General features: G+C 39.7%; 3 protein-coding genes across 3 annotated transcripts; 1 reads left to right on the top strand and 2 right to left on the bottom strand.

Annotated features, from left to right (window-relative positions):
- Positions 1–2910: 2910 nt before the first annotated feature.
- LOC108677910 (very low-density lipoprotein receptor) lies at positions 2911–16588 on the bottom strand. The gene is made up of 7 exons (XM_018166228.2): positions 16487–16588; positions 15653–15737; positions 12891–13007; positions 10632–10739; positions 6648–6788; positions 3465–3562; positions 2911–2928 (listed from the first exon to the last, which is right to left on the bottom strand). The coding sequence occupies exons 1-7, from the start codon at positions 16490–16492 to the stop codon at positions 2911–2913; spliced, it is 573 nt and encodes a 190-aa protein (XP_018021717.2). The 5' UTR covers positions 16493–16588.
- A 9786-nt stretch (positions 16589–26374) lies between these two features.
- Positions 26375–38312, top strand: LOC125178183. The gene is made up of 7 exons (XM_047881340.1): positions 26375–26522; positions 30576–30714; positions 31050–31156; positions 31451–31618; positions 32710–32903; positions 33470–33604; positions 34264–38312. Exons 1-7 carry the CDS (start codon positions 26444–26446, stop codon positions 35992–35994), a joined length of 2553 nt encoding a protein of 850 aa, XP_047737296.1. The 5' UTR covers positions 26375–26443; the 3' UTR covers positions 35995–38312.
- A 10234-nt stretch (positions 38313–48546) lies between these two features.
- On the bottom strand, positions 48547–88256 carry LOC108677906 (F-box/LRR-repeat protein 16-like). The gene is made up of 4 exons (XM_018166217.2): positions 87102–88256; positions 52399–52594; positions 50609–50757; positions 48547–49623 (listed from the first exon to the last, which is right to left on the bottom strand). The coding sequence occupies exons 1-4, from the start codon at positions 88099–88101 to the stop codon at positions 49475–49477; spliced, it is 1494 nt and encodes a 497-aa protein (XP_018021706.2). The 5' UTR covers positions 88102–88256; the 3' UTR covers positions 48547–49474.
- Between the last annotated feature and the right edge of the window lie 18464 nt (positions 88257–106720).

Below are 106720 nucleotides of genomic sequence, written 5' to 3'. Positions count from 1 at the left end.
TAATCGGCAAGCGCTGTTCTACTTTCATCACATTGGTTAAAAATTTTTCCATATATAAAAGATTTTCTTTAATAAAATTTTCCTCTTCTTTATCGCATACAATATTCTCACGATCTCGCGACGTCGAGAGCATTGCACCATTTAAATCCTCCATGATTGTCAACGCTGATATAAAGAATGAAAAAAAAAACACTTTCAGTATAGGGTGATTAGCCCGAGCTTCTGAGGAAAGCCTCCACTTGTCTTCAAGTATCACAGAACCCACATTTGGAGCACAAAAGAGACTACCACCAGCACATATCAATGACAGATCTAACCACAGTGTTCACGACTAAAGTCACGGCACCATTATGTTGGGGTCATCGTCACACCAACTCAGCCTACATGATCGTATAGGGTCATTTTCACTGATAGTCTTTAATTAAAATCACTTTATTGCACAATCTGTTTCAGTATATACAATCCACTGTAATATACACATTCACGTGCTGGTCAACTGACGAGAAGATGACTAATTAAGTCTCGAGTTTGAGTCTCTGGTTTGAGGCTTTCCTAAAGAGTAAAATGAACAATAATTAGACTTCTAACTAGTAAATACAGTAATGAATATACAAATCAAATAATGGAACACACATATAGTATATACATCGATTCAAATCATTTTCACATATCGCAATTCAATAATACACATCAGGACCTAACACACTACGTACCTCCGCTTCGGGCTTCACACCGCACAATAATCTAGCAGCAACTTACACCTTCCGCATTACGACTTCCGTAAAGTCTAAACTAAAATGGCATTGAGCAATTTCACAATAATTGACGAATCCCAAGTAAAATAACACGTAAGATAATAAAATACAAGCTTATACCTCAACAACCTAATCAATGATTAGAAGAGTTCCATGGACTAGAAATTTAAAAACACAATAAAATGTCCCACATTACCATGATCTGCGGTAATGTGGGTCAGTCCATGCTCCATGGGGTACATTGGGAGCCTTCACCTAATTATGATATAAACAAAATTAACATGAAATTTAAAGTTATAGCTTGTCTATATATTGTTTCGCATATGTAGTAATGAGAAGAATGACATTAATGTTTCCCATATTGACTGATAGAAGGTCAGCTGCAAAGTGATATATAAAATTTTCCAATTTTCCTCCACGATGTATGAGAGATGTTTCATTTTTGCAAACTTTGTATTTTGACTTTGTTATCAAGCCTACATGATATGTCTTTGCTCAATGGAATCGAATCCTACAAGGACGTAATAATTTAGCTTTGGTTCTCTCTTGAATGGTTTAAACGATTCTCAAACCTTTTTCTAGGAGTAATTTTTCGTCTATTCCTTTAGATGAATTATGTAAAATATGGAATTGTACTTCTGATGAAGAGAGCCTGTCATCCCTTTTTCAACGAATATTAGGCGATGTACGGTCAATTTCCTTTTCATATTGGAAGGACTTGGTTTGAAGAATGGGAGGGTCCTGGGACGTGGAAAGTAATCACAGGTTTCACACTCAGGTGTCCCCCTATAGGGACTTGTCTCTCCTCCAATGTTACCAACTTTTACTCCCACGACCTCCCACCACCACAACCCAACACCGACCACATAGATGATGACATAACAAAAATAAATGCAATGCATAACCCACGCAACCACGCAGCAGTATTACCACAACATGCAGGTGTTTCGTTGACACCTAAAGACGGAACTATTTCGTAGAGCCTACGAATCAAAGACTTAGTCATTTTTATCCATTCTCATCCTCTATGGTGTCTTTTATTTTGCGCTAGCTCCTTAACTTATTTGTAACGTACCCTCGAAGTTCTTTTGATCCAGACGCCCCGATAACTGCTTTTACAGTAATAATAATAACACGCCATACAACAAGTCAACACCTTCGAAAATTAAAGGCTCGTTAGGACGTACTCAAATAAGTTTTAAATCATCCCCATCATTACAAGAAAGAGTTCCGATATTTCCTAGGCAACACCTACCATCAATACACGAGCAAAGAAACAGTTTTAGGGTAATATTTCACCACCCACGGCTCTAGCAATGGAGCAATGGCCCCCACAAATTTACATACACAAAATATGGAAAAGGGAAGTACATAAGGACACGGAGAATAGTGGGACGCATCAATTTTTTTTATACATTTAAAAAATACTGAACAACAGTATAAGCAAGTATTAACACACAAGTTAGTTCATGGATTGACGTGGGGGGACACATGTTACCTTGACCTGCATTCCTCAGTGAGCAACATTTTCTTCCAATTTAAGCACACCTAATATTGTTCTTAATGAATTAAATGTAGTACGAGTGCCTATTTTGCGAACTAAAATTTGATTGTCTGGTTGATTGCTACGTGCGTACAAAATTAATTACTTAAGATAAAAAGAAACACTGTTCAGTAATATAAAAATTATTAATCAATAGTGTTTGAGTTGGAGGGTAGTGATCGATGCCTGTGGGACCAGGCCGGCCGTGCTCTCTGTTTGAAAGATTTCAATGCGCACTGTGGTTTTCTATTGGTTATGGGTGGGAAGTCTACTGGGTGGAGTCGGGTGAGGTCGCTGTGAGTATATGGGCGAATGAGGTGAATGTTGTGGTTTACGTGGACTTCTATGCCGAGAATGTGATCGATGTCGAAGTATTTATTGTCTGCGTTATTTCGAGTGAATTTGTTCTGCCTGTGTTTGCGGAAGATGGGTCATGTTGTTTGTTGTTGTGTTGTGAATGTTGTTGTGTTGTGAATGTTGTTGTTTTGTGAATGTTGTTGTGTTGTGAATGTTGTTGTGTGTGAATGTTGTTGTGTTTTAGGTATGGGGCGACTTGTTAGGTAGCGTCAAACATTATTGTGGGGGATTATTTTATCTCAATAGGTCGAAAGTTTAGGCTGAGTCTCTGCCCTGCACCGACAGCGTAAGTCCGAGGGTTTACTTTTTCAATTCTTCAATAAACCAAAAAATCCGCGGTGCTCCCGGAATTAGAGTAGGATCTTTTAGAGAGTTTGTTTAGTTGATAGTTTTGAGAAGCGGGGGGGTGCGGTGATGGTTGAATCATGATAAATTTCGTCGCTGATTTCCTATTTTATTGGATGTTGGCGTTGTCTTCTCACGTTCGAACTTGTCGTAATTGTAAAAAATGAGGTTTTGCCGAAATCTCTGTCGGAGAAATTAGCGTCGATGTCATAATTTGCTTTCAGTTATTTGGAAAGAATCAAGCAGTCAGTTCCAGAGGAACTGACGCGAACTTCTTCGAAGCATAATCTGGTGCGAGTCTATAGTTAACTCAGTTGCTGAATTAGCTGATTGAATGTTTCAACGTCAGATGCCCACTGAATATGTATTCCGCCTCTTTGTATCGTCATATTTTTTTTCTAATCCTCACAAAGACCTAAATCTTCATCCCCGAACTACTTCAATGTTTTTTTGCTGATTCTCACCATCAATTTTATGTTGAAAAGTTCTCCCCTCGGCGCCATCCAAGAAACGCTGGCGGAGGTGACTGCAGGAACGACACTCAAGCGGGTGACTTCTGGAGCTGCCGGGAAATAAAGAACAAATAACTACTCTCTTTGGCACTATAATCTCAATAATCTAAATTGAATGATTTATGAGTGGATGATATTTTGCGTGCATAGGATTTAATGAAAGCGTCCTTTCATTAACTCCCAGATGAAATTCTGATGGCGAATAGAGCGTTTTGATACTTGATACATCTCTGTGATAGACACATTTCGGATTAAGTGTTTCACTTAGAAAATACAGTAACTTCACAAAACAAAAATATTTAACCCATAAAAGAACGTTAATTCTCAATAATAATTTCAATGCCGAACGGAAATTCATTTCTCTTGCCCGGCAGCCGTAGACCATAAATTCAACTCTTATATAAGCCCTGGAGCCAACGTACGCCAAGCTTCAGCAAGCAATAATAATTTATTCAGCCGCAGAACAAGCAGCCTCAGACTATGCTGAAAGTTTATAATTCAGGTTAGTAATTCACTGCTTCATGATAATTGATCCATAGGTCTTCAGCCAATATTTGAGCATTCTTGCTCGGAAGCAGGCATGTCAGTATCAGGCCTCACCCACTCCGGCCTAACCTATTGACCAACAACTTTGAACCAATAACCGTTTCTACCTGCTCTCTTGAAACGACTCTCTGACTTCCTGAAGCCAATGAGGTTAGGTTATGTTAGCTTAGGTTTATTTTGGGTGATTAAATGTTGCAATGTGTGCAGATTAGGCCAGGAGAAGTTAGGTCGGAAGATGTGAGAGCAGATGCAGTTTGACCATGTACAACTTGAGCATGCATAAGCGGTGGCTGCGAAACATCCGGCGCAGTTGACTTCATGGGCTGCTATGCTCTCTGGTAAGATTGTGCACGGAAAGGAATATTTTTGAAGTTCGAATTGGGCAATGCTGGCCTCCGTCATAGGCCCCGTAGTGGCGACAAAGATACACCTTTGATGCACGTTCATGCACGTCTATTGCTATGACTAAGCAATAGGATGTCTAGATAGTACCGCATGGAACAGTTGAGATCGCGTTAGGGCAGTTGGAGTTGGTGATGTGAGCTCCAGCTAAGATTCACGTCACTCTCGAGTCTCGAGTACCACCGCACTACGCGTGCGCCTCACGTACAGTTACAGTAGCGCTCGTTGCAGTATTTGCTGAGATAGTGAGATCATTGTGAAAAAACTGACCGTGGTTTGTGCTTGCACTGCAATTATAAAGAATGGAAAAAACAAGAGGTGGCCCAGAGTGGAAAAATAAATAGAAAAGATAATAAGAGACGAAAAAGCGCTGTACGCACGAGTGGGATGCTGGTAGGTTTTGGAGGTTGTGTTGTTTTTAGATTGAGAAGGGCGGAAACCTTCCAGAGCTTAGGATGGTGTGAACGGTAAAAGAGTGATACTTCGGAATTTATGCTTTGCGCGGATGAGTGAGAGAGGGGATGGTTCATAAATTATAGTACTAACATATTCGAGGACTTTTAATGAAAAATCTAAATGATGTGTACTCTAACTAATGATTTACTATCATGCAGGGTGCGTACCTGTCATGGAAAACCTGGAAAGTAATGAAATTTGACTTTTCATTTCCCAGGCCTGGAAAGTCATTGGATTTCATTCCAGGTCATGGAAAGTCATGGAACAAAATGCGTTTCGCTTTCCTTCAATAAGGTTGATGTTGGTTACATGGCCAGGACCGCGATGAAAAAACAGCTGGCAGACAAGAAGGCAAGTGCACTGCAAGTTACACGAGCGCGGGACTTCATGCAGGCTGTAGTCAAAAAGCTACTGGACATGAGCCCTATCAGGTATGGCCTCGGTAGGAACCTGAGTTGGCTGGTGCCAAAAGTCTTCATCAAGAAGGACTGCATAAAGGAAGCCGACAAAACACAGATGTAGAACTGTCTCACTTTGCTTGTTGACGCCAAGAGATTCCCCCTAACACAGATGTGGATGGTGTTGTAGATGAGATGTGCAACTTTGAAGATGAATCACAACATTGTAGGAAACTGAACGCAGTTTCAAGCATTTCCAACTTCTGATCGACTGGACACTTTTTGGCATGTTATTCTGTCAAAGAGCACCTACAATAAGCTCTGGAATTTAGTGTAGATGCTCATGCTCCTGTCTCATGGCCAAGCCACGAGTGAGAGAGGGGTTTCGTTTAACAAGGAAATCATGACACACAATTTGAAAGAGCGAACGGTGGTTGCCCTGCATGCTGTGGTGATCATGTTGCATGTGTTGGTGGCCTGGACAAAATGACCATCACCAAGAAGATGCTGCTTGCAGCTGGCAGTGCCAAAACAGCCTACAATACTTATTGGGCAGAAGAGAAAGAGCAGAATGCGAAGGCCCAGAAAACCCAGAAGAGGAAGGTTCTGTTGGATGAGCTATATGAACTGAAGAAGAAGAAAAGGCGTACGGAGAAGGGCATCAAGGCGCTTGAGCAAGCAGCAGATGAATATGCAGAAGCAATGGAGAGAAAGGGGGATTTGAAAATCATCGCCAAGTTCAACGCTATGAGGCGATCTTTGAAAACAAAGCAACAGGAACAGGAGCTAGACACTCTTGAACTGAACATTAAGGAAAAAGTTGATGAAATAGCTGCCAGTTGAAAGATAGGGTAGTGGTGTTGAAGAGTGTTCTAAACTGTATTGATATTATCATGCACAATTTTGTTTACATTACTCAATATTTTTTGTGATTTAACACAATTGAATTCATAATAATACCAGTGTGGGCTTGATTTTCAGATATGTGTCATTTTTATTCCTCTGTGTCTGCCTGCTCTATGCATTTACCAGTACGCACCCTGACTATGTTTATAGAGAGTGCCATTTCTTTTATTATTTCAGCGTAACCAAAAAGCATAATTCAAAGTCGGTTTAACAGACACTGATGATATTCCTAATGCCGCAGTTTGAAAACAGAGGTGGACGAATAAATCATGTTTGTAGACAGTGCGGTTAACGTCTCAAGACTTACTTTCATCAACCAATCCCTAAACGCCTGAATTGACGAAATTAAAATCAATAGATACAATGCGCGGTAATTAAGCAAGTTGTCAGTAAAATTATATACGTGTAAATGAAGTGCTCTACTGACGTGGTCGGTTTGCGCAGCCGCGTTCATCGCTGTCGTCGTTGCCACTGTCGGTGCCGCAGTCGTTCGTTCCATCGCAGCGCCACGATGCCGGTATACAGCGGCCATTGTTGGAACACTTGAACAGACCTGAGCTGCAAACGCCTGCAATCGCCAGTAGTTGTATGAATTATTTTCACATCGGAATTAAAATTTCATAATCATGGAATCAATCTTGTGAGATCACAAAACAGTCATTTTAGTATGATAATGTGGAATGTGAGTGTTCTATCACAATATACAGTATCTTGATCCAGATGTTCGTCTCAATGATCTGAATTTTATCAGAAGGCATTAGAGAGAATAAATATGGACAAGCACTGAGTAAAAGTACAAAGAGGGAGTCCATGCAGCTATTGCAATTGTCCTATCTCAATAATCTTATTAAATTCGTAGCCGAGAACCGATTGTTCTTAGATGATAACAAAATTCGTGTTAAGTGGTCAGTGCCCATAGATATAATTATGTACATTAGTTATATCTTAGTCATATTATATCATTTAAACAAATGATAACATAATCACATAAATAATATAATCACAATGAATAAAAGCATGATCTTTATATTCCAAGCGTTACAATTTAAGAAGCCAATATCCATGCCGACCTATTATATAAATTCGTACCCACAGTGACTCGTGATTTGTACCTGCATGAGGGAGCCTTATATACATAAGATCAAATTATGATCTGATTTTCAAACTGATTTGAGCTATAGAGATGGAAATCTCACCAGTTCGAAATTTGAATTTAATGTAAAAACGGACAAATTATTTTAGCTGGATTCATAAGCCCGCGATATGAACATAACCTGGATTCATACGCCCCAACCTTCTTATTGAATGAAACTTGAACCCGAACTGACATAATAAATACGATGCGGAACCAGACTAAAGGCAAGCATGCGAAACGACTGTTGGAAGTTTATTTGGTTTATGTTAATGAAGAAAAATCAAGCATAAAGAACGAAATACTCTCCATCCGAAGGGCTATAAACAACTTCAAAGTGGGCAAGATCGGCCTAAAGGCAGTCTCTTAGCTGGCCCTTTGATTCTCAGACAAACTCTAGATTAAGAGACTAGCGTCTAGACCTTGCAAATCATCTTCGTCGATGTTGCGATGTTCCCCGGGCGTTTCTTCCACGCGTCTCGGAAATGATCTACCCTATTACACATCAGCAAAACGCCTTGCATTTTTGACTGGGAAGGCAGTCTCCTAGTCCATTTATTTTCAGACGCTCTCTAAAATTAAGAGACTAGCGTCTAAACCTTGCGAATCATATCCTATTCTTCCTCTTGTAACACATCAAAGCTTTTTGGATGACGGTGTTTCGCCTTCATCCACTTTCCTTTCCTGAGAACTAAATTTATGCTTGCATAGCACCACCGTCCATTACCATTTGTCGAGACGTTCAATTGAGCTTGCAAATCACCGCATTACAGTTCTCTTTTAGCAATCCATCAAGCGCTTGAAAATCGCCGTATTAAATTCCACTTTTGTAAACAATTATTCTACTCTTGCAAATCACAGCCTTTCACAGTCTTTTTTGTTGGACGCTAATTCCTGCAAACCACCATCTCAAAACTCGATCCTCTGTGCATTAGGATTCGGTTCACAGACAGGTTTAACGGTCGAGACTAGCACCACCTGTTATTTGTTCCCGTCACAGGTGTCATTGTGCGCTTTACGTTATAGGGGACGATTGACTCAAATTTCAACAATCTCGCTCGTCTGGAATCTTTGCTTCCGTCTATTACCATGTGTGCTGATTGGAATAATTCAAATGACGTTCATTCGTGGAATTTAGGATTAGTCAAATGCTCAGGGATATTATGTGTCTACAGTCTACACTATGATGCATGTCGCTTCAGGATACTGTTTTGACTATTCATCTGTACCTGACGCGATTAGGTTTCTAATACAAAAAACGTTTAAATATTCCGCTCTATATCAAAGGCACCTTTGGCATTTTTCTGTATATAATCGGAAATTTTAGAACACTGTATTTTCACCAGTTACCACTCCATTTTGCCGAAAAAGTTTTAGAAAAAAACTTGTATTCAATTATATACCCTGTCGAAGAGCCATGGGCAAAATGTCTTTGTGATAGCAAGGACAATAGGTCCTGACAAAATAATCTTCAATTAATAATTCTATAATCAAATCATTATTTGGTGTCAGTAGACTGTTTTAAGTAAGTAATATTTAATAGCAAAAACACTTCAGATAATCGAGCAAAATATTTAAACTAAAGCACCTTCATCATACACAGCCACTCTAGCAAATATTTTGCTTGTGATAAGTACATCGACTCATGATATTCACAGAGGTGGGCAGTAGCGGTAGCGGTAGCGGCTCTACATTTAAGGCAATGTAGCGGTAGCGGTAGCGCCCGCTACATATATAAGTAGCGATACGAGGTTTTGCCGCTACAGCGCTACCGCTACATTTATAGATAAAGCCTTTAGATTTTACTTAAGGGGACCGGCTACCCTCCAACAAAACTTTTTTGTTTACAGACGGATCGTTTTGAAACTTGGCACGCATATGTAAAACAGAAATCTAAGACCTTTTTGTTCATGTAAATTAAAAAAAAATGAAGGAAAACATGGAATTAATAGAAAACGGCATATAAGAGGTACTCTAAAAAAGTTGAGAACTTTTGCAAATCACATGCTACAATGTCGAGACACATATCATTCGATTTGTAACAACAATATCTAGCGACTGTAGAGCCCCGATTTTTTATTTTCCTCATCGTTTTTTTTCGCGGTCTTCCCATTTTTTCACATTTTTACCCCCCACGTTCCTCCCCCTCCCATATATAAGTCAAACCATGCACATATTAAAAAAAAAAGCTTCTAGAGTCGCTAGGTATTTTTTTTTACAGACCGAATGGTATGTCTCTCATTGCCGTAGCTTGAAAACTGTTGTAGTTATAATTTTTTTTTAAGATGGCTTTTTTTGGATTTTTAAATTGTTCAGGGGAGCCAAATAAAGTAAAATTCATTGAAAACAGAAGAATATGCCCAAAAAGTCTTGATATTGTAGCCCAAGCTTTCCCATTGCCAATTATTTGCATTCAAGGTACCAGCACGCGTCTTTAGACCTATTTATGTTCAATTTAACGTGAATAATAGGCTATAAATGGGACTTTTTATAGAAATATATATATATAAAATATTCATTTTACATAACCTTACAACTGCATTACGCAAAAACTATTGCATGAACATCCGTGGTAGTAGCTTTGTTAAACGCGTCATGTTTGTAGCTTTCAAACGAGTGCAAACACTTTGCAATTGACCTAAATAATGACCTATAAATACCATTTATTTGTAAATAATGACATAAAATGATAATTTTTCAAAAGTTCAAGACTGCATTACACAAAAAGTATTGCATGTACATCTATGGTAGTAGTTTTGTTGAACGCGTCTCGTTTGTAGCTTTCAAACGAGTGCAAACACTTTGTAATTAACGAGAGTAATGATCTATATATACAGATTTTTTTCAAATAAATCTTTGTACATATTGTTAAAAAAATGTGCATATATATATTTTAAAATTGTCATACGCAAAAATTATAGCACGCACAGACATGCCGTAATCTGCGTTAGACGCGCCTTTTCTATTGTAGCGGCTAATGTAGCGCGCTACATTTTACTGTAGCGGTAGCGGTAGCGCCCGTTACAATCTAGTGGGTGTAGCGGTAGCGGTAGCACCAGCTACATTTAGAGCATGAAGCGGTAGCGGTAGCGCCCGCTACATTTAGAGCATGTAGCGGTAGCGGTAGCGCCGCTAAATTTCCAAGTAGCGCTGCCCAGCTCTGGATATTCAACTACCAACACTTCATTTTAATATGAACCTGATACTCTCCCGGTACTCCTGATACTGTGTCATAAACCGAATACATAAAATGATTCACGATACTAGATGTGTACTCACAATGTTTTTCATCACTCCAGTCCCCGCAGTTATTGACGAAGTTGTCACACACCAAACGCTGCTGGATACATCTACCGTTGTCACACAGGAAGTGGTTGCCGGTGCAGCCTACGATGAACCAAAGAAGCTGTTAACTTAACTAACTGGAAACCAGTCAAGCAGATAGAGCTCCAGTATAACACATTACAAAAGCATGCAGGAAACAGTATCAAGAGAATTGAAATTTTTCTTCACTCTTCTTTGGTTAGTACAGTGTGACAGCTGGAAAGAGATTTAAAGGCAGAAATTCGCAATTGCTTTATTATTTTTAATGTTAGTAGTAAGAAAATGAGCGCAACGGCTCAGTTAGGGAAAATGGATTAATCTGCCTTCTACTGACTTTTTGAGAATTATCATTAACAGGACTAACTTACTTACCCATAATTCAGCTTATCCAACCTTTTTGACCCATTTAACGCAGCACCAGCCCAACTAAAATGAAAAACTAAAACGGAGAACTGTTGGAGTTGGACTCAGTAAACATATTGCTTAGCTAACCGTGCATTAGAGACCAAATAAAATATCAAGTTGTGATGTAAAATCGATTTGGATTTATGGAAAAGTCTCCAGAATACATCATTATTGATCCTCGCAGAGTTATAAGATATTTTGTTGAGTCCGTTGCATGGTTTCTGAAATTTTACAAATGACATAATTCTAAGAAATCATATCGATACGAATTTTTCTCATCAATAAAATGCAACTCGAATAGAATCATAAATTAGAATTCTATCTTCTGTTAAAATGTGGCAAATTTGCGACAAATAGATGACGCTGCAGTAATTGTGTCTTCTTCGAGGCCAGAAACTATTAGTAGTCATATCGTGAGATTGGAATAAACTTCTGTGGATCTGTTGCACTCGGATCAGGTACAGGCGCAGTATTTTCGAAACATTTGATTGAACGCTTTTTGGAAACCGTTTTGGATATTTTACGAAATTTGTCAATGTTTTCATTGGCATTAAAAATGATTGACGGATTTCATATTTATTGTATACTAAATCGGTAGCGTTGCTTAAAATTTTTTGTTCACTTTGAATGATTGACCTTCTTTAAGGGAGTTCTTGAGCTCTTGAGGGTGTTCAGGTGTTCTTGATTTTCTCTAATGCCGCATCAGAATCCCTGTTTTGATTGGTGTTATGGTTTCTCCGGCTGTCTTAACTTGACAGTTTTGGCACAAAGTAGGCGCATTTGCATAGCGATGTGCATATTGCCATCATTGACCTTGTAAAAAGTGCGACAAAGTTCGCACCGACTATTGGCATGTTTTTTTGTCTCAATCGCCTTTTCAATCTCAATTCGTCTGTCCTCAATTGTCGCCTGTTATTTGCCACTCAACAAATTCTTAGATGTCGCTATTGAATTGTGGCATGTAGCAAGGCCAGAGAAAGCCCTTCCCCATCTCACGACATGTCTAGTATTGTTATGTTACGTGTCGTTATATCTCTCTCGTATCATTTCACAATAACAGGGCCACTTTTTAGCGCATTTTCTCATTTATGGAAAAATGCACTATTGTGCTCGCCATGTCCGTCTGTCTGTCTGTCCGTCCGTCCGTCCGTCCGTGACCTCAAGTTTTCGTCGAAGAAAATGCGCTCTCTGTCACTCACTGCTGTGAGTACCGAGTTATATTTTTATATTACGGGACAGAAGTTTTGTCCTGTTTCATATCATTATTTCGTGACAATTTTTTCGCTGTTTCGTTATGTTTTTTTTTGGAAATTGCTCGGCTCGTCTCGTTGCCCAAGTTCATTTCGCGAAAATTTTACCGAAACGCAGGAGCCCACTTAAAATTAAGTTTGAATAGGATTGATCAGAAAATGAAGATTGATGAAGTGGATTGACAAAATCAGAAAAATATTCATTTACTTATAACGCTGAATTGGCTTGAACGACTGAATGACATTGACAGAAAAACGTAAATTATGTTGGTTTAAACCCAATATGCAATTGTTCCAACTTCACTGGACTTCATGAACAAATATAATCAAGGACAAGAAAAATCATGAGCTCAAACAACAAGATATTTGTCATTGAATCAAGTACGCCAAACACTGATAAAATCTCAATATTTTAACGTTGTGATAGAACAAATTTGAAGAGTTTAGTTTGAATTTATCCCAATATATTGTGTCCTGGTATGAGTAAAAGCTCATCATATGCACGCATGAAAGCCTGAGTATTAGCGCGAGATTGCGTTTGACTCAAAAGGCTACTCACAGTCGCGCTCGTCGCTGTCGTCGCCGTCGCCGCAGTCGATGAGTCCATCGCACCGCCATCGCTCGCCTAAGCATCGGCCGGTAGCTTTGCACTTGAACTCATCAGAGCGGCACTCGCCTGCAACAACATTTATTTGGTAAATTAAATTCAGAGCCAAATTACAAGGGACAAACTGGAGATTATGTCTTTTAAGATTAAACACTATTTTTTGCAGATCAATGCGTTCACTTTGATGTACGCATGTGAAAAGTCTTTCAAGCTATGTTCTGCTCAGTACGATTATTCAGCTTAATAATCTGATGCTAATTCAGCAAACATGATTGATATTTGAAGATAAATTTATTATACATTGAATAAAAAAATTATTAAACTTGACTGATTCTTCCTGGGAGACCTTTCAAAAATTGGCTGTACAAGATTTTACTGGTACTGATTCGAATATAAACATTTTAAAGAAGTGAAGCGTTAACCCGCAATAATAGACAAATTAACACACCGGTGAGGAAGGCAATATTAGATGTTAGGCAACATAATACTATGGGGTTGTTTCTCTTCTGCAGGCCCTGGGGAATTGGAAATCATAGAAGGAGGGATGAACTCCGAAATGTATCTGGGCATTCTTGACAGATGTTTCGTGAGGTCGGCCGAAAAATTGAACCTTCCTCGAGATTGGATGTTCCAATAATACAAATAATACGGGTAGGGCAACTCATTGGGGGCATTGTTTCAGGAGAGGGACATTGAGAATTTGAGTTATTGGAATATCCGAGCCAGTCACCTGACATCAATTCGATTGAAAATCTGTAGCGGGAATTGAAATTGAGGGTAGAGTGAGATCCAAGAAATTTTATCCAATTGAAAGAAATATGCAAGGAAGAGTGGGCTGAAATTTCCATTAGCATATGTGTTAATCGTGTGAACAAGTATTCCAATCGGTTAGAATAGAAGCAGTTTTGGCTGCCAAAGGTCACATTACAGTATTGATTTTATATAATATGAGTTGGAAACTTTTGAACCTCTACCACGTCTAGTGAATATTACGTCTCAATTATAACGAATATAATGAGGCCCCTGATTGACACCAGACAGTTTACGCTTTTAAAGAATTGTTTCGCTCTACCTAAACTCCAGTACGTCCTACGTGCGTCTCCTGCATATACGCGGGTAGGTGATTTGGAGCGGTTCGATGAGGTGTTGGTTTCTGCCCTCTCGACCATCACCAATGTCGGCTTCGAGCGCGAATCTCTTGAACAAGCTGTGTTGCCGGTCCGGCTGGGAGGCCTGGGTATCCGTATGTCAAAGGACATCGCGCTCCCTGCGTTCATATCGTCACTCCACTCCGTCCGTGGCCTAGTTGATGCTGTTTTACATAATGTACGACTGGCCGGGGACGACAGTTTGCAGGATGGCGGTGGATGAGTGGCGCAATGGGAACGCAGGTATTGCTTTGCCCGAGGACGCGAGTTTGGGCCGGCAGAGACTTGGGATGGGCCTGTGGCCGCGGCCTCCGCGGCGCGGCTTTTGGGAGCGGCGGACCAAATATCCAGGGCTCGTCTACTTGCGGCGGCGAGGAGAGAGAGTGGCTTGTGGCTTCACGCTATTCCTTCGATGCTCTTGGAACACTTCTAGATCCCGACTCCTTCCGCGTCTCAATTGCTCTTCGAGTTGGCGCAAATGTATGCGAACCCCACACTTGTCGGTGCGGAAAGCGGATGGATGCACGAGGGCTGCATGGCCTTTCTTGTAAGTACAGCGCTGGGCGACATCCAAGACACTCGGCTCTGAACGATGTGATCAGGAGGGCTCTTCAGAGCGCTGGCGTTCCTTCATGCCTTGAACCCGTTGGAGTGGACAGAGGGGATGGTAAGAGACCAGATGGCTTAACGGTTTTTCCGTTTTCTAATGGGAGGTGTTTGTGCTGGGATGCAACCTGCGTCGACACTTTTGCTGAGTCGCACGTCAATAATTCGGCTAATTCTGCTGGGTTCGCGGCTCGTGCGGCGGAGGATAGCAAGAGACGTAAATACGCGGCGTTGGCAGCTCGGTATCGTTTCGAGCCAGTCGCATTAGAAACGACGGGCACATATGGTGAAACGACTGGTCCTTTAATATCGGAGATTGGCCGTCGCATTACGGAATTGTCCGGCGAACGTAGAGAGACTCTATGGTTGGAGCAAAGGTTGGGTTTGGCCGTGCAGAGAGGCAATGCAGCTAGCATCGTAACAGCAGTCAGAGAAAGGTTCGACGTGGGCCCGCTCCTCGCTCGCGTCACAGCTCAGTGACCCTCGGAGTCGGTGTAGGCCACCATCAGAGGCGTTAAGGTCGGGGCCCTGATCATTGACATGAAACCATTCACTGTTTTTAATTAATAAAATCAATTCTTTTTTTTTTGTTGGAGTGGTGAGTGTGGGAGGCCTTTAAAAAAAAAAAGTTGCGAAGAGATCTCCTAGAGCCTGGGCTATCTGTTGTTGCGAAGAATTATCATGAACCCGTTATGTCTTTTGCTAAGAGAGCCCTAGGAGCCGGTGATGTCTGTTGCGAAGAGATTACCAAGAACCCGTTATGTCTTTTGCTAGGAGGGCACCAGGAGCCAGTGATGTCTGTTGCAAAGAGACTATACCAAGAACCTGCGATGTCTGTTGCGAAGTGATTACCGAGAGAATGATTTTTCTACGAAAAGATAACCAGCTATGCTCGCAAAGGAAAACCTGTAGTAACGTGATACCCTAATAATTGAATTCGAAAAAGTTGGGAAAACCAACCTGTAATTTTCTGGCCTGCAACCGTAGTAGTCGTGGTTGCCAGCAACAGCAGCAGCTGCAACGGCCAGCAGAGGCGGCTCGTGCCCTGAATAGCAAATGACGCTGTAATGAGACAAGTAGGCGATGACCTCTACACAGACTACAGACAGGGGTCTCCTGTAAAAGGGAGACCGGGGAACCCCAACAACAACACAGACTACAGTGCACACGTTCTAAAAGTTCCAGAAATACATCGTCAGGAAGCCCATTGAATGAAATTTCAAATAACTACCAGCGTCCATATGCACAATGCACAGGTTACCACATAGCAGACACATTGGCGCTAGTAACGTCCGCATAATTGATAGTCTCGAGTGGCTCAACTGTCGAGGATACCAACTTCCTTTAACGCCGCGGCCACTCTATTTGGCATGTGAGCGACATTCCTTTCTCCATCGGTGCCGCAACTCTATTGAGCAAGGGGGCGGCATTTCCCACTCTATCGCCGAGGTCACTCAAGTGGTTATGGTGACCTCTTAATCGTTGCGGCCATTCTAGTTAGTATGGGGGCGATATTCCCTCCTCTGTCGCTGCGGCCACTCTAGTGGGCATGGGGCAACATTCTCCTCTCTATCGCTGCAGCCACTACAGTAGGCATGGGGGCGGCATTCCCCTCTCTATCGCTGAGGCCACTCAAGTGGGCATGGACAACATTCCCCTCTCTATCGCTGCAGCCACTCAAGTGGGCATGGCATGGGGGCAACATTCACCTCTCTATCGCTGCGACCTCTCTAGTGGACATGGGTGCAACATTCCCCTCTCTATCGCCGCGGCCACTCTAGTGGTTCAACTCACCTTCATAGCGCCAGGTGGCTCCTGGTGCTGGTTGACGAACTCGAGCTGATAAATTAGTTCTGATTTACTGGCAGCTACTACTATTCAAAAATAGTAGATTAACTGGATTTGTATGAAATAAAGAACCAGAATCCTGGTATGAAAATATGAAACGCGCCATGCCTCTTGGAGGCCCAAGTAACTCGTAACAATCAAGACATACACGCGACAGGCGCGACACACACAGCACTCAAGTGCCAGCAACTCAAACTTTCTGCAGTCAAGTGCCAGCAACTCAAACTTCCTGCAGTCAACTGCTAGCAAGCCAATTTCCTCTGCAGTCAACTGCTAGCAACTCAAACTTCCTATGCAATCAACTGCCAGTAACTCAACTTCCTGCAGTCAACTGCCAACAATCCAATTTCCTCTCCAGTCAACTGCCAACAACTCAAACTTCTGCAGTCAACTGCCACCAACTAAAACTTCCTCTATCTATAGACAACTGTCAGAAACACAAATTTCCTGCAGACTGCTGCCAGCAAGTCAAACTCAAACTGCCTGCAGTCAACTCTACCAACCCAAACTAAACTTTCTGTAGTCACGTGCAAAGTATCAGCTGGAATCAAAGTGACAGTTTGAATAGTAGTCATATATGATGCCAGCTGGTACAATAGTCATTTTGGATGCCAGCTGAGACAATCATATTTGATACCAGGTACTTATATCATTAGTCTGCTTATTTCGCAAGTTCACAAGGAATTTAAAAGCAAAGAAAACGCCAAGAAAATTCACCATATCGATATTGAAAACGTAACTGATGATGGAGCTGGACTCCGAAACGTTTTCAATATCGATATGGTGAATTTTCTTGGCGTTTTCTTTGCTTTTAAATTCCTTGATACCAGGTGAAACGGTATTCAAGTTTGATGCCAACTGAAACAGGGTTAGATGCTGGCTGAGACATAAGTCATGTTCGATGCAAGAAGACGAAACGATAGTCATTTATGTCAGCTGCGACAAAAAACTTTTTGAATCCTGCCAATAAACCATCAAATTGCTTCCAACAAACCATCTGAATAATTCCAAAAAATCATTTAAATTCATCCAACAAAACATCAAAATTCATGCAGCAACTATCTAAAAGCGTTCAACAAACCATCTAAATGAAAACAAAACTAACTAAATGTATCCAAGAAACCACGTGAATGCCTTCAACAAACCATCAATTGCATCAACTAAACCATCTAAATGCATACAGCCAACCATGTGAATGAATCCAACAAACTACATATTTAAATTCATAACATAACCGATCTAGATGTATCCAAAAAGCCATGTGAATACCTACATCCAACAAACCTCCTAAATGGACACCGCAAACTATCTAAATTGATCCAACAAATCATCTAATGGCATCCAACAAACCATTGTAGCGGGACAACTACGCTCAATACAATGACCTTACTGGGTCTCTGCCCACGGGCCTTAACGTACGAGGATAACTTATAAGTGATCAGTGAATTTTCAAAGGCCACAAGTTAAATTTTTATATATTAGAGAATCTGCGGCCACAACACAGGATTATAAACTAAATGCATAGAAGTTTACAACTGCAGACATTTTACAAATATTAATTACAGATATTTACAGACATTGCAAAGTGCGGTTCGTCACGCAAAAGTAGGCTGCCTACTCAAAATCAGCTGCTTTTAGAGAAAACTAGCTACGCCTACTTTTTCTCTTCAGTCTTTGTTAGAGAGGTGCGGCAGCTGACGAAAACTAATAGCGTTTAGCTACACCATTAGAGTGCATCCAACAAATCATCTTATTGCAGCAAATGAAGAATCGAAATGCAAACAACAAACTATCCCAACTGTTTCAAAATACACGCGAATGCTTGCGGCAAACTACCTAGTTTGCCGCAAGCCTGTAAAGCCTGTATATAAATCCTGTAAATTATAATTGTAGGATTCCTGTAAAGCCTGTATAATTCCTAGAAAGCCTGTATATAAATACATCATAACCATCCAATTGCAACCACAAGCCGTCTAGATGCATGCAGCAAACCATCTACATAAATGCATGCAACAAAACGTCTAGTTTCATCAATCAAATCATATGCATGCCTACAACATACTATCTAAATGCATCAAACGACCCATCAAAATGCATACTGCAAACTATTTGAATGCATCCAGCAAACCATGTGAATGAATCAAACAAATCATCTAAATGAATTTGCTAAACAATCCAAATGCATAAAACAAACCGTTCAAATCCATTCAAAGACCATGCGAATGAATCCAACAAATCATCCAAATGCCCACAGCAAACTATCTAAATGTATCCAACTCAAAAGTAAAAGTTCACAGAGTAATATTTATAGAAGCAGATCGGGGATAGCTAGGACACTGTCGTAGTTATAGAAGCAGATCTAACAAGCCTAACCTATCCACAGGGCACTTGGTTAACCGTAAGCACGAGATCCTCCAGATGAGAAGGTGGTGTTCTTATCTAATTACAGCTTCCACCAGCGTGTTGGTGTGGCTCGTACTCACACCATTCAAACTCCTTGTGTCTCGAGAGCAGATACCTCCCGCGTTCGGGTGCATTTGTCCGCGTTTCGGTGTGGCTCGTACCCACAGCACTTGCTCCTGCACGGTTTGTTGAGGCTCGTACCCTCGTAAGCCACTTCCTTGGCCATTCCGCGTTTAGGAGTGGCTCCAGTCCGCATACCTCACTTTTCTCAGTAGATCGTATCCTGGTATGCTGCGACTGGTTTTTGGCGTGTCAGCGTGGCTCGTACCTTCATCACTCGTACCTAGTCCACTTTCTTGTTTTGGTGTGGCTCGTAACCACATAACTCGCCTTTCTCACAGCGTGTCGAGGCTAGTACCTTCGGCAGCTGTGACTGCTTGTTGGCGTTTCGGCTTTGCTCGTACCTACGACGCTCACTACCTCGTGTGTCTCTGATACTCGTACCCTCTCCCCGAATTTACATTATAATTCAAATTTTTACAATGTCGATTGTCGCGTATGACTAGAAGTGTCTGTTCCGATTGAAGAATTCCTATGTCTTTGTATGAAGACTCCTATTCACTACTTGAAGATCATCAGTATTGTTGAGCCTTAAGTTCTTACCGTACTTTTGTAATAAATAGTTCGTTTGGTGCGTGTGTGTACTCAACTAAATTATAGTCGATTTCGATCTACGTAGTTGATTTTTATTCAATGCATGGGCGCCAATACTCCAGTTGGTGACGAGCCTCGTCTTAACCAAGTAAACAAAAAAATATTTCCTTTTGTTTGAAGGAAATATTTGTTATTTCTTCTACTTGTGATGATGTCTTGGCTATTTACACTCGTATTTAGGCTTTACTATGGGTTAAGATTCAAAATAAAGTATTTTATTTAGCTTGTTTATCTTAAGTTCAGTACTAAATTTTACGCTATTATTTTTACTATTGTATCTGTTTGTTTCACAACAAGCGATTTTAAGTAGAAGTTACGGTAGGGTCGCGTATTCAAATACTTCAAAACGATCGAATGCACCTAAAAAGTATTATATACAACGAAGGTTCCCCTCGTATTCACTTCAACCCCCTCTCAACGCAAAGGAGTTTAGAGCTCAACTAAAGCGTCGCTCTCTAGCCCTCGCGTTCTAATACGCAAAAATTCTTCGAAGTCGGACCGCTACCTTAACAATTTCTACTTTGCGGAGGTGTTTCCGGTTACACTTACAACAAACTATATAAATGCATACCAACTAACCATCTACTTGCATCCATTAAAATATCTTAATACATACAGCAAGCCATCGAAAAGAGACCAATAAACCATTTAAATTCATCTAATAAATCATCTGAATCCATCCAACGAAACCATCTGATTGCATCCGACGAATCATCTAAACGCATGTAGCAAACTATCTACAAGCATCCAATGAACCTTATAAATCCATCCAACAAACCATCTGATGCCATGCAACAAACCACATAAATGCACACAACAAATTTCAAATGCATCAATAAAAACTGAATCCAAAAAATTATCCAAATGCATCCCGCAAAAAATCATATTGCATTTGGCAAACTATTTAAATGTATACTTCATACCATCTGACGGCAATATTTTTACGTAATTGCACAAAAACAACTAGCACACCTGCATTTAAATGCAACGCATTGCTCAATTGCACCGCAATCCGCCACTTGCACCGTAATCCGCCACTTGCACCGCAATCCGCCACTTGCACCACAATCCGCCACTTTCACCACAATTATTGGTCACTTGCACCACCATCCGCCACTTGCACTGCCATGCTTGCACCGCAATGCTTTAGTTGCACCGAACTCTCCCCCTCGCACTGCCTTGCCACACTTGCACCGCACTGTTCCTATGCAACACATAAGAGCACGGCCTCGTGTAGCTGTAATCAGCATCGCGACCATCCGTGGGCGCCTCCCGCCACTTCCGGTGATTGTGGAGGCCACTTGAAACCCTCGTCTTTGCAATTAACTTGTGCATAAACTCTTTAACTTGATTCTTATGAATGAATATTAAGTACGATGATGAAGTTGAAAGTATACAGTCAGAATGAAAGCCTTGAGTTCTTTCTAGATGTGTAATTATTTTGAAAAATTAGGGAAGCCCATGAACACAATAAAGACTGCATTGAGGATAAACGTTGAAGTGAACTTTACAAATAGAATAGAAATTACAAATGGGAAACAAATTTGCAATTCCCTATGAATATTTAAGACATTGACAAATTGTACATATGAATTAAATTTTTAAAATAAGAAACAGTTCGTTAATTTTTTTTTGGCCTACCAATACCTCGAAATTAAATAAAGATATAGATTCTTTGTGGTTGCTAACAAATGAGAATGAAAGTCTTTATTTTTAGATGAAGACATAATGACCAATGACTACTTGACTGTCAGACCAGTCGTTTCTAAATATGTTTTACAACACTTCGTCCTGTATATTTATAATACACCTGTACAAAAGTTTGTATGAAATACACGACTGTCAACTGATTGGTTCCTGGAAATAGAAAGATATTCCTCAAATTCCTTTATTTGGACTATAAAACTTGAGTAAAATGAAGCTTTAAAAAACTTAGATCGATTAGTAAGCATGATTATTAGGTCAGCATATAAAGAGCCTTCGCCATCATTTCTTTACCCTGCGGTGAAATGATATATAAAAAGAACTATTGATACGATTAGTAGGCCCATAAAGAGCCTTCCTAATTAAGTAAATGATTCACGTCAAAATGATACCGCATGACCTTGTGTCAAGATTTGGACTCCCTGGTCAAAAAAGCTGCGCTGGTGCGCCCCCTTCATCGTCCTCCGTCCCAAAGCCGTCGATAAGCTGGTCAACCCGCCACCGTGGCTCGAAGGTAAAGTTAAACGTGACTACCGTGCATCTCATTAGAGCCAGCATATGTTAAACGCTGTTGCTTGCCTCATACCGAGGGCAGTGGGCCATAAACAGACGATCAGGGATCATGCTCGAAAACGCCTGCAATCGTCCCTTAAATTTCTCAAGGGTGAGTGAATTCATCCATCTCAGTGAACGCTGCGACGCCGTACAAGTACAAGTGAAGAGTTTGATCCCACAAGCAGCCGTTTCATCATCAAGTGTTAGCAAAGTATTGGGCTCCAAGGCAATAAGGGCTTGCTTTAACCTAGGAACGTACTTCAAGCGGTGTGAAATCTAAGGCTGAAAGACGAACGTTATGTGAAGCCATTCGTTGAATGACGAAAGTAGACAATCCACGAGGTCTTGAATCAGTCTACCAGTGAAAATAAATTTAACTTGATGTTCGAAATGCAATGCACGGTAAAACTTTTCATGAATGTAAAAACTTTCCTATTTACGTTCACGTTTTGGAAAAGATAAACTTAAGAGTTCTCGTTAAATAGTTTTGAGTGTCTCTGAGTATGCTAAAATTATGGCTTTAATGAACTAGTAACTGTGCTCACAAAATTGGCTTCTCACTTTTTGCTGTTGATTTGAACGCATTGTTTTATATCAAAAGACGTTTTTTATCCTTGGCCAAATTCTAAGACAAAACTTCATTTGCTTTTTCTTCGAGTTTGAAATGTTAAAGCTACCGGTATCATTTTAACAATGTTTTGTGAGTAACCTTCGCGTTCAGAATTTCACTGATCAGATTCTCAAATAAATCTAAATAAGAAAGACAACGGAAGGATAAATAACGGAAGAATAAAAAAGGTTAGCGCTTAGCGTAGAAGTTTCAAACAGTTTCTACTTAATTAGAGCCTCTGGCAGGGCGACATGAATGAGATCATATTGTCATGAAAAAGCTTTGATATAAGGTCAGCAGATGGTCCTGGCATTGGTTCACTCGTCGCGGAAGAAGTCCATAAGTTTTTGCTCCTATCAGGAGTTCACGGAACGATTTTTCTCGGGGATGACATGGAGATCTTAGCAGAGGTAATTCCTGTTAGACGAGTAATTCCAAGAGTATGTGGGGGTATAATTTAATTTTATTCGCTCCATCTCAAAATATGTTTACGGCCAGGGATTGAAATAATAAAGTAATCCATCAAGATTAATTATGGCAGGGTGGCCCAGTGGTTACAGTTCAGAGTACCATGATTGGCGCAGGGAGGTGCGGGTTCGATCCCAGCTACCTGCGACAGTTTCTGGTCAGAATCGGGTAGGAGGCCGGGCGGTTAAGCACAGCAGATTTGTAGCACTGAGTTGCGAGTTCGAGACCGCAAATTGCTGTGAATGTTCTGCGATGTTAAGAATCGGCGACAGGCCTACGGCCTAATAAACGCTGAAACCGCTAAAGGAGCTCACAACGTTGACATCCACATTTAGGATTTGAATGAGACAGAATCAAAAAGAAGAAAAGGCGAGATATATAGGGTTGGCTAACAAGAACGGTTAATTGAACTGGAGCCAAGCGATATTAAGCCCTCGCGACCTGCTTGATGATGGCGGCCATTGGAAGAACAAGGAGACAGGAGCACGTAGGATGACGATCGAGGTGTCAAGGGAACGTGGCATGATCAGGCGTCAGGGACACGTGTGGCGTGCGGTAGCTAGAAGCACGTGAAATTGCACGTAGCGTAGAAAAAGCCCATGGCGTAGCAAGAAGCACGTGGCGTAGAAAGAAGCACGTGGCGTAGCAAGAAGCACAGCATAGCGAGAAGCACGTGGCGTAGCAAGAAGCACGTGGCGTAGCAAGAAGCACGGCATAGCGGGAAGCACGTGGCGTAGCAAGAAGCACGTGGCGTAGCAAGAANGGCGTAAGCAAGAAGCACGGCGTAGCGAAAAGCACGTGGCGTAGCGAGAAGCACGGCGTAGCGAGAAGCACATGGCGTAGCAAGAAGCACGACATAGCGAGAAGCACATGGCGTAAGCAAGAAGCACGGCGTAGCGAAAAGCACGTGGCGTAGCGAGAAGCACGGCGTAGCGAGAAGCACGGCGTAGCGAGAAGCACGGCGTAGCGAGAAGCACGGCGTAGCGAGAAGCACGTGGATTTGCACATGTTGTAGTAGTGATGTTACAAGGGCAGTGACCACGATGCTTGACGTGATGTGCTGTGAAGTGGAATTCAGTTAATATTGAACGCACGATTTGAGTTGACAAGTAACCAAGTAAACATGTGAGCTAAAGGCTGGCATTTAATTAATGACTGTGTGGGTCGAGTGCTAGTCATTAATCACACAGTGAGCAAGATTAGAATTGAAAAGAAACCGACGATGGAAATTTATTGCAGCGTAAATTAAGAACAAGGTGTTCATTAAAAATAAATATTAAACTATGGAAATATAGTGAATATAACACCCTTTCCAACGTGAGCACCTGTTGAAGAGTAGATCTAATAAATAATTGTCGTTTAAGATGTATTGAGGTATAATAATTCAAATAATACAGTATACCATTTATTAAGAAATTAAAAAGCAGGTTTAAAGGTTTAAGTACTATTAGAGCTCAAACTAGCCTGCTGCGGAGATCTGCTGAATGCTAATGACTAAATAGAAAATTGTGTAAGCGATGTTAACTTCCTAAACGGTGTTGCCAAGGTAGAGGGAAAATTAGAATTTTATTAGAAAATAAACTCGTAAAATGCGTAACACTATAACTGGAATTGAAGTCCTGCACTGTTTGAAATGCTTTGAATCAGAATTGAATATCCAGGAATGAAATGTAAGCGGCTAATAAATTTAATAGATGACAGTTATGGTATGAAGGTTAAATTCACATTTTACATCCTTGCCATGTTTAGTCTGATAATGAATGAAAAATGACAATTAAACTCAATAAGGATTTGATTGCAAAGTCTAAAATCAACAATGATTTGAGAATTTTTTGTGCCGGTGAACTTATCAGTTTTTTCGCATTAGAGAATAATTTCGTAAATCGGATGATATTCTTACAATAAATTTTAATTAGATGATCATAAACGTATCCAATTCTGTATGATATTGTTACATCATGACGTCGAAAATTGTAAGCATTATCTCGCTTCTGATAGTTTTAGACAAGCAGCAAGTCATGCATATGCCTCATACCCCATAGACCATAGTACCGAGGTTCAAACCTACCACATTGCATTTTACACGTAAATCGTAAAATAACTTCAAACATTTGTGTCATCAATAAAAATTTTGTGAAAGATATTGGGTCACAGCCGGTCACCTTAATCCTAGATATACGATTCTTGATGTATTTATACACTCTTTTAATAACTCAGTCAATGACACAATGATGATTGGGATGACAATTGAGTTTATTTGAAGCACATCTTAATGGATTGAAATGGCCATACATATGATATGCCATGTTATGCATATACACATATACATATGCATATGTATATGCAGGTTTCATTGAAGACCAGAGAGTATTTCTTATTGACAATTTTCTTATTATTTTTCTCGATTCGGCGAATTAGGCTCTTGATAGGAAGTGAAAATCCAAATATCAGGTTTCCAAGGGACATTTTATTATAATTTTACGACGTTTCGAATGCAACTTCATTCATTATCAAGTAGAGGACGAGTTTTGCAACAAGTGAATTTGAAATTTTGAAATGACAATAGTACAAATTTCATTTCAAAATTTCAAATTCACTTGTTGCAAAACTCGTCCTCTACTTGATAATGAATGAAGTTGCATTCGAAACGTCGTAAAATTATAATAAAATGTCCCTTGGAAACCTGATATTTGGATTTTCACTTCCTATCAAGAGCCTAATTCGCCGAATCGAGAAAAAAATAATAAGAAAATTGTCAATAAGAAATACTCTCTGGTCTTCAATGAAACCTGCATTAAAGAACAGCTTCTGCCAAACTACGCAAATATGTATATGCATACACATATACATATGCATGTGTATGCATATACACATGCATACATATTTATGCATGGTGGCCCAGTGGTTAAAGTTCAGAGTACCAAGATTGGCGCAGAGAGGCGCGGGTTCGATCCCAGCTCTGTGCGCCAGTTTCTGGTCAGAATCGGCAAGGAGGCCGGGCGGTTAAGCATAGCAGAATTGTAGCAGTGAGTAGCGAGTTCGAGACCGCAAATTGCTGTGAATGTTCTGCGATGTTAAGAATCGGCGAAAGGCCTACGGCCTAATAACGCTGAAACCGCTATTATCTATTATATGTTCAACTTGGGTTTGATTTAAATATTGGTTCCTATTGAAAAATTTATCCCACATATTATATCATTTATTTTGGATTTTATGGCCCCCAAAAAATTGATATTTGTTTGTCGTGTGTTGACATGGTTATACATCATTCATGCGTTAATTCCTCCGAGAATTATAAGTTGCTCAGATATTCTAATCCGACCTCTAGGATACACACCGTCTGTGACGTACTGTCAGCTGTTTTGCTAGATGGAATGGCTCGCATCATCGCATGTTCCGGTTCCACACTCCACAGAATTTAATCATACAATTATTGCTATTTTAACTTCATGGCTTCACTCTGGAATTCACTTTTAGATTTTGGATCAATATGTCAGTGTATGGCTTCTACTGTGTGTAATTTTGTTGGTGAGTATCATAGACAGACTACAGACATTATAGACATAGTCATTACTCATTATGTCAGTGTCATTATGTCATACTGTCATAGACTAGTTATTTTTATAAATGTAGGTATATGCACGAAAAAAAAGTTTTTTTCTCTCTGAACGTAATGAAAATTATACATTTAAAAAGAAAAAAATCTTTTAAAAATACCATATAAATTTAAGTGGAGTGTAAAAAATTAGGCCTAATAAAAAAAATTTTCCCTACTAAGTACTAGGCTTAATAATGCCTTAATTCAATTGCATCCCAAAAATAGACTAATTTTTGGCACTCTTTTTGGAAAAACTTTAATTTCTACTGTTCCTATAAGTCAATTTCAATGATGTTAGCAAATTGTATAGGAAAACAATTACACAGATTTCAATTTCATAAGAGATCTTCTACATTCTCATGTAATTACTGGTTTTATGATTCCATTTTTAAATGAAAAACATTTCTGTTCAGTTTAAGAAAGATTATTCTTTTTATTGTCCTAATCATAAAGCATAGAAAAAGCAGAAAACACATAAATTGTTTGGTGTACTGCATTTGTCATAACTTCTTCCACAGGGCACAGACAGTGTCACTCTGCAAGCACAGGTGACTGAGGTGAGGAAAACATATACTCTGTGAGCCGCGTCTGGATTTTTTGAGTTGCAAACTAATGAATTTTTGAGCCGTAAATCTATTTCCCAAGCAGTGAAAAATGCCATTCTTGAACCGCAAACTCTTCATTTTTCAAGATCTTCATCTTTGACATAACATTCTTGCTGCTGTCGCAGTTTATTATATACAAGTATGACAAGAATGTGGTACTAAACTGCAGACCTGAGACCTAAATATTTTATGGAATGATAAATTCTATGATAAAGAGAAAAGGAGTCAAACCTACAAACTTACAAAGTTCAGGGAATGCTTGTTAAGGAGAAAATTGAAATTGCTTGTGCAATTTTCAATTTTTGCTGTTCTGGTTTTTAGTCTCATCTTAACACTTTCTCTCGGGCGGACATAGAAATACAATTAAATTGCAATATTTGATGATTGTACTTAAAAGTATGACCAATTCTAAGATATATTTACGGTATTATTGCAGATTAACTACATCCAAAAAAAAGGGTGTTTTTTTTTTTAATTATATGTTTTTTGGGGTCGGGGTGTAGATTACGAATCTGAAATCCATTTTTGGCGGTCGGCATCGGAAAACCGATTTTTTTCGCGACTTACTAACATGGGGGTTACGTAACTTACGTTACANCATCTACATCATCTACAATGAAAGAGGAGGACTTCAGAGTACTGTTAGTAATAGATGAGTACACTCTGCATGCTTCAAATGTTTGAAATTGAGTTTTATTTCAAGTGTCCCTTTTTACCCCATTTCAAGATTAATTCAGGAGCCTTTTATATTGCATCTAGCGCCTTACAAATAGCACATGGAATTTTTTTGAAGATGCCATTCAATAGCCCTCGTAAAGAGCTATAAAATGAACCTAAATTTGTTTCTGAAATGTTTCATGGTAAGAAGTTATTAACAAAAAACGCTCAAAACCGTCCCTTTTTACCCCATTTGACGGTACTGTTAGTAATGGATGAGTACGCTCTGCATGCTTCAAATGCTTTAAAATGAAGTTTTATTCCAAGTGTCCCGAGTAGCCCCGTCGAACGGGGCTACTTGGGACACTCTTTTTTTTGCTTCTGGCACCTTACGAATAGCATATGGAATTTTTTTGACAATGCCATTCAATAGCCCTTGCAAAGAGCTATAAAATGAGTCTAAACTTGTTTATGAAATGTTTCATGGTAAGAAGTTATTAACAAAAAACGCTCAAAACCATCCCGAGTAGCCCCGGTTGACGGTACCTCTGCTAAGGCCTGTAGCAAAAAAATATATTTGCTGTATTAGAAAATGATTCTTAGATAAAAGTTGGGCACATGTGTTGGCTTAAAAATGTGATCGATGGAAATTTTGCATATCGTTCCAAAGAAAATGGCGGCCATGTCCCAAAGAAAGGGTAAATGTGTTTTTTCCATAAATGAGAAAATGAGCTAAAAATGTTTATTTATTTATCTCACTCAGCAAAAAAATTTCACTTGACCAAAAATTAATGCATTATCGGTCATCACAAAATTGTGCATAGAATGTCATTAGAATTGTACACCAGGCAACATAGAATGAGAAATAATTAACCTAAACTATGATTTATTTCTCCAAAAAATATGATGATTGTCACTAAAATGTTCCTTTCTGTTTCAGGTATGTTTTTACAATATAGGTACATATACCTATATTTTTTTATAGTGAATTCACTTGACCTAATTAAATGGTGTGAAATTACAAGCTTTTTTGTAAGCTTATAGATACAGAAGAAATGCTATACGGCTGCTGATATGAAGCTTGCAGTGGACAAGGACATTGTAAATGCTGAATGGCATGTCCATGGATACAGTTATATCACTCCAATAATGCAGTAATGTATGGATATGGTAATAATATATGGATATGGTAATATCATATCATGTGAAAAGTGAGATTTTCAAAGATTACCTCTGCTGTGGTCTGTAGCAAAAAAAAAAATTATTCACCATATTAGAAAATTTTACTCACATAAAAGTTGCTCACAGGTGTTGGGCTAAAAATGTGATTGACTTTATAAGTGTGTCTCATTCCAAAAAAAAAGTGGCACTCTTTCCGCATGACGGGGTAATAAGGGACACCCTTAAAAATGCATTTACAGTATAACCTCAGTTAGCAAAGGCTCCAGTTAACAAAAGAATTGATTAACAACAAAGAATTTTGATTACATTTACCTTGCTTGGCAAAAAAAATTCACTTATCAAAAAATTAGTGAATCACTCTTTCCGCATGACGGGGTAATAAGGGACACCTCCCCCCCCCAGGGTAATAAGGGACACCCCTTAAAACACATTTACAGTAGAGCCTTGGTTAGCAAAGGCTCCAGTTAACAAAAAAAATAATTAACAGGGCAAAGAATTTTGATTAGATTTACCTCACTCAGCAAAAATATTTCACCTGACAAAAAATTAGTGCATCATCGGTCATCACCAAACTGTGCATAGAATGTCATAGATAGAATCGTTCACCAGGCAACATAGAATGAAATGTAATTAAACTAAACTATGATATTTTTCTCAAAAAGTGTTATGGTTGTCAATAAAATATTACTTTGTGTTTCAGGTATGTTTTTTACAATATTTTTTTGTTATAATGAATTCACTTGACTCAATTAAAATGGTGCAAAATTACAAGCTGTCCTGTAAGCTTACCTACAGAATAAATGCTCAATGGCATGTCCATGGATACAGTAATATCACATCAATAATATGGTAATGTATGGATAAGATAATATCATATCAATAAAGGAAAAACAATGAAAAATCACAGAAAATGTCATTTATTCTACATTTACATCATCTACAAAGGAAGAGGAAGACTTCAGAGTACTGTTAGTAATGGATCAGCACACTCTGCATGCTTCAAACGTTTTAAAATTTAGTTTTATTTCAAGTGTCCCTTATTACCCTGTTCCCAGGGTTGGTTCAGGAGTTGTTTATTTTGCATCTGGCATCTTATGAATAGCATATGGAATTATTTCAGAGATGCCATATGATAGCCCTCGCAAAGAGCTTTAAAATGAGCTCAAACTCGTTTATGAAATGATTCATAGTAAGAAGTTATTAACAAAAAATGCACAAAATCATCCTTTATCACCTTGGTTTGATGGTACTGCTACTTTCATTATATCTTCTAAAATTGGAAAGAAACTGTTTTATATAAAATATTTACACCATATGAAAGTGTTTAGATGGAAATTTCCCAAGTAAAAAATTTGGGTGGTAATGGGTTTTATATCTCTGCTTGACAATTCTTTTGATTGTCATTAACTTTATGCCTCCAATATCACTGTGAATCAGACTGCTATTTTGGTGGTTTCACCAAATAATTTTTCCACACTGGTTGAAAGTTTTCATTTTTATATCTCAATAATCATATTCAATAATTTTTTTGTATTTCAGGCTGCCAGCTGGACATGTTATACTTGGGCTGGGTGACATCTCTGCTCTACCCAGCAATTCTAACTATCTTCATCCTGCCATTCTTCATTCTCTTCTTCTTGTATTTTAGCTCCCTAATTCTCTACATCTACACATACCGGTGAGCTACAAGTAATGAATAAGTAGCTTTGAATAATTGGGAATTTTCCTCCTTCAATGCACTTTGGGCATAATTTAATTGACGTTAAAATTCATTGTAGAGATAAATTTCTTTGTATAGTATGTACATGTATGTGTTGTAGAAGTATAGAAAAGTGGATTTAAAAGAATTGTGATCAGTTATATCATTTTCATCTTTTGTGTTCTTGAAAAATTTATAAAATTTGAAGAAAATCTAAAATTTATGAAACCTTTTGGAGAATTTCATTGTCTGGCACTAACTTTGACTCCTGGTGTTGGTACTTCCTGCAAATTTTGTGGAGACTGTCTGCGCAGGTGGCGCCAAGTGAAGGAAGTTCTACAGGAAGGACTGCATGACCCCTGGGCTGGTGGACGATACCTCATTTCTGTGCTATGGGACGCTCATGGCTACATATGGCATGGTGAGCATCCTTCAATAAGTGCATCTCATAAAGTGTAGAGTTGTTTATGAGGAGTGTTTTGCCAGCCTTGGCGTTGAGAGTTGCCTTCAAAATGTGCCTGGCGTCTCATGAGGTGCGAAGTTACTTGTAGGGATTATGAGTAAGTGCACCTGTCGCTCAAAACCAGTAATGGTATTTTGTGAATATGTGAATTTATTGGCTGCAAAATTTAAAAAGACTTTGTTCTTCTGTGACACTAATGCAGAAGATCTTTAGTATGCCTTGAAACCACTACTGATAAGTATTCCTGTGCAGGATATGAAGTGCAAGGCATTGAAAACGTCCCAGTAGACAGAGGTGCACTAATAGTTTACTACCATGGTGCCATCCCTGTCGATATCTATTACTTTGTTGCTCGCTTCATCACCAGCACTGGCAGACATGTTCACTGCGTCGGCGACCGCTTCCTTCAGAAGATTCCAGGTGCATAATTTGTATTCTTTTTCTGCTTGGATCAGTCAGTAATGCAGATAATTATGAGACCAATACAGAGATCTTGTATCTTTAATTTTGAATATGCCTGTGCATACATTCCACATGTCTAAAATAGTAGTACGTATACTACACTTTATCAATGAGACTATTCCGGTTGAATGTGCTACATACATACAGTATATGAATATGTGATTCAGTTTTAACTTGGCACCGAGTGGCTAATTCTTTCACATTAAATGATACTCTTCTAAAATATTTTAAAATAACATGTCAGACCTTCATTCAAATAGGAATTGCAGTTTGACTTGCTAGTCGCTTCTATTTGCCCTACAACCTCTTCTTATTGATTCCACTTTAAAATATTATTTTCACACAATTTTTGTCTGCAGGAAAAAATTCACTTTGTCGATGTAAGGTTAACTGTGCTTCGTAATGGTAAAGCTTTGTTAATCGAGCTATGCAGGCTTAGGCAGATGTAGGTACAAAAAATGGTGGAAAATTTATGCTCATTTCTTACTGTTTGCTGTTTTTGAGTTCATCTCTGGGCTGTTTCTTACTCGCGAACATATGCCATTTGAGGCACCTGTTTGTCATGGAACTTATTGGTAGCTTTATTTGACAGCCAAAGGTCTTGTGTTGGCCAGGCTGGCAGTCCATACTGGAAGCCTTCCTCCCCCTTAACAGCCAAAGGTCTTGTATTGGCCAGGCTGGCACTCCATCTGGAAGCCTTCCTCCCCCTTAACAGCCAAAGGTCTTGTATTGGCCAGGCTGGCACTCCATACTGGAAGCCTTCCTCCCCCTTAACAGCCAAGGCTCTTGTATTGGCCAGCTAGGCTGACACCCTATACTGGAAGCCTTCCTCCCCCTTAACAGCCAAGGCTCTTGTATTGGCCAGCTAGGCTGACACTCTATACTGGAAGCCTTCCTCCCCCTTAACAGCCAAAGCTCTTGTGTTTTTAGGCTGGCACTCCATACTGGAAGCCTTCCTCCCCTTAACAACCGTGGCTCGTGTGTTCCCAGGCTGCACTCCATACTGGAAGTCTTCCTCCCCTTAACAACCGTGGCTCGTGTGTTCCCAGGCTGGCACTCCATACTGGAAGCCTTCCGGATCTCGCCGAGCTCGGTGTCTGACTGCGTGCGCATCGTGCGCGCCGGCCACTTGCTGGCCATCAGTCCTGGCGGCGTGAGGGAGGCGCAGTTTTCCGACCACAGCTACCCGCTCCTCTGGGGCTGCAGGAAAGGCTTCGCTAAAGTCGCCATCGAAGCAAATTGCGTGAGTAAATTAATGACAAAGTTGTCTACAATGGACCATCCTTCTCGGTGCTGATTCTCTTCTTAAGATATTGTTTTGTGATATTTGGGAAGTTAATGTTCTGAGCTCACAAATTCAAAACTTTTCCTAGTCGTCTTGCTAGCAATTTGGCCAGTACTTGCATCAGTGTCAGACTCTTATTACACTCTTCATCAATTGTGGATACCACCCAATACCAGTCATTAATGAAGATCTATGTGCCTTCATATCCTGAACAATACCGGCCACATAATTTTTTGTGTTTCAAATCTTATTACACGTTTGTTGCATGTCACTCATGTCAGTTCTCTATGAAATTTGCCTTCTAAGTATAAATCTCTGTATTTACCGAGTTCAATAATCTTACCTGTGGTAAATTAAACTTGTTTCCACATTCAGATTTTCTATTATACAACGCTGCTTCTCTCGATTCCCGGTAATCTGAACATTAAGCGAAGTAGGATTATTTAGAAGTAAACTTTATTTATTTTTCATTTTTGTAGTATAATTTTAACATGCTTGCCGGCATAACATGATGCTTCCCACAGCCCATCATCCCGATGTTCACCCGCAACGTGCGCGAGGCGTTCCGTGTGATGAATTTCCCAAGCGCTCTCTTCAGCGCCCTCTACAGGCGCTTCAAGCTCCCCTTCGCCCCCATCTACGGGGGCTTTCCTGTCAAGGTGACGACACCCTTTTATAACTAAGATAATTGTATTTCACATCACTCGATTTAAACACCAATAAAATACTACGATATATGAAATGAGGATTCGGAAATTGCTTCCGCTCAGCGGCAGCAATAAACTTTCGAGGCCATATATGCGTAAGTTGAAGCTTCTTCCCAGACTGTTGCAGATTTACTTAGAGCTCGTAATTATGATGTTTTTTTTGGAGAGGTTCAGGCTAGGGTTCACTGGAACAGAGAATGGTTAGGAAAAAGTGATAGTGGAATGTTTACTGTAATGAAATGTTCATTTTCCTGATCCCTGGATTCAGCTTTGATCAAACTATCCTGACTGATCGTAAAATCGCATTTTTGTGGTTTCGCAAATATCCAGAATTTCATGTTGAGGCAGGACTTGCGTGCGGTTGTCGAATTAGTCGTCTGCATAAATCTGAGAAATTAAAAGATACTGAGAATTTTGTGTTTGATCAAATGGTGAGAGCCTTGTGACTGGTTGATGGTGAGAACTTAGTGGCTGGTCATATACGTAATGGGGTACTTTGTCTTATTAGATCAATAGGTGAGCATTTTGTGTTACACAATTGATGAGACTTTTTTAGCAAAAGGTGAGATTATGTTGGTTGTGCAGATAATGAGATTATTTTGGTTGTGCAGATGGTAAGCTACCTCGGCCCGTGCGTGTACCCACTGCCTGACGAGAGCGACGAGCAGCTGGCGCAGCGCGTGGAGCGCGCCGTGCGCAGCCTCATCGTGCAGCACCAGCGCCTACCCGGCAACATCCTCGCCGCGCTCCTGGACCGCATCCACCCCAGCCTAGCACGCTCCCTGCTTGGTGCTGGGACTCCTCCCCCTCACATAGCTGAGGCGCCTCCCACTCACTCCGCCGAGGCTCCTCCCTCTCATACCGCCGAGGCTCCTCCCTTTCATACCGCCGAGGCTCCCACTCATACCGCCGAGGCTCCCACTCATACCGCCGAGGCTCCTCCCTCTCATACCGCCGAGGCTCCTCACTCTCATACCGCCGAGGCTCCTCCCTCTCATACCGCCGAGGCTCCTCCCACTCATACCGCCGAGGCTCCTCCCACTCATACCGCCGAGGCTCCTCCCACTCATACCGCCGAGGCTCCTCCTTCTCGCACCGCCCACGAACATAAAAGTAAACCTGGCCACAAGGATGAGGTTGTGGAAAATGCTAATAAGGCTGATGAATATGCTAGACTTGGAGGCGATGTTGGCTCTGATTCGACTCTCGATGCTGCCACTGATGACGATGATGTTAGTGATGTTGATAGTAATCATGAAACGGCCATCGAGCGTGAAATTATTTCCAGTGAAACGTATCAAACTGAAAAGAATACCGCTGATAAATCATCAAACTTACTACATCTGTCTAGAAAACAAAGTGAGAAAGAAAAAATTACTGGTGAGTCTGAGCTGATAACTGCAATAAGCAGCGGTGTTCCTGAGAGTAGCGATGACGCTGCTCGCTCATATTCCAGGCAATCAAACCCACAGCGATCACCCCTTATCGCAGCAATCGGCGACGTTCCAGAGGAAGAATTTCAGAATAAATCAAATAATCCCCAATCACAAGACGGAATTAGAAGAAGAAAGAACAAACGAACCCCGAACCCAAGTGTTGTTCTAGGACATCGTACTGATGAACCTCAACAAGCTACAGGTACTAGTGAACCAATTGCAGAAGAGAGTCAAGGCAATAGTGAGGAACAAGTTCAACGTTTTCCACCTCATGAAACTCTGGGGTGTGACCTGCGACAAAAAACCAGTTGCGAAACATCTGATAGTGAAATTGATAGATTAGTCTTCGAGAAGGAAGCACCAAGCGAAACTTATTACACAGAACAAAAATCGAGTACTGGTGCTGCGCCTGGAGGAAGCTGGGGAAACGAAGCCAGTGAAGCTCCAAGATATGGTGGTGAAGCTATTGACTTTCCATGTTCAGAAGTGTCGACTTCTAATCTTCATGATAAAAAAATGTCCACTGTATTGCTTGGAACGCAGTCTGTATCGTCTGAAGCCTCCACGGTTTGCGACGACCTTGAAGGTGCGACTAATTTTGAAAAAGCTGAAATATCTTCTCCCACGCCTACATGCTCTTCCCCTGAACTGTTATCATCCAAAGAAACTCCGCGTCCCACTGAGCATCTCGAGGCCGCGCGACACGACGATCATTTTAGTCTCAGTGCTGACGAAGTTGTAGATCAAAAACCTGCCCAGAAGGCCGCCGAAGATTTAAGTTTCTCTGAGAACGGCAAAGCGTCTCTGGCAGCAGAGGTGCAGCTCGGCACGGCAGCCAGCAGCGACAGCGACAGCAGCAGCGGCAGCAGCTTCGAGATCGTTGACTCTAACAAGCCAAAGTTATGAGTGCAGGATTGTGATTTTAATGTTGATTAATCCAGTGATTTGGTAACAAATCCCATTTCAAGTGATATAGCAGATTTTATTGTTTTGCTTACAATGATTTGATATCAAAGTCAACATGAACTTATTGTTTCATTGAATAATTTTTATTTTGAAAGCTTTCGCTGTGATATAGATGTCTAACTTATGAATTGCTTGCCGGAAAATCAATTTATTAAGCCTGCGGTTCATTATTTAAACGATCAAATATTTGTTGGAGTTTAATGTCAGTAATGTCAGCCTGGTCAGTATTAGCTTTTACTTGTCTAGATTGGCTTTCTCTGTCATAACAGGAAGTGTATGCAAAAATTACTAGAATCTGAAACCCCCAAGTCGTGATATTGTTGGGTGGCTAAACGTTGCGAGGCTGGAAATTTCTACTGCCTGACTCTGAAAACACGATGCAGGATCAGGAAATGCGACATGTTAGTAAATCCGAATTGTGATCAATTACTTTATCTGATCAATTACTTTATTTTCGTGATCTCAGGCTGTATCTATTTGATAAACTCTTGTGTAAAATTTATCCAAGTGAAGAACAACATTGTCCTCAAAATGTGCTAACAAAGTTAGGCTCGCAATGCACTGCTCTCGCAGAGATTCATGCCTTGTGCTGGAGTTTGCCTTCGTTCAAGGCTTAATGTGCACGAGGACATCGGCCGTCGCTAATTAGAATCTATTCCTGATCTGCATGTTGCCTCTGAGTATCACAAAGTGTAATAAGCAGAGCACATCGTTAAGTACGTAGTCCATGGTGGTATTTCTTATACTTATCCTCTGCAATCAACTCTCACAACGCATTTCAAGAAATATTTATTGTGTTCCTAATCCAGACTTTATTTGTGCAGACATTTGTGATGAACTTCAAGCGTTAAGCTATGCTCCACCTCGTGTCTAATTCGCAGCTTGCGACGTCAGCGTCCAATCGTCTTATTATATTCATTTGTTTCTAAGACCAACAATTTTGACGTTGTAATTAGAAATGATCTTGAAGTTTTAATTTATATGTTTCTTCACAAATTTAAATTAATAATCTGCATGTATCTAGGAATGCTGTTATCTTTTTCTGGCTTGGTAATTTCAAAATATTCCAACACAAGAAATTGTTAGATCTGCTTTAATTTTGTATCTCATTCTGTTGCTGATCGTGTCTCGTTCTGTCAGGAATGTCGCAAGCAGTAATTTCTTGACCGTGACGATGACTTTTAGCGTGGACGAAATTGCACGTGATTTCTTTTAATAGATGAATGAAATGACGCTTAGGAGTTATTTTGCAGTGATGGAGGCGTGTCGTGTGTTGATATCGATGACCTGCTTGTTCAATGTGCCCGTTTGAGCGGAAATAGTGAACAAAACATAATCCTTGGCCTCGCCCTGATTCAGACGGTGAGCTTTAACACTTTTGATTGGGGCCTTACTTGGTAAAACCCAAACGAGAGGTTTTTGGATTCGCGTCTCTAATTTTACTATGTAACGGATCGGGCAACAACGCCCAGAAAATTTTACTCTGAAACGCGGCAGCTGTTTTTTTTTTAATTTGTTGCAATGGCCGCTGATCATCACCGACTGCTCTGAAACTTTGCACGCCACTTGGGGACGTCTGCGTGCACATGAAAGAACGTTTGAGCCAAATCCGTAAATTTTTTTCAGTAATTATAACTGAAAATCCTTGAAAGTTTGGGTTTTGCCTTCTACCTATTGAACTACTTGGTCTAGTACTCCAAATTTCTGTTTTTAAGATAATTGGACCATGGGCTACAGGTTCGTCACGAGTAATTTTCATGGTAAAACCGATATTTAAAAACTAAAAAATGTATTATGTAAAAAGTTCCATAACTAGTGAAGGACTCAAAAAATTGTATCAGGCATGACGAAAGAAAATAATCCCTGGGGTCTCATGCTTTCACAAGCGAAATTTCTCTAATCGAAACATACGTAGGTTATTTAGAATAAAAGCAAATAAATCCAAAATATCTCCTAGTTCCTATATAAAATAGTGATCGAGTTGAGCATTTTGAGATGAATTGGTGCACATTCTTTCCACGGGTAAAGGCATCGGGAGTTCACATGTCTGTTTATCAAATTGTGTGACTACTACATTTTACACGCTATAGAAGAAACGAGATTGACTCAACATTAGGTCAGAATGAGTAGGGTTTCCAGGACGCCAAGGTTTTTGAGCCTCATGTATTCCCAGTGAGAATCCTGATGGCAGAAGTACAACGGTGACTTGAGATCGCCTATGGATGTATTATTGTTTTCGATTAAAATGAATATGTCAACGACATGGAGTTGTATAATTTGTGGACAATTTGAAGATTATCTACTTATACTAAAGCTTGTGGAGCTTCATCATTCATATTCACGAGGAATGTGAATACGAATTGTCAGTTGTCATAATTTCCCAGTTGTTCGTATCTTGTAGCGACGGTGACGCGTTTTAACGCTGTCTTAGGGTGCGCACACAGTGGAAGCAGGTTGCCAGCGTGCTGGTTACATGCTCAGGCTGGCGCCTGAAACCATAGAATACAGAAGCCTATTCGTACAGGTTTTCACTGTGAACACTTACATTATTATCCTATGTTCATTCTTGTGGCAGGTTTGAGCAGGTTGCCCGCGCGGGCAAACCTGCTTTCACTGTGTGCGTACCCTTAGGGTAGGCTACGTTAGGTTAGGTTCTGTTATGTTGAGTTATGTCAGGTTTGGTTTGGTTAGGTTAGTTTAGGGTAGGGTAGGCTGGGTCAGTATGAGGTTAGTGTGTGTAGTTAATGATGCAGTTTAGATTGGTGGGAGAGTTATTTGTGTATTTTGTGCAAAGGGGTTTATTTCTTCCAATATTTTATGTTGTATGGTATTGGAGTTTTGCTGTATGCGTATATAGATTTGTTAATAGAATATATGTGAGTGTTGTTTTAAGATATGCACGGGCGTGCATTCATATTTGTGGATTAGGTTTTTTTTTTGTTCTGTCTTCTTATATGTATTGAATGTATTGTATTGTATAATGTTGATAATTAGTGCGAATGGGAGCATGTGTGTATGCGGTTGTTTCCAGCTGTCACCTACTTGTGCCTGTAGTTCCTCCACTCAGTCCACTGTTTCCTGGAACTGGATTGCGTACCTGCAGCGTCTTGCTTCATTAGCGTCTCTTTCTTGCTTCATGAGCGTCTCTTTTCGTTGAAGTTAAGACCCCGCAGCTAGATTTTTAGTGTATTTGTCTCCTCTGAAAGAGAGTCGTGTAAGTCTGTAGTGTGTAGGCCAACACAAGTCGTGAGACCGTGGCACCAGTTCGCCTTCTCACGTCACTGTCGAAGTTAGCTCATGGAGGTAAATACTTTGAAATGCGTTCTAGTATGATTTTCTTATACATGTTATGATTGCGTGTGAAACTCTTATTCTTATATGTGGAGCTTCATCTATGAAATATGTAGTACCAACATTATTCATTTGGTTATATATTATATACTATATCTTCACACTTATATACGTGATGTCTAAGCTGAATACAATTATTAGGTACCTTAAGCATAATACTGTAATGATATGTCAGTCGTGCATCATCAACGACATGGAGTTGTATGGTTTGTGGACATTTTAAAGCTTATCTAGTTGTACTAGAGAACGTCGCAGTCTGACGACAACACTGCTCATGCGTGAAACAGCGGCGTTTCGTCATAAGTTGTTGTTGTTGTTGTTGTAATTGCCCATCCTGGTGGTGGCGACTAGGCACTCGGTTTTTCCGGGCACTCGGTACCACTGGTAGTTCTACGACCATCACTGGCTCGCTGACCCGCCAGAACCATTTTATTGCATTACACAACACCCTGGACAAGCCAGGTATGTACTCATTTATCAACCAGAGTCATAAGTCGCGTACGTATGTCGCGTCGACATCTGAGTCAAGATTTTGACCAAATTTTGCGTGGAATTTATTTGCGTCCAGTTTCGATGCATATGGCTGTTGGGTTTACACTATTTTTTTGACGATTTTGCAGTTTTTAGCGTCTCCCTAAGTGGTAGCCTTGAAAATATTTTCCATTTTATTTCAATTGACGGCGGTTTTCTCACGTCACTGTTGCATTCCATTCTGCCTCAAACGTAAAATGACGAGGTAACTGAATGAATAAACCTCGTATGCTATAGAGTGATAAACAACAAGAAAATTACTATCAAAGTATATAAATATTTATTGAAATCTGTTAGCATTTACAGACTGTTAAGAGTTTTGTTAAACCTATACAGGCTGGCTGGGTTCACCTATTTTATTACGAATAAATTTCTAGTTTTTCTTCGTTCGTTTGTAATTACGTTGATTTGCCTCTAAAAGTGTCTTTTTTTGCTGAGCTTTCACCCTTTATTTTCCAGTTTTCCATCGTAGCCTAATTCATTGCATTTAATCCGTGAAAAAATGGGTCGAAGCGGCTCAGGAAAACAGATTTCATTTTACTTTGTGTGCATTATGGCCTTATTACTTGCTGGACTTTGAGACCATCATTACTTAAACTTGACTATACTTGACTAGATAATGAATACCAAACCCCGGCGCTGCAGCACAGCTACTCACTTCAACAAGTCGGTGCAACAAAAGAGAATGTACGTACCTATTGAACTCATATGTTGCAATATAACTCATTTACCCTGGCTTATGAATAAATTTAGGCAAGCGTTCAAGGGACTCGTGGCGCTGTCTGATCTATAACAAATTGGTGGATTCTCCAGCCTTCATTCAAGCCTCCATGGCTTCATATTTCTTCAAGTCATTTATGTTTTCTACTTCCACCTCAATTTATTTCGCATGCGTTAGTGTGATTTTGAGATTTCACTTGTGTTTTATTGTTGAATTAGTGCGCACTTGAATTAAAGCATTCCTCAAGTGTGTTACACAAGATAAATTCAGCGCTTTACCAGCATTGAAACAACGTACATTATGACTACAAATATTCCAAGTTTGCATTTATATTGTGTGTTGCAAGGTTGTGGTTTAACTCCCTCTCTCTTGAGCTTTTAGAGCGCATTTACCGAAGCACATTCCTGCCTTCTGCATGTCTTTATTTCTGGCAATGGTTGTTCTGGATGCCTGCATGCAGCTGCTGCTCGTTGCACCTGGAAAATGTCTATCATTTTCATGTGAAGCTTTGCCTGTTCTTCGAGTTAGGACTCGGATGCCTCCTTGTGAGGAAACTCAGCTTATGTTTTACTTGTGCATAGAAATTAATTGAGCGTTTGATGAACTTTTTTTTATTTCGTGTCCTGTTTGCTATCATGAATTTGCTGATAAGTAAATTGATCAAGAGACGCCTATATACAGGTTTATCTTGTACATTGCCATGCTACTGACCAGATATTCGGTGCAATTTTATCTTTGTTCTACGTTTGTACATCGAGGATACAAACGATCATTGACTCCTTAATTAAATATCGGAATAAGTTGCCTTACCTATAATTGACTAGACCTTTATGTACAATTTATCGCCATATCAACAGTAAATTGCGTTAGCATGTGTGAAAGCGAAGCAATACTTGTTCTTGTCTTGCCTCGGTGGCTCTGTTCATAGATTTATTTATTGTTAGGTTTCGTGTATATTCGTGTTTCTGTTGAGTTATTCAGTTTGAAATATTAGATCATTTTACTAGTGGTTCGAGTGATGTCTTTATTCTTGGAAATCTTTGTGCTTGCCGAACTGTTGTTCGCATCTTAACCGAGTCGTGTCCCATCAATATATATTATCTATTACAAATTTATTACTTGCTTTGCCTTCTTACCCTGAGAATAAAGTGCTAATAATATGGCCACACTTCTTCAAGATTTAGTGAGGAGGCTGTACAAGCTTGGCGAAAGAGTATTAGCTTTTATCTTGGAGGATCTTTAAAATTAATCGGTAAATTGTGGTTTCAGAACTTGTAAGAGACGTTGTCTGGAAGAAATTGTGTTTTACTAAAAAAAACTAAAAAAATTAGCTGCTTATTGAACGGTTCGCAAATGAAATATATAGTGGCTAAATAGACGTATTTGCGTGACTGAAACGTTGACCGGCTCTTACAACAGGATAAAAAAACATCATTGGATTATAAAAGATAATTATCATAATTCATACATACAACAGTGCTGTCACATTCCGGGTTACGACAAATTGGAACTACGTATAGCACTTCCGAGCGTCTTCCTGTGAAACGATCTTGATGTTAAGGATGAACTTAGTTTTTTTTTAAAGTGGCTTTGCGTGTACATGGCACCTTGCTAATGCCGTCGTGTTTTTCCATAGGGACAACGGTTATAGATTCACTTCATTCGGGGTGAGTAAAGAACAATGAAGAATTGTTACGACACATGTCAGCATCGAGGAGCCATTTGTTCCAGCCGAATCATCTGGAATAATGGGGCTAAGATAACCATTTTAAAACTATGTACACACACCAGTCACTGAACCGTTAAAACTTACGAAATGTGATTAATTAGCTTCACAATCAGGTTCAACTGCTGAACGCAATTGATGTCGCCAATAAACCGACTTACAAACGTAATCGACTCTGCCGTAATTGTATGCTAAAATCACATGCGAACAATACTCGAGTATGTCGCCTGATATTAACAATTTTTCCAACGCGGATGGCGACTTCAAGAATGTCGCGATTAATACGCCGAACAGCCGAAGCATACACGCGTTTAAATTATAATTTTGTGTGGACGTGACTCGTCTTCTGTTGTCCCTAGCATATGTGCAGCCGATTCCAATATCTGTGTTCAAGGTATCTAAAGGTCAGTAACCCGCGAGTAAAATTTTTGTTTCTTGCAAATTTTGGATCTATTCTTGGTCATCTGCATAATCACGAAAATTTGCGTGATCATTTCCAGAGCTGTTGTGATCCAGTTACGTCCTTGATCCATGCTTGTATTCATTTAACGCGCACCTTTCTTGCAACTCGTCCTTTGATGAGCTGCAATTAATAGGAACAAGAAATTAAGCGTTTGTGCTGTCATATTCCTTGTACAATTGTTCCCCACTCTGGCATCTTGCCATGAAATTCTTAGATCCATATAGCCAAATCTCACTGCCCGACCTCTCGTCACAGAACGTGGATGTTCCGGTGCTTATACTACAAGAGAAAAATTTTCAGCCGATAAAATTAGCGACAAGTACTTAACCTTCTAGCTCTGCCGGCTGAAAGCTTATACATTAGAAAAATATTAACTTGACAGTACTTTCTCATCTGCAAGCGCTAGTCACTAGAGCGTCGTTAGAAGCCTTCGAGTGAAGTTTGTGCACAGGGGAAGAATTCAGAACGTGGCACTAATGGCGAATTTAAAGAGGTTTTTGACGAAACACTTAGTGAAATTGTTGCAACTCTAGCTAAGGATACGAAAACCTTCGCCGATCAACGTAGAGTATGGGTGCAAGACTAGATAGGACGGAAAATTAACTTGAAGCATCATCAACTTTGTTACGCGAGCTTACTGAAAGTCACAAATAAACACATTACACCTGTTGAATCCCAACTGGCGTCGCTTTTCGGCTCAAAACAAACTTTTTTCACTGCAAGCGTCCGTTACCTCCATCTTTCCGCTGAAGAAGAAATTAGCCTGCCATTTCAAGTGGAAAGTACATGCCGCTAATACTATCGGCTAGTACTTTCTTCATGCATAAGCACTGGGTAAGGGTAGGTACATATGTCTGGTTTGCTTATCCACCTAGACTCGAGGAAGTGGCTCAGCTTCAAGATAGTCGCTTGTTGAATCTTCAAATTCTTGACAGGATAACACGTGCTATTATAGCCAGTGGGGATGAGTATGTTATTCACTTTAAGACGTTAATGATGTGTTTAACACGCTGCTGATCCAATGGCACAACGCAATACTACTGGTAATTAGTAATTTAGTAATTATTTAGCTCAGTTTCCTTTTCATAATGTTTATTACTGTATTTGAGAACTGTCGTGAGGTCCCCTTCCACATCTGACGTCTCCATCACATAAAGGGTTCAGTGAGCGGCCACACTTTAATCCTAATTATATGTACACTCAAACAGTACATTCAACTATTGGATGGAATAATTAATAACAAAGTTATGAGCTTGAATGGTGGCAGATAAATATCTCCGTGTAAATCATGACATTGCTTCTCTCCTATCCCGGCGTGCTCACTAGAGAATTATTCAAGAAACACAAATTATCTTTAAATTTAATTAATTTTGTACAGGTAAAACCATCAAATATATGATATTTTATTGTGCATTTTTTTATAATTTTATTTTGCATTGTGATTTTAATGAGAAGATTTAATTGAAATTTGATACGAGCAAGATATAATCTATGGACATTATTTGGTTATGCGCTGCAAGTGAAAATTCTAATCAAAGCCTAGTCACATTAGGCATGCGCAGTGAAATCTTGGAGAAAAGGAATAGAACAAATAATAGTTAGGGGGTTAATAATAATAAAATAATAGTTAACGGTTTTAACACTACCGCAAAGGAATTCCCGTGGCGAAATTTCTAGATTTCATTTCCTTTCGAGTGCTTGATTGGCTAAACAAGATCGGCGAAACTAATGCACCTTACATTTCCTATGAACCGAGATAACTTAAATCTTTCTAAAAACTACGTTATTGGAATAAGTAAGAGAGGCCTGCATACCACAGTTCATGATATAAGAACTCAGTGCAACGAATCAAAGTTACAGGCATAAAGGCTTCTTCATTTCACTACGCCGTGCAAGCTGGTAATTATTGCGCTGTACCCACACTAGTTGCAACTAATATTAAGAAATTAAATACCTTAATTATAGTTTACTTTACAAAATAAACACTAGACACAAATTTTGGGACTAGTTAATCCCTTGATATATTAACGCTCGAAAAATTAAAGAAAAACAGCAGCGATTCCACGATGGTTCTATTACAAGAAATCTTCAAGCAGTATTTAATTTCTAATCTACGTATTGAATACAGTATTCAAATGAATACCAAACATAATTTAGGAATATGTTAATCAATCCTAAATAAAACAGTGGTATTCCGTTGCCCAAAATTGCTGTGGAAGGAACTTAAAACGAATCGATACTAAAAAAAATTATCTTGACCGAGGAAACTTCTCCCAGAGACCATGAAGCTTTTCATGAACTTTCTTAGAGTTGCCGTAAGCTTTAGTTCATAATTACGCTAAGTAACGATCTAAGTCAATTGGCATCTCATCTACAAGCGAACTCCTCCAGTAAAGAAGAATATCGCAAGTGCGAAAGCAGATGAAGTCATAGCTTAGAGGTAGAGAATTAAATCGCGTAAAAAATTATCTTTCATTATGACTAAAGTGCGCACGATGCCTGAAATAAGCCACGAAATATTTGATATGGTCATGTTGCAATTAAGTTCAAAGGAGCAAATTATCTTGCGTCTAAGGCTAAACAATCATGAACAGCGACATTTACAAACTAAACGTTATTTTGCTAGAGTGCACTAATTCAGTTTAAGTACTAATATTGAATAAAAAAATGGCATTAAACTGTATCCTTATTTACGAAAATATAATAGCAATAATAATACCAAACTCTAATTTCGACATTACACACAGAAGCGCAAATTATTGAACTAAGCAAATGTGTTTTGTGCGCTCAGAGAACGCAAGGGAGGAAAAATTGGAATTCTGCACTCGATGTTCAATTGGACGCGCGCCTCGACTCCTGGGCACCCCGAGGGCCCTGACTGCTGGGCACACCGAATGCCCTGAGTGCTGGGCACACCGAGGGCCCTGACTGCTGGGCACACCGAGGGCCCTGAGTGCTGGGCACACCGAGGGCCCTGACTGCTGGGCACACCGAGGGCCCTGAGTGCTGGGCACACCGAGGGCCCTGACTGCTAGTTACACCGAGGGCCCTGACTGCTGGGCCCATCGTGTGCTTCTTCTTGAACTCGTAAAATTTGTAAAAATTCAAGGTTTCTGCAAACCATTTAGATCATCAACCTGCGAAGCAACAGGGAGCTAGGAAAAGAAACTTAACCGGCAATCCTTTTGTTCTAGTCAAAATCGAAGACGTTGCCATTTATCTCACAATACGTTGAAACATTCAAGTTGTTATAAGACTATACTAATGACTTGAATTATCTATCATAAAGAGAGTTGATCAGCTTGGTTAGAAGGCAAGGAGAAAAGAGCTACAACATGCACTCAAGCTGCATTTTTAAAACGCCGTGCATCAGTTATGTGGTCAGAGCCATTGAGATAAAGATTCCACTTCCGTGCTAAGGGCTTGGAGACCATTTAGAAAAATATATTTAACATTTATATACATTTAACAACAAAACATGGATTGCGGGAAGATGCCATCGAACATGTAGCGGGTTAACAGGTATTGAAGGATGCCTTACAGCTCGGAGTTATTATTATTGAATAGTAGGTATAGCTTTTTAGCTGTGGACGCTCACGGTTTATTTTTCATTCTCGGTAAGGAACATATTAGGAGGTATCGGGAGGCAACACCATCAAAGCTTTAAATAAAAATGAAGTTGTTATCAAGTGACGAAATCTCTGGAGATTTCAGATTCATAAGCAGTTTCTCACCACCCCACTTATCGTGCACTGATACAGTATCTACAGTGGAATGAGTCGGATAGAACTTGTTACAAAATATTACTGAATTAATGAGAAAAATCTTCGGAAAAATTGTTATAAAATGAACCATTTTACGCTCGTAATCATGAATTTTTTACAAAGTTACAAAGAACGGGTATTAATAGCTATACGAGAAATCATATGTGTCCGGTAAGCCCTCTCAAACATACTAGTTATTTAAGTATTAGAATTATTTTAAAGTAACCACTAAAATTAGTTGTGGGGATTTACGAAGATTGGGATAATCCGCATGAGATTGGCACTAAAAATCACGAATGGACGGAAATTTTAAAACATTTTTGAAGAATTCCCTGAAATCACATGATCGGGATTTTTGAATAACTATGACAATTATTTCACTCCACTAAAAGCAGTAAGAAAACATCAACAAATGAGCATGGACCCGCGTGATAAGTAATTATTTTAGGCCATATTTAAAAGACGCGTAAGGAGGCATAAAAAACTCTCATCGTTACTCTTACATTCATTACCCTAAATAAAAAAAAGCCTATTTATTCATCTTGTTGGCTCAAAATTTCTGCTTGAGCGGTACAGCTAGGGTGGACGCTCCCAGAAACTTTCGCTTTATAAAACAAGTTGCATTTATTTTAAATGAAAAAATTAAAATTAAGCAATCTGTGCGATGTTTTGATTACTCCCACAATCATTTCTTAGCAATTGAATTATATTCGCTGCTACACTAACGCAAGAAAAATTGAACATAATAACATAAAAAGTTGAGTCGATTAATTAACTCGTTAATGCGCCGATGTTCATTTTGCTCACGAAGAATGAATTCGAATTGAGAGAGTTTTAACAAACTTTTTCAATATTTCCAGGAAATTGAAGAAAATTGCAGGTTACTTTATGAGAGATTTAAAGTCATTTAAATAATGTACAGCCAACATTTATGAGCAAATCCACACTTATGAGCGCAAACTGGATGCGAGAATATCTGTCATATGAAATGATAGCGGATTGATTGCAACGAGAAAAGCTTGACACGACTAGTACGGCGGCTTATCAATACTGATCAGACTTATAATTGATTCGTTTATTGCTGCTTACGATAATGATTACGGATCAGGGTAAAGTTTTCTATCGGTCAAATTTTCTATGGATTTGAGCTGAGCTGCAGTAGCGTATATATATAGGAAACAGCGCAAATGCTCACTCGTCGCAGATGTTATTCGCTGCAGAAATAAACCATGCTTCGCAAAATTTTCCGGTACCTCACATGCTATCTTAATAGGAATACAGTTCAACATAGCCTTATGACGCAAAATTTGTGTATTTTTAATTTAGTTCTCTACGTCTCTTTCCATTAACGAAAAACTGGAATAGTTGCATAATTCTTGATATTCACGTGTGCAACACGAACAGACTGAGTAATAATTTTCAAGTAGACATTTTTTATCCAAAGCTGAGATATGATACAGCAGCTTCTGGTCACTGCGGAAGACGATTTTTTGTAGATACAAACATACATGGAATAGGACCGATAAAACAACGTATCCTGTTACCTCGAAACGTTGAATATATCGTCAATGTACTATATCCCCGAATATCCTACAGTGCGCTGTGCGCGCTCACGCCGAGCAGTGTGATGTCCCCGTTTCTGACAGTGACTTTAGGGTGTTAGCTTCCACCTCCGGGACTTCCGATTTGCGTATTTTAGAATCGCTGTACATCTTTAAACTTAGGCCCAGTTTGAATTCAGCTGCTAGCTCCTATCCCCTTGAAATTGTTAATAGATAGTTTTTTTTTTTGCTCCGTTCTAGATTATACGAACTGACGATGGAGCTGGTCTCCGAAACGTTTTCTATAAAGATATGAATTTTTGTGGACTTTTCTTTGCTTTTAAATTCTTAGTTAATTTGCGATTTAAGCAAACAAGTGATATATATTCATCCTACAGAAATGGTCAGTGTTTCTGGAGTGCAACTGTAAAGTTAAAGTAAAATGACAAGAAAGACAAATGAGAAAATCGTTTTTATCGAGCTTGTAGGAGGAAAAATTCTAAACCGAAGAAAACGTGGTTATAATTAAAAATTGATCGGCGATCGCAAATGAGACAGAACGGATCTTCAATTAGATGAAACTAGTGGTTTCTTCCTTAATTAACTCATACACATTTGAACACTTTTCAACTTCATGTAACTACTCAAATCAAAGATCTCCCCAAAGAATTTTTTCCTAATTTAGGAGGAAATAATTCATTTTTTGAGAAATCCATGAGTTTACCGAACTATTTTTGAACGAAATTAGCGTACCCAATGACCCTTGGCACAGATGATCCTTTCACATTATCTTTGTGGGAGATAACTTGTCGCCACGAGTAGCTTGGAGTGCTGAGGCTGAAATGTGAGGAGGCCAAGTTTACAATTCGTGCTACATTTTTATAACTGAAGTTTGCAGCTCCAGAAGTAACAATTGTGCTTGCAAATAGGGATATTGAATGAGACTCATCAGTGATCTCACAAGCCGATGAAGCAATTCCTGTAATCTGTGCTGCAGTTGCTTGAGTCAGAGCTCAATGTATTTTACTCAGAGCTGTAAATGCTGTAGTTGGCACATGACTCTCCTACAGCTGGAGCATCACACTTCACGTCTGCGTGTCGTAGTTGAGTGCGAAGCAAGAGGAACAGAGAGAGAGAAATTCACTTTCCATGAGACGTTTGTGAACGATGACGCACGGTGAGCGGACGTTTGTGCATGAGGTCAACTCAACGTCAGAGCATCAAACCAGCACTAGCAGATGAATCAGCCGAAGGAAAGCGATCGTGTTAGTGCACGCGCTGCATGGTGCTAGTGTAGGTGCAGAGCTGCTGCTGCCACGACCATCACTCGATGATGAGACAGTTGGGGAGGTGTTGGTGCAGGTGCTGGTGCAGTTCGGGAGTTGCTCCAGGGCAGTTGGTGAGCTCAAGCTCCTGGAGATGACGCAGCTGTACTAGCGACGACAGTCCACTCGAGCTCACCTGAGAGCAGCCTGCGTAAAATACGCAAAATTTTGTTAAAGAACGTGCAAAACAAATGATTTTCTAGAGAGCAAAACACACGATCAAAATTTGTTTAGGTAATAACATACGCAAGGCACACGGTCTTTATCGGGCAGTAGCCTCCGCAAAACATATGGTCTTTCATTAAGGAGCAGCTGGTGCAAATGCACAGTATTGCAGTAATGAAACGCTGGCTCAGAAAGCTTGTGCCTGTATCACGATCTCCCTTTGAAGAAGGCCAATATTTGGCCAGCACGGCGGTCCCGTCATCATTCTCTAAATTTTGAAGATTTTCTCCAACTCTGCGGAGGATGATGTTAGCCATGTACATGGCTCAAAGCGAAATTAAAATATTATAAACTATTTTTTCCAATACTTTTTACTTTCGATTTGATTCCAACTTTGCATAGTAAGTGGTGAGAGTTACTATGAACGTTTGTATCATAATTAGTGATTATTTGAAGCTGCAAGCGAACAACTTTAATCCCAACTGATGACGAATTAAATACTTTGAAATGTTGGTGCTTATCTGATGCGATGTTTTTACGTCAGCTCCTGCTTATCACTCATTCTTTGACCGATGATATTGTTAGATTATGTGCAAATACTTTAGGTGAAGAATAAAATTTACATTTATAATTAAAAAGTTTACTTAGAAGTTAATGTGATGTGCCTGAATTAAGATAAAAATAATGAAAAATTTCTAAAGAAAATATTTTGAAAAAATCAACATTTCAATGACTTTAAAAATATAATATTTTTTTGCCGCAAAAGAGTGACTCCTAATATTTAAATTTAATCATTGAAACGGAGTCAATGAATTTTTTCATGAATATTATCATGTTATCAAGAGATAAACGTATAATACACGACAGTTAACCATGGCGAGTATCTGACCTGCCAAGGAGAGCACCTGCACTGACCTGCCAAGGAGAGCACCTGCACTGACCTGCCAAGGAGAGCACCTGCACTGACCTGCCAAGGAGAGCACCTGCAGGCCGCGCATGGAGCTGAGATGTTGCACCCCGAAGTCCCGCACCTGTGAGCACCAGCGCAGGTACAGCGCCGTCAGCGACAGCATCGTCGACACGTAGCCCACGCCGATGTCCGTGATGTGCACACATCTGCTCGGGCGAAGCGTTTGTGAAGGTATAATAACTATATGTTCAGCGTAGCAAGATGTTTGACGTAGTTAAGGTGTAGCTAAATGTTCAGAGTAGCTATATGCTGAACGTATAGTTACGGTGTAGCAATTTAGCTATATGCTGAACGTAGTTACGGTGTAGCGATTCAGAGTATCTATATGTTGAACGTAGGTGCGGTGTAGCGATTCAGAGTAGCTATATGTTGAACGTAGGTGCGGTGTAGCTATATGTTCAGTGTAGCTATATGTTGAACGTAGTATTGACGTAGACTCCTCTCCCTGAAGTCAAGGCACTATATATGAGACCGTGTTAAACATTAGTTGATGCGGAAAACTAGAAGACCTACTCAACCATTTTATCTGATTTATTACTCGAGAAGAGACAAATACTTCTCGATGAATAAATAACTTGTCGTCGAAGGAAACGGACATTCTATGTACATATTTGTTGGTAAATTGGGTTTCCGGATGAATTGCATCTATATAATCCTTTGAGAACATGGGATGTATCTGTTAATGAGAATCATTGGTAAAATTAGCATATCTTATCGACTACCGACTTAATCGTTGATGTAGAAGGAGTAATCCGCGCAATAACGTATTTAAGAAAAATTCTATCAATGTTAAATATTCGCAGTCCATCAAATTAGTATTTCAACTAGTTGTCGAAATTCGTGTAAATTTATTTGTGTGTTATGATTACGCACTTATTATTTAAATGTAGACTAACAATTTTGGGGTAGTTCAAGGAAAATATGGATACTTTCTTTCGCAATTTCTTTTATTTTAAATTAACGCAAAAATAATATCTGTAACTTAGGAAGTTATAAATGCACCTAGTTTTAAGTGTGGAATCAGTAAATTCAAAATCCTAAGGTTGTGCACAGAATTTCAAAGCTGCAACCCTTATTCTCAACCAGGAGGATGAAAAGGCTGATAACTTGTGAGTGGATTGCTTTGGATGTGCTATATGTTGAAAAATTGAATAGTATATTTCGTTTGTTTGTATTAGCGAGCAAACTTTGATAAATTAGCAGGTTGAGTGCAGCAAGACACACCAGCGCTGCCAGATGGCCTAAAAATGGCCAAATCTGCGGATAAAAAGGCATATAATTCAAACTATTCTAGTAAATTTCTAGGTTCCGCTGCAAAAATTAAATTCTCCTTTTCTCTGTACTTTTTAAAATTTAATCAGGTAATCCTGCCATAACGAATTTTTGTCTATAAACGTAATTGAAAAAAAAACTAATTGCGGAATTTGTCCGGAAAAAAGACCCTGCAGCCCACCGGTGGATCGTGTCGCACTCAAAATGTTAACTAATGTGAACCATTTATAGGATTTGGCTACTTTTACAATGACCATAACGCGATAAAAATGAGTACTACCCAACGTTCTACAGTTTAATAAATTGGCGGTAAAACTTTTCTTCTGAAGCGGCTTGCAGCAATTTACTCTTGAGTATTTCTGTGCTTGCCTGAAATCCATAATTCACTAGACACGTGAGAAGATGTGTGTTCTATTAGCATTGGACAATAAGTCTTAATGCAAAGAGTGAATTATGATTGACACAAACCTTATGTCCCTCTCACGCATTCAATATTTGTTCAAAACATTTTTAACCTGTCTAGCGTGAGCTCCTCAAGATTAGTGAGGTCACATGCGATGTATTCGAGGGCGGCGTCGGTGATCCGAGGGCACCACGAGAGGTCGAGGGCCCTCAGCTTGCGCAGGTTCTCAGCCACGAGCTCCACGCCCTCGTCGGTGATCTTGCTACAGCCGCTCAGCGACAGCACAGTCAAGTTCGGCAGCGCGTGAACTGCCCCAAAAATAACATTTTATGTATTAGAAACAATGTTTTTATGATGAAAATTTAGGTACATTTGTATTTGCGAGGATTGCTTTTTTAACCGACACAGCGATAGCATAAGGACTTCAGGATGAACAAGTTTTGCCAATAACACCCAAACAAACTGCCGCCCGGTATATAGGGTAAAATTTTGTTCTACTGCTCTGGATGAATAACGTCCCATAGCTACATCAGATATTCACGTAACCGAGGTCACAGGGTTCGGTTACGGGCCTTTGGGTGTTCGGTGGAAGATGTTTGGGCGTTCGGTGGTGGATGTTTGGGTGTTCGGTGGCGGGTGTTTGGGTGTTCGGTGGCGGGTGTTTAGGTGTTCGGTGGAGGATGTTTAGGCGTTCGGTGGCGGATGTTTGGGTGTTCGGTGGCGGGTGTTTGGGTGTTCGGTGGAGGCTGTTGGGGAGTTTGTTGGCGGGCGTTTGGGTGTTTGGTAGCGGGCGTTTAAGGCGTCCGGTGGCGGGTTCTGTGGGTGTTCGGTGGTGGCGTTGTGGGTGTTAGGTTGTGGGCGTTGTGGGTGCTAGTGGCGGGCGTTACAGAGGTTCACTTGTAGGCGCAGGTCATTCATTATTCGGTGCAAAAGATGAAAGTCTTTTAATTTTGTGTACTTGGCGCGATGTGGTCATGATGTAGTTCATTTTAAGTCGTGTATCATTTCTCAAATTTAATATGCAATTTCTTTTTTAATATAAAAGTCGTTCAATTAACATTTAAATCATGAATATTTCCTGATTTTGTGAATAAGTATTAAACTCTATTAGGATTATGGGTAATAAAAACTAATCAAAATAAATTGGCATTACTGCTGCAGATCTACTTGTACATCCAACAGTTCTGGCTAGCTGAACAAATTTATCAGATTGCTCACTTGGGAAGTCAATTGCATTTATTTTGTAGGTTTTACATAAAATAAATTAACTTGAAATAATTTTTATAAGGATAAAAATTAAATGAAACATTAACATATGCCTACTTTTGCCAGGTCTTGTAAATCTCACTGAATTCATCATCCTAGTGATGCAGAGGCCAACGGGCAAAATCATGGCAGCGACGTCCGAGCAAAAATGCAGTTAGCGGATAAATCCGTGCTGACGCTAACCTCGTAAACGTACAGCAGCTTTAAATAACGCAGAGTTCAGCGCACTCAGAGCAACCCTGAGCTTAACTGACCGCTTACACGTACAGCAGCTTTAAAAATAACGCCCAGTTCAGTGCACTCAAAACACTTGAGCTTAACTGACCGCTTAAACGTACAGCAGCTTTAAAAATAACGGCAACTGCAGCGCACTCAAACAAACCTAGCTGAGCTTAACTGACTGCTTAAACGTACAGCAGCTTTAAAAATAACGATGACTGCAGCGCACTCAAAACAAGCCTCAGCTCGCAAGTCATGCCCATATTGTGACTACGCAATGCGATCACTGAATATTTTACAAATAATTTATGTATTTTTCCAGCCAGTGAATCCAGATTCTATAACAACGTCGTATGTGAGTATAGGGTTCCAACTCATTAGTTTATCGAATTCACCTCAACACAATCAGTCAAGCAACAGCCGTTGTTGATGAATCAATGAGCTTGTGCAGTAGAGCTTTGCTTGCCTGCTACACGCTACGCTGAGCCGCAACACCAAGGTGCTCAGGAAGATCATGCCTTTTGATTTCACAATGAAGGCCATTCTGAATTCATTCAGCGTTGCCCAATATGAGTACAACGTTGGCAATATGCATAAAAAGTTGGATGGTATACGTATAAACACAACTTAAGTCAATAGAAGTAATGGTTTGGCAAACATTAGTACAGCGTTGACCGATAAACGTATAACATGACCGATATATAAGTACAGCGCGTTGGCCAACATTATTGCAGCTTTGACCTATACAAGTACTGATCTGCCTAGTATAAGAACAGCGCTGGATGACACAAGTAAAACATTGGCGGATACAAGTATGGAGTTGGACAACATTAGCACGTCCAACACTTGTCAACGGATCAGCAATAAAGGGGAGTGTAAATGCTTGATCATTTATATTGATATGTTAAATTAAACATACAAATAACAGATATTCAAGGAGAAATAAATAAATTGTGAATTAGCTTTGAGGCCTTCACGTCATACTCTTTGGAGATTAACACGATATGGATTTACTCAAGCATATGAAAATATTATGATTATAATTATTTTTATTGTATTATTAGTATTGTTATTAGTATTATTATAGTATTTTTATATTATTATCATAATATTACTATCATTATTAGCTTAGACAAATAATTTGAAAATTATGATGAGGTAGTCTGAAACTCTCTCCAAAAATCCAGCAAAAATATTACACTCTCATTAATATAAATGTGGTAAGACACTGAAACATGATAATTAAATATTAGTTTCACATTACGTAGACTCCAGTACGCAGACAATTTCCAGTAGCTCCAACCAATATAGAAAATTGCTTTTCATGCTATTTCTCTGGAGTCCAGTCAGTACAACTTTTTCCATTCAAATCAAAGCCTGAGCTGAGAAAATTCAACCAAATTAATTGAAGCTGATGGCGCAGCTTACGACATGAAAATTGAAAAGTTATTTTTCCAAAGTTTTCGGCCAAATTTTGAAAAATTATTTATTTTTTAGAAAGAAGATATTCTGTACATTATAATAACCATGAGTAGGCTCCACTACTCCACTTTATTTGGTAGACCTTTTTTGATTTTAAAATCCTTTTTTTTATTTTCATCTAAATTACTTCTTTACTCAAAACCTTTCTTCATCGTAACTTCGTGGAAACCAGCCCAGGGGGCACAATTATCTTTTTATTCTCTATTCACCGAGAGCAATTACAAGTAGATGGTTTGCTATGACTTCAGAAAGATCGATGGATTGTTACTGTAATTAACGTACGTCAGACAAGTACAAGCGAAATTGTAACAAGGATATTGAATCTTTTTATTTCTATTATCAAACATGATTGAAAGTGATGCACAATTACGAACAAGTCTGAGAAAGAGTTTGCGTCTGTTTATAGTCTCGTTCCGAAATAATTAATTTGCTCAAACATCTAGAAGCGAAATAGTGAACGATATTATTTCTTCATCATAAACAGAACTGAATTAAGTCTCTCGAGTGAGATCTAAAAAGCAAGCAATTTATAAGCGATAATTGAGCATAACACATAGTAATTGTGATCAGTATTGTAGTGTTAGTATTGACGAGCGGCGAGTTGACTGCCGTCATCGCTGCGTGATCGACTCACGGGGCAACGACGTAATTATTCATATTTATTTCTTGTGTAGATTAATACCAGATAAGCATCCAACATGGATGAGTTTGACGACACACGCTTTACGGATTCTCATTACTCACAAATTTTTACCAAGAATTCATTGCATGGATTTTATTTTAAAATATTGAGCTAATTTAGTTATTTCACAACTATAATTGTTGCTGAATAAGTTTGCAGCACAACATATAATCACGCGGTTTTAATTATAATTATAACATGACCAGAAATTTTTGCCAGAATTACCCGTCAAAAATGCATCAGATGATGACTCGGAAATTTATTACTGGCATATTATTCATGGCTTGATTATTTTATGCATCTGAAATTCGCTGAATTGGTTAAGACATTCAAAAGAACAAGATAATATAAGCATATAATCGAAGGGATGGCAGGTTTATCGCACGTATCCATAGTTTCGTGCCTCTATAATGCAGTGCAGTTGTTCACCCTCGCCGCCCTTGATGCCAACGACGATATAGAGCGCTAACCTTGTTTGCTCGACCGGAATGCGTTTATACGAGGTCAGACGAACATTGAACCTAGTGAAATTTAAACATCAAAAATGTTTTTACTTAAAACAAAATATACTTCGAGATCCCCTTAACGCTCGAAGAAGTGCATTCTTCGAGAAAATTCATACCTTCATAAGGAAGCCTTCAGTGGAAACGATTTAGGTTAAAACTTTCTCATAGCTTGACGTGGCTTAAATTTGAAACAAATAATATGCGTTTAAAAATTACTTTTTAAAGACAATACTTCCAAAGAATTCAGTGTCTGCGATTTTACAAATGTAGAATGAATTTCAAAATTTTTTAACAAATATTAAAAAACTTTGTACTTTCATTTTTAAAATCAAAAAAATCAAATTTTTCAAAATTATTTATTCTGTCAATTGAATCATTGAATCATTCTGTCAATTGAATTGAATTTCAGATCGATTGGAAATATAGGAATGTGTTAAATAGCGATTATAAGACATATAGCAGACGAAATTATTAATATTTTTTTACATATTATAAATAACATTTTTTTAATTTTCAAAATCATTTGTTCTGTCAATTGATTCACGCACTGTCTCCAACTTTACACATGTATGCCAAATTTCAGATCGATTGGACAAGTAGAAGTGGGTTAAATATCGATTATAAGATTTGTAGCAGACAGACAACAAGAAGTGAAGTTAAAGAGAAGCGTTGTAAAATAATATACGTTTAAAAATTACTTTTTAAAGACAACACTTCCAAAGAATCCAGTATCTCCAATCTTACAGATGTACAATGAATTTCTCATCTAATTTTCGAAAATTAAAAAATTTACTTTTCAATTTTTTTAATATATATAATTTTTTTAATATACAAATTTTTTCAAAATTATTTATTCTGTTAATTGATTCATGCATTGAATCTGATTCCACACAGGTGTGCAAAATTTCAGATCAATTAGACACGTAAAAGTGTGTCAAATATCAGATATAAGATTTGTAGCTGACAAAATTATTTTTCAATTTTTAAATATTGGAAAAATTTTTTTTACTTTTTAAAATCATTTATTTTGACATTCGATTCATGCATTGTCTCCAACTTTAAACAAGTATGCAAAATTTCAGATCGATGAGATAAGTAGAAGTGTGTTAAATTTCGATTACAAGGTTTGTAGCAGACAGACAGACAGACAAACAAGAAGTGAAGTTAAAGAGAAGTGTTGCAAAATAATATGCGTTTAAAAATTACTTTTTAAAGACAACACTTCTAAATAATCCAGTGTCTCCAATGTTACAGATGCACAATGAATTTTTCATTTTATTTTCGAATATTAAAAAAATTAATTTTTCAATTTTGTAATAAATAAAATTTTTAATACATAGATTTTTTTTTAAATTATTTATTTTGCCAATTGATTAATGCATTGCCTCCGACTTCACACAAATGTGCAAAATTTCAGATCAATTAGACATGTAAAAGTATGTCAAATATCAGTTAAAAGATTTTTGTAGCTGATAAAATTATTTTTTAACTTTTTTTAATATTGAAAAAACAATTTTTTTAATTTGAAAATCATTTATTTTGACATTTGATTCATGCATTGTCTCCAACTTTACGCAAGTGTGCAACAATTTCAGATCGATAGGATAACTAGAAGTGTGTTGAATTTCGATTATAAGATTTGTAGCAGACAGACAGACAGACAAAAAAGAAGTGAAGTTAAAGAGAAGTGTTGTAAAAATAAGCAAGAGTCAGCCTAAAAAAGAACTTTTATTATAACTGTTAAGAAGATGAATACGACTGACAATAAAACGAATCTGCGTGAATATCTCTATCGATTACGAACTCTGAGTTTCCAAAATTCGAAGTGAGCAAGACAACCTTTACCGTAACCCACTGATTGGTAGTTACGCATCATCTGCAAAAATGCTATCATTCAGCCAGCAGTGGACGTGTGGTTCATGAGAACACTACACCACCCAGCCACGTCACTGACACTACCATATCACTCCACGTCACTGGGACGAAGATGCTGTACAAGGAGCAGTTCAATTGAAGAACATGTCAATAGATCGCCGTTAATTAAGAGGCGTTGCCTCTTATTAACCAGAGCCTCGTTGCCATAGTTACCGCCCTGATGACGTCAGCATTTCTCGCAACAGGTGCTGCTGACACGTCAGCCGCCACACTCCTACTACCGCCACACTCCTACTACCGCCACACTCCTACTACCGCCACACTCCTACTACCGCCACACTCCTACCTACGTCTGATTGGGCTGACCTCGCGGTCTCTAATTGGACTGCGGTGCGTAACGCTGACAAAGCCCAATAGTGATCCGCGCAAGACTAAATGGTGAGCGTAAATCTTATAAAGGCTGCTGCTGCTACAGTGAAATTTGAGAGTAAACTGTCGGAAACCAACTTATACATCAAAATAAAACGAGGTTTTGCTTGATTCTACGTAATATTATGAACGGTTGCCATCCATTACGAGTGCGGTGCAAATTATTTATATATAGTTTTGCATTAGCAGCTCAACCCGGTGTTTATTGGTATAGATAATTTTATATTCTACATGTCTATTATGCCGACCATCTCGATATCATATTTAGTTTTTCATATTCTCTAAAAATTTTAAAAATTAAGTTATGTTGACTGATAGACTTGTGAGAGGCCATATTTAGCATATAATAACCTCTAATTTCAGTTTACTGAATTTTAATCAGATTTGAACAAAATTAGATGACAACAAACAAAATAATGACACTAAATTGAACAAAAACTCGAAATTTTTATTCCATTCCTTCGTTCCACGTTTTGTAATGCCTCATTAATTCCACTACTATAAATAAAATTTCTGAGCCAATTAAAATCCTTACGTGGAGAGTAACAAAAGAAATTTCGGCCTACACACAAAGCAACTCGTAAACATTCGGAAATATATAATGGATTTGGAGATTGAGAGCTCAAACTAAAATCGACTGTCGGAGGTTTGTGCGTACGCAGTTTGTGTTGCTTCGGTGCCGTACTATCAAAAGTACACTTGGCGGCCTAAGTACACGTGGCAGCCTAAGTACACGTAGTGGCCTGTTTCTGTGGGTTTAGCTTGAGAAGTCGCTTGTGATTAGCCGAGGCAACAACAAACTCGTGCCTATCCTCTATAGAAATTACCTTATGTAATTCATATCCTTACTTCGACTTAATTTTCCTTACCTTGCATCATCCACATGCATCCTTAGCTTACCTCAATATTACCTTAAATCTTAGCTACTGTCATATCATTGCAAATAACAGTAAATAAATATCATTGGAATAATATCATATCTCTGGAAATAACTTTTAGAAATAAGGTTCCCCTTATGATATCTTCACTGGGAACCTTATTTCTAACAGATATTTCCAGGGGAACCTAGGGGAACCATATTTTATTGAGAATTTGTTGCTAGAAAAAAAAGGCTCCCAGTAGAAATACGTGCAATAAAATATGGTTCCCCTAGGTTATTTTATTCCCTGATTTAATCAGCCAGAATCCTCGACTGCTAAACATTGTCATCTCGTGCAAGAGGTGAACGGCTCGCGTTCTATTCTCTTTAAATAATATTAAAAAATCACAGCGGCAAAGCGAGCAGCCCTGCCATTAATATATAAAGAGCTTTTAAAAATCATGGATTTGTAAGTTGGTGAGGATTTATTTACGCGGTTGGAGAGGCCGTGCGACTCTCAGCGGATCAGAGATTATGGAAGCCATGATAAGAAAATTCTGAAAGCTTTGCGCACCGCACGCAGAACTTTTCTCGGTGTTGAAATTTTAACAGAGAAGCAGCGAGGAGTCGACCTGCTCATTTACTTTGGATTTATGCTTATGAACTAAGATGAACCTAAATGCATTATATATTCAAGTGTTCACTTGAAATCAATTTGAATATTAATAACATTACTTCTAGGAATATTTTCTGAATTTTATTCTTCAGACTTTTAGTGGATTCAATTCAACATTTTTGTCAATGTTTTACAGAATATTTTTATCATAAGACACTAGTCAGCATGAGCTTTAATGGGTACACTTACAATGCCTATATCCGAGCATCTCATACAGACGTTATGACGCACGCTCAGCCGATGTCATCCATCATACTAATTAAAACTGACTGCGCTGTCAACTTGTTTTTAAAAATGTAACTTTCTTATATGTATACCTACCGGGTAATGTCTTTAAAAGAATCCTGAAGATGCTGATAATAATTATGGCAATTTTGACTATTGAGGAAAAAAGTATTCGGATATCCAAGCACATGGTAATTTTCTCGAATGCTTATTTTAGGTCGAACAAAACTGCATTCAAATGAAATGGGCTGATGTGGGAAAATTATCCCACCATTAATGATTTTTGTAGTTGTTTGTAAATTTGTTATCTATATGTCGTTTTCTGTTCATGCTGCATTCACAGTTTTGTTGTATTCAGTGTAGTTTGGTAGGTTAACTAGGTAGCAGTATCCGCTAGGATGGGACTCCTTTCTAAGCATTCATACCGTTCAGATCTAGTAACGTGCCTTATCTCAAACGCAGCAAGTTCTCAATTATTCAATTCTGGACAATATTCACTTCAGCCAGCACTGCAACAGGAGCTATATACTGCTATTCTAAATGTCTTCCTGGTTGCTGTTTCACTATCTTTTTGTTGGTGTGAATGTTGCTTTGTTTTCATTTAATTATTTACGCTCTATGTACAATTTTTTTCTATGGTACTCTAGACAAATCGATATTCAATTATTAATATCTCAAATTTCGAATTAGCTACGTGGTCTCTGATATTGGCAGAGGAACTAGTTTCCTTTGCTGTGACCCACGATTCATCATCTTTATCTTCAATTTTCAAAGGTCAAAATCTCAAACTGTCCTTTTTTATTTTTCCGTCTGGAGTACCTTCCTTTAACTGATTTCGTCTATATTTATAATTTGGTTTTTACTAACTGCATTAAGCACTGTGATGCACCAAAATCTTAGGTTTGTCAATTTAGTTATTTGTTGATTATTGATTGATTCATAATTTAGAATTGTTTGTTACATAGGTAGTATCTGATCAATTAATTGTTTAGTAAGTAGTAAAATTTTCCTTTCAGTATCTGGGACTCGTCGGGGCAACCGCCTTAAAGGAACTTTTTACTGCTGCAAACGAAATTACTTCATTGAACCGCCGTTCTACAGCATTTAAACTTTCGAATTCAGCTTCCTCAAAAAAAAAAAAAAACTGGCCCGATCAATGTCAGTTTCACAATCGTATAAAATTGAATAAACATCAGCTGACTATTCTTTATTTATTTGTCCGATTGTGTGAGTCAATCATAATTACTCACACTGAATGTATCAATCTCACCTAATATATGCTGAAGGTCAGGTGGAAGTTGAATTCATCAAGTTTTACGATTGGGCGTTAAATGGTAACGTTAAAACAAAGCAATATCTATAGCTTGTCATTAACTCCCTTACTATGACTACGACATGAAGCAACAATAAAATTTTCCCATCAGAAGGCAATGAGAATATGTAGATGCGCGACTTATATCGCCCAAATACAAACAACAACGGCTAATGACGTGGCGCAGGCAGTCACTCGACTAACTACATCGGCTTGGCTTCCACGTGTAAAACATAACGACTCTCTAGGCACCGTTCAATTTCATTCATTACAAAAAATAACGCAGGGGAGAATAAACATGGAAATAAATGAATAAGTTTGAACTATAAATTTCTAAAAAAGGCTATTGCCGCTCCGGATTGCCCCGAATTATTGAGCAAAAGAATCAATTGTTGAACGCAAGCTAACACATCCAACAAACTTCTTGGACTAATCAGACGCTCATACGAGTTCCTAGATGCAGAAGCGATGAAGCAGTTGTTTGTTGCTGTCATGCGCCCGAATCTTGAGTTTGGAAACGTTGTGTGGTCACCGAGATTTGAAAAGGACAGAAATTTAATAGAGAATGTTCTGAGACGTGCAACAAGGATAATTCCACGCTTGAAGGGCAAGTTCTATGAAGAAAGATTGAAGATTATGAAGCTTCCAAGCCTCAGTTATCGATGTCTGTGTGGGGACCTCATTGAAGTATACAAGTATACTCATGGTTTATACAAGGTTCCCTAAGGATTACTAGAATTTGAAACAAGAACGAACACCAGGGGCCACGGCTATAAACTGAAAAAAATGCGCTGCAACTTCTCCACGAGACAAAATTTCTTCTCGCTTCGAATCACCGACATGTGGAACAGCCTCCCCAATGACATCGTTGGCGCTCCAAGTATGAACGCGTTCAAGAACAGACTAGATAAAGCTATGGAAAAATATATGTTCAGATTTGAAATTCCTAGTACTGTACCATATCGGACCCGGTGAAAGTCGAGTAGATTTCAAACTATCGTCAGTTATGAAAAGATCCGGTCAAATGACACGATTTTAGATCTTCTGTGAACAAGGCACGAAAAGGAAGACAATCGGCGACAGGCCACATCAGGCCTAAACTTCAGAGCCGAGATCACTATGTTATGTTATGTATGTTACTTTTTTGCGGTTTTTGAGCACTTGAATTTAATCTTTTTGCATTACCTAGCATTGGTGAAGAATTTTCATGGAATTTGCAGGTAATTACGATAGATAAATAAAGTAAATAAATTAATTACCAACAGTTTACATAAATTGAAATGGCATGAAAGATAGAAAGCGAGATTAGCAAGAACGTAAGAGTGAAGACGCCAATAACCAAACAATCGTTTCATCGTGATTGGTCATCAGACCAATTCTGCGCTAGCGAATGAGCAGAAAGAAAAACTTTCTCCACATCATACAAATAATTTTTCAAATCATAAATTAGTGAAATGTTTTCGTGAAATGTGTACATAATCAAGAATACAAACAAAATGTATCGAGGTAACCCATTTTGCGAGTACGGACAAGAACCTGGTTTAACTACAAACTGTCTTTAATCATGCTATAAATCTCACTTTATTGGTATTTAAAACCCAAGTTTCGCAAGAACTCTAAATTGGAAATAAATTGGCACGATCTGCATCCGCGCCTGCGGGCGGCTTTGACCGTCTGGCGCACAAACCAGGTTAGCGCCCACGAGGGATGAGTGAGAAGCGAGAGAGACGTAAACCCTCTGATTTCAAATAATAAATTAACGAAAAAACTGCGGAAAGTATGGAAGAATTCGACTTTAATATGTAAATGATATGGCAAATTTTAAGACTTATTGACTCTATTACTGTACCTTTTATCAGAAAGCCTGAGAGATTAAACTCATAAGATGCCCTCAATAAAACTGGCATTATTTTAACCAAACATGTTTAAATGAAGAGCTCTACCCTAAATATACAAATAAGTGAATAGTAAATGATAAGAATAGTGTGAGGAATAAGATGTAGCCAGAATGAGAGATAATTCGCCTCTCGTTTTAAAAATCATTGCTACGCCACAACAATTAAAGAGCAGATCGAGCCAAGCGCATGTAGCTGCAGAAACGCAACTAATATTTCAACTGCTACAAACTGTAACATAGTTTTAGATTATTATGAGCTTTCAGTCATATTTGTTGGTATAATTTTAGTTCGACAAGAAAAAAAAAACAGAAAATTCTTCTCTCATGAACAATTAACTCAAATCGGCATAAGGAGCATCAATCGTTTCAATTATTTCATCAGGGGTGATGTGTGTTTTTTGATTCAATATAAGCGCAGTCATTCAAGAGCGCAGTCGTTGAATCTAATTTTGAACAACTATGTATGTAATGTCCGGAATCTTTCCGAACAACATCTTTTTTAATATTAGTCGCTTTACAGCACCAATAACGGGTGAGAATAACCGAGGGTGTAATGCCACACCTAAACTGAAAATTAAATTGAAGCATAGCTTCACACCAAAGATCGAACTGTACCCAGTTTAGAACTCTGCCACCAATCATCTCAGTTCCCATGAGAATTAAACGAAACCTGCCTGGCACAATCAGGCTGCGGACATAATATGCCGTCTGCATTGAGCTAAATGCTCGATCTGAAAAAATACTGCACAAGAACTTAGTCTTTCAAAAATGTCTGCATGAAAAAAAGCGATCTTTTTTAATTAATTTACTAGTATGTTAGCTAACAAAAAGTTACTTTCTATGCAGGGGATGAACACTGACGGCTGGTTGGTGTGGAGAACAAATACTGGAACATTCTTACACGCTTCGTCGGAATGAAGTAAAATTAGTTCATGTGTTGGCGGACAATGCCAACGCATTCCCTGCTCCGTTGCTCCAGGCAGTTTAGTCTAATTTAAAGGATATGGTTTGGCTTACGCGGCATATGTGGATGCGAGCGTGAAAGACCAAAATTTATGGATGCTAAGTTATTGGAAGAAGGGATCTTGTTGGTCCATGTGGAACATAGCGCCCGATTATAGTAATAGTTTCAAATAGAAAGGGATTCCAACAGGATATAAAGGTATAAAGAGATAGAAGAGAGATAAGAGATATAATAGGGATGATGGAGCATTACAATGATGGCAGAACTGTCGTACGCTACTAATGGTTCCTCTCACTCACGGAGAAAAACAAAATCACCGAGATTTTCGAGCGAGAACGCCAGTAGTCGGCAGCTTTTTTTTCAATAGGTCAGTTAAGAATTTGTTAATTCCAAAACAATCAACAAAATTATACATTAAAGCCTTGTGAACTTCGTCCGACGATCTATTTGTTTTCAGGATCATTGTTTTTACATTTTCGCAGTATTATGTTTGTTATAAGCGAACCAAATACATAAAACCTGCACCACAAATGATGATGAAACTTGACATGCGCAGAAACTGTACTCGCGGTATTTTCGCTGACTATTACTTTTTTTTTGGTATGAAATATCCCTTCCGACATGATAAACATTGGCTAGTTTTCGAAGTTCTCTTTCCATACACCATATTGGGAGACCTACAGTGAGAAAATTTTTGAAGGCCGAAAATTATATAAACATTAAGACTATTGCTCACGCCGTGACATATCAGAACAGTTGAATATGAAAAGCGTGCAATTTCTCACAATTTTATTTTAATTTCGAAAGTATTGTCGCTTCACTAATCACCCAGAAGTAAATATTTCAGCCAAGGTTCACACAGGGTTCACATTAGAAAAAAAATATTATTATTATTAAATTAAAGTTGGTCGGTAACATATGCTGCAGTTTGTCCTTGCATTTATAATTAAATGATCATTTTATAATAATTTTTACTCATAAATCTTTCCTCCAGCTTGCGTTGCTTTAACCTGCATGAATAATGCAGGAGGTTGTAGGCGAGCCGCAGCTAGAAGCAATTATACGCTGACCAGTAGACAGCAAGATTATTCGCTCCCAGTTCAGGATTAAATTTTTAAATCTAAGCATAAATGAATACGGAAGTGTTCGGCAGTACGTAAATGAAAGAAGCAAATTGCAGTTTACCATTTAATCTTGACATCAAGTTTGAACTTAAATATGAAAAAGGCGAAAGTATCACGAATCTTAGTCGTAAGAAGATGATTACAGACCACCTTTGGATGGGGTCATTATCATTCGTGAACGAATTTATCTATGAGGAGAAATGTGCAGCAAATTATCATTGAATCCGCTCACTCATGGAAAAAAGTAAATTCAGCAGGACTTTCGAGCGAGAACGCCAGTAGTCAGCAGCGTTCTTTCTCATTATGTCAGGCAAGAAGTTGTTGATTCCAAAATAATCAGCAATTATTCATACAAACTTTATGTAACACAGATTAAAAACTCTCAAAAACTTTCTGCTCGAAGACCCTTAAAAGAATAAGTTCGATACTCGACTTCATTAATTGCTTTGATCTCGTTACTTTGGCTTTATATTGAAGGCGATGGGATCGAAATATTTCTCTTCAATACTTCGTGATGCACCTTAATTTAGCTGTTTGACTCAAGAATGTTTGCAGCGTAGCTCCTGCATCCTGCATGTACAACAATCATTTGTGAGCCTGAGCACACAGCTACTTGTGTAACCTGCGTCACACATTTGAATAATGTTTTTATTGTCTCACCGTGAGGATTACACAGGCTTGCATGCAGACATTTTTTTGCAGGCTGTATATACTCTTTTCGGCCTATTCTCTGTTTTATGGTGCCGTGAATAAATCCTAGGAAGTCACGTTGTCTGAAAATTTATAGAACAAAGTCGATTAGGGCACAAATTCTAAATAAATAAATAAAGATTGATATCGACAATTTATTGCTAAGGTTTCAGCAGAATAATTTTTTTAATTGAAATAATCTCACTGATGCTTACTAAAATCAAGTCTTCCTTCCAATTGGGCTCTTTTGGCATCGTAACGCTTGTATAAAACATCTGAAATTTTAAGCGTGCAACAGCAATTTGCCAACATTGTAATGCTCCATATATGTCTTCCTTGTTATCTCTTTTCTATCTCATTAATGTCCTGTTGGAATGCAATGCCGTGTGAAATTCGTCTGACGATCTTTTTGTATTCTGGCTCATTGTTATTACATTTTCGCAGTATTATATTTGGTATAAGCGCACCAAGTATATAAAATTTTAATATAAATTATCGATCAGCTATTTGGTTGACCAACATTGTTACGAATTACTGTTTTATATTCTTGCAAAGTAAACTCTCGAAATATTCCTGGATGGTCGGATGAACCGTTCTTTATCCAGGATGAATAACGGATAAATAATGAACAACGATGCTGCGGCAAGTCATTAGACGCGCATCAATGCCGCGCAGCTCAATAAATATTTTTATGCTTTATTTGTTCAGCGATGATTATGAGCTTCATGGAAGCGTTAAGCTTCAGGAATCCATAGAACTCTGGCGTCACGCCAGACACCACTTTTTTGCGTGATAGCACTTTTTGGTGTCACGCTAATCTGAACATCGCCCATTTTGAAGTTATGCAGAAATAATTCATATATTGATCTCATGGAAATTTACTCCTTTTAAAAGCTCGACGCTAAAATAACAATAATTTTGCATTACGCTTCTGAGGTTACGTCTGGATAACATTAACTTGAACACGACTACAGAAAACACGACGAAAAAGAAATTAATGCAAAGAGTCGTTGTCCTCACGCCTCCTCATTTGATTATTGTTAGTGAATTTAACGTATCACTCTTGTAAGGTCTAACCGGACGTCCTGACCCAAGACAGGTTCCTCAACACCCCCCCCCCCCAGCACCGAGAACCTGTCGTATCGATCAGCCCAGCGCAGCCAGCGTTGCGCGCCTCATATCGACCTGTCGTAGCGAGCGCTTCTTGCGATCGCTGCTCCCCCCCTCCCCCCCTCGCACTCGTCAAATGTTCCAGACGACGTGACGCAAAAAACGGTCACACCAAAGTTCACGTTATAAGATCATACTTAGTAAATCTTTTACCAATTTCGATTTCATTCTAATAATCTATTTAAAAGAAATGTCACACAATAATGTAAGAAGCATAACAGTGAAAAGAAGCGTCAAACTGCGTTCACTATACAGTTTAGAGCTATACCATATATGATATTGAACGAAACGAGTCTTGTTTATGCGAATTCTTGCATGAAAGCTGGTAGAATGCATAAAAAATAGGTTATCCAAACTTGAAACAACATTTACTCGATTTTATTCATCAAGTAGAAGTGTAGGCCTCATGTTGAATACATTATGCATAATTTGATGCACCATGCAGATTTGTTGCCAGACCAATAAACAAGATACAACGCAATTGTTATTTGAACGCGAAGTAAAGACGTGTTTCGAACTTCTGAAGAACTTTTAATGATTGAGTCACCGGAAGAAGTCACCACTAGTCAATATCAATTTAAATTTGTTTAGAACTGAGTTAGAAAGAAGTGATAACTTTAAGTTAAGTTATGTTAGGTTAGGCTATGTCAGGTTAGGCTAGGTTAGATTAGGCTAACTTAGGTTAGGCTAGGTTAGGTTAGGCTAGGTTAGTTTTGGCTAAGTGAGGAACTTGGTTGGTGTGGGAAATGATGGTTAGTATATCTGTAACCGCTGACGAAGCGCAAAAATGCAAGCAATTGAATCACTTCCAGTAAAGCGGTTCCACGCTTTGCAATTTTAGATCAGCTTGTCTAAAAATTATTTTTTCTTAACATTTTTTACAGGAAATAATGATTTTTTAATAATTCCGAGTATTAAAATTGATTAACAAAAATTGTATTTTTCACACACGTTTGCTTGACTAAATATCACAATGCGAGTTAAAATATAACAGTTCTTTAGCTATTGTCAAAAAATTTTTTATATCAATGATAGAAAAATTCGGGAAAAACAATTCGCTCAACTATGAACTGGTAATGATTGTAATAGATGTGAAAGTCCATAACTAATTTCAGATCCATTTTTTAGTCTGAGCTAATTAATTATGTGGAATAAAGCAATTAATGAAAGCCCTGCAGATGACGAGCTAATTACCAGCTCTCAGAAGTTGGCAGTTGCCGGAATTGGAATGTACAGGCATATCCTGGAATATTTACAGGCATATCATGGGATATATACAGGCATATCCTGGGATATATACAGGCATATCCTGGGATATATACAGGCATATCCTGGGATATTTCCATAAATGAAAACCCCGCTTCCATTAATCGAACTTCCGCATTCAATTGAATGCGATTAATATGCACAACTGAAGCCTTTGAATTGGCGTGCTATTTCCTGATGCAATATTATAGTGATATTGGATAATAATTTAAGAGACAAATTATTTTAAATCTACTCGTGAGAAAAGGTAAGTCAATGACGGTGTTGAATAATGCTACAATAATGATATTGATTTGCATACGTGATAGTACGAGGAAGAATAATTGCGATTATTAATTTAACAAATGACTTACAAACGAAAAATGCAAAAAAAAATCAACCTAGAATATGGATATAACTTTCTCGATAAACCATGTAATGCGCCTTGCAATCCTTCTGAGGATCATTATAGCAAACGTTTATGAAACATGCGCGCAAATAACGCCGGCCCAATAATAGCGGATGCCGGAGTGACGATCGTTGTGGGCAAAAAACATGGTTGGTCTGCCAACTGAATAACAGTGGTATTTACGACGCGCCCCTGACAGCGTGATGTTCAATTCCAGTAGTCGAAAACACACAAAAAATGTTAACATATTAAATATTTGCGAGGCTTTATTTGCGTGTTTGGCGCCTACTCTGCTGTTCGAGCGCGTATTCTGCTTATAAATATAACGTAGGATTATTACCTGGATCTGAACTACTATTCTCAGCGGAAGAATAATAAGGCATAGCAAGTTGGGGAAATACGTAAGGTTGAATTGAAAATTCAAGTGTGAATAATTTATCTGGTACATGCACATTTGCTGAAAAATAAAATTAAAATTCAAGTTTTCTTTACGATCAACTAGGAGTGGAGTGAGAGTTCCGTGCTAAATGACGGTTAGGACATTATTTTTCGACAACCGTCAATGATTTTCAATATAATTAACTAGAGTCCAGATGTTGGGATTCTGGATGATTCGATTCAGGATGATGGTTTTCAAGACGACGGCATTCCGGATGAAGTGATTCAGGATGACTGGATTCAGGATTTCTGGATTTGAGATGACGGGATTTACGATTATTAGAGTCAGTATGACAAGATTCAGATGACGGGATACAGGATGACGGAATACGGAATTTCGGCACTCGGTATAACGGGATTCAGGATGGCGGAATTCAGAATTACAGGATTCAGGGTGTCAGGATTCAGGATAGGGGATTTCGGATGTCAAGATTCAAGATTCTGGGGTTCTCGAATTGCTGTTAGTCACTATAATATACAACGTTGGCTTGGGGTAATTCCGGAAAAATCAATATTATGAACATAATAGAGTTAAATAAATTTATGACATAAACTTCAATGTACAGCAGAAATTATTGAAAATTTGCGCTACTATTTCAGTGTTGGCATGAACGCTAAAGAATAACCTAGGCTATTACTTACTAAGAATATTCTACACGGCGCTTCAAGAGATAAAAATATACCACACCGCGCTTCAAGAGATAAAAATATACCACACCGCGCTTCAAGGGATAAAAATATACTAGATCGCGCTTCAAGAGATAAAAATATACTACACCGCGCTTTAAGGGATAAAAATATACTACAACGCGCTTCAAGAGATAAAAATATACTACACCGCGCTTCAAGGGATAAAAATATACTACAACTCGCTTTAAGGGATAAAAATATACTACAACGCGCTTCAAGAGATAAAAATATACTACACCGCGCTTCAAGAGATAAAAATATAATACACCGCGCTTCAAGAGATAAAAATATACTACACCGCGCTTCATGAGATAAAAATATACTACAACGCGCTTCAAGAGATAAAAATATAATACACCGCGCTTCAAGAGATAAAAATATACTACACCTCGCTTCAAGTGATAGTCTGCCCCATTTGTGCCGAGGTCTCAACTTGCAATTCAATTCTTCAGAGGAAAGTTCTCACTATGGAGACACGGGTTCTTATTCGTCAATATCAAAGACTTGAGCTCCGGTTCTTGACAATCACAATCAATAACGGTGGTGATTGCGGTGTTTGCGATTGGCTGGACTGAATTTTGAACTGCCTTGTGATGATTAGCCAGGAGATTTACGATACTGATTCCTTCACGAAGATCTGGCAAGATGATATGCCAAGAAAATAAAGTTGCCTAATGATCTTTATTATATGACAGAAAAATTAATCTTGTCCCAAAAAAGAATGTATATGTACACTGTATTATGAGAGTGAAAGTCCTAATATTTTCAAATTTACTTAACAATAGGCGCTTTCATTTTCGATTATTATTTGACACGTGCGACAAAAACACATGGCCACAGTCACATAGTTACAATACTGACAGCAACATCCGCACGGTTATTGTAGGACCTGATTAACATGGGCAGGGTGGCCCTGTGGTTAAAGTTCAGAGTACCAAGATTGGAGCAGAGAGGCGCGGGTTCGATCCTAGCTCTGTGCGCCAGTTTCTAGTCAGAATCGGCAAGGAGGCCGGGCGGTTAAGCAACGAAAATTTGAAGCAGTGAATTGCGAGTTCGAAACCGCAACAAGCTGTGGATGTTCTGCGATGTTAAGAATTAACGACAGGCCTACGGCCTAATAAGCGCTGAGACCGCTTTAAGCATCTCATTTTAACTCAGTGAATCCTCCGTGGGACCCCTTTGAACTCGCGTATCACCGCGTAAAGAGTTATAACATGGCAATTCACGAATTCTGAAGAATTTGCCTAATTTCAAGTTTACCAAAGATTTCTCGCTCGATAAAAAAGATCATTTAAAGTTTATAAACGCATGCTTCATACGTAGAAATGTCAATTCAAATATTCATGAACATTCCAGAATCGATAGTCAGTAATTCATGTTGAAATGAACGTAATGGCAGTGACGCGGAAGAGAAATGAATCAAAGTTGAATAAGCTGGCTGAGTAAATCTAGGCGGCCTCCATGTAAATGTAAAGGTATCACCTGTTTAAACATTATGGTATCCTGTTAATTTCAAACAATTAGGTTTTTGAATCAGTTGAACTGCCCAAAGGTATTCACGTTACGTCATCGCCCCGAAGGACGAATTAATGCACATCTGCTGAGCAGATTACGATGATATATATTTCCTGACCGTTCTTAATATGATCGCAATAATTCTTCTCTTAATATTCTTTGATATTTCCCGTCATACTGTTTGCTCAAGTTGCTCTCATTTAACGTTTCCTGCCACAGTGTTCCCTTATAACTTTAACCAACCTCGGAATTTCCGAATAATTTATGCCTTCCGTGTTCTGAATATCGCCTGCCTTCCGTCGTTTTGTACTTCTTGAATTCCGGTTTCTGAACATTTCCAGCCGCTGTCAGATTTGCGGATGTTTGAAAAATTCAGGGACACGAGCCAAGAAAGCTACAGCCACCGCCAGCACCATCCTGCGGTCTGTTATGTCTGCGTCACTGCGGCCACTGGCGTGACATGTAGTGTTGTCGTCCTGCGGTCTGTTATGTCTGCGTCACTGCGGCCACTGGCGTGACATGTAGCGTCGTCCTGCAGTCTTTTATGTCTGCGTCACTGCGGCCCCTGGCGTGACGTGTTGTGTCGTCCTGCGGTCTGTTATGTCTGCGTCACTGCGGCCACTTCGGCTAGCTTGAACCGCGTCTTTGTGAGCGGCTTTTCATCACAGGAGCTCCCAGGGTCCTGAACGCTCCATTTACGGTGCTGGCACAAATGTTCCTTCTCAAGTTGAGTGCCGAGTCATCAATAATACTTCGATTATTTCCATTGACGAATAACCCTCCGCTCAAAACATTTAAGATTAATCAATAGCATATTATGCCAAATCATTAATCATCATTTGTATTTATGCAGTATTTTAAACTGTAAGTTAAACAGAGCGGCATTGCTTAGAATTTTACCAATGAAAAAGTCAAAGGAACTCATATAGGCCGCCATATGCACGCACTGCCCATCAATAATTCTGTGCATGAGGGCGCGATATGCAGGGCTCTTGTAGACATTCACGTTCGAACTGAACTAAAATTGAATGTAGAATTACATCACGTATCTTTTTTGTATAGAAAGACATAATTGAAGAATATTTTCAAGGCATTTAACATAATCGAGATTTACTAGGTGATTGTCGAGATTGAACTAGGGTCGAGGATTGAACTAGGGTCGAGATTGAACTGCATGAAAATAATAATAAACTAAAATAATAAACTTTTTGACTCCATATGTTGGAATCAGTACAAGATCACTGCAAACCCCTAATAATTAGTAATAATAAACAATGCCATGTCGCCAAACTTGCACTAAAAGTTTGCAAAGTTAGAAAGCCCCGAGAAAAAGTTATGAGACTTAAATTACTCCGCGAAGAAAGTGCTGGAAGTTAGGAGCCGCGCGACGGTCTCGCGCAGAATCTTATCATTAGTTAAACGTGGATAAGATCATTAATAGTAACTTGGTTAAAAATAACTTGATAACCCGAAGTTACTATGAAAACAAACATGCTAGCAGAGTAATATTACAGTAAATATTTCCCAAATGCATACGAAAATAATTCAAAATAAGGAAACAACACAGCGTCACACAAAGCAGTAAATATTTTCTTCAGTGACGATTAACTCTCATTGAATAGTACACTAGTAATACGAGGTGATTACTGCATGCAAGATTCTGAAACAAGCAGGTTTTATTTTCATCCTGAATATGAATATTCAGGTAAAAATTCCCCCCCCCCCCCATTTAGATCCTGCGAGAAACTGGAAACCGCCTCCTAATAAGCGCAGCTCTGCCGGCTGTCACTCGCAGCCGCGAGAATCCAGGCCTACTTTTTTCATGTGACTCATGGCAAATACAGGGTGATTCGCAGAAACTTCCTGATTTGAACGCTTAATAAAAAATAAAGCCTGATTTTTAAAGATCAATAAAAAGATATCAATACAATATAAATGTTCTTGAAAAAGACATTACCTGAATTTTTGCCTGACTTGGTTTTAGAGGTGACATCGTCCAGATGACGGCCCCTCATTGTCAATACATTCAGTTGGTCAATTTTTTTAATTCCGTTCAACTCGCTGAAGCATACTGACGGGTACTTTAGCGATGGCTTGGCGTATATATATTATTCTTCGAATGAGGTAGGGTCCTTGGACGGTCATTGTAAACAATTGATTTAATATAATTTATCGCCAGTCATGAAAAGATCCGGTCAAATGACACGAGTTTAGATCTATGAACAAGGCACGAAATGGAAAAGAATCGGCGACAGGCCACATCAGGCCTACACTTCAGAGCCGACATCACTATGTTATGTTATGTTATAACCCCATAAAAAATCACACGGAGCCGAATCAGGAGAGAAGGCCGGCCAATGAATCTCACCTCTCAAGGAAACGAGGCGCTCTGCTAAATACTGTCTCTGACGGAGACAACTCTGCAAAACGGCCATTAGAAAAGTGCGCCTCGGCAGCAAACGCACGCTGCTCACCTGTCCAATAAATGGTGCTAACTGACTAGACGGGACACAAAACTTCATGAGCTTGCCTCTCATATGAAATACTTTCCGTCCTTTTCCAGAGGCATCTTGCTGCTTGGCGTAAAATACTAAAAGAAAGAAATGAATATTTGGCGTGAAAGAAAGTTTCCGTGAATCACCGGGTATTACTGAGCGAAAGACGGCAAGAGCAGCGATTGGTAGCAATAATATCTGCAAGAGCATCATCTGGTAGCAAGAACATCAATCGATGGCAAGAATTGCCGGTAAGAAATTATTTGGTAGTGAGTATAGCAACAAGAACTTTAACTAGGCATCATAAATTCCAGTGCAGCGAGAGCATGAATTTTGTAACTGAAATAGAAGCAGCCAAAGCTAATTATGGCGAAAACATCAACAAAAGGATCTTATCTTGACAGGAGCTGCCAAAAAAACATCTAATTATGTGAAAATAGCAGCACTAATGCCAATTTGATGTGAAAATTGCAGCATTGGCATCATATCAGTGGAAAGAACAGCATCAAAAATCGTGTCTGTAAAGTCGTCAATTCTTAACAAAAAGCGTCATCCACGTAAATTCGCAGCTAAAGAAGGGTCAAAACCTGAATACCTGACAAGAATTGCAGCAAGAACACTTATTAGTGAAAAAAATGAATAAATAGAAATATAGAAAATAGAAAAGAAAAATAATATCAATTGAAGAAAAAAAGACGGAACGTAAAATTTCAAAAGATATTGCTAAAATAACAACAAATTGCTAAGGAGACTCCAGTATAAATATCAATCTCAAGCAAGAACTGAAACAAAATCATCAATCCGTAATAAAACGGGAGCGACAAAATCGAATGGTAAAGAAAATCAGTTCCTCGCAACGAAAAGGCACAAACATTTACATCATTTTTTAGCAACGATGTGGCTACAATTTTAGTTAACAGAACTTATCTCCTACAATGCAATATTCTTCGCGACCAGAGGACATTTTTGCAAGAGCGCCGGGCAAATATGATGCGTCGGGACAAAGGGTTGTCGCCGGCCGCTCGACGAATGATGCGTCGGGATGTAGGGTTTGCCGCTGACCGCATCCCGAATGGTGCGTCGGGACGAAGATCTTGTCGCCGACCGCATCACGAATGATGAGTCGGGACAAAGGGTTAGTCACCGACTGCTTCAGGAATGATGCGTCGGGACAAAGGGTTAGTCACCGACTGCTTCAGGAATGATGCATCGGAGAGAAAATGGGATTTGTCGCGGCGACAAGCGATGGGCTTGTCGCCGACCGTTCCACGAAAGGCGCGTCGGAACGAATGGTTTGCCGCTGTGAGCCGAGAGTGGATACGATGCAATCAAAACTTCCAGACTAATCCCGAGAAGTCGATTTGATGCCTTCTTTATTTGACACAAGCCCTAAATTCCATAGAAAGGCTCAATGACGGATCGTCAAAATTAAGTATTAGTAGATCAGTGAATGAAAATCTTTCCCTGTTATCTCTCTATGTTGAGAAACTAAGTTGAATCCACAATAAATGTACGCAAATAATTGGTGCATGTAGAACCGTGTGATGATGCTGGCTCTACATGTGTACGTTAATGATGTCTAAGCTTAGTGCAAAGTCGTGATAGGAATGAAGCGATAATGTTTTATAGCAAATCGGGTGCTATGAATATTTTGAAAATTTACGTTAAAAAAAAGTTTACGTTGGAAAAAATTTTCTAAAGAGTTAAGCACCACGTTTTTTCATAAACATTACGTTGCTGAAAACTGTTGTTGAAATTCCAAGAACTGATTTTGCATGACTGTGTAGTTTTGAAAAATACAACTCATCTTGATGTAGCCTGTCTAGATTATTTTTTTATTAACTCGATGCGTACAGAATCAACTTGATTTAATAACAAATGGGTTTTTGAATGTTGAGGTATTAATACTCCTCAAAAAAGAAATTAGTTAAAAACGGCGCTAAAAATAATTAGTTAAACGGCGCGATAATATTTTAGCCAAGATCTGGTCGAAAGGAATGCAGAAATGCAAACCCACCCACGGAAATTTCAGCCGGAAAGTTTAGTTTTTGTTCCGTTTTTATCTTGCAGAATACATAGAGAATTTGCCCGAGAGCCACGAAACGAGGCAAAGCTTTCTTTGCCAATCGAAAATAAAGACTATATTCTGACAGGTCAGAGGCAGGAAAAAATTGTCGGCTTTTTCGGGCAGGTTTTATTCCGGCAAAGTCCTTGAATATTCACAGTAAAAAAGCATACAAAGCCACACACTTCTTTTGGATGAAAATCAGAACAGAATTAATGACACAGATTTAGAATGACATGGGAGCAAATGCTAAGAACTCTTCGTAGCTTTCACGGAAACGGCATGATATCAAATTCAAATTAAAAAGCCAAAGGCTCGTAGTAACTGGTACACTTAAATGAACAATTGTTACAAAGAATAATATCAGAAAAAGAAATATAGATGAAATATATCAGAAAAAAATATAGAAGAAATTTCTATATATATTTATACATTTTATTTTCTATATAAATATATTTCCATAGAAAAAATATGGAAAAATAGAATAATATCAAAAAAAAATATAATATCAGAAATATCAGAACAATAAATATTAAGATCTATGATCTTAAAAAAAATGAAATCGACGTCTACCGACGTCTTCTGTAATAAAAAATATTCTATTACAATAACATCGGTTACGAAAAGACCTAGCCAAATGGCCGGTTTTATTTCTCCTATGAATCAAGTCATGAAATTTGCAAGAATCGACCGCAGGGCATGGGCCTATATCTTCAGCGCCGACACTTCTATTCAGACTATTCTATTAATATTAAATACATTGGCTATAAAAATTGTCACTGAAAAGCAATGCGACTTTAAAAAAAATTGAAATAATGATAATTTTTTTCCTATAAATTAGGACGGGCTTAACAAACTGAAGAATTATCTCAGCCTCATTAAGTTTAGCATCTCAGCCATCTCGCAAAAGTGGGCGTTTGCGATAAAGTTTCCAGAAATAAACACCAACACGTAACTCTTTTCCCTCAGGCTTTTCCTCAAATTTGCGGTTTATAAATGGTGGCTACAATTGGCATCTTGTCAGTTGGGATCTATATAGACTGCTGCTGTGGGGAATCCTCAATTCAAAGTCATACACTTGCAAAAAAATATTTTCCCTTGTAATGATGAATTTATGATTCTAATGAAACTTAACTACTGACAATGTACCTAAACAACTATCATGTTGTTGGTCTACACAATCAACTACTGATTCCAAACTCACGGATACATATTTTTTACATGCATATTTACAGCATATTCTTTATCGACATAAATCCCAACTGAATAGCCAGCATAAAGTCAGTCTGCAGCGAAGGACAAAAAACGCTGCCCAAAATAAGGGCTCTGCTCGTCTTGTGATGCTAAATTGACAGCTCCGAATGCCGCACTGGAGATCACCAGAGAAAACAGTGCGGAGAACTCAACACAATTTCCGCTCTCCTCGGCTGCACCGGCTGCGCCTCGTCTCTAACGTGAATGCGGATCGCCAAACCTTGTACGGGAAAGTGAGATGTTTTTCACGCTTGAAGTAATGAATCGCAAGATGCATGTCTATTCATTTAAATCCCATATTTAGCAGGTTTAAAGCAACCGAGACCCTCAATGTGCAAAACCCTCAATGTTAAAGCTTTCTAGGTGCAACACAAGCAGCACCTAGAAGCTTAATCTGGTTCCGGTAAACTTGTAGTAATATAACATTTTCGGAGTAAGACACACCTTCTCGCTGCAAAAATTTACATGCAATACACCAACAATGTTTTTATTGGAGCAAAAGCTTATTAACTTGATTTCACAAAATTATTGTAACCCTTGGATCATATAGATACGTAATTGAGTCATATTCTTATCATTAATGCAGTGGAAACGTTAAAAATTATAAAATCAGATACATATTATCCAAATTTCTCGAAACAGCATTCATCTTGTAAGTTGTAACAAACAACTTCTGATACTGCAATATTTTAACAGCTTTTAGATTGGTTAGAATAAAATTTTGAAGGCTTAACAGAAGTCTCTTACTTATGCTATGAACAGCATGGCTGAACATCTAAACTACATAGTGGACGAATCTATTACATATTTGTGAACTTTAGTTAGAGTGTATTATAACATACATATATGGTTATTTAATGACGCATAGACAATACTTCTCGTGTCAGTATGTTGCCTGAACCTAAATTTCGTTAACTTAAATTAATTTATTTGCATTGTAACATTAATACAGTTGAATTGAACAGTATTAGAGATTACGAAATAAAGAGAAAGAGGATCAGATAAAATTAGATCGAAGGAAATGAGATTAAAAAGAATGAGATTAGGGAGAGCAGGATAGCCAAATGTCAGACATACAGTATATCCTGAGCAACGCCAGGTTGAGCAGTTTATATATATATATATATATATATATATATAGTTATAGTTCCACTTTACCGGACTTTAATTAATTTTTTTTCTAAATAAACTATTAAAATGTCATTCGGAAACCTGCTTTTCGATCTCCCGACGCCAGCAAGAAATTTAGTTCGACTCATAGAAAAAACGAACAAGAAGATTATTAATAAAAAGCATGCTCTGGTCTTCAATCAAACTTGCATATATATATATATATGACGTCTCTCGTCGCAATGATCGACATTCTTACTACCAAACTCGTAGTAATTTTACCTTAGTGGATTGCCGTTCATTTTAGGTTTAGATGTCTACTGTATTTACAATCATCAAGTTGCAATATTACTCATATTTCTTAAATACGCCTCCATATAAAAACTACCTAACATCACTTGAGAAGCCATCCGAGTATATGGACTTGCGGTCAAACGACTTTTTTAATTAAACTTCGTTTGATTCTCGACTGTCATGGCTACATTACAGTATTTTTTAATGCCCTGGAAAATCTGGAGGAAATATAACACTAACGTATATTCCAGCGTGTAACTGAAGAATTATGGCACACATTCAGCTGCAGCTATTGTAGCTGCAGCTACTGTAGCTGCCGCTGCTGCAGCTACTGGGTTTGAACATCACGCTGCACTCTCCCCTTTAGGGTGTGATGCATGCATGCGGCATGATGACGTGTGATGCATGCGGCATGATGGCGTGTGATGCATGCGGCATGATGGCGTGTGATGCATGCGGCATGATGACGTGTTTACAGTTCGAGTACCTGTATAGAACTGGTAGTGAAGACCTATAAAGATTTCACTAGTTTTCGACAATAGCCAAAATCTAAGGGTATGTAAATGAATATACAGTGCCATACTATCGTCAAAATGCTTCCACAAATTATGGTCTAATGTCTATTTATGTCAGTACACTGGAAGCATTAAATTGATCCATACATACGTAATATATCCCATTACATTTCTTCGAGAAGTCGCAATTTGCAATCTATTCATAACCTGCTGCACTTTAAAGTTCACTGGCGATGCATTATAATGAGCGTTGAGTTTTCTGTCTCGTAATGGCCGTCATGAATAATCAAGTCACAGAGACCGTCACAAGCGTGTAATTTTGAGGAATTAGTTGTCCACCAGTAATATAAGAAGGTCATCAACATCTCTCACAGACGCGATAGATTTTCCAGCTTATTTAATTATTTTTCTACCTAAGAATGAACTCGTTTAATTTAAGGTCATAAAAAAGTAAAAAATATTTCCAATCCAAGAAAAAGCACTGAATCTTTTTCACTTGTTTAAACTAACTAGAACACATCGTTCAGCCAATGATCGCAAAACGCAGAATAAAGTTGCCGTGCTTCCATTTTCTGGTCTCGCTTCAGATTCCGACAATTTTTGAAGAGTTTGCTCGCGAAAAATATGGGAAGCGTTTTTTTTTAGAATGGCTTCGTTGTCAAACGGCCATAAATTTATGGAACAATATTGCTGAAGTTTGAAACTCTGATTTCAGATCTGTGGAACTAAGGGATCGATCTTGAGAGAAAAGTTCTTCTTGAGTATCATCGATCTTGAGAGAAAAGTTCTTCAGAAAAAGACGAAGATACTGTATAACCTTTATTTTTTCATATTAGAAAGCGTTTTACGATAACAAATTAAATAATTCATGCACCTTCAAACTTAACATTGGGAGCTCAGAAAAATGTGACTGTTATCTGCCAGGCATCGTAATTGCAAGAAAACAATCATTGGATGAATTTGTTGCCGTCATTTAGAAAACATCTTTTGATCTTCATCGTGAAAAATTAAATTAGTATTATTAATTCCTAATGAGCATGCTTTCCAATTTTTTTATGTTGACTTGAGATTTAATCATTGCATTTACTATTTTTTTAAATCATTGAATGATTCAACGAATTCGTTTCCGTCATGAACTTTTTTAATAGGTTCATTAACTTAATATTAAATAGACTAAAAAACTCAATTCTCAAGTAGTTACTGAAATGATTGCAATGTTTCGATCTTAATTAAAATCAAATTCATTTCAGTTAAATTTAACTCGTCCGGAATCACAGTTCTTCTCCTAACATGTGAGTCTTCTTCCTCTTGTATATAATACATTTTTATAAAATTTTCATGTAAATCAATTTGCATCGTTATTGGTAATATTTTAAAGAATCGTACTATCAATGATTTTCACTGTGTTAGGATAAATATCTTCCAATTTATTATTGTATTTCAGTCTTAAATTTTTAACCACTTCGTATTTCGTAACTCAAACACGACCTCAATTTTGAGGAGAAATGTGAATTTTTTAAGGCATGCTAGTTCTTTTGGCGACTCATACGTTCTTGCTTTCAAAGACTTTAAAGCTCAGTCGTTGGCCTATAAAAAGCGATTCCCTGCAGACGCTTTATTTAATGTCGTGGCCTACAGCCAATTTAGGCAACAGTCGATCTTTGAGCGACGGTCACGTCAAAGGTTACGACTTTAACTTGGCCGTCACTCGTGCCAATAAAACGATTCATGGCACAAAAACTTTTAGGCTTCAAAAGATTCTTTGTTCCGAATATTTTATTTGTTTCAAATAGTCATACAAGGACTTTGTCAAATAGACTTCATCAATGTTTGCTAGAAATTTTTTGTCTTTTAAAATATCAAACGGAGTTTCTATCAGCGGACATTCATGAACATAAGTCGCGGTCCACGGATTTTATAATAGAGGTTGGAGTGAATAATTAATGACTCCCTGATATTGTGTAGAGTTTAGCATGTGCATTGCTTGGTCCGGAGTGTACCGTGTTTGGTTCGTGACGTACTATTGGGGTTCACTTTATGCCGTGTTTGGTTCACAGTGTACTATGTTTTGGCCACGCTGTACCGTGTAACGTTCGCGGCGAACGTTGTTTGGTTCACTGCGTACCGTGCTTGGTGCACAGTAACTATACTCTTCCCCTCCTGGTTCACAGGTTCTGACTTTTGGTTCGCGGCGTTTGGCCTTAATTCAGTGCAGTCCGGAAGCAAGATGCCTTCCTATTCATTAGAGCTCTGCTGTTCTTGCGTGCGGTTAACTTTTCCAAAGAACCAAACCCAGACTCCCTGGTCGGCACCAATACACCGTTAGCACCAACTCAAAAATTCACGGCAAGGTGCAGTTGACTTCACGGCAAGGTGAAGTTTTGCTGTCTCGTAAAATTCTGAGCTACTAACATAAATTTTGCATCCGTCAGTCCAAGAAGTATACGAAGGAGAAGAGCGTCAATTTTAAACAGAGTAAATTACCAACTCGTCAATTTTGACAGGGTTTCGACGACAGAACGTGCGAGTGTCGCAAGCGGAGACTTCACAACCGCACTAAACTGTCATTATCTTATCTTATAAAACAATCATGTGAATCCTCTTGCCTCAGTTATTACGCATATTTGCTGTAAATAACGCAAATTAAACTAAACAATTACTGGATTCTCAAGGGAAATGACAGATCACTATAGTGTTTATTTCGTGTCTTATAATTCATCGGAAAACAGGAATTTACTCGGAAAATTTTCAATCTCGTATAAAGAAAGTCCCCATGCAACCTGAAACGTGTATTAATTAGCACTGAAACTCTATAACTTTCACCATAAGTCAATTTCCTTCTTAAGCATATTCCTCCTGAATGGAGTTGCGCAGCGGCAACGTCACGAAGAGCATGTATACTGTTACTTCTCTTGTCGAATGTTCTCCAGTATTCATTTGAGATTCATCACCACGCCCGATAACCACGAAGCACGAACAATGGCCAAGTGAATATATAATTTGGCGTAAAAATTAACTTAAAAAATATACTTCTTCCAATAAATAGTGAATATGTGCTTCCCTGTGAGTAAAATTGTTTGAAAAATAATAATACCCAGCAGCTTAGCAGCCCCTCGTCAAAAGAAGCTTAATCACGTATACATAGACCGATCAGAGCACTCATTGGCCTAATGCTCTCCATAGGAGTCGTACAATCTCAATACCTATTACATATCCATGCCCGTTATGCTATCTGCTATGCCGTTATATCATCTTCTATATGAGACCGTTGTTACTCATTGATGCAGGTTGCTGATCTACCTATATTATACCTTCAGATCGACTGCCACTCGCTTTTTCTTTCATTTCCATTTTCCACCTCCCATTTTTCAATACTTCCATTCAATTATTAGATCGGCATTTACACTTTTCAACATCATGCTAGCTTATGGAATCGCCTCTCAGGATCGTACAATTAAGAAGTAGTACGATCCTCTCAGGATCTGGGCCTATACTTTCAAAACTCGCTCAGTGAACGTAAGTACTTACGCTCTATTTTCTTGTCTATGATTGGTGGATTTTGGTTGAAAGGCCGTCAATGATTGGCTGATGAACTTACGATCTCATAACAGTTTTTTGAAAATATGGGCCCAGTACTGCAATGCAGTATGTACGAATACGTTAGCCAGGCGCGCGATGCAGCCATTATAGAGGCTCCACAGCGACGGCCATAAATTTGTGGCAGCCTGTCGCTGTACAGGGAATCGATTTTCTCGCTGCATTTTCATGATCGTCGCCTTCTCTGCTTCGAATATTAACGAGAAGATAGGGAAGACTTTACCGATATTTATGCGCTTAAGATAAGCCTTCGGCTCACAGAGTGCATATGCGATCGAGGCGCATATGCGACGTGCGAAGCCTGAGCAACGGTGTCAGCACTCATTAATCATTGACGTCTTTAAGTTGCGGGATCAATACTGGCGTTCAATTCCTCGAAGGTCTCGGAAATGAATTGCCTGCATCAGCTTATCATGAACGAACTGTTACTCACACCGACAAATCAACGCAGAAATAACTATTGATGTAACAACACAAGCTTAAAATTAAATCTGACAAGTAAATGCAGTAGAAGTAGCTTCATTCCCGTCATCGTGATGAATGAATTAACTAATAATTAACGATAGCAGAACCTAGCTTCCACAGGATCTATAACTTTGCATGAACAGACCATTCATGTTTACCATGTAGGAGAAAGATATTTAATACGTGAACGGCGATATGCTGGTTATTGTCCTTATGAAGTGTAAATGACTTGAAGAGCATTTTTATTCCTGAGCCCGTTATTGAACCCCAGCTGCCATCTGCACGGCTCTACCGCTGGGCCCCAGCTGCCATCTGCACGGCTCTACCGCTGGGCCCCAGCTGCCATCTGCACAGCTCTACCGCTGGGCCCCAGCTGCCATCTGAACGGCTCTACCGCTGGGCCCCAGCTGCCATCTGCACGGCTCTACCGCTGGGCCCCAGCTGCCATCTGCACGGCTCTACCGCTGGGCCCCAGCTTTCGCCTGGCCCAGCTGACTCAGCTGTCCTCCCCGCGCGTCACGTCGAGGCGATCAGACGAGACGTGACGGCGTCAGGGTCTCAAGCCCCCTCTTCCCCAACCCATTCATCTGCCCCCGCATCCAAGCATGAACTTCACCAACTCCCCTTCCCTTCTCTTTACTATCCTCCCCACCAAGCCTGCTAAACTTGCTAAACCAGACAAATCCTGTCATCCCTTCCCTCTTCCTTGAACAGCCTATATGTCAACAGTCCATTCTACCACAACAACAACAGTCCATTCTACTCCCATAACCACCTACAATTTAGTTTTTGATTTGCCTGTTATCTGTGAAATGAGCGAGCCTTGTTTTGCCGTCCATCATCAACCCTCACTCCCCCCCCCCTTCCCTCTGTTGTCTGTGAATGGCTGACGTCCCTCATCCCCTCGCCTTGGAAGCTGCTCCCTTCTTTGGCACGCCACCAACCGCCGCCTCCTGATGTGTGGTGTACAGACACCGCCACGCCGCCAACCGCCGCCTCCTGATGTGTGGTGTACAGACACCGCCACGCCGCCAACCGCCGCCTCCTGATGCGTGGTGTACAGACACCGCCCCGCCGCCAACTGCCTCCCACGCACGGAGGATTTACGGTGACGAAGGAACTCTCCCACGCACGGAGAATTTACGGTGACGAAGGAACTCTCCCACGCACGAAGGACATTTGGCAGCGGTGAACACAACAAACGCAACATTCTAGCCCTGTACATTTAAAACATCATCTTTCCTCTTAGTTCATGGATGGCTTGCTACTTGACAATAACATAAATTTGAAAGCAACGCTTTCTAAACTACAACTTTTTCCTCAGTCAAGGCTGAACTGCTACTTAATTATCCGCTCAGTCTTAGAAGCAACGCATTTCAAGCGTCAACTTTGTACCCAAGCTAAGCCCGGAAATCCATTTAATCCGAGCTCGGCTCATAAGAAGGCGCTTCAAGCGTTCACATCGTAGCCTCCACCTAAGCGGCTCAGCGTCAACGCTCTCTTTAGTCCGCCAACATTCTTCTCAATGGCGTCGCAAACTGCAGCTTATTCTCAAATATATTCCTGCCTCGGCATGCCTTACAGCCTCAGTCATGCAAGATGTTTAGAGTTGAGAAATGAGGTTTTATTTTATTTCAGCTATTCGTAAAGTCTTTGACTGAAACTGTGTTTAACCAATCGACGGGGTAAATATTTTCAATTGTGTGGAATCGCTTAGATACATATATTTTCCGCTTGTGGAATAAGCATTCTTATCTGTGGAAAATCTAATGAATATGTTGTATCACTAAAAAAATTTATTTAAATACTAATTTTTTTATGTCAACGTGTGTAACGTCTTCATGTTGCTAAAGTCCACGGAAAACACACCAAATATTTAAGTTACTTTACCCGATCCCTGCAGAAACAAATAGCGAGTGCAATGCGACAAACGTCTCCGCTGCGTATAAAAAAAAACATTCAAGAACATTGTAACGCCATACAAGCCTTGAATTAGGATTCATTGCTATACAAACGTTAGTGTTTACGTTTCTATAGCCCCGTGCTTCCAGAAAAATGATTTTGAACGCGGATAGAAATATTTTTCTATAATATGCTCCATATAGTAGTGTATAAAAACAGCAGAATAAGGGATAAATAACCTTCATTGAGTGAATGAAACAATGCCCCACGGATTGTTGCATAGCTTGATAGTTTGCGACTAGCTTTAAAGTTTAATAAAAATGTTAGGAACTTTGATACACCACTTGTAGTTTTGGAAAAAAACACACAGGTTTTTAAGCTTATTCTGATAATTTTGAACCAATGCGTTTTTTGCTTTTCGTCATAGTGTTAAATTGATTGTCGTTCTGTGAAACTACTGCACGTGATTGCACATTGGAACTATTACACTTTTATGGCAACGCTTCCGCTTTTCAACACAGCCAACACAACACCTCCCTCAACACCCAGTAACGCAGCACAACCACAACAGACACGACCAACACAACACCTCCCCCAACGCCCAGTAACGCAGCACAGCCAACACAACACCTCCCCCAACACCCAGTAACGCAGCACAGCCAACACAACACCTCCCCTATTGCACTTGGTCGAGGACTGCCAAGTGTAATACCTCGAGGTATTGCATTTGGTCGAGGACTGCCAAGTGTAATACCTCGAGGTATTGCACTTGGCCAAGGACTGCCAAGTGTAATTCCTCGAGGTATTGCACTTGGTCGAGGACTGCCTTGATATAAAAATCTGGATGGATATTTTATTTTTAGTGAAGAAGTCACGTTGACCTGGAGAGTCGTGCGTTTTTTCTGGACTTGTTGTATATGAATTACTCAACGATCCAGATTCTAGTCTGTTATATGCGATCAAATTATTAGTGGGTGAGTTTCGCAAGCGACTTCATCATAGGTTCTATGTCGCAAACGTACGAAATGGGATTGATTCATTTTTTTGTTCTCTCAGTCGCAAGAGGCAAATAAATTACTATAGGTTGTGCAAAGTAACAATTAAAATTCATCTTTCCCAAAGAATGAAGCTATTAGCAAGTTTTCTATGATGAAACAAAACCTTCTTTTCTGCAAGGGAGAGGGGGAGTTGAAACATTAAGAACTAGTGCTCTAAAACAAAGATAGAAATTAGGTGTCAATGGAAAATACTGGTTCACTTATTTGTGACGTTTTATACCATTTTAAAAGCCTCAGAAAAACATCCAGACTATCACAGTAAACGATACTATCAATACAACACTGAAAGATTTTTCATCAGAACTCCAACCTGTCCTATTGCTAGAGCAATGATATCGGTGACATCGAGAATTGAAAAAATGCGCATTGCACAGGCGCAAGACTCACCGATGTTGACCACAGCTTGGTTGGTTAGCTCCCAGCATGAGTGGAGTCTGAGGATGGATAGGGAGGCCGTTTGACGGGGACTGAAGAGCGCGAGCGCCGCGTCGGTGACGTGGTAGGCCTGAAGGCTGAGCTCGTAAAGTGAAGGCAGCAGCTGCGCCACGGCCCCAATGGCCTCATCTGCCACATTTATGCAGTCGGCCACGGCCAGCGACACGATGCGAGGATGCAAAATTGCCCACAGCCCGGCCTCGGTAAGCTCATTACAGCTCTGCAACTCCAGCTGATACACGCCACCCAGATGCTCTAGCAAGGCTTCCAGCCCTTTGTCTGAAACACTGCAGCAACGCAAGGCGACGCAGCGCAGAGCTCTGGTGTGGTTCACGGCGTAGTTTGCCACCAGGTCCATGAGGTCAGAGTCGGTGGCACAGACCAGAACCAGCGAGTCGAAGCCTCTCATCTGGACAGACACGTAAAACTTGCGCCGCATCTCGACGGTCTGTTCCTCAGTGTCGGCTCTTACTTCCTTACAGTGAAGCACTGCTCTGGTAGTACGCCAGTAACTTGGCTGGTAAAGAACTGTTCGCCATCTTAAGCAAACTTGTGCAGCTACGGCGCGCTCGCTGCCTGAGAGGTACTGAAATAATCGACTTAAGAAGTTTTCATCTTTTATGAGCTCATCCCAAGTGAGTGGCTTACGCTGTAGCCGAGGGGTTCTCCTAGTTGGTCGTGGGGAGGTGTGAGGGGTGCTGCTGCTGCAGGTCAGTCCATTGCTGCTTCGAACTTTCCCCAATAGAAATCGACCGGATTTTTCTGGAGGTCCACCTTTTTCCACTTTTGCATTCCTGCTACCGAGAGAATTTGCACTGTTATTGCTGTTGCCGCAGAAAACGTTGGCAACTTTTTCAATGACACCTCCCCTTCGTACGGACCCCATTCTCCCTGCCGCCTCCCTCAGCCTCACCCCCGCCCTCTCCACTGCCTCCTGAGCTCCAACGGACATTCACTTCAAGAAATTATCCTCATACTCGGCACAATAATGCTCGTGTTATACGTTGTTAAACAAAATAGGCACTACACTTATTTCAGTTATCGTTTCTTGCACTAACAAAGCTTGAACTCCACTGGAACGCTGAACTGGAAGCACCTCACCTGACAACATCCAGACGGATACTGAGAGGGTCTGGACTCTAGAGGGCCACGAGAAGTGCCGTGACCCTCGGCGGTGTCATCGTATCAATGGAGTTGTGATCTGCAGCTCAAATGGTCACTATTTAAAGTTCTATAACAATGTTCATTCTTATTAAACAAGGCTTCTTGATTTCGTTAGTTATCGTACCTGCTACCCTTTAAGTGATAATTATTGATCACTGCAGAGCTAACGACAAACTTAGATTTGATGGATGTCAATCAAATTATTCATTGAGCAATAACACTTATTTGCCAGGTGCGCAAAATAAGGAACATTCTTTTAAATAATATTTTAATTACTCCAATGTATACCTTCACAACTCAGATCCTTGCGTGCGACACACCGACTATTTAATTTAACTTTTGTGACTCGGGCACTTCTCGGTTCATTTATACTTTAAAGACTGTTGGAGATCCAAACGGCATGAGACTCAACTCAAGCCTCAAGGTGTCAGTAGTCAATCAAATCACATCCAATAGCTATAGTTACCATGAGCCATTAGTTGCGACGAGTCACGAATTGTTAAAAATTTATTTTCTACTTTAACGTAATTACGAGAACGGTTGAGATTATTTGACTTATTGTTGAATTTCAGCCATGGGCTATGGTTCAGGAACGTGAGGTTGGGCCCCAGCAGATTACTTTGCTGTTTCTATGCAACAGTTTCCATGTCAAACCTCTCCATACTGGTATGCGCACATATGTCTATCAAAATAAAAGTTTAGATAAAAGACAATTTAGCTCTGCATTCAATAATTCGTGCATGTCAGTTACTTACATATATAAGTAATAAGTATCTTAACATTTCATTCTGAACACTTTTTTATTTTAAAATATTGACCTATAATAAACCACGTATTCTTTATCTCAGATTCTCAGTCGACGCGGAGCTGACGAAGAGGCTACTCATAACTCGTAATTAGGTTGTTACGTTGACGGATATGACGCACGTAAATGTACGTCATATTGTCGTCCGCCCTTGAAAATTATCGTCTTTTTCGTCATTTTAAGCACTTCTGTCCGCTGCAATAGCTATCTGGGACTAGTTGGAGCGTAGATTTTGCTACTTTGCTTCATTACAAGAAAATTAATATCTCTCAAAAATCTGCGATTCAGTGAATTATTTATCTTCATTGCATGATTTATAATTTTGAGAGAGACTATGTCACTTATTCAATGTGCACCATGTAGTGTGTACGCTCAGCTCGGTTTACTTCTGATTTTTCTGAAGTAAACCGAGGTAAGTAGGAGCTTAGGATTTTTTAACCACGAATGTGTAGTATTGTGTACATAGTATTTAGTCTCAAGTCCAACATTAATTTAATAAAATATAACTCAGTAGTCAGTACTCATTGCACTGAGTGACAGAGAGCGCATTTTCTCGTCGACGATAACTTGAGGTTACGGACGGACGGACAGACGAGAGAGTCAGCTGCGTTCATCGAGTAAACATCTCTAGTGTCTATCGCCCTTGATTCCGTAAAGTTAACCGGTAAATAATCGCCTATAAATCACATATTACTTGATCTTGGACTACTATATATACCACGAGTATATTTAGTGAAGGGTCCTTCTAGCGTCATAACTACACAAGCTCTCAGGCCCAACGGTCATCCTTGCGGTTGTCCTGTGGCTTTAAGTCTACCCTGCGTGGACATCCCGAAAAGAAGAAGAAGGACGGACAGACAGACGGACATGGCGAGCACAATAGTGCATTTTTTTCCATAAATGAGAAAGTGCGCTAATAAACCTTCGCTACTTACTTTGTCACAAGCATCAATGCTGATTAAGCATGAGTTTCAGCTTTTGGTGGTATGTAGGCTATAACTTGAGTAAAACTCATAACTCAATGAGTTCATCCATGTCCATCCGTGTTCATTCATGGACGCATGAAACTATGAGTCTCCGCAGGAGTTGGCAGGTCTCGCGCAGGAGTCAGCGACTGCTGAGTGCTGAGCAGTGACTCAGTGAGTGAGCACGAGCAGTTGAGCAGTATTCTCTATTCTGTAAGAGTGAGAATGTAGCTGAGTCTAGCAACTTAGTCAATGAATGTTGAGGGATTCCGGTTCGGTCGACTACGGACGTGTGTATGTGATAGAGTGAGTACATTTTTGAATCGGTGAATAAATAGAAAAGAGTCTTAATTTTGAGACGGGCACCTTAAAAGTGGTCTAAGTTACCCCATTTTACGGTACTGTGGTGGTGCAGTTTCTGGAGCCTTTGTTGTTGAGAACTCATACCCTGACAGTGACAGCATCATTGAGATTTGAGGCTACCGGCTACCGCCCATGGTGGCAAGGAATTATTGTGAGTACTTATCGGTCCACCGCCGTGCGGCGGTCTTAATCCTTTGCAAGGCCCCATGCCCTTGGCCCTTGGGCCCCTCTTGCAAGTTGTAATGGTCTAAACTCAACAGTTCGACCCCATGGTCTCATCACAACCATGGTGTCATTGTATGGTAATTATATAAGAACATGAGCTTTTGGTAAATTGCACCGCAACGAAAATGTCGGACCGCCGCAACACATGTCACACCTCACCTCACGACGATGTGTTCATGACTGTCGGAATCCTAATGTAAACATAGCCAGCTGATTAGCAGAGTGAGCGCTGATTGGTCACCACTCAGCAGCCAACTGCCTTCTGTATTCGAAACGTCGGGTTCGCTGAGACCAGGGACGAATGTCAATTTTTCACAATATAAGTTATATTCTAAATAATTATAATTAAATATTTAAATTTCTCTCTACACAACAAGCTTAAGACGTGACAGAGAGTTTGAATAAGATAAGTTGCTGGCTTTCCGCTACCCTGTGGAGATCCTCATCTTACGACTGGACATCCTCATGACCTCATCTTATTTCCTTTGTTCGTTGAACAAACTACGACTGTTCTTGTTGGCTTGCCGAATTTGCAGTAAGTACTGATTATTAATTTGAATTTCTTTCATTTCCATAACAAAAATGTCGCAATTACGAATTACGATTGATGATTCGATGATTTGATCTGATGGTGCTTCACTACTTGACGTGCTTCATCGTGACATCGGACAGCGGCAAGGGCGTTTACTTAAATTAGAGCTATGAAAAAGATGGCGACCCTCTAAGGCTCTAAGGCTTAGCCATTTCGTGTGAAGTGAAAAAAAGGAATCCATTTCACTTTCATAGTTTCATTGCCCATTTATTTAATAAGAACGATATGAAGAAGGATTTTGAATTATTGTAAAATTATAGAGCTAATTTTTGTTACCATTTAAATTTTAAATGGCTGGCGCCTGGCCGCTGCCGACGCCGAGTCCCGGCGAGTCGGCGACTAGCGTCCCAGATCCTCCCTAACCCCCAGGCCCGCTTGCCGAAATATATAATATATTAATTATAATCATTATAATGTATACTTAATTTTGCTTCCACTCTCAACTCTTGATTATCTTCATTATTGCAGAATCTTGTTTGATGTTTTATTTAGCTTACCCGTTTTTATTTTTCTGGAAATTCTGGTATTCCTGATCCTGTTAATCTTGCCTCACCTCTCAAGTCTCAAGGCAGCATGGCATGAGGCTTGATTATTTGATTAAATTGATTTTCCTGATCCTTTTTCTGTTTTTCAATTGCATCATAATTTTAAATCTCAACATATATCACTCATTGTCATTGAGGTCAAAGGTCATTGTTGAATGTTGTCTGTGGATTTGTGGCAATTATTCTGTTTGGGCTTTGCCCTGCCACTCTGGTCACTAAATCTGTCTTACTAAGTAAGATAATCAATTGTGCTTTTTGGAATTAATTAATCTTAGTTTTTAATTGAAAATTTGTTCTTTGACTTTGAGTTTCAGCCTGGCAGCCATGGCAATTTCCATTTACAAAGATGAAAGATGTTCATTCTTAATGCTTTCATTCCTTTGTTTGTTCCTCACTCCTCAGGGCTCAGGTCATCTCTCTTCTTCTAAAGACTAAAGCTGTTGCTGTAGCCTGTACATCATGGCTACCCCTACTCATCCCATACTTAAGTTTGCCTTCAAAAATGTTACTAGAATAGAATCAGTAGATCGTGTTTCATTCAATGCTAAATGTAACTTTTGTAAATTTGCTAATGTAAATCTCAAATTTGATGAAAAAAGTTATTCTAATCTAGTTCGCCACGTTAAACGTAAACATTTGAAAGAGTATAGAAAGTATCTTGGCCAAAGCATATATTCAACATTATTATATTCAACATATTTATTCAAAGCATATATTAAACATTATGTTCAGTTATCAGTACAAGATAACTTTTATATTTTTCTAATAAATTTGTTAAATGCACTTTTTTTCTATTTCATGTATTGATTTATGATAGAAAAATGAAGCTCAATTCAAGCCTGACGACTTCCATCTCGTTTTCTACCCAGCATTCAGGTAAATGTGAAAAGTGTGATATTATTATGTTGACATGCTACGTCAAACTATGTATTATGTGGTTATTGACATAACTCTTTTGCAGGTGAGGCGCAGGCAAGAGGAATTACACAGTAGGCAAGAGGAATCGCTCGTCTCATCGCCGTCATTGAAGAATAAAGGTGCCCGCGCCCGCCTTCACGCACGGCAACTTGATCGTCAAGCTTCACAAGTACCTGCAACGTGCATCTAGCCAGCAATGAGGTAAAATGGAATTGGTTTGCAATGAAATAGCGATATGCTGCGTTAGTTTAATGATTACGTTGTTACATAATGCAAATTGTATGGGTATTACTTTAGATTAAGCGCATCCAAAAAAAGGTGTTTGTTTAAGTATATGTTTTTTGGGGTGTAGATTAAGAATCTAAAATCCGTTTTTGGCCGTACCGATTTTTCCCCGATTTTTTAGATATTTTCTATAGAAAACGACAATGGGGGAACCGGGGGTTTTAGGGGGGGGACACGCCCGAGGCTCTAATTTGTCAAAAATCGGCAAAATCGGCGAAAATTTGGCAAAAATTGGAAAATTTTATTTTACTGGAAATGATCTATATCGATCTTGGAATGACTGTAAACCTATGTAAAACCCAAAAATCGCGCTAGGCTAGGTTAGGATGTAGGCTGCTATTCCGCACCACCCAGGAGGTTGCAGCTTAGGCGCAGAGGCAAACTTCCATAATATGGTCTAAAACGATGGTTACCAAACTTTTGCAGGATAGAGCCCCCGTGGCTCCCCAGTGAATTCCTATAGCGCCCCCATCCCAAACACATATGGGAACAAACACTTCTTTCATGATATTTGGTATGCTTCAATTTGAATAGCGAAAGGTTAAACACAAATGTGTATTTCACAAATAAAACTCAATTTAGTAAAAAAATATATTCATTAGCAGTTTTCACTGTTTCATCAGCATTGAATGGTAAATAAACATTCCACCAGTAACCGTCATTGTCTCACACTTAATGCATTCTTAAGGATGTATGTGCTTGGTGCAGGGACATAAGCTTCTTAACATCAGGCTGGAAATCACTATAAAGAAGTCGTAGATCCCTGCGGTCAGTAATTATTAGTCGGTTTCTCAGCTTGGAAAGAACCAAGACGACTGCTCTGAAGCCCCGTTCTACTAAATATGTTGGGAATGCAATAAAATACTTCTTGACCTTGTTCCAAAGCTCTTGATAGAAGTCGGAGAATTTTTTTGTTACCAAAAATCTTGATACGACTTATTAAACTTAGAGTATAGCTCAATGTTCGAACTTCGACTGCGGATTGCTGCCCCCCTACAGCCCTCTTCTTCCTCACCGCCCTCCCAGATCTTTCCACCGCCACCAGAGGGGCGGTACCTCCCACTTTAGGAACCACTTCTCTGAAAGGTACTCATAACTTGGACATGCACATTACCCAGAACGTCCTAGATAGAGTATGACAATAAACATTTCTCTTTATGTTAGGACGAGACATGTAATTTAGCCATTGATTGTTCGTGGGAAGTTGCCAGTTTTGAGCAGATTTGAAAATTGCTTGATAAACCACTATTCAGTCAAATTACTGTGCAGACATGGCGATGTATGGCCAAATGTTGAATTTTAATGTTAAGTTATTAAGCGACTGGCGAGAGCCGTATGAGTTCAGTACGCCTTCAGGCGCGCAATGGCATCACCGCGAATCGGTGACAGTGTCTATTGGCCAGCCGCTCAGCAGCGTGTGGAAGGACTTTCTCAGGCTGTGCAAGATGCCTCGGATCCAAGGTGGTATCTCGCTAATTATATATATTCATTAGAAACTCGCTAATTATTAGTATTTCCAAATCGCCAAAGCCATTTGATGTCTCTTGTTATCCTAAATTAGTGTGCAGTGCCAGGTTTTCAGGGAGGCTGAACGGCATCGGTCGAATTAATGGTTAATGATGGACGAATTACAAAAATTTTTTAGTAATAATGAAGAGATAAGACGCATGTACGAATACTCAACTTGAGCAACCAAAACTGGATGAAATCTCGGAAGAAACGAGGCAGTGTCTTTCGAGAGAGCGCAGACAACTGAGGGTTGACTGACAGACGACTAGTTGTTGAATCACAGAAGCCTGACGGTTGAATAACATATACAACAGCCTGTTGAATCGCCAACGACTGACAAGACGTGGTAGCTTAATAAGTCTTGTGATAGTGACAGAAGGCTGAGGTAGCCTCAATAATCTCTCCAACTGGAACTGGAATAGATACAGAAGAAATTAGCATTGACCCTTGAATGTTCTTAAGGTTTTTCACACTATAATAATTACATATATGGCTTAAATTGTTTACCCAAAAATCCCTAAGTGGTGAACACTACCTTGGCCTGTTGGCCATTATTGAAGGCAATAAGTGCCCTTATTAGCCATCCATTATGATCCATATACTGTTATTGTTAGTAGGCTAATTGCAACATAAAAGATAACACCTCAAAAATACAAAAAAGTTGAAAAAATAAAAAAAAATCAAATAAATAAAAAAAATCATCAAAAAATCATTGATTTTTGATTTTTTGATTTTTTTAAAAAAATAAAAAAAATCGCCAACCCTGGTAAAAAATGACAATGTCATCGGTTAAGCCTCAGCCATGATTCTAGCTTTGCTCAGTCCTTATACTCTTACCTCGTAATTCATGATGTTAGAACTTTGATATTCAAATGTTGATACTACTGTCAAGTGTCAATATCACAATCAAAATTATTTCACAATCAGAAATATGTTATAATATCACAATTGAAAATATTATTCACAAATAACTATCCATTTCAATGCCAAAGTGGACCCATCTTCACGCTACCAATATGTAAACATCGGTGACGTCACAGCGGTGACGTCACACACAAGAACACATGGGAGACAAAAAAAAAGCAATATTTCGCTGTACCACAAACAAGTAAATGTAAATAATTAGCAATGGAAAATGAGTTTCTGCAACATTTTGAGAGACTGTGCCTAAGCAGAATAATATATTGTTATTATTATAGTTATATAGTATATATACTATTATAATAATAACAATAAAATAGTTCCTTTGATGGCCACTGCTGGCGCTAGCATCTGGATGTGGAAGCATAATCTTTGTTCAAAATTCAAACAATTTAATATCATACTGTGCCACAAGTTAATACATTTGAATAATTAATAATGGAAAATATGTTGCTGGAACACTTTAAGAGACCGGACCTAAATAGAATACAATATTATATATTTAGTCAAGATACTAAAACAATAAAGTAGTTCATTTTGTTGCCGCTGCTAGCACTGGCATCTGTATCACTGTAGCCTGTATGTGAACCTTCCATTCGTAATATTAATTCAGCATGGAATCATGGAGATACAACGTCTATGATTGATTTGAATCATAAAAATTAACCTAATGCAAGAAATTAGCAATCAATAATTCAATGTTGTTTTGTAAGTTTTGTACCAACGGAACTACGGAAAACTACATTAAATACGTATTGGCAACTTAAGCTAAAAAAATGCACTGTAACGGCAATCAGCTGTGAGAGAAGATGCCAGAAAGTGCGATGGATTCAATTTAGTCATTTTTATTTGAAATTGGTCTCAGTTCTTTGGAATAGGAGCGTAAATTCCAGTGTAAAACCTATTAAAATTTTACGTTTCTGTGTGGATTTTGATGCTGTTAGCATTGAAATACTTGACAGTATCTCTGATGCAAGAAATACTGGCTAAATACATTTCAATTTAGAAATTAACGTCAATCGAAAATTCGAAATTACTGCTGTTCAGGCAGGGCTATGTTGGTTCTTGCGAACCGATTGTTGCATCCAGTCGCTTATATTGAAAATAAAATGATTTAAGCAAGTATTTCTTGCATCAGAGATAATTCAAAGTTTGCTAATGTTAACAGCATTATAATACATGCAGAAACGTACATTTTTTTATAGATATTAAAAATTTAGGCTCTATGACTTGTATACTATGTCTATTATAGTCTATAGGATTTCAAATCGATGCATGCATTCAAATTCAAATTAGGTCCACCCATGCCCCACGGCCAGTGTAGCTGTCAGCTCACCTTTCTTCAGAAGTGTGAAAGCTTTTACCGGTGAACGTGTGTTTTACGATCGGTCCGTAAAGAAGCGTTGATCGGTTCAAAATGACATAAGAACAGGTTCTTTTGAATAACCTATGGATTGGCACCATGCGTACCGCCTACCAGTGCCGTTTATGCTTGAAAGCATAAGAACCGTAACTCGGGTTGCTCAAGTAAAAGTCTGCCTGGCAGGCTGGCAGTAGGTCAAAACGTGCAGCTATGAATATCAAAAAGCTACTGGGTGAACCAGTACATGGACACCCGAATACGGTACTAACTAAAACCCGGACCAGTCCACCAGACCCACGGTCAGAAAGATGTGCCAGGTGCGCAGGTTTTTTTATTATCTTCACATCAATTTGCGCCGTGTGCCGCATAGTGGCAAACCAGAGCTTTTTTAGAATCAGTTCATTTTTAATTTCCTCATTTACTCAAGATTTAAACCAATTTTTTGAGTATTATAATGCTGGTATGATGATCCAGTGTGGAAATCCAGAGGGGTAATATATTAACTGGTAAACATAGCAAATTGGAAAGCAGGACCCAAAAATCTGGAACGTCCAGCACACTTCCACTTTCAGTCCATCATCATCACTGATGAGGCTCTGCAAGATGCCACAGCTGTTTCTTTGAAAAAAAAACAGTGCTTGCTTCATCACAGTAACAAGAATCCAATCAACGCTTGAACGCGTCCAACGTAACAGTCACAAGAATCGAATCAATGCTTGAACGCGTCCAATGTCAAAGTCAAATGAATCCAATCATTGCTAGAACGTGTGCAACGCCAGTCACAAGAATCCAATTACCATCAGAACGCGTGCAACGTCACTGCCACTGGAATCCAAACAGCGTTAGAAAGCTAGAATGGACCGCCCCAAATGCACACATTGTTAACGCACTAATGCTAATTTAATGTGTAATGCTACATTTTTTATTTCAAGCGCCTAAAACAATAATGTAGTTATGTCACTATTGATGAAAATCGCAAAGGCCGCGAAATCTCTGCCGCGTCTACGTCGTGGGGGTACCCTGGCCTGCGCGTCGGCCGGATGCCCGGCCTACTCACGGGTCAGGCCAAACGGCAGAGGCCTCCCCGCCCGGATCGCTACCGGACGGAGGCTCCATCATTTTTCCCCCTATGGGCAGGGGAACCTCGGCCTCCCCTTCCCCCTACCCACACCTTTGGCCACCTATCCTTTCTGGGATATCCTATGCCCTTCTCTCCTCTCACCTTTTCTTCCTTTTCATCCTTCTCCTCCTGATCCAGGGTATCCATCCCAACCCTGGCCTGGGTCGCTATCCCAACCCTGCCCCCGACGACGACCCCTGCTCAGTCTGCTCCCTTCCGGTTACAAAGCGATGTTACTCGTTTGGTGCTCCATGTGCAATGCCTGGTGCCACAAGCGGTGCTCCGGCCTTCGCTCCATTTACCTCTATTCCGAATGGCTGCCTTCCTCGCTCAACACGATGTTGCGATTGCCTGCATCCAGGAGACGAAGCTCTCAACGGCCTCCCGCCCCCCCTCTTTCCCTGGATACGCGCTGGAACGTAGGGACCGCCCCGGTGGCCATGGTGGTGGTCTCCTAATTCTGATCTGTCACGACATCCCGTACACCGGGCGTGATATTTCTCCCCTCCTGCGTGGCGATGCCACCATGGAGGCCATAGCCATCTCCACTCCGCTCAATGGCTCCCCTCTATGTATTATCAATATATGCATCCCACCAGCCACCTCCTGTCCCCCGGGATACTCCCCGGACCTATCTGACATTGTCACCATCACGGACAACTGTCTGATAGTGGGTGACTTTAACGCCCATCACTCCTCCTGGTTCTCCCACACTGAGGACCAGAGAGCAGCAACAAGAGGGATCACCATCGACGACGTCATCTCTGGCTACCCCTTAGCTTTCCTCAACGAGGATTCGCCGACCCGCCTCCCCTCCCACGGCCCTCCCTCCTCACCGGACCTCGCCATCATCACCGGGCAGCTGCTACTCAGCACCTCATGGGCTCCTCAAGTCGCCCTAAATTCTGACCATTTGCCTATCCTGCGGCAGCAGTTGAAGCAGCGCTCGAGGCAGTCCCTCCCTCCACCTCGTGCGGAGGTGAGTCGACCCTCAGGGGCGTCCTGACGGCTGCTGCCAAGCAGCACATCCCTGCGGGATTCCGAAAGCAGTTTTCCCCTACAGTCAGCCCTGGCACCCGGTTGCTCATGGAGCAATGGGATGACATCAGGGCGCACAACCCTAACGACCCCCGGCTCCCCGATCTCAACCTAGAAATCTCCACTTCAATACAAGCCCATGCCAGGAATACCTGGCGGACACATCTCGCCTCGTGCAACAGGCGAACTCACCAGTCAAACCACTGGAACCTCCTCCGTTCACTATCCGGAAAACTCAGCCGCCCTCCACCCAACCAGCCAATCCAATTTGGCCAGACCCCCCTCTTGTCGCAGTGCAAGATCTCCACCGCCTTTTGCAAACTATTCACCTCCATCGCTCCGCACTCCAAAAACCCATCGACCCACCGCCTTATGCGTCGAATTTGGGCTGAGCATCCCCTGGACAGGGACTTTGCCCCTTTCACCCCTAACATGGTGAAACTTGCCATCAGAGCCGCTAACAATTCTTCCGCTTGGGGTCCAGATGGCCTTACGGTTCTCCACCTCAAACATCTTGGCCCACGTGGCCTCCAGTTCCTCACCCACATCTTTAATATCTCTGTCGCCACGGCCTCCATTCCATCTATATGGAAAAACTCAATAATCATCCCGTTACTAAAACCAGGTAAACCTGGTAACCTGGGCGCCTCATACCGCCCCATCTCCCTCCTTTGTCCAGCGGTCAAGATCCTGGAACGCCTTCTACTCCCATCTCTGTTTCGCTTGTCACGGTTTCTTCACAACATGGCTTTAAACCGGGGCACTCGACGGTCACCGCCCTCCTCCCGCTCGCGCACCAGATTGCGACGGGTTTCAACTCACGCCGTCCCCCAGCACGTACAGTGGCAGCTGCGGTCGACCTATCGAAAGCTTTTGATAGTGTTGACCACCCTCTCCTCCTCAGCATGATCGCGGCGTCAGATCTACATCACAATCTGGTCCGCTGGCTGTGCTGTTACCTTAGAGGCAGGATGGCTTTCTGCCTCTACCTGAGAACAAGGTCCCCCTTCAGAACAATCCATTCTGGAGTACCCTAAGGGGTCGGTCATCTCACCAGCCCTATTTAACTACTTTATCTCAGACATACCTGTTCCGACCTCTAACATTGCCTCATATGCAGATGACCTTACTATTTTTGTGTCGTCCCCGAGGCTCGACACCGCGGAGGCTGATCTCTCTGAGCTCCTCCGGGACATCTCAGACTGGTCGACCGCCAAGAAACTGGCTGTGGCTCCTCAGTCACGCTTTTCACCCCCGACACTCACCAATCCCATCTCCACCCCTCTGCAACAATCTGCAATGGCATCATCCCCTTGGATAAAACCCCCAAAATCTTAGGATTCACTTGGGACACCCATTTTACGTTCTCTCCTCATGTCAGCCATAGCCACCAAAGCAACAGGCTCTTTACGCATCTTAAAAGCCCTGACCGGCACCAACTGGGGCTTCTCCAAGGAAGACATCATTGCCACATATCGAACAATTACTCGCCCAATCTTAAATTATGCTGCCCCCATTTGGTACCAAGTCGCCTCACGAACCACAATCGCAAGTCTCCAGATCATTCAAAACTCAGTCTTGAGACTAGCCACTGGCTGCCTCAAGATGGCCCCAATCGCCCATCTTCACCATGAGACCGGCGTCCTACCCCTGTCTGCCCACCTGGACCTGGCCTGTGCGCAATTTCTCACCAGCACCCTCCAGCCTGCTCATGCTTCTTTCAACATCGTCTCCGCTCCCCCTGGAGACCGCCCCATGAAAGCCTCAATCAAGTCAAGATTCGGCCACCTTGTGGCGCCTTTCCTGGCCGACGGCAGGATGCCCGACGGTGCCTATGGAGAGGCAAAACGCTCCCTCCGTAGGGAGATAGCCACCCGTGTTGCGGTGATGGCCGGTAACAACGCGGTCCTCTCAACCCCGCCACCACCGATTGCAGTAGAAGAGGCCTCGCTCCCTCGTCCTTACCGCTCAGCGCTATCCCAGCTACGCTCTGGATACTGCAGCTCCCTTGCGTCCTACACCCACAGGGTCGGTAGCTCCCTTAGCGCCGCTTGCCCAGAGTGCGGGGATCCCCTCCAATCCGTCCAGCACCTCTTCGCCTGCCCCGCCTTCCCCACGTCCCTCAGCGTCTCATCATTGTGGGACAACCCCGTGGAGGCGTCGACGTTCTTGGCCACCCTCCCTGCTTTTGCCCATCTCCCTCCTCTTCCGGTGCCGCCCCTCCGACCACCACCAGAGCCTCCACCCATGCGAGCGTGACGTTTGGCGCAAGAAACAACAACAAAATCGCAAAGAATAACATCTTTACTTTGTACATTCACTCACAAATACATGAAAAACTGCCTATGAATTCATCAACAAATAAAAAACTGATGATAGTTTTCAGCATTGAGACATGAAAACTACTTGCGATCAGGATTCAGGAGTACCATCTGTACCCAAGCAATAACATAGAAGGTGACACGTGACAGAGATAACAACAATATGATATCAATATACTCCGTGAAGAAGAGAAATATTTGAATTCTTCTATATTGTAAATTTTTAGTAACTGACATTCAACAGAATGGTTTAATAACGGTCATAAATGTTATACATGCATTGCATGCAGTATCAATCATGTGCAATGAAGCTGGTGGGAAAAGCTTTGGCTCAGCCTAGTTAGTTGACTTGGTTCTCACGCAATCGGTGGATACGCTAACTGCGATGCAGATGAAGCTCGGACTTCAGTTGTATACTTCTTAGGTTTTATTCATATACTTTGAGACTATTATTGAGTGAAAATTTTACATGATATATTGTGAGCCGTCTAAAGTTCTAATAATGTATAAATTACGAGGTTCACAGAATCTACAGTTTTGAATGCTAAATTTTCCAAGTACGCTACCGGAAGTCTAGCCAGTCAAGTGTCATGTGCATTGCCTCTTCTTCGATAAGTTTCTCCGATTGCCGATGAGTTTATCCTCATTTTGAAAGCTGACATAACGAATAGGTGCAATAAATGTTTTTTTTATATTCATTATGTCAAGAGTAAATAGTACTATAAGCCATAGCTAGCCTATTTAGTTCTTGCCGATGAGCTGTTAGTTTACTCTGAGTGAGTAAGGACTAAGGAGAGTGGCGAGACTCTTTTTGCCATTCATTACTAACTAACGGCAGTCATTATTTAATTCAAGTAATATGCATTTGTGTTTAGCATTGTTTACCGTATTTGCTAAGGAGGATCGCATAAAATGAAAGAATTACGATACGATCTTTGAATTCAAAAATTTTTATGTTCAATGATCACGTTTATTTTTCTATATAAAATGCAAGCTTTATGTACAAGAGTGTAAGTATTGTTCATAGAACAATGCCAATTTTGACAATTTTTTTCTTCATGTGCAGTTTAACTAATATGATACAAAGGCATAGATTGCTTGCAATCAAATCCGCGTTCGTTTGAGCTGGTTGGGAGTTGGATGCTAGCATATCTTCCAAATCAGTTTCAGGTATGATTTTCAGAAATAATGGAAAAAATTAAGGAGTAAATTAATTATGACCGTAAAAGAAAATAATTTGGTGTGCTCTGAATCAACTGGTCAAACTCTGAACAACTAATACATCAAGTGCTCTTAATCAACTCGTATATAGGCGACTTTTGCATTCAAGTATATCGGCAAGATCTAGTGGAACTTTTTTCAGAATCAAGAGTACATCCTTTACCGGCTGCAAAGTTGTGAGGCCTTCTAAAGATATCCTTTGCTCACCGGAGAGTGACGTGTCTCTACCGGCGACCTCGGAAACGTTCATGCGGGGTGCAAAGCTTATGCAGCCTTCCCAAGATCTTCCTTGCTCATCAGTGACTGTGAGTGATGAGTCTCTACTGGTGTCAGTACTCAGTAGCGACCTTGTAACTTCTACTGAGCACAACGTGTCTTTCAGTAGATTCCTCTTGCTTATCCGTGAGTGACGCGCACAATTAACAATATTGGGATTTTCTCTATGTTGCCTGATGTAACGTTCATGCCGAGGCCAATTTCTGACGACCTGCAAACCTGTTTCTAGTTGCCACTTGCCTGGAACGTTTTTTTTAAGGCGGAATGCTTTTTTTAAGTGAACCTCTAATCTTAGATTTCCACTCTGCAGTGGTATCCATGATACTTTACTGGTCTACTTATAGGACTCAAAAATGAACTTGAGGGTGAGTCTAAAAAACTCTCTGCTTTGCCACTATGGTGTGCCGTAATATGCCGGTAAAAAAGTGCACTGTGCGCCAGCATGCGCCGTGCTCCTAGAGTTGTTTAAAGATGAATGCGTTATGCGTGGCAATGCTATCACACACGAACAAATATCTGCATCACGTTGACTAGATTTCTAACGTGTTAGCTAACTCAGGTTCTAAGAGTCGGCAATGTTATGAATAATTATTCATAGATCACAATTCGGTTGGAAATTAATTACAAAACTGAATAGTAGAAGGCGACAATCCACATGGCTTGAGATTGGCTCCTTCTAACGAAGGACTGAATTTGGTAAATAGTATAAATCCGAATGTCAATGTCAGGAATACGTTGCGATCCCGACATCCTCCCGGCTGGAGATTTTTTTTTAAATTATTGATTCTCATTTTTTGCAACTTTGAAGGTTAATTATATAGACTAACAACAAACATGAAAAATGAATAGCTCCAAGAGACTCGTACATCTCAGACAAATTTACGGCCGTACTTGCGGCCGGACTCTGTACCTGAAATATCTCCCAAAGTACTGAACGTAGCTTGAAGAAACTTGATTCACATATTCATTATGGCCTAACGGTGATGTCAAGCGCGTGACAATTCTTTTTAATATCGCCTTCATTTGCAAGTTCTATGACGAAACGTGCCGAAATTTGCAGTGTACCAGAGATTTCTCCTAAAATACTGAACAGATTAGAATGAAACTTTGCATATAGAAACCTAACCTCCCAACGGTGTGATGTTTAGCTCGTGACAATTTTTTTACCTTTTGCCTTCGTTGATGAGTATTTTTCTCTTTTCCCTCATTCGTGATTTAAAAAGCAAAATTGTTTGAATTTGCAGTGTACCAGAGATTTCTTCTAAGATACTGAACAGATTTGAACGAAACTTTGCATATAGAAACCTAACTTCCCAATGGTGATGTTTAGCTTGTGACAATTTTGTCAATTTTGCCTTCGTTTGCGAGTTATATGGCTTTACGTATTCGTATATGGCTCTTGGTCAATGCAAGTTCAAAAATCGGCCTGAGAAATGCTGGTCGTTTCTCTGTATAACTCGCAAACGAAGGCAAAATTGAAAAAATTGTCACAAGCTAAACATCACCGCTGGGAGGCTAGGTTTCTATATGCAAAGTTTGATTCAAATCTTTTCAGTATTTTAGAAGAAATCTCTGGTACACTGCGAATTTGAACACAATTTTGCTGTTTAAATCACGAATGAGGGAAAAGAGAAAAATACTTGCCAACGAAGGCAAAACGTAAAAAATTGTCACGAGCTAAACATCACACCTTTGGGAGGTTAGGTTTCTATATGCAAAGTTTCGTTAAAATCGGTTTAGTATTTTAGAAGAAATGGCTGGTACACTGCAAATTTTGGTACGTTTTGTCAGATAACTCACGAATGAAAGCGATATTAAAAATAATTGTCACGAGCTTGACATCACCGATGGGTCATAATGAATATGTGTACCAAGTTTCATTGAGCTACGTTCAGTACTATGGGAGATATTTCAGGTACAGAGTCCAGCCACGAAACCGGCCCCAAGTACGGCCGTAAATTTGTCCATTAATTACAATGATGAAATTATTTCTGACTTCTTTCATTAACCGTAGAATCTCTAATAACCCTATCAGCGCAATAACAGTATATATAGAACAAGCAAAATCTGTCATTTAACACCCATATTTGTTTACTTCATATATCCAATTTCTGAGGACTTGGTTATTCAACACTTGCCTCACGTCCGGACAGAATATTGCCTCACGTCCGGACGGTCTTTGGAAGGTAAACAAACAATGTTCGTCAGTTCGTATAAGAAATTTGTAGAAAATTTATTTGAAAATAAATTTCTAGATTTTTACTTTCACAAAATTTCCATATCAAGGAAAATCATAGATTATTGATGGATAATTAAACGCATATTAAGTATTATACGTTTTCTGTCTCTTGTCCCTTGACAAAATGTACCTATGTACGCACTGCGCCAACGCTTGCGCGCGCTGCGCTGATGCTTGCGCGTGCAAGCGGGGATGGCCAGAAGTTGCACCAACTGTGCGCTGCAATGGCTTGAAAAAAGTCAAAATGCGTGGGAAAATTCCCTGAAAACATACATAATCCTGAGTGTGGCACCAGACCAGGTTCACATAAATAAAAGCCTGTAAATCATCAGTCTGAAACATAGAAAAAGGTTTTAATTTTACATATTAAATTTTCATTTCTATATACTTGGAAAAATTTCATCTCACCAGCAAATGAGGGTTTTAGAAAAGTGCATTTTTCAAGCAAACTAATCAATAGAGAATGTTCTAAAACATCCAGAAAGCATAAAACATTTTTATCAAATTTTTCTCACTTGGTAAAATTTCATGCCAGGTCCGGGAGACCCCGGGGCCCAGACCAAGTGAACTAAAACCCGGACTCAGACCTATGTATCGGGAAACGCAGCTGTGGGGAAGCTCATCCATTTAATGGATGAGTACACTCGGTAAAGTAATGGATTCCATTACTAACAGTACTCTGAAGTCCTCTTCCTTTGTAGATGTAGAATAAATGACACTTTCTGTGATTTTTACTTGTTTTTCTTTTATTGATATATTACCATGTCCATATATTACCCTTAAAATTCGCACGTGCCAATTTGCCAAAGACCACCACTGCCCTAGATGTAATGGACCATCATGATTCCTGCCTTCCGGAACGTTGCCTTCAACACTTCAACTTTCAAGCCGTCCGTATCTAGGCCGTGGGTCGAACCAGCCCTTGGTCGAACGGCCACTTGTCAAAGGACGATAAATTTTGGAACAGAACTATGCTATCTGAAACAACCTAAGATGCGGTGAAAGTAAAATTATGTAATTTAACAATGCCTGGAAGTCATATTCGATCCACGGCCTGGTGGTGCAAGGCAGGTGGTGGTCAAGGCCGAAGGAAGACAAAGCTGAGTCAGCCTGAGTGGTGCACGGCTCACGGCTGATTGGTGTAGGTCCGGAGAGATCCAAGGCGGTTGATTCATGGCTTATTGGTGCACATAATTGGTGGTGCACATGCATGGCTGTGCTCCCCCCTTAATACCCTAATGGCCTAACCCTATTATTGATGTGATATATAAATTTAACCATATCCATCACCCATGGACATGCCATTGAGCATTTAAAAGGACCTCATTCACTGCGAGCTTCATATGAGCAGCCATATATATATACCATAAACTGGGGTAACTTTGACTCCCGGGGTAACTTTGACCACTTTTGGTTTTTTAACAAAAACCCCCAAAACTCAAAAACCATTTGACATAGAAAAATTTTGTCAATGGGCATTAAAGACCTAATACTGAGGCTACGTAACACAATAAAAAGATTTAAAAAGTTTGCATATCTAATAGGTTAGAAAAATCAAAATGTGACCCACAAAAAAAGCTATTTTTTTAAAGCCTGTCAGAGTACCCCCTCCAATTTTTTTATTTTTTGGCAAAATAACTCCAGGTTTTGATGCATTGTAGTAGAACTCTTCTAGTTACATATGCAAAAGACAAATTTGAG

Source organism: Hyalella azteca, unplaced genomic scaffold, assembly GCF_000764305.2.
Source record: "Hyalella azteca isolate HAZT.00-mixed unplaced genomic scaffold, Hazt_2.0.2 contig7668, whole genome shotgun sequence".
NCBI lineage: Eukaryota > Metazoa > Arthropoda > Malacostraca > Amphipoda > Hyalellidae > Hyalella > Hyalella azteca.
This window is presented reverse-complemented; position numbering and strand designations above follow the sequence as displayed.

Excerpts from the sequence above, each read along its gene's own strand:
- LOC108677910 (XM_018166228.2), bottom strand. Across the intron at positions 10,740-12,890 it reads CGACAGCGACGAGCGCGACT|GCTGCACCGGCAACCACTTC; the intron begins GTGAGTAGCCTT and ends GGTTCATCGTAG. Across the intron at positions 3,563-6,647 it reads CGGCTGCGCAAACCGACCAC|CTCCAGAAGTCACCCGCTTG; the intron begins GTCAGTAGAGCA and ends ATTTCCCGGCAG.
- LOC125178183 (XM_047881340.1), top strand. The coding sequence starts at position 26,444 with ATGGCTTCACTCTGGAATTCACTTTTAGATTTTGGATCAATATGTCAG. Across the intron at positions 32,904-33,469 it reads TCGCCATCGAAGCAAATTGC|CCCATCATCCCGATGTTCAC; the intron begins GTGAGTAAATTA and ends TGCTTCCCACAG. Across the intron at positions 33,605-34,263 it reads ACGGGGGCTTTCCTGTCAAG|ATGGTAAGCTACCTCGGCCC; the intron begins GTGACGACACCC and ends TTGGTTGTGCAG.
- LOC108677906 (XM_018166217.2), bottom strand. The coding sequence starts at position 88,101 with ATGTCCGTTGGAGCTCAGGAGGCAGTGGAGAGGGCGGGGGTGAGGCTG. Across the intron at positions 52,595-87,101 it reads CCAAGCTGTGGTCAACATCG|TTCACGCGCTGCCGAACTTG; the intron begins GTGAGTCTTGCG and ends TTTTTGGGGCAG. Across the intron at positions 50,758-52,398 it reads GAGGAGCTCACGCTAGACAG|ATGTGTGCACATCACGGACA; the intron begins GTTAAAAATGTT and ends TCGCCCGAGCAG.